The 106,048-nt window shown below is 36.8% G+C and overlaps 1 protein-coding gene across 4 annotated transcripts; it reads left to right on the forward strand.

Moving 5' to 3' along the window:
- The first annotated feature begins 5,271 nt into the window (after positions 1-5,271).
- On the forward strand, positions 5,272-104,727 carry LOC138815255 (vacuolar protein sorting-associated protein 54). Of its 4 annotated transcripts, none has more exons than XM_070004538.1 (23): positions 5,272-5,361; positions 29,291-29,443; positions 30,663-30,904; positions 32,300-32,378; positions 35,682-35,716; positions 39,134-39,265; positions 46,429-46,814; positions 56,371-56,497; positions 57,447-57,554; positions 59,974-60,029; positions 63,019-63,115; positions 69,026-69,363; positions 76,793-76,922; positions 77,843-78,024; positions 79,035-79,147; positions 83,431-83,494; positions 87,652-87,757; positions 88,570-88,657; positions 88,981-89,102; positions 89,210-89,290; positions 98,193-98,300; positions 99,600-99,694; positions 104,091-104,727. In XM_070004538.1, the coding sequence occupies exons 2-23, from the start codon at positions 29,311-29,313 to the stop codon at positions 104,194-104,196; spliced, it is 2,928 nt and encodes a 975-aa protein (XP_069860639.1). In that variant the 5' UTR covers positions 5,272-5,361; positions 29,291-29,310; the 3' UTR covers positions 104,197-104,727. The 4 variants fall into 4 exon arrangements, 3 of the variants coding, with proteins under 3 accessions (XP_069860639.1, XP_069860640.1, XP_069860641.1); XM_070004539.1 differs by having other exon boundaries at positions 30,699-30,904; XM_070004540.1 differs by lacking the exons at positions 98,193-98,300; positions 99,600-99,694; positions 104,091-104,727 and adding an exon at positions 91,287-91,350.
- The last annotated feature ends 1,321 nt before the right edge of the window (positions 104,728-106,048 follow it).

The raw sequence follows: 106,048 nt of genomic DNA on the forward strand, positions 1-106,048 counted from the left end.
TGAAATTGTTATGATGTTTATAAAATCTATCTCCTGTGACATGGTAGGCTTAGAGGCAGAAGGAACTAATATATTGACTTTTACCAAGTATATGTGCTTCATATTTGCATTTTGTTTTTGACCAGGGCCACAAACACCATTCCTGTAGGTATTATCTGTGTAAGCAAGGGAAACAAAGAGTGGAATGAATAGCCCATTATTAATAGAACTCAAGGCAAGGCACCTTATCTCAACCAATAAAAGTTAGGTGTCCTGGCACATTAATAGGATCACAGTTCAGGGCTCTCTGATACATAAATATGAGACCCTTTCCAAAAAAAAGTCAATAAAAATGGAAGTCCTACTTTGGCATCAGGATAAACCATAACCTATTTTCAGATTAAACTCATACTGTTATAAACTGATTTAAATACTAAATTTAGTAAGTTTACATTGGTGGATAAAATAATTTAGGACATTACACTAAAAAAAGCTTTGCTGAAACAATAATAAGCATATTTTCAGTTCATGAGTACTTGTTTATGCTAATACGTTCACAGTACAATATTTATATAGAATATACTGTACAATATGTATTATATTACACACATATTGTATATTGTATATAGTACATATTGTATATTATATATACAACATTTGCTGGATGTAAAGTTTGCTATTGTGAAATAAAGAGCTAGTACTCATGTCTTCTTAAACTGCAAAATGATTTTTTTTGTTGTTCCTTGTACCAACATCTGTTTGCTGCTCTGTATTTATATTGGCACATAAATACACAGTTTCTATCGCGTTTATTAACTTCATTATTGTCATACCCACAAGTATACATGTAATACAGTAAACATAGGCCTTTTATAGGTATTATGATGTTGGGAAATGTGCAATTCTTTTTTTGTTGTTGTTGTTGGTCCAGGGTCTTGAACTCTGGGACTGGGTGCTGTCCCTGAGCTCTTCAGCTCAAGGTAAGTGCTCTACCATTTGAGCCACAGCGCCACTTCTGGTTTTCTGGTGGTTAATTGGAGATAAGAGTCTCAGGTACTTTCCTGCCAGGGATGGCTTTGAACCACTATCCTCAGATCTCAGCCTCATGAGTAGCTAGGATTACAGGCGTGAGCCACTGCTCCCCATCTTGGGCTATTCTTTAATAGAATATATAAACCTGATGACTATATAGCCCTGATAACTTATGTTTCATGACTTTTTGTTTGGCAGAGGAGTAGTACTGGGAATTAAGCCAGAACCTTTAGCATGCTAGACACAATCACCCTACCACCAAACCACATCCCCAATCCTTGCTTTTTCAGACAAGGTGTTGCTATGTAGCTTACATTGGTCCTCAAATTAAGATCTTCCTGCCTCTCTCAAAATAATAGGCATGTGCACATTGGACTTTAACTTCCATGATTCCTAAGAGGTATAATAAATTGGACAAATATAGTATTTATAATATGGTAGCTAAGAATTTTCTTCCTATTTGCTTCTTCTGAGATAAATGATAGACTTTTTAAAAATTTTTTTCTGTATGTTTTAAAAGTGAGCACTAATATATCTATGCATATTTATAATTTGGTATTTTTTCAACTATTGAAATGATTCAGTGATAGAAATTGAGCTTACAAAATTGAAATTTATTTTTGTGCTAGTCCTGGGGCTTGAACTGGGACTGGACACTGTCCCTGAGTTTTTTTGCTCAAGGTAAGCACTCTACCATTTGAGTTACAACTCTACTTCTGGCATTTTGGTGGTTAATTAGAAATAGAGTCTCACAGATTATCCTGTCTGGGCTGGCTTCAAACTGCAATCCTCAGATCTCAGCCTCCTAACTAGCTCAAATGGCTGAAATTTATCTTTTTTGTTGTTGTTGGTGGTGGTGGTGGTGGGGCTTGAACTCTGGACCTGAGTGCTGTCCCTGAGCTCTTCAGCCAAGGCAATCACTCTACCACTTGAGCCACAGCGCCACTTCCAGTTTTCTGGTGGTTAACTGGCGATAAGAGTCTCACAGACTTTCCTGCCCAGGCTGGCTTTGAACTGTGATCCCCAGATCTCAGCCTCTTGCATGGCTAGGATTACAGGCATGAGTCATGGGCACCTGGGCATGAAATTTGTCTTTAAATTTACTGGAGCAATTGATATACTTTTGGGTTTTCGTTTTTGCAGATCTGATCCTCAACCGTCACTTTTGTTTAGTTTCTACATTAACAAATTGTTCAGTGGTAAGGATCCCTAAAAGAACTAAATACAAAACTAGATGTTTATATTCTTCTGAAGGTATGTTATCTACAAGTGGATAATGAGGAAGCAAACAGGTTGGTCCTGTTCTTATATCCTGGAAGAAACCAAGGTTTATCAATTAAGCCTAGTGAAAACAAAAACTTGGGATCTTTTTTTTTTTCGGGGGGGAGGGGGGGAGAACAAATTGTAGTACAAACACAATAGGTGTTAAAAAAAAACACCAAACCAGCTAGATTAAGAAAGCTTTTGAACTACTGTTGATATCCTGATGCAAGTTTAAAAATGAAGGAAGTTGATAAATCTATTTAAATATGAACTGGTTTTAGACATGAGGTACAATTAATTTTATTTTTGACTTTAAATTTGGTTAATCCTTTCTTTCATATTTTTGTAATATAAAGTTATGTTTTAAAATTTAAAATTTTTTTGTAAAGATATTGTACAGAGGGGTTTCAATTATGAGTAAGGTTATGAGTCCATTTCCTATAGGGCATTGTTACCCCCTCCTTTGTTTTTCCCCTACCATTCCTTTCCTCCCCACCTCCTCAGCTCCTCCTTCCCTCCCCCAAAGTTGTAAAGTTCATTTTCAACATAATGTCTTGTACATCTCATTGTTACAATGGCTCATCCTTTATCCTTATTTCAGCATTTTGTTATTTCCCTTCCTTTCCCAAATTAGAAAAATGTATGTACAAGATGCAGGACACCAAAATCAAATATAGTGACAACAGTGGTTATACCAAAGGGGAAGAACATACAAAGAAACAACCAAAAAAATCACATAGTACATTTAAAGTATATTAAAAAGAACAGCAAGAAAGATAAAATCTCTTGTGTCCCTATCTTGGGGTTCATTTCTCTTAGCATCAGCTTATATGGTCATATGTACATAGCTTTTGACCTCTTCTGCTTGTCCTAGACATATACTAGCTATTGAAGATGAGGGCATATTTTAAATTTTAAAAAACTGAATCGGCAATAAGCTTATTGGATAAAATGTGACATATATACACATATCCATCATTTTAACTACTTATTTTTTCTGGGAAGAACATTCAACATCAACTTTTTCTCAATTTTGAAATATACCTTGTGTTACACACCAGTAAAATTTATTCCATTTGTCTGGAACTGTACATTTGACCATCTTCTCATAGCTCCACCTCAACCCCCAGACTGTACTGACCACTGTTCTCAGACGGAGTTATTTATTGTTTTACATTAAATTTCTTTCATATTGGGACTTTTCTCACTCCTTATTGCAAAATTGTTGAGAATTGAATTCAGAAAAAAATATAATGTAAGAATTTCCTCTTGATTATCTTTTGTCATTTCCATTCTTTTTATACTTCCCTTCTCTCAACTTTACCTTTGTGGTGAACTATTTCACCAAGTGATGTTTCCGGTTTTCAAAGTGACTTCTTTCAAACTTTTTTTTTAAACCTCTGTGTGATATTTTCACTTTTGATTTGAAACTTGCTGTCTTAGAAATGCTTGGAACTTATTTTTTAGGCAAAGAAGTAGTTAAAAATGGAGTAAGATCTTCCTAAAATACATTTAGCAAATTAATAATGACTGCTTTTTTAAAAATAGGGTCTTGTTCCCAGGTGTACTGAAGGACTTAAAAAAATTCCAAGACATCCCCTACTTGCGTGTTTTATTTTTTTTATTATTATGTGTTAAATCCTTGGAATCAGGATGTGTTGGCATATTGCTAAGAATCACAATAGGAGGTATTAATAATGTGATGATTTCCCCCCCCCCCCAAATAAAGAAAGAATATAAAATGTGTAACTGTTAGGATCAGTTCAAAACTAAGCAGCTGGGGTATTAATTAGAATAAGGAAGAAGGAAATTTAACTGGGACAAACAGGTCCCAGGTAACCAGAGAAACACAGGTACAGACCCTGGGAATACAACGAGACTAAGGTCTGACAGTTACTGAAACCTGACCATTTATATTGATTAAGGTTAGGGCCCAATGTTAAATTTCAATAATAAGCGCATATACTTGAGTTTCTCACTCTTCAAATACCAGGAATACAAGGTGATTGGCGCTGTAGGGCTGTGCGATGGGAGTCTGTGGAGGAAGGCCTGGAACTCAGGGAAGCCTTGAGAAAGGCCTTACAATTTGCAAGGTCCTTGGGGTGTGTGTATGACCTTTGGCCTTTAAGGGCATTATTTTGGGAAACAACCTTGTTTACTCTTGGGGGAGGAGTGGAAGTCTGTTTCAATAGTTACGGAGGGTGATGTGGGGTGCGGTGGGTCAAGAGGGCCCTAGAGGCCCCGCTGAGGGACCGTGTCCAGCCCGGGACAGGCGGAAGGCGGCACCCAGGTGTTCTTGAGAACCACTCCGGGTGGTGGTGGTGGGGGGTCCGCAGGACGGACGGAGGTGGGCGAGAACTCCAGTCTCCTCTTCCTAGAGGCGCAGGGGAGCTGCGCGGGGCAATCCCCGCCCCGGGGGAGCGCGGGCTGCGCCGCGGCGGGCGCGTCGGCCCGCGCCCAGGCCCCTCTTCCGGCGGCGGCGGCGGCGTCCGCGGCGGCGGCTCTCCCCGGCCCGGGCCGCGGCCCTCCCGCCCCGGCGGAGCCGCGCGGTGGATTGTGGGCTGGGGGCTGCAGCGGCCTCGCGGCAGCCTCCGGCGTGATCTCCCCGGACCCAGCCTGGCCGGGCCGGCGGGGTGAGGAGAAGCCGGGGAGCCAGGGAGCCCGAAGCGCTAAAGGCAGCGAGCGGTCGCAGCGAACAGCAGCGGCGGCGGCGGCTCCCCTGGAGGCCGGGGATGTGGGAGAGGCGGTGGCAGCAGCGGCGGAGGCGGCGCTGCGGACCCGGGGGAAACTGCTGGCTGACAGGACACCCGGGAGAGACGTGAGGGAGCCGCCGCTGCCGCCTCTCACTTCCGAGCGGAGCCGGGCTCGAGAGGGCGGCCCTCGGCTCCCGGGGCCGACCAGCCAGCCAGCCAGCCGGCGCGGGACGGAGGCGGGAAGCCGGGCTCGGGCCTGGCCGGGCTCCGGGCGGCGGCGGCCGCAGAACAGCAGCGGCGGCGGCAGCAGCAGCAGCCTCGGCGCGACCGGGAGGGCTGGAGGCGGCGGCGATGCACTAGGCCTCGCTCGGGGGCGGCTGCCCGGGACCCGCAGGTAGGTGTCTGGCCGCCCCGCGTCCCCCCGCGGGTCGCGGCTCACCCTCGCTCCGCTCAGCGGGGAGAGGACCCAGGCCCCACCCCCGCTCCTCCCCGGCCCCGAGCCTCCGACTTTCGGTCACTTGGGCACCGGCGTCGAAGCTCGCCTTCTACCTGCCACCTCCTCGTCTTCCTGGTCGCTCGTCCTCTTGGGTCCGGGCCGGCGGCGGTGCTCCCTAGCCGGGTCTGCGGTCGCAGACGCAGCACCGGTCCCTCTCACGTCTCCGGATCCTGGCCTTGGAACTTCCATCACCTCTGTTTGACTGACATTCCCCCCCCACCCCCCAAACTTTACCTCTTTTCCCCCCTACCGGGCCCGTAAGTCCCATTTGGAGCTCACCAGAATCATCATTATCACCATAATAATAAATTTTGCCCGCACTGGAGATGATTAATCCAAAGAATAAGTTTTCAGTTTGCACTAGTTTGTTTCATAATGAATTTTCTTTAGTTGTGCTTGCTGTCTTCTATCTCTGCAGAGATAATAAAGGCCCTCCCTGCCTTCCTGTCGTTGTTTGGGAACTCTCTCTCTCTCTCTCTCTCTCTCTCTCTCTCTCTCTCTCTCTCTCTCTCTCTCTCTCTCTTTTCCTATTTTGATTAGCCACTTGATCTGTCCTTGTGTTGCTTGTTCGGGATGATATTTTTAGAATTTTGGCCGACCAGAATTGCAAAAAACATTTTAAAAATTCCTTTTAATCTTTTTTTTTTTGGGGGGGGGTTTGGCTAGAAGCTCCTCTTTCGAAGAATTAAATTGTTTGGAGTGTATTCGTTTCTAATTGGATGTTTCTGATTTGCCAAACCCCAGGCAGTCTTACCACTCTGTGTTTATTGAGCAAGTGATGTGAAACATTATTTGTAGTATGCAGACAAGTATGGTAACGTAAGGTGAAGATTTTGATGGAAATGGCTTTGTAGAAATATGAGGCACTGCTCTTTGGAAAGATACTTTGAGAGCCTAACTGATTCTAAGCAGTTAAGGGGTAACAGATGGGATGATGGGATTTGACTGAATTTGTTTTAGAGTATTATTTCCTAGAAATGAGTATTGATGATTAATAGTGATCATCATTATAATTGGTTGGGTAAAAATGACCAACCTGTGTAATTGATAAATGACCAACATGTGGTTTCAAAGTTGTAGTGTTTGCAGTTTTATTGTGATTTGGCTGTGCTTAGTTCTGGTAGCTTTATTATTGTTATTATTTCATTAGGGAAAAGTAAATTTTATTTATTATTTTAAAATAACTATTGAGATTAACTGATTACATAAATTTTATCAATTTCACAGTATTGTAGGATAGTGATCACAAACACATTTTTTTTTGTCGGTTGTGGGGCGTGAACTCTGGGCCTGGACGCTGTCCCCCAGCTCTTCATCTATAGACCACTTGAGCCTCAGCCCCACTTCTGGCCTTTTCTGCTTATGTGGTGCTGAGGAATGGAACCGAGGGCCTCATGCATGCAAGGCAAGCACTCTACCACTGAGCCACCTTCCCAGTGCCTACAAACACATTTTAATCTTCACAAGGCAAATTGTCATTGTCATTGTCTATAAAGTTTGTGAATTCTACAAGCTTTGACAGTACTATTTCTTCTGCATAGCTTTAGAATTATTACACCAGTCTTCACTGTAAAACTAAAGACTGCTCATGTTGCTGATACTCACATATTTTATTCTTGTGGAGGTAATATTATTGCAGTGTTTGGCTTTCTGAAATGTTTTCCATTGGTTTCAAAAGTAGGACTGGTAAAAATTATCCAGTTTGCTAGGAAAAGATGATCAATTTGCATATGTTTACATTTTCAGAAACACTTAAAGTTTATTTCAGAATAAGATAAGCTTTTCTGTCAGAGTTAATCAACTTATATAACCCATGAAATGGCAAACTGCAGAATTTTTTTTCTTTTTTCTTTTTGTATTTTTTTTTACCACGCTGCAAATGGAACCTAGGCCTCAAGCATTCTGGGCAGGGGTCATTGGTGCATCTCCAGACTGACATTTACTAAGTTTTGTGATCATGGAATTCTGATTTTAGAACATTTTCATCACTCCCTTTCCCAGAAAGCCCCCTTGTACTCTTTAGTACTTACATTTTCCCCACCATACTTATCTCTAGTCAACCACTTTTCTTTTTTTTTTTTTTTTGGGTCCTGTCGTGGGGCCTGGACTCTGGGCCTGGGCACTGTCTCTTAGCTCTTCAGCTCAAGGCTAGTGTTCTATCACTTGAACCACAGCGCCACTTCCGGCTTTTTTTTTCTGCTTACGTGGTGCTAAGGAATAGAACCCAGGGCCTCAAGCATGCCAGGCAAGCGCTCTACCACTGAGCCACCTTCCCAGCCCCTCAACCACTTTTCTATCTCGACTTTTACCTAGTGTGGGGCATTGTTTTTGTTTTGTTTTGTTTTGTTTTTGTCGGACATGGGGCTTGAACTCTGGGTCTGGGTGCTGCCCTTGAGCTCTTGAGCTTAAGGCGAGCACTCTACCACTTGAACCACAGCGCCACTTCAGGTTTAATTGGTGGTTAATTGGAGATGAGTCTCATGACTTTCCTGCTTAGGCTGGCTTTGAACCATGATCCTCAGATCTCAGCCTCCTGAGTTGCTAGGATTACAGGTATGAGCTACAGGTGCATGGCTAGTGTGGGCCTTTTATATAAATGACACAGACTCATCACTTTTTGAAGTTATTTATTTATTTTTGTCGGTTATGAGACTTGAACTCTGGGCCTGGGCACTGTCCCTTAGCTCTTCAACTCAAGGTTAGAGCTCTACCACTTGAGCCACAGCACCACTTCTGGTTTTCTCAGTGGTTTATTGGAGATAAGAGTCTAAGGGACTTTCCTGCCCTTGGCTATATTTGAACTGCCATCCTCAGATCTCAGCCTCCTGAGTAGCTAGGATTACAGGTGTGAGCCACTGGTGCCCGGCTTGAAGTTATTTATTTTTATGCCAGTGTTGTGGCATGAACTCAGGGCCTTGTACTTTTGCTTAGCTTTTTTTTTTTTTTTTTCTTTCTCTAGGTTGATCTCTATTAATTGAATCTCATCTCCACTTCCAGCTTTTTTTAAAAACCTGGTTAATTTTGGAGTCTTGAACTTTTATGCCTTGGCTGGCTTCAAGCTAATTCTCAGATCTTTGCCTCCTGAGAAGCTTAAAAGTTATTTTTAAAAATTGATTTGTTTGTTTAAAAGTTGGTCAGGCAATAAGCAACTGATCACTGATATTAAAAGGGACGTTGTGAATAATACACTATTTAGGTGTGTCAAGATGAAGTTTTTTGTCTTTTTTGTCAGTGGTGGGGCTTGAACTCAGGGCCTGGGTGCTGAAATCCCAGCTCTTTTGCTCAAGTCCAGTGCTCTACACTTTTAGATCCAACTCCACTTCTGTTTTTTTTTCATAGCTTATTCAAGGTAAGAGTCTCACAAGGCCTTTCTGCCCTGGCTGGCTTTGAACTGTGATTCTCAAATCTCAGGCTTCTGAGTAGCTAGGATTATAGGTATGAGCCACCAGCGCCTGGCAACATAGTTTTAAGAAGAAAAGAACTGGCATGAATTGCTTCAATGATCTCAAGAGGAAGTTTGACTGACCCCTAGGGGTCAGTAAGGATTGGAGAAGTATTTTTGCCTTCGCGTACTAGAATATCAGGTTAGAAAAGACCTTTAAAGGTCTTATTTCCTCACAAATAGCAGGAGGCAGATGAGGAAATCTGAGGGATGGAAGCTTGAATCTCCGGATTACTTGGCTCAAAAGCCACAATGTGAACATATGTGGGTGGAGAATGTTGAGCCTGAGGGCTTCATAAGGCCTTCATAATCACTTAGTGCAGGACAAGACACCTGTATACTTCTTGTTAGCTATCTGTATTTGTCTGCTTGTATTGATAATTTTATATGGCCTTTTATAAATTCCAGCTGACTCTTGACAGAAAAAAGTTTCCCTATAGATGTTAGAATTGCTTAGACTGTAATGTATTTGGGTATTTGACACTTTACTATCAGAGTTGGGAAAGAGTTGGGTAGTCCTCCAATTTGGGGGATAAATGGCTGACCTGTGGTATTTGTGCAGATTAAATCATGTCAGAAAATCTTGTAAAAATACTTTAAAGATTGTAAATTTTTACTTATTTTCTTGTGCAATAAACTTATTTTTAAAAAGATAAACTTCAAAATTAAAAAATATATAATTAAGGCCAGGTGCTAGTGGCTCACACCTGTAATCCTAGCTACTCAGGAGGCTGAGATCTGAGGATTGTGGTTCAAAGCCAGCCTGGGCAGGAAAGTCTCTGAGATGCCTATCTCCAATTAACTACCAGAAAACTGGAAGTAGCAGTATGGAACAAAGTGGTAGACTAGCCTTGAGCAAAAGAGCTCAGGCACAGTGCCCAGGACCTGAGTTCAAGCCCCATGACTGAACACCTTCTCCCCCCTCCCCCCTTCCTTTTAAAAATATTCAGTGCAGTTAACATCTAAAAAGGATATTTTTTGTTTTCCGAGGGATCTTTGACAGGGTCTGGAGACTTTTTTTTTTAACTTTTTTATTTATTTTTTGCCAGTCCTGGGGCTTGAACTCAGAGCCTGGGCACTGTCCCTGAGCTTCTTTGGCTCAAGGCTAGCATTCTACTACTTGAGCCACAGTGCCACTTCTGGCTCTTTGTTTATGTGGTACTGAGGAATCAAACCCAAGCACTCTACCACTAGGCCACATTCCCAGCCCTCTGGAGACTTTTGATGGTCACAACTGAAGGTATGTGAGAGAAGGTGGAAGGGCAGAGTGATGTTATTGATATCAGGCAATTTTGCTACATATTGTACAACACATAGGACATACTCCAAAGCACAAGGAAGAAGTATGTGACTCAAATGTCAGTATTACTGTTCTGGGTAGGTTTGACTGATTCTGTTAAGGGCCTGACCTAGTGCTGCCCCTGCCTTGTCCTAGGGCTTGAACTCAGGGCCCCTCTCTGTTTCGTAGCTTACAACTGATGTTCTACCACTTGAACCTTGCCCCAAGTCCAGCTTTTTGCTAGCTAATGATAGTTTGATGAGCTTTTGTATTAGAGCTTGCTTTGAACTTCAGTCCCCTTAAGTCTTAGTCTCTAAAATTACATGTATGAGCCATTGGCACTAAGCTGAGCTACTGTTCTTGACTCCCATCTGGTGGGAAAATATTCTCCTGTGGGCATACTTGGAGTAGAGAAAAGCTTTAAATTATTCAGCAACTCTATTCAGGGGAAGGCAGTTGAGGAAAAAGAACTCTGACAAAGTAGATTTCTTTAGTCTGTTTAATTGCCTTCACATCTGAAGAAAAAAAGTAACTTTTTTTCCTTAAAATTGCAGCCTTATAGTACTACAATTTTGTTAATACTAAGTTTTGCATTATTAGTTATTACTGTGTAAGTCTATAAAATTGGAAATAAACATATGATAGTACTTTCTTTAGCAAGAACTCTTTTGTGTGTGTGTGTGTGTTGGTCATAGGCCTTGAACTCTGGGCCTGAGCACTGTTCTTCAGCTCAAGGCCAGCACTCTACCACTTGAGCCATAGCATCACTTCCGGTTTTTTGGTGGTTTATTAGAGGTAAGAGTTTCACCACCTTTCCTGTCTGGGCTGGCTTTGAAACACGATCCACAGATCTCAGCCTCCTGAATAACTAGGATTACAGACCTGAGCCACTGGCACCTGGCTAGCCAGAACTTTGTTGTTGTTTTTCCTGGCAGCTTCAACAACTAAGAAAGAAGATACTTGTTTTAGTTAATATATAATGTGTATGTATGCACATGTATATACTGTGAATGCCCCCCAAAATTCAAAGTTTATATGCAAATTTCATCTTTTTCCCTCCACTTGTTTCTTTGTCTTTTTTTTAGTACTGGAGTTTGGATTTAGGGCCTCATGCTTGCTAAGCAGGTAATCTACCGACCACTTGAGCCATGCTCCAGCCTTTAATGTAACTAGTATGTTTTACATTTTTGGTTGTTGTTACATACATTTAAAAAATTATTGAGATTAAGTGATTATATAAACTTCATGATATTGTGAGATAGTGATACTTAGCTAAAGTCACAAACACATTTTAGACTTCACAAGGTGAGTTGTCATTAACATGGTCTATAAAGCTTGTGAACTCTACAAACTTTGACAGTACAACTATTTCTTCCAAATAGGGTGATCCGTACATTTCTTTCCTTTTACTTAGTGTAAGCTGTTCTCTCTTTCTCTCTCATTCCCTCCCTCCCATTGCTGCCCTTGAGTTGCTTAGTTCAGTTTCATCAATGTCCAGTGCAGCTGATGGACCCATCTGTTCTATTTTTTCACCTTTTCCCTTCTGATTCTGTGCCCTCCTCCTGGCTTCCTTCATATGTGTTCATGATACCTTATGTGGGGTCAGGAACATAGAGTCATCTAAAAACAAGATGACAAATTCAGAAGAGGTCCTTTGTTTCTTGAGTCTCTTGTTTATTTTGTTATATCTTGTTGCATTTTGAATTTAATATCTGCATATTAGGGAGATCATGTGCCATTTGTCTCTCTGGTCTTGGCTTATTTGGCTAAACATGATTTATTCTAGTTCCATCCATTTCCCTGCAAATGCCATTGTTTTGTTCTTTCTAATGGCTGCATAATATTCCATTGTATAAAGGTACCACAACTTACTGATCAATTCATCTGTGGTGGGGCATCTGGGTTGTTTCCATATCTTAGCTATGGTCAACAGTGCAGCAATGAACATGTTGGTGCCTGCGTCCTTGTATCTTGGTTTCTTTTGCTCAGGATAGATGCCTAGGAGTGGTATGGCTGGGTCGTACAGAAGTTCTATGTTTAGTTTTTTGAGGAACCTCCAGACTGTTTTCCGGAGTGGTTGTATTAGTTTAAATTCCGACCAGCAGTGCAGTAGGGTTCCTCTTTCTCTACATCCCTGCCAGTATTTGTCCTTGTTTGAATTTAGGATAGAGGCCATTCTGACTGGGGTAAGGTGGTATCTCACAGTTGTTTTTTTTATTTGCATTTCCTTTATGACTAGGGATGATAAACTTCCTCATGTGTTTCTTTGCCATTTTCATCTCTTCTGAGAACTCTCTCTTTAGCTCTCTTGCCCATTTAATGATTGGTTTGTTAGATTTGGGAGGGATTAGTTTCTTGAGTTCCCTGTATATAATGGATATTAGGCTTTTGTCTGATATATTTCCCAATTGAGAGCTATAGTTTGGTACCTATGTCTTTAGCTGTGCAGAAACTTTTTATTTTAAGGTAGTCCCATTTGTCGAGTCTCTCCAATTTGTTGTGACCCTGGAACTCTGTTCAGGAAGTTCTTGCCTGTGCCTATAAGATCAAGTGTCTCTCCTACTCTGTCCTGCAGTAGTTTCAAGAGTTTCAGGTTTGATGTTAAGGTCTTTAATTCTTTTGAGTTGATGTTAGTGCTTGGTGATAGGCTGTTTTCTGCATGTGGTTGCCCAGTTTTCCCAGCACTAATAGTTGAAGAGGTTGTGTTTCTTCCACTGTATGTCTTTGGCTCCTTCGTTGAATATCAGCTGACTGTAAGTATCTGGTTTTATTTCTGCATCTTCTAATCTATTCCATTGGCCTTTGGCTCTTTTTTTTTTTCTTGCCAATACGAAGCTATTTTTATAGAGCCATAATAATGGCTCTATAGTAAAGCTTGAAATCTGGTATTGTGGTACCTCCTGCATTGCTGCTTTTGCCTAGAATTGAGTTGGCGAGGTCTTTTGCTGTTCCATATATTGCATACATTTTTGAAATAGAAATAAACACGAAAGCTGGGTGCCAGCGGCTCACGCCTGTAATCCTAGCTACTCAGGAGGCTGAGATCCCTGGGCAGGAACATCTGAAACTCTTAGCTCCAATAAACCACTCAGAAAACCTGAAGTGGTGCTCTGGCTCTAGTGGTAGTACACTAGCCTTGAGCTGAAGAGCTCAGGGACAGCGTCCAGGCCCAGAATTCAAGACCCACGACTGACCAAAAAAGAAAAAAAAAAGGGGGGGGGGCAGGAAGTGGAGCTATGGCTTGAGTGATAGTGTTATCCTTGAGCAAAAGAAGCCCAGGGACAGTGCCTGGGCCCTGAGTTCAAGCCCCAGGACCTGCGAAAACAAAACAAACAAAGATAAAAATCAAAATGAAATAAACAGATTTGTTGTAGCTGTCACTATGTTTTTTTTTCTTGGCAGCTTCAACTGCCAAGAAAGACCATGGTTTTAATTAGTTAATACACAATATATATGTATGCACATATGTATATTGTGAATTCTCAAAACATTTCAAAGTTTATACACAGATTTCAACCCCCTTCCTTTTGTCTCTTTATCTTTTTTTCCCCCAGTACTGAGGTTTGAACTTAAGGCCTTATGCTTACAAGGCAGACAATCTACCCACCACTTGAGCCCTGCCCCAGCTCTTGATGTTTTTAATATGTTTGGTATTGAAAGATGATCAGCAATTAGGATCAATGTTACTATTTATAGTCTTAGAGAAATTATTCAGTCTTTCTGAATCTGTTTTCTCTATAAAATAACGATAGCAATACTTCTTGTTATTATAAGTTTATTGTAAGGTTAAATGAGTTTTTGTCTATTACAGTTCTATATCACTATAACATTATGAAAGCATTAGTTGCTTGTTTCAAAACAATCAAATGTGAAAAGGACTTGAAAGTTGCAAAGGCATTAATATGGAAATACCAAGGTGGAGAATAATGACTGATGATAGCTTCTAGCAAGAAGAGAAATACAAAGTCTATCCCTGACTTACTCTCACACACACAAACTAGAACAAGCTAGTATAGCACCATAATCTCAAGATCCTTGATATAAGGCAGTGTGACTTCTTTTAGTACACCTGAGGTTATAAGTATTCTAACACAATATAATTGATTTTTATAATGGTGAAATCAAGTTATCAGGAAAGATTAGCTTGTTTTTAAAATAAGCTTTTTAAAGAAAACATGAAAATATGTAATTTATATCAGTTATTGTTGGAGGTGATTAACACAAAAAATTTTAGACTTCATAAGTGAGATATAATTATGTGGATTAATTTCCTTGCTGTGAATAATTTATTTTGTTTTTCATTTAATATGCCTGACTTTCTTTGTATTTGAAGGAGTTTTCTACCAGTGATAATTATTCTTCCATTGGGAAATTTAACTGAAGAAAGTTTGTGTGTGTGTGTGTGTGTGTGTGTGTGTGTGTGTGTGTGTGTGTGTCTGTGTCTGTGTCTGTGTCTGTGTCTGTGTCTGTGTCTCTGTGTGTCTATGTCTATGTGTGTCTGTTGGTTTGGTTTTGGCAATCAAACATAGAGCCCTTCTCTTGCTAGGCAATTGCTGTATCACTGAGCTACATCCTTAGCCCAAGAAATAGGAGTTTAAACCTCTTATGTGTAAAACTCTCAGGTTTTTCTTTTTCTTTTTTTTTTCAACATCTTTTTTGTTGTTGTTGCTGTTGTCAGTTGTGGGCCTGAACTCTGGGCCTGGGCGCTGTCCTTCAGCTCAAGGCTAGTGCTCTACCACTTGAGCCACAGGGCTACTTCCAGATTTTCTGCTTATGTGGTGTTGAGGAATTGAACCCAGGACTTCATGCATGAGAGGCAAGGCACTCTACCACTGAGCCACCTTCCCAGCCCCAACATCTTTTTGTGTAAAAATGTTGTGCTATAACTCAGAGTTTAGTTGATTCAAATATATAAGCTGAATGGGAGAAAAATGTAATTTCAGTTAGCAAAACTGGCCAACTTTCCTTAACAATTATAGAAGAATAAAGATGAAGGTAAACAGAGTTCCAGCTATTCTGACTTTTCAGGGGATAGTTGAAAGGTAGAGAGCTGGAGACATAGGAGCAAGTTGTAGTGTTGTATTCTTTTTTAAATTTAATTTTAAAATTATTATAAAGGTAAAATACAGAGGGGTTAGAGTTTCTTGTCAAGTAATGATTACATTTCTGTTTGGACAATGTCACCTCTTCCTTCTTTCTCTCCCAGGGTATTATTAATATACTAGACTTTAAAATTGCATTTTAGAAAATGGAAAGGTATTTTCTTAGCAAAAACTGGATTTGAAGAATCATATTCAAATATTTGTCTTTTTATCTAAGAGGAAGTTGGAGTAGGCATTTATATATGAATGATGCATACTTTATGGTTTTCTTCTATAGTGCAAATAAAGTAGAATTTTGAAAATTATAATATGTCAAGAAAGATCCCCTCATCTTTTTTTTTGACCAGTACAGAGCTTGAACTCTCCATTGCTGCTATTCCATTTCAACCATGCCTTGCCGGCTAATTTGAGAATGGAGTCTTGCAGACTTTGCTGCCCTGTTGGCTTTGGACTCTGATCCTCAGACTTCAACTTTCTGAGTAGCTAAGATTACATATGTGAGCCACTAGCACCTGGCTCACACTAGTCATTAATTTTAAGACTGTGTGCAATTTTGTTAAATTGATGGGCAGATTGCGGTCAGATTTTGAGGTTTTTAGACTTGATGAGAGTTAATCAGTTACAAATCTACAAAAGAGATTCTGACACTGAATGAGACTCTTGTTATAGTCTCATTGTTAGGGGCATGGGGTATTCTCATGATAGTTGTATTCTTCAAATAAAGTCAGACCTATAGTGTTGGCAATTGGGGATCAAAAACAAGGAAAGAATTTGTGATGTCTTTGGTGGTAGGATATATAGAACAGTCCTTTTTCCTATAGAAATTGAAGAATGTGGAGATGAGGGAGTCAAATTGGTTCTAGAGTTACTAGTTTGGGAACTACATAGATGGTATTGCCATTAATTAAGCTTAGAGAAGGAATAAATTTTTGGCAGGTGGAGGAGGTAGGTAAATATGACAGGTAGTGAGTTTTACATTTTGAGGATATTGAATTTTAGGTATCTGTGAAATGTGTAGGTAAAGGTAGTTATAAATTTGAAGATATTACAACAAGAAAGATGTTGAATCACTTTATTATTATTATTATTATTATTATTATTATTATTATTATTATTGGTGCTAGCCCTAGGGCAGAGCTTAATCTTTTTTTCTCAGAGCTGGTACTCTAACAGTTGAGCCACTTTTCCACTTCAGGCTTTTTCATGATTAGTTGGAGATAAAAGTCTTTTGGGTTTGTCTACCTTGGTTTCAAATCCTGAGCATCAGATCTAAGCCTCCTGAATAACTAGGGTTACTGGTATGAGCCACTGGTACCCACTCATTATCTTAGTGCTTTTTATTGTTTATTATTTTTTGGTGCTGGGCCTGGGGCTTGGACTCAGACTGGGCACCATCCCTGAAATTTTTTGCTTCAAGCTAGCACTCTTATTACTTGAGCTGCATTTCTAGTTAATGGCTTTTTGGTTAACTGGAGGTAAGAGTCTCAGGACTTTCCTGCCTAGGCTGATTTTGAACTTTAGTCCTCAGATTTGAGCCTCTTGAGTAGCTATAATTACAGTCATAAGCCACTGCTGCCTCTGGCTCTAACATCTTTTTTTTTTTTGTTTTCTTTTTTCTTTTGGCAGTACTGGGGTTGGATACTCACTAGGATGACCCTACTGCTGAGCCATGTCTCTGGACCCATAACAACCATTTAATAGTTTTGTTGTTGATTAATGAATTATCATTACCTTGGAGGATTATTGGAGATGATTTTCTAACCTTTTTTTTAACCTTCTGCATTTATTGCCTTTGTTAGCTTTCTAGGGTGGTCAGGTCAGGTTAGCCCCTATTCAGTTTTTAACCATTTTAATTCCTTATGATTCTATTTTCTCCTGTCCTTTTTAGTGTTTTGGATTGAATATGGACTATTGGACTTAGAAATGAGGTCATTCTCAAACTTTTCTGAGCAGGTGAATGGTAAAAATGGAAACCCCTGGAAAAGAGCAGACAATTGCATTCTATCACATTCTAATTGTGAGCTATTTATTATGATAATTATGTACATTTAGCTATGGAAGAAAAAGTCCTATCAAAGGACTTTTTTTAAAGTTATTTTTGACAATTGGATCAAATGAGGTAAACTGGAGAAGACAAGGAGAGTAATATAATTGTTAAGAATACTGTAAGGAATGAGAAAGAAGTATTTCAAGATGAAAGGATTGCTGAGCAATATTAGGGGCTTATTTGAGATTGGCGCTCATAAATTTGTAATCTGCATATTTTACAGGTTTCTCTGGCAGTGTCTTAGAGCCAGGAATAAAGCAAAGACTGATTCTATTAAAAATGGGTGGAGGTGACTGTCAGGCCGCTGAAGGGCAGAGGCAGCTGAGAAAAGCCACTTCCTTATATACCACCTGTCCTAATCATTCTTGGGGGCGCTCAAACTTGCAAAACAAGTTACATGCTGAAAGTTCCTGCTGACCATGGCCATATAAACCCTGCTACAACCAGACTCTGGGCAACCTCTCTGATCCTGACCCGGGAGTTTGTCCAGGAGCCTACCCCAGTAAACTTTTTTAAAAATTCACCTTTACCTCCTCCTGCGTGTTCTTTCCTCATCGAAAACCTTACAGTGATAACTGAAGATGTAAAAGGGAAACTATTTGAAGGAGTTGACCACAGGATTGAAGTTAAGTTAGAGAAGTTAATAAAGCAGAACTGGGGTAAGACCCATACAGGATGGTAATAAGTAATACCAAGTAGTAATTAATGAATTAAAACATTAACTTATTATTGGTTTGAAGGTAGAACAATAATGTGTCTTAAACTTATTTCCCCTTTTCCTTTAACATTTAATATTTTTGATCTTGAATAATTTACTATATAATGAAGATCCTTCTTTCCTCCCTTTCCCCCTCTCTTTTTCTTTCTCTTCTCTCTTTCATTTTCTTTTTCTTTCTACTAAATTTAAATCCAAAACTATATTTTAAAGGTACCCTTTTCAGCTCCAGTGTAAAAATATTCCCACTTTATATTTTCAAACTACAGATAATGGTATTAGAATCTTTTTTTGGAATAAGTTATTTCACTTATTTGGAATTCAGAACACTTTTTCCTGTTGAAAATGCTAAGATAATGGACTGTTTATGATCCCACATTGTGGCTGAATGATTATTGTTTTGCTGAGAAAAATGTAATATAATGGTTTTCCTTAAGGAATAGTTTTCTAGTTTTAATCTTGTAAGCTTCCTCTCACAGATGCTAACTATTAATGCCATTTAATAGAAAATAGACATAGCCAGGTGTGGTAGCACATGCCTGTAATTCTGGGACTTGGAGGACTAAGGCAGGAGTATCTCACATTTTCAGCCAGCTTGGGCTACATAGATCCTATCTTACAAAACCCAAAAGGCCAGGTGCCAGTGGCTTATGCCTGTAATCCTGGTACTCAGGAGGATACGATCTCAGGCAAAGCCAGTGCAGGCAGGAAAAGTCCAGTTAATCAGCAAAAAGCCAGAAGTGGAGCTGTGGCTCAAGTGGTAGTGTGAGCCTTGAGCAAAAAACTGCAGGGGACTGCATCCAGGTCCTGAGTTCAGGCCCAGTAAATTGTTTTGAAGACCAGCAAAATAATCTGAAAGCAAATGATCATAGGCTGCACAGTGTTTAGTTAAATATGAGTGATGATTAATTTTTCTTGTCTGTATTATTTTCTTTCTCTCTGATCCTTTTGTTCATTAATAATACATATCACTGTTCTATTGAACTAGTGGATTCAAGCAATCTGGTTTTGCCTGTTTCAGCTTCTTCCTTATTGTTACAAAAGGGGCATTAAGCTCAGATATAGAATGTGAGGCAACTGATTCTTTAGATCCCTTTTTTCAGTTATTGCATAAGTTCTCTCTCTGTCCAAAATGAAGCATAAGCTTAAGTGGTCTCATACTCTCTGGGTTTCAAAAACTTTCTCTGCTTCCCCTTAGCCTGAGTATCAGTTTTCAATACTACACCACAGGCATGAAAATGAGAACCACTGTTGTCATGTTTTGACAACTTTTCTAATAGTAAATTAAATCTGCCCACACTGGCTTCCTGATGCTTTTTTTTTTTTTTTTTTTTTTTGGTTGGTTGTGGGGCTTGAACTCTGGGCCTGGGCGCTGTTCCTCAGCTCTTCAGCTCAAGGCAAGTGCTCTACCACTTGAGCTACAGCACCACTTCCGGTTTTCTGGTGGTTTATTGGAGATAGGAGTCTCATGGTCTCTCCTGCCCGGGCTGGCTTTGAACCGGGATCCTCAGATCTCAGCCTCCTGAGTAGCTAGGATTACAGGCGTGAGCCACCAGCGCCCGGCAGGGCTTGCTAATTCTTGTCTTTTCCTTCCTTCCCCCCATCTCTATCGGAATACTATTACCTAGCAAATAAAAGGGCACTAAAAGAGGGAATCAGGATCCTAAAGTTTAAATTGATTGAAACATTTTGTATGGTGCAGTCTGAATCTTAATGCTTACAGATTGTGTTTTTTTTTGGTACTGTCCCTAAACTTTTTCATTCAAGGGTAGGACCCTACTGTTTGAGCCACAGTTCTACTTTTGGCTTTCTGCTGGTTAATTGGAGATAAGCGTCTCATGGACTGGTTTAGAACCATAATCCTTGGATCACAGCCTTTTCAGTAGCTAGTACTGATTATTTAAAAAATAAGATAGTTATGCCTGGGTGCCGGTTCATACTTGTAATCCTAGCTACGTAGGAGGCTGAGATCTGAGGATCATGGTTCAAAGCCAGCCTGGGCAGCAAAATCAGTGAGACTCTTATCTCCAGTAAACCATTAGAAAACCGGAAATGGTGCTGTCACTCAAGCAGTAGAGTGCTTGCCCTGAGCTGAAGAGTACAGGGACAGTGCCCAAACCCTGAGTTCAAGCCCCACAACTGACAGGAAAAAAAAAAGATAGTTATAATAATTGTAATAGTTAAAATTATTTATTATCTACATAGGCCAAATATTGTGCCATGAGCTTACATAACTTACCTTACACCATTCCTATGGGTAAATACTATTGTCATTCCATTTTACAAATGAGGACACTGAGACATTAAGGTAAGAGGTCATACAGCCAGTAAAAGAGAAGTAACTCCTTGTATTGCCAGTATTCCTTAGCAGTATATTATATTTAGAGAATGCTAGAGATCTAAAATCAAATTTCAGAAAGTCAGGTAATGTTACACAAATAAAATAGTATTTTGGATTTAGGTTTTTGTATTTTGAATGTATGTAAACCTATGAGACACATTTTAGTGGCTTGTGTATCCTTACCTCCCTTTACACTTTTTTTATATCAAAAGATTTTACTACATGTTCTATTTATAATGCCATGGTTGAGTCTTGAAACACTAGCTGAATCGTCTTTTTTCTTATTAGACATGGTCTTGCTGAAAAACCTAAGTTAGCCTCAAACTTGTGATCCTCCAGTCTCAACCTTCTGACTATTGGAATTAGAGATGTGTATCACAACACTTGGCTTCGAACATTTGTTTTTCGTTTCCCCACCTTCTATTCCAAACTAGTCTCTGTAATCTGGTTTGGAAGCCCCACTATTGGAGTTGACATTGTTTTCTGATCTAATTGTTAACTTCCTAATTGTGAAACATGAAGATGTTTTCTTTTATTCTTTATTTATTTGTATATTCTGGGCTAATATTTCTCTCACTTTTTCTCATACCTTTTATCAACAATTTTTTAAGGTACTTGGGATAGAATTTAACTCTTTGCACTAATCATGTTCTCTACCATTGAACTATACCACTAATCCCACAAACTTTTATTTCTTTCATTTTTTTTCCTTCAGAGTATTTTTGTTTTGTTTCATTTAATTTTGTTTGTGGTGGTCCTGGGGTTTGAACTCAGGGCCTAGGTCCTGTCCTTGATGACTTTCTTTTGCTCAAGGCTTATATTCTCCCACTTAAGCAACAGCTCTACTTCTGGCTTTTTTCTTAGTTTATTAGTGATAAGAATTTCATGAACTTTCTTGTTCAGGCTGGCTTCAAATCTTGATCCTCAGATCTCAGCCTCCTGAGTAGTTAGGATTTCAGGTGTGAGCCACTGGTGCCCAGCTATTAAGTTCTGTACTTGGCTCTTTTCTCCTGCTAGTGGGTTCCCAGAGTGACTTACGTAACACCATAGTCTTGTGGATAACATCTACAGGTCTTTGAATAAGTAAGGTACCACCTTGTTTTAGAAATATTCCTTACAGAACTTAGCCTTGACTAATATTTGGATTAGTACTGATACCTCCACTCAGTCCTTACGTCTGTGTCAGATGATTGCATTTTGTCCCAGGCTTTTAAGTGCAAGGTTATGCCCAACTCAGTAATTCATTTTCATATGTGAACATTTAGAAATTCAAAAAGGTATAGGCAAACAAAAATGTCTTACAATTTTGTTATTTGAACATGAATATCATTTTTTAATTAGTATAACAAAAGTTTCATTGTGGGCTAGGAATGTGGTTTAGTGGTAGAGTTCTTGCCTAGCATGCATGAAGCCTGGGTTCCTCAGTACCACATAAATAGAAAAAGCTGTAAGTGGTGCTGTGACTCAAATGGTAGAGCTCTAGCCTTGAGCACAGAGTCTCAGGGACTGAGCCCAGACCCTGAGTTCAAGTCCCATGACCGGGGGAGGAGGGAAAGTTTCATTGTGATATTTCCATGCATGAATGTATATAAAGTACTTTGAACAAATGTATTCTTTTTATTAATCTTCCCTGCCCCCTTTATAAACAGCTTTTTATTTTTATTTTATTTTTTGGTACTTAGGTTTGAAGTCAGGATCTTGCTCTTGCTAGGCAGGTGCTCTGTTGAGCCCTAACTTGACTAGTTATTTTCACTTGTATTGGTGTTTGAACTCAGGAACTTAAGTTTTCTTGGCTTGCTTTCTCAGCTTACTTGTTTGGCTGGCATCTACCACTTGTGCTATGCCTCCAGTTCAGCATTTTATTTACTGGTTATTTTGGAGATTGAGTCTCATGGACTTCCTGCCCAGTCTAGCTTTAGCCTCAGTGTTCTGGAGCTAAGCCTCCTAAGTAGCAAAGATAACAGGCATGAGCCACAACTAGCAAGCTTGACTGGTTATTTTTGAGATAGGGTCTTACTTTCTGCATTGGTTCACACCTGAACTGCAGTCTGCCTATTTTAGGCTTCCTGCCATACTACTGTACTCAGATATTGTCTGTGAAGAGCTTTTCCAAGTGTGCATGGGTTGACTTTGAACTGTAATCAAATGCTTTGGATCTCAGCTTCCTAAATAGTTAGGGTTATACTGGTACCTGGCACAAACAATGCTTTCATCATTCCATCTTCATATATTTGTACGTTTAAATGTGTGTGTGGGTGTGTGTGTGAGTGAGTGAAGTACTTTATTGTATTCGTCCTCCTAATTTCATTCTTTATAGAAGAATAATATTCCATTGTGTATATATACCATATTTACCATTGGTTGATCAGAAATCAGGTTGACTCCAATGTTAGGCAGTTGTGAATAGTGCAGCTGTAAACATGGGTTTGTAGATATCTCTGTTATATGCTAACATATGATATAATATGATACAAGCCAGGAAAGCAGGATCATATGGTAGTTCTGTTTTTTTTTTTTTTTTTTAAATAGGAATCACCATACTGATTTCCATAGTGAGCACACTAGTTTACATCTCCACCAGTGTATATGTATAGTGTTCCTGCCCTTGGTCTCCCTCATCCCAACATCTTCACCAGCATTTGTTGTTCTGACTGGGATGAGAAGGACTATCAGTGCAGTTTCAGTTTTCATTTGGCTAAAGATGTTGAGCATTTCTTCACGTATTTATTGGCCATTTGTACTTCTTTTGAGATATGTCCATTAAACTTGCCAATTTATTAATTGGATTGTTCTTTTTAGTGATTTTTTTTGGAGTTGCTTATATATAATGTAAGTGTTTTATTCTGTAAGTAATGACAAAAGTTCTCTCCCTTTCTGTAGGTTATCTTTAGGTTCTGATAATTGTTTTCTTTGCCATGCATACTTTTTAATTTGATGCAATCCCATTGGTAAATTCTTATTTTCTGAGCAATTAAGAGACCTATTCAGGGAGATAGTTATGTATGCCTATATTTTCAAGAGTTTTTTTTTTTTTTTCCTGTTATGGGGCTTGAACTCTGGGCCTGGGTGCTGTCCCTCCGCTCTTCACCTCAAGGCAAGCGCTCTTCCACTTGAGCCACAGCGCCACTTCTGGTTTTCTGGTGGTTAATTGGAGATAAGGGTCATGAACTTTCCTGCCTGGGCTGGCTTTGAACCATGATCCTCAGATCTCAGCCTCTTGGGTAGCTAGGATTACAGGCATGAGTCACCAGTGCCCAGCTCAAGGGTTTTTCCATTAGAATTGTCAAAGTTTTAAGTCTTATATTTAGATCTTTGGTTCATTTTGAATTAATTTTTCTCTAGGGTAAGAGAGAGGGGTTTGCCTTGTCTTCTGCATGTAAGTGTTCAGTTTTCCAAAATACCATTTGTTGCACAGGCTGTCTTTATATTTTTTTTTCTTTACTGTCTTTCTTGAAAAATCAGATGACTCTTTTGGATTTTCTATTCTAGTCTTTTGGTGTATGTCTGTTTTTGTACCAGTACCATGCTATTTTTGTTATTACATCTCTGTAGAATAATTTGAATCAGGTATTGTCATATCTCCATCATTGCTCTTTTTGCTTAGTATTGCTTTAGCTATTCAGGGTTTTTTGTACTTCCACTACATTCTAAGGTTGATTTTTCTATTTCTGTGAAAAATGATATTGGGATTTTTTTTAGGGATTGAGTCTTTTTTTTTTAAGATCAGAGATTAATCTTTTATTTATTCAATAAATATGACATACAGGTAATACATTAAAAGACATATCATAATTAATGAAAGCTTTAATCAATTAAAAAAATGACCCAATACAGAATGCATACATTGGATGGATCTTGTTTTAGGGATTGAGTCTTTAGAGTGCTTTTGGTAGTATAACCATTTTTACAACATTGAGTTTACCAACCCATGAACTTGAGAGAGCTTTTCATCTTCTGATGTTTTCTTCAATATCTTTTGTAGTTGCTCTTACTATTGAGTTCTAGTTTTACTCTATTGTGGACTATAAAATCTAGAAAATCACTTCAGTTTTCTTGTATTTGTTAAAATTTGCTTTCTATTTCTAAAGTTAATTTACTTTAGAGAAAGATCCATGGGTTGCTGAGAAAATGTGTATTCTGAGGCTGTTGGGTGACATATTCTGAAGATGTCTCTGAAGTCCATGTGATCTATAGCATCATTTAATTCTAAAGTTTCTTTGTTTTTTTGATCTGGATGACCTGTGTATTGGTAAGAATGTGCACTAAAGTCACCTACTATTATTGTCTGTACTTGTTTGTCCAGTAATGTTGGCTTTATAAAATAGAGTATACTGATGTTTGCATATATATTTATAATTGTTATGTTCTCTTTATGGATTAGTCCTTTTATCAATATGAAAGGGATCTTCTTTGTCTCATATAACTTTAGTTTGAAGTGTACTTTGTCAGATCCCTTTCATATTGCTACTCTTTCTTACTTTTGGGCTCCATTAGTTTGGAAGATGTTTTCCTATCCTTTAATGTTTGCTGATGAGTTGCTTTTTTTTTTTTTTTTTTTTGTAGACAGCAAGTGTCTCTACACTGATTTGAGGATCTCGTGAACTTTTTGGCTGGCTTGCTTCAAACTCTAGTCTTCTAGATCCGTGTAGCTTGATTATAAGCTTGCCTGCCCTAGTGAGATTTATTCTTTTCTGTGTATTTGTTTGTGGTGGTGTGTCTTTCTCTTTTGTGTAGGATCCCTTTAACTATCTCTGCTATGCTGATTAAGTGATCATGAGTTGGTTTAATTTTTATCATGGAGTTCTTTATTTTAAGGTTTTTTTTTTTTTTTTTTGGTCCGGTCGTGGGGCCTGAGCACTGTCCCTCAGCTCTTCAGCTCAAGGCCAGCGCTCCACCACCGAGTGCCACTTCTGGCTTTTTTCTTTTTGCTTATGAGGAATCGAACCCAGGGCCTCATGCATGCAAGGCAAGCGCTCCACCACTGAGCCACCTTCCCAGCCCAAGGTTTATTGTATATTGAGAATTCCACTGGTTTTCTCATAGGCTTGTCTTTATGGGTGATTTGACAACTTCTCTCTTGACGTTATTGATATTTTTTTTCTTACTTTGTATACCTAGTGTTTCAACTATAATATGTGGGAGGTTCTTTTCTGGTTCTTGTCTGTTTAGAGTTTAGTTTTGTTTTGTTTTTGGGGGTACTGGGGATTTGGATCTTATAATCGTTAGACAGGTGCTGTACCACAGCCTCTTTTTTATGTTGTTATTTTCAAGGTAGGATTTTGCTTTATGTCTTGGCCAGGCTGGGCTGTGATCTTCTTGTGCTTCTCAATGCCACTAAGGATGAAAGGTGCATACCACTGTGCCGAGCTATTATGCTTTTCTTTCCCATTCTTAGGTACTGGTTGAGGAGTCTCTTGAACTTACTTTTTGTACAGGCTGGTCTTGAGCCATGATCCTCTGTTCTTTTCAAATAGCTAGGATTATAGGTTGAGCTACTGTGCCAGACTTTTCTATATCCTAAAAGCCTACTATATCTGCCTGTGCATCTATCGCAAGATGTTTGAAGTTTTTATTATTTATTGAATATGTTTGCTTTTCCTTCAGCTTGCATCTTATCTCCTATGCCCATGATTTACAGATTTGTTCTTTTAAATGATATCCACAAGGTTTTGCATATTCCATTTATACTTAGAAAATTTAAATTTATTATCTGCTTTTTCTAATACATGCACTTTATCTTCAAGCAGGTATTAATTTGTTTCAGTCTACTAGTGGAACTTTCAGCTGAACTTCAATTTCATTTAACAAAGTTTTCATTTCCTAATTTAATTATTTTTCAGAATTTCTATATCTTTGATGAGTCCTCTTTAATATCTTGTATTCTTTATTTTGTTATTTTTAAATTTTTGTTTTTAATTCAGTGGTACTGGAGCTTGAACTCAGAGCCTTGCACTTGCTAAGTAGGTGCTCTATTGCTTGAGCCACTCTTCTTTTTTACAGTGAGTATTTTCAAGATAAGATCTTGCTTTATGCCCAGGATCTCACTTTTATGTCTAGTCAGACTGCACTACTGTCCTCCTATTTGTGCTTTCTCATGTAGCTAGGATGACAGGCACTGCACCCAGCCATTGTGTTTCCTCTATAGCTTAGGATATTGGCTGGGCAGAGATCCTTCTAATCTTTGCCTCATAAATAGTATTACAGGCTTGAACTACAACCCCTGGCTCATTCAGGTCTTTATTAGAATTTCCTTGGCATTCATTCAGGTGTTTTGTTTCCTTTTCAATATCATTAATAATTCTCATAGTAATTCTTTTGAATTCTTTGAGATGATATCCACTTCACTTATGGTTTTGTTATCATGGAGTCTTGTTGCCTTAATTTTTTTTTCATTTTTCTGTGTTTCTGTGTTATGGTTTCCACATCTGCAGCAAAGTTATTAGTTGGATCTGTCACCTATTCTTTCACTTGAGATAGTCTCAGTGCTCTGGCAGGACAGTGTGGTGGCTGACTTCACTTGGTGTTTTCATCACTGAGCTGGGAGTATGACTTAATAGCCAGGCATTTACCTACATGTTCAGGAAACTGGACTTGATTCCTACAAATGCTCAGATTGAGGAAAACTAGCTGGAATCCCTTGGACAAGGATTAGTTAGTTGTTCACTTCTTGGCTGACTTTACTATAGATACTATCCCCGTTTTTGTGTGTGTATGGGGAGCCCCTGTTGGCCACTAGGAGCTTTACAGCCTTTGGGCTAAGCTTGTTTCCGCCTGTTCCAGATCACTTGTGTCTCCAGGAGCACAAGTGTTCTAGCCTAGAGATGATTCCCAGATGTGACAGAGTTGGAGAGTAAACAGAGCATTGAGTTCTGCACTGGCAGGAGGAAAACTGAGAAGACCTAGACACTGCTCACTGATCTTAGTGTTTACAAACCCTGGCTGGCAGTTTGCTCCCTGTGGATGGAGGAGACTGTGGAAATAATGTTCTTAGGTTTGGACTTGGAGTCCTTAATCCCATCTGGCAACTAGTACCTACTGGGATAAAATTCCTGGTAGTGTTCTTCAGTGCCTTTAGATTCTGTTCAGCAGTTCCCTTTGTGTGTGTGTGTGTGTGTTTGTGGGAGAGGCTATGAAATGAAAGTGACTCATTTGGAGGATCTGTGTTTGGGGCCTTCAGACCTACTCAGCAGTAAATTCTTGCTGAAATACAGTTTTTGGAGGTGGACCTCAGTCCTTTCAGTTTCTGTCACCCTCTTGTGGGGAAGAGACTGGAAATCACTTGATTCAGAAGGCCTGAGTTGGAACCTCAAACCCTCCTGTCAGCAAACACAAGCTGGGTTGTAGTTCCCAGTGTTTTTAGACCCTGCCTAGCAGTGGAGTGTGGAAGCTCTAAAAACTCACCTGATCATGAAGGCCTGGCATTAGTCTCACAGCCAATACAGAGGCAGACTGTGGAGGACATATATTGTGCCAGTTATAATCTTGGTACTCAGTTTCCTCTGTGACCTTTCAACTGTAGGACTCACTGCTTGTAAGGAATAACAGAGCTTTTGCAGCACTATGACTTTGCTCCCCACTTCTTGACCTTCTCTGTAGATCGGTGTCAGACTTTTACCTACTTTCCAGAGATTGTGATAGGATGTTCCAGAACTTCCTGATCTGTGATTGGTCTTTGCTTTCAAGACCTCAGTATATCTCAGTCTTGAACAATGGGCTCTTACTCAGGTAGTGTCTTGCTATGGCATTCAGAGATGATGATAATGTCAGAATGTCTTTCTTCACTGAGGCTAACTAACCGCCCACACCAAAACAGTCACTGACTCACCAAATCTCCATGTGTTCAAAGCTTGAAGAGAGTGTGGGCTTATCCTATACCTAGAATTGCCAGTCTGTTACCTGGCCCACCTTAAGATTGCATCTTCAGCTTTTTGCTACTTTTCTCTATAGTCTCTTTCTGATGTTCTGACAGTTGTCAAATGTCAGCACAACTTAAGAAATATGTATATACGTAAAAAGAATGAAGAATATGACTTATAATTCAGTTACTAATGATTTTTCCTATATGACAATTACATAATAAAAATAACTTTTTTTTTTTTTGTTGGTGGTGAGGCTTGAACTCGGTCTGGTTGGTGTCCTTGAGTTCTTTTGCTCAAGGCTAGCACTCTATCACTTTGAGCCACAACTCTACTTCCAGTTTTCTGGTCATAAATTGGAGATGAGAGCATCACAGACACTCCTGCCCAGGCTGGCTTTGAACTGCAGTCCTCAGATCTCAGCCTCCTGAGTAGCTAGGATAATAGGCTGGTGCTACCATTACCCAGCTAGTAAAGATAATTTTAGTAGTAAAAATAATTGTAATGATAATAACTAACATCTGTGAACAATTAATGTTTAGACAGGCATTATTTTTGATGTTGTACATATATTCATTCTCATAAGTCTTAGCAAGATGTTTATCAGGCTTGATCTTTTACTCATCTCCATTTGTCAGATGAGGAAAGGCATATGAAGGTTAAATAAATTTCCTCTTGGTGAGTGAAAGCAGGACACAAATCCTGCTTGTGGACTTCTAAAACTAGGGCACTTAACTACTTTGCATCATTATTGAATTCCTGTTTGATGTATGGAGTATTTTCATCTTTAATATAATGAATACTAAACTGGTATTTATTTGTATCTTACATAATATAAAAGACTATTTCACTTGGAGATTTTTTTTCTCAAACAATTACAAATTTTGTAGTAAAACAACTTTTACAATTCACAAATAATTTATGTCTATACTTCAAAGGATTTTGAAAAATACTTGTGGTTTTGAAGAAAATTTATGAAATTCATAATATATATATAGATTTTGGGTTGTCTGAACTTTCTTAATTATTGTTTCTTATTTTTTAGTTGAGTGGTGATTTTATGCAATGGCTTCAAGCCACAGTTCTTCACCAGTGCCTCAAGGAAGCAGTGATGTCTTCTTTAAAAAAGAGGTAGATTCAGCAAAACATATTCGACATGTGCAGTCACTGCCAGATGTGTGTCCCAAGGAGCCCACAGGTAATTTTTTAATTTTGTACTGGGTTGGAACTCAGGGCCTGGGTGCTGTCCTTTAGCTTTTTTTCTCTAAGTTGGCACTCTACCACTTGAGTCACAGCTTCACTTTCGTTTTTCTTTTTTGGTAGTTAATTGGATGTAGAGCCTCATGAACTTTTTTGTTAGGACTGGCTTCAAACCAGCCTGACCCCTAAAGATAGTGATGAATTATTTAGTGTTGTAAAATACAGGAAGGCTGTGATAACCTTATGGAGAAAACACATGTGTAGAAAGTACTTGTGTATAATAAGCTTTGCTCAGGCATGAGTTAGAGCTGTTAGCATGGGTTCAGTGTTACGAATCAGTGAGAAGTTGAGAGGCAGTGTCTTTAAACAAAAATATACATCAAATAAGCCTATATATCTTAATGATTCATGAAAAGAAATCTCGTGACTTCAGGCTCACAAGAAACTTGAATTCTCCTAGGAGCAGTAATTCAATATTTGTTAATTAGGTATTTACAGTCACTTCATAGAACAAATGGTGGTGATTGTGTATTCTTTCCTATATTATTAATGCCACAGCAGTATTATGTCAGCCAAATAAAGGGATTTGAGTCAAGCCGGGTGCTGGTGGCTCACGCCTGTAATCCTAGCTACTCAGGAGGCTGAGATCTGAGGATCGAGGTTCAAAGCCAGCCCGGGCAGGAAAGACTGTGAGACTCCTATCTCCAATAAACCACCAGAAAACCGGAAGTGGCGCTGTAGCTCAAGTGGTAGAGCGCTCGCCTTGAGCTGAAGAGCTAAGGGACAGCACTCAGGCCGACAAAAAAAAAAGGGGGGGGGATTTGAGTCAAGAATGCACTGTATAGGGCTGGGAAGGTGGCTCAGTGGTAGAGAGCTTGCCTTGCATGCTCGAGGCCCTGGGTTCGATTCCTCAGCACCACATAAGCAAAAACAAAAAAAGCCGGAAGTGGCGCTGTGGCTCAAGTGGTAGAGCCCTAGCCTTGAGCTGAAGAGCTGAGGGACAGCGCCCAGGCCTAGAGTTCAGGCCCCACGACCGGACCCAAAAAAAAAAAAAAAAAAAGAATGCGCTGTATATACTTTTAATTCCTTTGGTAACTGATACTGGAAGATAATTAGTTGATTTCTGTTAGTATATCATGGAAGAGACAGTTTGGTTGGTTTGTATACTTGTATACATAGAACACATTTTACAGAGTTTTCTTGTTTACTTTTTGCAGGTGATTCAAATAGTTTATGTGTTGCCCCATCTCTAGTTACAGATCAACATAGATGGACTATATATCATTCCAAAGTAAATCTCCCAGCAGCATTAAATGATCCTAGATTAGCAAAAAGAGAATCTGACTTCTTCACAAAAACATGGGGATTGGACTTTGTGGACACCGAAGTCATACCTTCATTCTACCTCCCACAGATCAGCAAGGAACATTTTACAGCATATCAACAGGAAATCTCTCAGGTAAAAACTAAGTTTGAAATTAGTTGTAGTAGGGTCAAAAATAAATTTACATTTGATTTATTATAAATTTTTGATCAATGTTTTTTCCCCCTTTTTTCTTGTTAAAGCTTTAACATTTATTTGTTTTTCTGCTAGGAAGTGGGGAGTAATATATGAAAGACAGAACAAGTATATTTTTCTATTAAACAAATGATTGATTAGTGACTACAGCAGACACATAGGAGGTATTAATTTTCTCTCTGGTGGTCACTGTCATAACACCTAGATTTCCCTCTAGATTCTCCCTTCCTGACAGTCCTCAGCTGTCAGTCTCTTTTAGGTATTGCCTCAGAAAAAGAGTTTATTACCTCAGTTTATCAGTAATTTTTGAGGAGCCTATCACATTCCTTTTAGACCTTATCTATACAAATTCTATCTTGGGTTATGTTTTTCTTTAGATATATTTTAATACATTTCTATTACTTACTGAATTTCAGAGTTACACATTACTTTTTAGTATGAAGGTTTGATTTGTACCGATCTTACCAGTCAAGGAAGAAACGGTTCTATTTTGCTTATAAACCCAGATGATTTTTAAGATTTAAGAAATTATAGAGTAGAACTGTTTCTGTGTCTGTAATTTCCACAGCCAATGTAGCGTATCTAGCAGATAGCCTTAATATATCTGGACATAATTGTAATTCAGTATGTCGTATTAAACTGTGTCTAAAAGTAAGAATGGAGAGTTTGAGATGGTATATTACTCATTTTTAGATTGTTAGTGTCTGTTATTGATGTAGTTCTAACTACCATTTCAATCTTAAAAAAATAAAATGATACAAAATATCTTTCAGTATAGAAGGGCTATAAATGCACATATGCATGTTTCTATGTTGTCCAGCTAGCCTCATACTACTGGGCTCAAATAGTCTTCTTGTCTCAGTGTCCTGCCACCACGTACAGCTTTGTTGGATGAGATAAGGTGTTCTTTTTTGCCCAGGCAGACCTCAAACTATGATTCTCCCAACCTCTACCTCTGAGTAGCTGTAGGCAGGCATGTGTGAGCCTCTGGACTTGGACTCTTTTCTGTAAATTGCTTTTCCTCTTCCTTCTATTTATGGATATTTTATTATAATTGTATAAAATGAGGTATGTATAGGTATATAAGTGTCCAGTATTATCTTTTCTTGAGATTGAGCCCAGATCCTTACATATATTAGGCAAATGTTCTAACTCTGATCTATTGCATCTTAGCACTTTGTAGTAGTATGTGGTTTATAAAGCATACCTATTACTTGTATTTATATTCAGAGGATTAATGATTTTATATTAAAAATCATACAACTAATTTGGCGTATTTTGATACTCTGTTGTGGAACACTCTACATAGCTTTGATCAAATTATCTTTTTATTAGAGAGAGAAGATTCATGAAAGATGCAAGAATATTTGTCCTCCTAAAGATACCTTTGACAGGAGTCTTTTACATACTCATGGTATGTGTATGTGTTATTTGTAGATAAAAAAGCATAGCATAAATATTTAAGAATACAATTTGTACTTTGGAATCTTGTTTCCAATCATAACTTTTATTTCTAGTTTTTTATTTTGTTTTGTTTTTTATTTTATTTTGTTTTGGTGGTATTGGGGATTGAAGCCAGGGCCTTGTTCATATTTGGCACATACTTTATACTGCATTGCATCCTAATTCTTATAATTTTTGTTGTTGTTGTTGTTTTGGTGATTTGGTCATGGGACTTGAACTTTGGGCCTGGGTGCTGTCTTGAGCTCTTCAGTTCAAGGCAAGTACTCTACCACTTGAGCTACAGTGCCACTTCCGGTTTCCTGGTAGTTAATTGGAGATGAGTCTCATGGACTTTTCTGTCTGGGCTGGCTTTGAACCGTGATCCTCAGATCTCAGCCTCCTGAGTAGTTAGGATTATAGGCATGAGCCACCTGTGCCTGACTCTAATCCTTATAAAATTTTTTTTTTTTTGGTCAGTCCTGGGGCTTTGACTTTGGGTCTAGGCACTGTCCCTGAGCTTCATTTGCTCAAAGCTAGCACTCTACCACTTGAGTCACAATGCTACTTCTGGTTTTTGTGTTTATGTGGTACTGAGGAATTGAACCCAGGGCTTCATGCATGCAAGGCATGCACTCTACCACTAAGCCACATTCCCAGCCCTAATCCTTATAATTTTTATAGCATAATACTATAATCTTTTCTAAATCCTTTACTGTGACAAGTAAACTTAATATCTTGGTGCTGGGTACTTTGTTGCTTAAAAGTAGATAAATAAGCTGGGTGTGGGTGGTTTATTCATGCGATCCAGCTACTCAGGAGGCTGAGATCTGTGGATTGAGGTTTGAAGCTAGGCTAGGCAGGAAAATTCATGAGAGTCTTATTTTGGGTGGTCATAGGGCTTGAATTCAGAGCACTGTCCTTGAGCTTTTTTACCCAAGGCTAGTGCTCTACCACTTTGAGCCATAGGATCATTTCTGGTTTTATGGTTATTTGGAGATAAGAGTCTCATGGACTCTTTCTTGCCCAGGCAGGAGATCCTCAGATCTCAGTCTCCTGAGTGGCTAGAATTACAGACATGAGATACTGGCCCCTGGCTTATGAGACTTTTACCTCCAATAAACTACTAAAAAAACCTTGGAAGTGAAGCTGCGATTCTAGTGATAGAGAACTAGCCTTGAGCATAAGCTCAGGGACATTGCCCAGACCCTGAGGTCAAGCCCTGGGCTGACACTGTGGGGGAAAAAGAAAAAAAAAAGATGAATAAGATGAATAACAAAAAATTAACCCTTAATTGCAACACTCTATGTTAAGGCTTTGTAAGGTTGAACACACAATATTCTAGCTCACTTTAGGAAATTTCCAAGATCTAATGATGATTACGTATGTTTTAAAATAGTGGGAAACAGTGATGTATTACATATTTCTTGGGAATACTTAGAATAAAAATAAAAGGAATTGATACAAAGTCATAGATCTAGTCAAAAGAGTTGTAAGAACCTATTGTGTTGGCTGTACTTCAATAAGAGATGTAACTGAAATAGTGGGCAGGGACCAGGTCATGAAGAGTCTTGTATGCCATGCTTAGGAATTACTTTATTGAAAGGCAGAATAAAGCTATACAGAATAATTTAAATATAAATCTGACATGGTCAGATTTATAATTACATATTTTATTCTGAAAACAGTGTGGATCATGAATTTTGAGGCAGTGATTAAGAAGTCAGAAGCCACTGCAGTGCTGAGTAGGAAATAGGGTGCCAATAACAGTTACAGTAGAAATGAGGAAGTTAGAACTAAATACTTCACAGATCTAGGCATAGGTTTTAATACCTGGCAATAGAGAAAAATGATTGAGGGATGACTCTCATGTTTCTTGTTTATTCAGCTATCTTAGGTAGGAGGTGCAGTTCATCTAAAAAGCAAAATAGGGCTGAGAAAGTGGCTCAGTGGTAGAGCGCTTGCCTTGCATGCATGAGGCCCTGGGTTCGACTCCTCAGCACCACATAAGCAAAAAGAAAAAAGCCGGAAGTGGCGCTGTGGCTCAAGTGGTAGAGCGCTAGCCTTGAGCTGAAGAGCTGAGGGACAGTGCCCAGGCCCAGAGTTCAGGCCCCACGACTAGACCCAGAAAAATAAAAAATAAAAAAAAAGAAAGAAGCAAAATAGGAAGGGAAATGGAGGCTAGTTTTGTTGCAAAATGACATGTGTAACTGGCAACCTAGATCCCTGGAAAGAAGAAATGAAGATAGGCTGAAAATATACGCTGGACATTATTAGAGATATTATGCAAGACAATAGTGTAGTAGTTGAATCCAAGGGTGCAAGATTACCAAGGGAAGATATGAATAATAAAGAGGAAAGGATTGTTGCTAGGACAGTGTCAAGTTACCATCTCCCCTCCCCCACCCCCTTCTTTTGTTGGTAGGAGTCCTGGGGCTTGAATTCAGGGCCTGAGCACTGTCCCTGAGCTTCATTTGCTTAAGGCTAGCACTCTACTACTTGAGCCACAGTGTTACTTCTGGCTTTTTGTGTTTATGTGGTACTGAGGAATCGAACCCAGGGCTTCATGAATGCCAGGCAAACACTCTACCACTAATCCACATTCCTAGCCTGATATTTTTTGATCATAAGAAATTCTAATGAAGCTGGTTGCCAGTGTTTCACAGCCATCTCTATATTCCTAGCTACTCAGATAGCTGAGATCTCAGGATTGTGTATGAAGACAGCTGGGCAATTAACTAGCAAAAAGCTCAAAGTAGAGCTGTGGATCAAGTAGTAGTATTCTTGAGTGACAAAGCTAAAGGATAGCACCCAGACCTGAGTTGAAATCCTAGCACCAAAACACACATACACACACACACACACGCACGCACGCACGCGCGCAATGGAAGAAAGGAAGAAAAGTTTTGAATAGAATATGGTGGGTATTTTAAATAATAAAAAGTTTCTATTCTAGAATTTAATTCATTTTCTGATACTACATAGCATCCTAAATTTAATTTAAAAACTTAATAAAAGATAATCAAAAGACTTAAAATGTATTTAGATGTTTCATTACTACTAAATGATTGATTACAGTTGTTTGAAGCTTCTTTCTTGTTCAGAGCTCCCCCTTAGGCAGATATCATCAAGTAAGAATACTTGATGAAGGAAAACCTAGAGTAGTTATTTGGTTGTAATCTAGTGTAATATTGCATTTGTCAAAATATGTATATTATGGGAGTAAAATTAAAACAACTTTAAAAGATTATATTTTCCCTTTTCCTTTTTATCATAGATAAATCCAGGACAGATCTGGAGCAAGTACCTAAGGTAAGAAAGTATAAAAATAAGAATACTGCTTTTTAATATTTGATCTTTTATTTTGCCTTATAAAATTTTCATTTGGCTATTTTTTGACAGGCCATTTTGCTGCTTTTGGGGCTTTGGTCTTGCTTTTTTAAAATGAAAAATAAATTTCATTTGGCAAATATTGTATGTAATTTTCTTTTTTCTTTTTTTTTTTTTGGGTCCGGTTGTGGGGCCTGAACTCTGGGCCTGGGTGCTGTCTCTCAGCTCTTCAGCTCTTCAGCTAGCGCTCTACCACTTGAGTGAGTCACAGTGCCACTTCCGGCTTTTTTCTTTTTGCTTATGTGGTACTAGGGAATTGAACCCAGGGCCTCAAGCATTGCAAGGCAAGTGCTCTACCACTGAGCCACCTTCCCAGCCCGTAATTTTCTTTTTTGTACCATCAGTCTCTTCCTCATTATTAAAACTAGAAATATATTTTAAGTATCTATATTCTAAGAAGAATTTGTTGATCTTACTATCCTTTCAGATTATTAAGAGATAGTTTCTTGGCATTAAAAAATTGGTAGCATGGGGCTGGGAAGGTGGCTCAGTGGTAGAGTGCTTGGCTTGAATGTATAAGGCCCTGGGTTCGATTCCTCAGCACCACATAAGCAGAAAAAGATGGAAGTGGTGCTGTGGCTGAAGTGGTAGAGTGCTAGCTTTGAGCTGAAGAGCTGAAGGACAGTGTCCAGGCCCAGAGTTAAAACTCCACAACCGGCAAAAAAAAACCCATAAATAAATAAAATAAAAATTGATAGCACTTTTGTAATAGCTGCATTCTCTTTTGGGAAGAGAATCCATTTCCTTCTTCATGGTCTCAAAGTGATCTGTGACAGTTGTTACTTAGGATGAGAAAGAAACAAGTGGAGAGGGAGACTTTTAAGTTCTTTGCCTACAAAATAAAATTTAAGGCTCTTTATGATTTGCTACTATCAGAGTCATACTTCTCACTTCTGTCTACTCCTCTTTACATACTCTACTTCAAACAACTTTTTGCTAATACCCTACTTGCACTGTTTTCTCAGCCTGGAAATTCATTTTTTACTTCTTCCTGTTTTAAATCCTTTACAATTTTTTGCTTCTCAACCAAACATAATTGGCCCTCTTGCCAAATTCCCATAACATTTTATCTAGGCTCCCCTCCCCCCAAATACTCTTCTTACAAAGTATTTATCCACTTATCCCTTGGTATCTAGGGTTCCCCTTTCCCTATTAAGGATACTAAAATTGGACAATGCTCTGATGTCTTATATTTTGCTTATAACCTTCTCATATCCTCTAAATTACTTAATGAGATAACTCATACAATATAAATAGTTGTTTTACCATACTGCTTGAGAATAATGACAAAGAAACACAGATGTATTTTTTGCCAAATAATTTCTTTTAAAAATTATTTTTTATGAGTATATACTTCTTGACCATGTCATTCCTTCCTTCATTCCCCCCCCCTCCTGTCCCTACCCACAAGTTACATAGTTCATTTTTACACAGTGTACATTTAATGTATTGACTGCATTTGCTTATCCTTCCTATCTCCATTCTTGTGTTCTCCCCAAAAACATGTTCTATTTTCTGGTATTTGTTTTGATAAATAAAATTTTAGTTGTTCAGATAAGTTACACCTTTGGATTCCTCCCATAAACATATTCTCCTTCAGTCAAACTGAATAATTTCAATCCTCATTTGGTTCAGTCTATAGATGTGGAACCTGAAGATAGAGAGAGTTGACCATATATGTATTTTATCACGTTCCATGGGCTGAAAGCTCCTTGAGATTAGGATTGTCACTTATCTTTGTTTCTAAGTAGATATTTATTAATGCTGTTAATATTAAAGAGGAACTAAAAAAATACTTATTTCCTGGTGATGTTTTCCCTAACATTCATACTAGCTTTTTTTGATATAGGTGCAATGAATTAGTAAATAAAATATAGCAATAAATTGGCTAAACCATGTTTTAGGCCTTATGCTAAGTGCTAAGGATATAGTGATTAATAATCTATCATTATAACCCTGAAGGAAGATCTGGGCTCCAAAGAGAGTTATGCATATTAAATAGCTTCTGAAGCACATGATAAACAATTAAATATATATGGTGTACTTGTGTTCACAGGTATGAGTGATTAATCTTTGAATCATACACAACTATTTACTCCTTTGGTTAGGTCATCTCTTGTAAGGGTGTGTAAATACTTAGCTATAAGAATGTATAAAAGTGGCCAAGTACACTGGTGCATGCTTGTACTTGAAACTACCAGGATCTAGAGGTAAGATTGAGTTCTAGGGCTAGAGACTTTATCTGAAAAATAACTAAAAGCATAAAGGGCTGAGTTTATGGTTCAAGAGGTAGAGTACTTAACTAGCAACAGTGAAGTCTGAGTTCATACCACAATACCAAAAAGGTGTGAAAGATAATTGAATGATGATAGAATGGAATATGTCATTAGTGAGAAGGTATGACAAGAAACAGATAAATAGATACAAAAGAAATGAATTCTGCATACCATTCAGTATTATTTGGTCTGTGAGTCAGGAGAATTCACAAAAAGTTCTAAGCAGAGAAGTTAATTCAGTTTTATGTGACATTTTAGGAAGGTATCTCTGACAGCAATGACAGATACTCCCAATGTTAGGAGGGACATTGGTAAACAGCTGTTTACTAGTCAGAGAAAATGAAGAGCTGAATGGATGAGTGCTGAGGAGATATACAGAGAGAATTCAAGAAATAGTTAGGAAGTATAATAGGTAGCTCTTGCTGATGAGTTGGATATAGTATGCATGAAGATTATCTCTTCATAAAACTAAATTAGTTGTAAATGTTAGTGTGTTATTCTAAAAACTAAATTTGAAGGAATTTGAGCAGGAGAAAGTAGAAACATAAGCTGTAAATGAATTTGACTATAGAGTAAGGGAACGACCCTCTCCTCTGGTAAATGCTAAAAACATTTTTTTTTTTTTTTTGGGTCCGGTCGTGGGGCCTGAGCTCTGGGCTTGGGCACTGTCCCTCAACTCTTCAGCTCAAGGCTAGCGCTCTACCACTTGAGCCACAGCACCACTTCCGGCTTTTTTCCTTTTGCTTATGTGGTGCTGAGGAATCGAACCCAGGGCCTCAGGCATGCAAGGCAAGCAAGCGCTCTACCACTGAGCCACCTTCCCAGCCCCTAAAAACATTTTTTAATATCCTGTGCGAACATTTTAAATGTGACTCGCCAAGTTTACTTTTATTGTAAATTTTGGATCTAGAGTTTTGTGTGAATAAATAATTACTATTTGCTTTTGCTATTCACACTCAAGATCCAAGTTAATTTTTGTTTAGTGGTTTTGTAATGTTGGAGGAGTAATGGATATAGAGAAAATGTTGTAATCTAATTGGGGAAATATGTATTCTTTTAATAGATTTTTATGAAACCAGATTTTGCCTTGGATGATTCCTTAACTTTTAATTCAGTTTTACCATGGTCTCATTTTAATACTGCTGGTGGAAAAGGAAATCGTGATGCAGCTTCCTCAAAGTTACTTCAAGAAAAGGTAATTGTTCCTTGACTTTTTTCCTATAGAATACTGGTAATATCATTTTGGTTGAGTGATAATTACTTGTGTGTGCTCAGATGAGATCTTCTTTCAATTTCTTTCTTTTGGGGAGAATAACAAAGGAAGAGGTAACAATGCTCGACGAGAAATGTACTCATTACCTTACTCATGTAACTGTAACCCTCTTTACAATAAAATAAAATTTAAAAGGGGCTGGGAAGGTGGCTCAATGGTAGTATGCTTCCCTTGAATGCGTGAGGCCCTGGGTTTGATTCCTCAGCACCACGTAAACAGAAAAAGGCAGAAGTGGAGCTGTGGCTCAAGTGCTAGAGCACTAGCCTTGAACTGAAGAGCTGAGGGACAGTACCCAGGCCCAGAGTTCAAGCCCTATGACCAATGCAAAAAATAAAGAAATAAATAAATTTTTCTCTTTTTCAGACTTAGGATTTTAGCCAAGAAACTCACGCATACTAGGCAATTGCTCTATCATCTTTGTTGTTAGTGATAATTGTAAACATTCTAATCTTCTTTTGGAGCTAATGGGATTTTAAACTCAGGGTCTTGTTACTTACAAGGCAAATAAGTTACCACTTAAGCCACAATTCCCAGTGTTTTCCCTTTTTAGTTATGTTTCAGATAGTCTTGCACTTTTTGCCTATACATGTGATCCTCCTATTATACCCATGTATAGCTGAGATTACAGGCAAGCTCTGCAACACTTGGCTTCTTTGCTGAGATGGCTTTGCCTGAGTTGGCTTTGAACTGGGATCTTCCCCGTCTTCCCCATAGTAAAGGAATTACACACATCATCCATTGTACTTGGCCCAGCATTTTAATCTTAACTGGTACTAAGAGTATTTTGGTTTAGTGGAATAAAAGTTGTGCTTGTTAAAAAGGAAAAACATTCTGAGTGCTTCTCTCTCTCTCTTTCTTTCAAGTCCTGGGCTTGAACTCCTGTCTTAAGCTTTTGAGCTCAGACTAGCGATCTAACACTTGAGCCACAGCTCCTTTCTGGTAGGTTAGTGGAGATAAGAGAGTCACAGATTGTCTTGCTGGGCTTGCTTTGAACAACAATCCTGGATTTCAAGCTTTGGAGTAGCTAGGATTATAGGCATGAGCCCACAAACAGACTCAGTGCATCTTTTCTAAAACTGATTGAAAGAATATATTAGATAACACAATGAATGCTTTGTATTTATCCCAAATGGTTTAGCTCTGCATCAGCTAATTTTATAACCATGATAAACACAGAAAGCAGCTTTTCCTGGAAAAAGCAAAAATTAGCTGGGGGCCGGGAAGGTAGCTCAGTGGTAGAGCGCTTGCCTTGCATGCATGAGGCCCTGGGTTTGATTCCTCAGCACCACATAAGCAGAAAAAAAAAAAAGCCGGAAGTGGCACTGTGGCTCAAGTGGTAGAGTGCTAGCCTTGAGCTGAAGAGCTGAGGGACAGCACCCAGGCCCAGAGTTCAGGCCCCACGACCAGACCCCCCCTCCCCCCCAAAAATAGCTGGGAATTTCCTGTGAATTAGCAAAAATATTATAGTTAAATACAGTATTTTGTTTTATTTTTATGAGCAAGGTAATGAGTCCATTTCCTATCAAGCATTGTTACTCCCCTTTTGTTTTCCCCTGCTCCCCCCCACCCCTGCCTGCAAAGTTGTAAAGTTTGTTTTCAACATAGTGTCTTGTACATCTCACTGTTACAATGGCTCATCCTGTATCCTTATTTCAACATTTTGTTATTTCCCTTCCCCTCTCCAAATTAGAAAAATGTATACAAGATGTAGGATACCTGAATCAAATACAGTGACAATAGGGGTTGTATCATGAGGAAAGAACATACGAAGAAACAACAAAAAAAATCACATAGTACATTATAAGAACATTAAAAGAACAGCAAGAAAGATAAAATCTCCTGTGTCTCTATCTTGGGTTCATTTCTCTTAGCATCAGGTTATATGGTCATATGAACATAGCTTTTGGCTTCTTCTTCTTGTCCTAGACATATACTAATTATTGCAGATAAGGGAAACCATGGGACCTATGTTTCTTTGGGCCTGGCTTACTTCACTTAATATAATTTTTTCCAAGTCTTTCCCTTTCCTAATAAAGGGGATGCTATCATTCTTTCTGATGGAGGCATAGAATTCCATTGTGTATATATGACATTTTCTTGATCCATTTATCTACTGAGGGGCATCTGGGTTCCATATCTTAGCTATGGTAAATAATGCTGTGATAGGGCTGGGAAGGTGGCTCAGTGGTAGAGTGCTTGCTTTGCATGCCTGAGGCCCTGGGTTCTATTCCTCAGCACCACATAAGCAAAAAGAAAAAAGCCGGAAGTGGCGCTGTGGCTCAAGTGGTAGAGCGCTAGCCTTGAGCTGAAGAGCTGAGGGACAGCGCCCAGGCCCAGAGTTCAGGCTCCATGACTGGACCCAAAAAAAAAAAAGAAAAAAAAATAATGCTGTGATAAACATAGTTGTGTTGGTAGCTTTAGTACGGCCTTGTTTGTGATCATTTGGGTAAATGCCTAAAAGTGGGATTGCTGGGTATAGGGGAACTCTATATGGAGTCTTTTGAGGAACCTCCATATTGCTTTCCAAAGTGGTTGAACAAGTTTACACTCCCACCGACAATGCAGTAGTGTTCCCTTTTGGCCACATCCCTTCCAGCATCTGTTGTTACTAGATTTCTTGATTATAGCCATTCTAACTAGGGTGAGGTAGAGTCTCAATGTTGTTTTGATTTGCATGTCTCTTATGGCTAGAGAAGTTGAACATTTCTTCATGTGTCTATTGACCATTCTTATGTCCTCTTCAGAGAAGTTTCTCTTTTAAGTCTTTAGCCCACTTTTTAATTGGGCAGTTGTTTCTTTGAGGATTTGTTGTTGGGGGACTTCATTTTTTGAGTTCTAAGTATATTTTAGATATGAGACCCTTGTCCATTGTATGGCTAGTGAAGATCTCCCAATCCGTGGGCTTTCTACTAATCTTGCTAGCTATGTCCTTTGCCATGCAGAAGCTTTGCAGTTTCATGCAGTCCCATTTGTCCAACTTTTCTTTGATTTGTTGTGTTTCTGGGTCTTTATTAAGAAAATTTTGGCCTGTGCCAAGGAGCCCTAGAGTTTCTCCTATTCCTTCCTGTAATGTTTTCAGAGTGTCTGCTTTGACTCCGAGGTCTTTGATCCATTTGGAGTTGATTCTGGTACAGGGTGATATATAAAGATCTAGCTTTAGTTTTCTACAGGTGTTTAACCAATTTTGCCAGCACCATTTACTGAAGAGCCTTTCTTCCATTCCTCTTCCTACTCCTCTTCCTCCTCTTCTTCTTCTTTCTTCTTCTTCCTTCTTCTTCTTCCTTCTTCTTCTTTCTTCTTCTTCTTTTTTTTTAAAGCTCCCTTATTGAAGATTAAGTGGCTGTAGGTTGTAGGTTCATTTCCGGGTGTTCAGTTCTATTCCATTTGTCCTCAGGTCTGTTCTTGTGCTAGTACCAAGCTGTTTTGACTACTATGGTTTTGTAGTAGAGTTTGAGGTTTGGTATTGATATTCCTCCAGCACTGTTCTTGCTGCTAAAGATTCTTTTTGCTATTCAGAGTCCTTTATTGTTCCATATGAAATTTTGGATTGCCTTTTCTGTTTCCTTAAAAATGAGGTTGGAATATTGATAGGTATCGCAGTGAATTAGTAGATAGCCTTTGGCAGTATTGCCATTTTCACAATGTTAGTCCTCCCAATCCAGGAGCATGTGAGGTTTTTCCACTTCCTTAGTTCTGCTTTAATTTCCTTTTTCACGTTTTTAAAGTTTTCATCAGAGGTCCTTCACTTCTTCTTGTTTTTTTTTTTTTTTGTCTGTCATGGGGCCTGAACTCTGGGCCCTGTCCTCAGCTCTTCAGCTCTAGGCTAGCGCTCTATCATTTAAACCACAGCACCACTTCTGTTTTTTTCTGCTTATGTGGTGCTGAGGAATTGAACCCAGGGCCTCATGCATGTAAGGCAAGCATTCTACCACTGAGCCACTTTCCTAGCCCTCCTTCACTTCTTTAGTTAACTCCTAGGTATTTTATTTTTTATGGGGCTATTACAAAAGGAGTTGTTTTCCTGATTTCAGCCGTGTTCTTCTCATTTTTGGCATACAGGAAAGCCATTGATTTTTGAGAGTTAATTTTGTATCCTGCTACTTTGCCAAAGGTTTGAATTAGCTTGAGTTACTTGGGAGTGGAGTCCATAGGTTCTTTAAATACAAGATCATGTCATCTGCAAAGAGGGAGAGTTTTACTTCATCTTTCCCTATTTGGATCCCCTTTATGTTGGCATCTAAATACGGTATTCTTATGATATTTTTTTGCTTTACAAGCCTTCATGTTATTAGTCAGAAGTACTTTAAAATTTCCAGTGTTCTGTATTTTAAAGTCATCATGTTGAAAATAATTTAAAATTTAGGATTTTAAATATAACTTACTGAGAATTTTCTAAAACTTGGATAATAGAAACTTTTAGTTTCTGTTTTTTCTCAGAACTTGCTTAAGAGCCTTTCTAAAACTATGGTTTTTAAATCAGAAAAAACTTTTGTTCTAGTGACATTGTTGGCAGTTTGAAAGCTTTTCTCAGGAAAACTTTAATAAATTAGGTCCAGTTCTTCTCAGTAACTGAAGAACAGACAGGCTTGAAGAGAACAGGAGAAGAGATGTGGGGAAAGATGCATGAGTATTTTTTTTCTCACAATTCAAAGGGATAGTGAGCTCACTTTTCCTTTTTTTTTTTTTTTTAACTTAAGGACAAATTCATCACTCTGCTGAAAATGATAGAGAAGGCTTGCTCCAGGTGTTATTTTTACATTTTTATGCCCTGGAGGAAAACACCTCAAAAAAGAAAAGCAACAAAAGACAATAAAAATCTCATTGATCTATGCAAATACTTTTAAGAATATCTTGAAGATTATTTCTTCGATGTTATTTTAGTAGGAAATATTATGAATATTGATGAATCCTGAAAGCTGAAAATCAAATAAATATTTTATCCCCAGTGTTTAAAGTGACTAAAGTAATGGATTTCCTTTTTATTTATAAGTCACAGAATCAGATTTCCTTTATTTGCATTCTGATTCCTTTTCTATTTTTTGTTAGGAGTGAAAGAATTCTATGACAGCACTTTCAAGCTCCTATTACAATAGACAGCAGCTACTTTATCTTGCTAGGTTTAAGGAGAAGAGGATTCTACTTCCAGAATTAGGGAAATTAACATCCTATTTTGTATTATCCAAAGTGTTGGTCTGTGATGTGATAAAGTGTTTGCATTGTAATGTAAAATATTGAACTGGGTCTTTGTTGCCAGCCTGCAGTACACATGAGGACTGTTTCAAAAGACAAACTGGTTGGCTGGGGATGTAACTTAGTGATAGAGCAAGTCAAGCATTCATGAGGTTCTGGGTTCCATACTTAGCTCTCTGTGGGGCAGGATATAGGGAAGCACTTAGTGATAGCATTTATTTACATTTTGACAAAGTTCCTTACTTTATTTTGGATGGTAAAATAGTCCAGAGATTGACAGTAGCATATAAATTCTATTCTATCCTAAAGGATTTATCCATTTTCCAATTACTATTCTGAGGATTGACTCCACTTGAGCTTACAATCCATCCTACAATGGTGGTCCAGATTGCTTTTTTTTAGGGAAATAAATAACAGCTATACTGAAGATGAAAACAAGACAGCATTTCCTATTTGTAATCTATTAGATATTCTAATAGATTATTGAAAAAATACAACAGAAGTTATGAGTGATGCCTGTGGTTTAAAGAACACTTTAAGATATTTAGAAGTAGTGCCTGAAATCTGAACTATTAAAGTTAAAAAAGAAAATCACTAGAGACATTGCAAGATAATGTAGTCAAAAAAGTCATCTACAGTTAGAAAAGAAGTCCAGATTTGAAACTAAAAGAGCATAATACAAATTATAAGAATCTTGGTTGTAATAAAATACACTTGAATTGTTGAAGGTATTTCTTAATTTTGAAGAGTATAGTACATTAAAGACAAAAATTTATGAATAGCCTTGAAAAAACATTCTAAATGAATTCCAATATATTCTACAGTTTATGACTAAAACATCTGTCTTGTATTTTGAAACAGCAAGTAAAAAGAGCTTCAGTTTTTTAATTTTTATTATTTTTTATTTTTGTCGGTCATGGGGCCTGAACTCTGAGCCTGGGTGCTGTCCCTCAGCTCTTCAGCTGAAGGCTAGTGCTCTACCACTTGAGCCACAGCACTGCTTCCAGCCTTTTCTGCTTATGTGGTGCTGGTGAACCTAAACCAGGGCCTCAAGCATACAAGGCAAGCACTCTACCACTGAGCCACCTTCCCAGCCCAAGAGCTTCAGTTTTTGAGACTGACAGATGTGGGTTAACATTTGAGTTTCTTTTTTTTTTTTTTTTTTTTGCTACTTGCTTACAATATAACTTTATTCAAGGTATTTAATGTGTATAAGTTTCCTCATTTGTAAAATGAGAATAATTATATGCTAATGATGTTAAAATGAGAAAAAAAGCTAGATGTATATAAAATACTCAACACACAGAAAGAAGAGGTCAGTAAGTGGAAACTATAATCCTCTACTTCAGTGAATGATATATGTTTGATGTTGGTGTAGGCTGAAGAGACTTTTAAAACTAGAATTATAATCTGATAATTGTAGATTGTGAAAATAGTTGGCCTTTGTACAGTAGTAATGACAGGAACTGAGGAAGAAGGTGAATCATCTTTTGTTGGTTTTGGGGTAGCACCTTTCATCTCCTTTCCAATATTATTATTATTATTTTGTTACGGTCGTGGGGCCTGAACTCTGGGCCTGGGCGCTGTCCCTCAGCTCTTCAGCTCAAGGCTAGCGCTCTACCACTTGAGCCAGAGCACCACTTCTGGCTTTTTTCTTTTTGCTTATGTGGTGCTGATGAACCTAACCGAGGGCCTCAAGCATACAAGGCAAGCACTCTACCACTGAGCCCCCTTCCCAGCCCCCTCCTTTCCATTGTTTTGAAGAACCTGTAATGAAACAATTCACATTTATTATTTAAAATACATGTGGAAATATTTTATCATTTCTGGACAGTATTTACATATCCAAGAAAAGTATACTTATAATCATGATTTTTTTTTCCATTTCTTTTAAGCTGAGCCATTACCTGGACATTGTGGAAGTAAACATTGCTCATCAGATCTCTCTACGTTCAGAAGCATTTTTTCATGCAATGACCTCTCAACATGAATTGCAGGACTACCTCAAGAAAACTTCCCAGGCTGTAAAAATGCTTCGTGACAAAATTGCACAGATTGATAAAGTAATGTGTGAAGGATCACTACATATTTTAAGACTGGCACTTACCAGAAATAATTGTGTTAAAGTATACAATAAACTGAAGTTAATGGCCACTGTACACCAAACTCAGCCTACAGTGCAGGTGTTATTATCTACTTCTGAATTTGTTGGCGCATTGGACTTAATAGCAACAACGCAAGAGGTTCTACAGCAGGAATTACAGGGCATTCATAGCTTCCGGTATGTCTGTTAAGTAAGCCATTAGAAGTAATGTTAGCAAACTTTAAAAGATAATATTAGTATGTAATGTTAAAAGTATACATGTATTCTAAGTATTTCAGATTGGTCTGCTTAATAATATTATTCTGACACAAGACAAACACTGTAAGGAATATTTACAAGACTTATAGAGAAACAAAATTTCTAGGAGATAAATATAATAACAGCAAATCACAGTTTGGAAAGTTGAAATAGCTTTGGGTAAATATGGAGAATTAGTATTTTTAAATTCATTTTTAAAGATTTAAACATTTTATTTTATTTTTGTTGGTCATGGGGCTTGAACTATGGGCCTGGGTACTGTCCCTGAGCACTTCAGTTCAAGGTGAGCACTTTACCACTTGAGCCACAGTGCCACTTCCAGTTTTCTGGTGGTTAATTGGAGATAAAAAGTATCACAGACTTTCCTGCCTGGGCTGGCTTTGAACCATGATCCTCACTCAGATCTCAGCCTCCTGAATAGCTAGGATTACAGGCGTGAGCCACCAGCTCCCAGCTTTAAAATTTTTATTTATTGCTTAGAGAATGTTGGATTCACATTCAGGGTCTTGCATTTGCCATGCTTTACCACTTGACCTGTGCCTTCAGCCTTATTTTTGAGATAGTGTGTTGCTTTTTGCCCTGGTATGTGCCTGAACTTTGATCTACCTACTGTGGATTTCCTATTGTTGTGATTATAGGCATGTGCCAATGTGTCTAGTTTCTCTTGTTGGAGAAAATCTTGTGGACTTTTCTGCATGAGCTAGCCTGGGTACCTTTATCCTTTTAGTTTCAACATTCTATGTAACTTGGAGTGACAGGCATATTCCACTGCACCCAGCTATTAGAATAGGTCTTGGAAAGTTTTATGCCTTACGCTACCATCCTCTCAATTTCAGTCTCCCAAGTACTTAGAATTACAAGCATGAACCACTGGCACCCAGCTATAAAACTTTATAGTAGGTTTTAAATAAATTCATTTCTAATTTGCAATCTACTTTTATTTATTTATTTATTTATTTATTTATTTATTTATTTATTTATTGGTCAGTTATGGGGCTGAGTTCTTCAGCTCAAGGCAAAATGCTCTACAACTTGAGGCACAACGCCACTTCCAGTTTTCTGAGTGGTTAACTGGAGATAAGAGTCTCATGGACTTTACTGCCTGGGCTGGCTTTGAACTCTGATCCTTAGATCTCAGCTTCCTGAGTAGCTAGGATTATAGGCATGAGCCACCAGCACCCTCTTATTTTTTAAATGGGGTCATCTGTTTATGTGTAGGACAGTCTGGACCACAGTTCATCTGGGATGACTGGCACATGCCACCACACCCAGTTTTTATAGATTGAGATTGCAGTCTGTTTTTTATAGTATAAAAAAATCCACATTAAGCCAAGCACTGGTGGCTTATGCCTATAATCTTAGATAGTCAGGAGGCCGAGATCTGAGGATCATGGTTGAAGCCAGGCTGAGCAGGAAAGGCTATGAGATGCATATCTCCAATTAAACATGAAAAAACTAAGTGGAGCTATAGTTCAAGTGGTCGAGTACTAGCCTTTACCATAAAAGCTCAGGAACAGCAGTCAGACCATGAGTTCAAGGACTGGCACACACATATATAAGTTTTCCACACCATGATAGGAAAGGCACAAAGTTCTTACTTTGAAAACATCTTTAGAAAGGAAAGAGAGCCAGGCTCTGGTGGCTCACATCTGTATTCCAAGCTACTCATAAGGCTAAGATCTAAGGATTGAAGTTCAAAGCCAGCCAGGGCAGGAAAGTCCATGAAACTCTTATCCCTAGTTAACCATGAGAAAACAAAGTGGTGCTGTGGCTCAGATAGTAGAGCGCTTGCCTTGAGCAAACAAGCCAGGAAGAGAAAAGATGCCTGTGGCAGGCCCTGAGTTGATTCCTAGCAACAAAAAGCCAAAAACTAAATAAAAACTTTGTAGAAAACATAATGTTTGAAATTATATATAAAAATTCCTTAGGATTACAATTTTAGATTTTCTGTGTGAAATCATGTTAGTGTTTTTTATACCCAAATGAAAATTATTAACATTTTATTCAGCTAATAAGCAGTTATTCAGTGTTCTTATAGAAGTTACTATCTTCTGGAAATCTCATCCAAACCTTTCACAGATGATATTTAATATGTTCTGGGAAAGACAGCTTCAAAATAACTTTATTTCAATTGAATTATGAATTCTTTATATGGTTGGAATATTGATGTATAAAGCACTATTGAATTCTTAAGTAGTTTTATTCATAGATTTAGGAATGGTACTTGCGTACATACTACAATGTCACACACCAGGTGAATAGTAAATAACAGAACAAAATGCTCTCTGCTTTGTCTCTGCAGTTTGTTTGGAGGGGTGTGAGACAGGTATTGCTATGTTAAAACAGGACTGTGATGAGTGTACAATTACTGTGAAACTCTGACCTCTTAGAGAATTTGTTGAAAACTATCATTGGAACTTCTTTACATAAAAATATACTTGTATGTAAACTTTTGCAATTAAAATTTCAGGGCAAACCGTGGATATTTGAAGCCTAATTTGGGTTCTGCAACATGGAACCCAAAGTGACTACACGATTTCTAATTGCCCTTTCACCTCTGAAATTTAATTTTTTTTAGTTTGTGTGATATATTTAAAATAATCAGTTTTTCAGAAAAATTGGCTTCCATGGTGACAGAAACTGTATTTTTCGTTTGTTACTTCTATATAAAAAAATGAATGTTGATGAATATCAGAGCCAATATCTTTCACATAATAAAGAGCTAAGGAATAGAATCAAAGATTGAATGTTTTCTTGCTAAACACCAACCCTAAACTTGTTTTAACTTTTACCCCAATAGTCATATGCTTTTATTTTCCTTGTCTCATACTTTTGTAATCAGTAGTATTAATGAAAATTGTAGTTATCCAAAACTGTGTGGAAAAAATTTAGGAGCAGAGTTTTTATGAATGTTTTATGATGGATTGAATTACAGAATATAAATATTATTTGTGTTTATTCCTAATTTGGGTACTCATTCATTTATCCATTCATTCATTGTTGTGCTAGGGATCGAATCCAGGCCTGTGCCATGCTAGGCTAGTGCTCTACTACTGAACTAAATCCCCAGTCCTTTTAATCTTCAGTTTTACATTTTTAGTTTGTACTTTAATGCAAATGACAAAATAGTTTTAAAAATTCTGTAAACTGTTTGGGGTTATTGCTCAAGTGCTTTTCTAGTGTATACTAGGCCCTAGTTTCATTTCCAGAACTGCAAAAAATTTTTAAATGTTTAAGTTTTCTTAGGGTTGGGGTTATAACTCAGTGGAAGAGCCCTTGCCTCCCATGCTTGATACCGTGTGTTTGATCACTAGCATAGGGGAAGCAAAATAAACAGGTGTTTGGGTATGTGATTTTAAAAAGTCTTTAAAATGTTGTACATAGCTACATTTTTCTCATGTTTCTGTTACTTTCTTTACAACTTACATGTGTAAAGATGGTTTATTTGTCATGTAAAATGTTTCAGTAAAGCTGCTTAGTAAATGTCAGTTCCAGGATATAACTAACTTTATTAAAGTTTGATATCTCCATATGCAAGTAATTTGCAAAATTAAAAATACTCTAAAATATTTCTCTAGTCAAAGAATAATATTGATCTATACTTGAAGACTAATTTTTTTTTTTTATAACTTTTGTACTTTGTTTTAAATGTGTTAAATTCTAACTGGTGATTTACTTCTTGTTTTTGTCTTTCCTTTTTGTTATAAGGTTGTTAAGTATCAACATTACTTTCTTGTATAACTTCACAAATATTTTTAAGGCCTTTTAACTTTGTTTGGAAACAATTCATTTTAGATCTTTTATTATTTTGTCTAATGCATCAGGAAGTATGTGTATTACAGGTTTCTTGTCTTCTGTAAACATTAATGGCATAAATCATGTTTTTAATTTATGAAAATGTTTATGTTTTATCAGTAGGAATTTCACCTACTTTGTTTTCCTTTCTGACCAAATTTTAGTTAGTCATTTTCCTAGAATTTATCTTAGAAATGTGTAGGATCAACTTGGCACCAGTGGCTCAAGCCTATAATCATAGCTATTCAGGAGGCTGAGAGCTGAGGATCAAGGTTCAAAGCCAGCTCAGACAGGAAAGTCTGTGAGACACTTACCCAGTTAAGCACCAGAAAACCAGAAGTGATACTGTGGCTCAAGTGGCAGAATGCTTGTCTTGAGGTAAAGAGCTCAGGCCCACAGTTCAAGCCCTGCAACAGACCAAAAGAAAAAAAGAAAAGCATAACATCTTAATATTTGAAATCTTTTTCTTGGCAGGTCAACAAAGGATTTGTTAATTAAGGGTGTGTGTGTGCATGCGTGCGTGCGTGCGTGTGTGTTGTTACCAGAGCCTTTTTTGGAGGTTTATAGGACATGAAATCTTGTGGACTTTGCTACTTAGTTTAGCTTTTGAACAATGATTCTCAAATCTTAGCCTCTTGAGTAGCTAGAATTACAGGTGTAAACCATTGGTACTTGACAATTACATATTTTATGGATATTATTTTGCTTTTGTATATTTTGTTCTTTCTATTGCTTTACTTATACTTCAATTTTTAGAAGTTACTACAAATACAGAACCCTATTTATTTATTCCAGTACTGGGGCTTGAATTTAGGGCAATCTCTCCAGTCCTGGGGCTTGAACTCTGAGCCTAGGTGCTGTCCCTGAGCTTTTTGTGCTCAAAACTAATGCTCTACCACTTCAGCCACAGCTCCACTTCTGGATTTTTGGTGTTTAATTTTGGAGATATGGGTCTCATGGACTTTTTTGCCTGGGCTGACTTTGAACCAAGATCTTGAGATCTCAGCCTCCTGACCAGCTAGGCATGAGCTAGTGATGCCCGGAGATTTAGAACAATTCTTGCTTGGCTTTCTTCCTCAAGGTTGGTGCTTTATCAATTGAGTCACATCTTCAGTTTGAGTAATTGTAGACTTTTCTGTTCAGATGACTTGGAGCCATGATCCTGCAGGTCTTAGCTTCCTGAGTAGCTGGAATTACAGGTGTGAGCCATCAGTCCCTAATCTAATTCTTGTTTCTAAAAAAGAACTTGAAAAATTCTTGAAATTATGTGTGTTAACAATATCTAGAAAATGTACAATATATGTATTTTCTTTTTTCTCATTTATTTTGTAGCTTTTGACCTTGAAATTATTTGCTGTTTAACTTTGTCTTGTGATTTCTGAACTCCCAAAGTACCCTTTATATTCTCCTATGATAACAACAGTCTTATCTATCTTAAAGTTATTTGTGTTTTTTAGTCTGTTGGGTTTTAAATGTCAGGCAAAATAGCTGTGCCTACATATCTTTTCTCTTTTTCTTTCCATGACCTTTGGATTATGGGCTGAGCTTTCTGGTCTATTTGCATAGTTTGGTTTTGTAATTTTAAAATAATTTACTGCCTGCCTAAAATTTTTGCAAAAGTGGGCAGTTTTAATTATTGGGAAATAAATATTTTAAACTATCACAAAAAGAAATTCTATTAGCAATGAAATGACTGAAATAATATATATTATTTATACTTTATACTAATTTAAAGGAATTGCTAAGGTTAATGATCATCCAGAATGGATGGGCCTCAACCTACTCTTCAGTATTGGTTACTTGCAAGTTTTGATACAGGAAAGCTTTAATTACTTTACAATTCAGGACTGTTATATTTTGCTTTTTATATTGTAAAGATTTATGGAGGAACTTTTAAGTTTTCATTATTTTTGTTAATTTTTTTTACTATTTTATTATCACTATTAATTAGAGCTATCAGCCAACAATTGAGGACAGTCATCAAATACATTAGAACTCTGAACCAATACCATGCTAAGTATATTGCATGTATTATTTACCCTTACAAAAACTGAGATAGGTAATATCCCTATTTTGACAGATATGAAAACTGGAGCTTACAAAGTCTTGGATAACTCGTTCTAGGTCATACAAGACCTGAAAAGCTATACTTCTTAATGTAGTAAGTGACCATATTAGAAGATCTCAAACATTACTCTGAATATCAGTGCTAATTTTATAATGTTATAGATTTAAAATTGTGAAGTTATGCTGTTGATTTGCTGAGCCAGGAACGAACATAATTTTTGACAAGAATTAATGGCTGGATGTTGGTAGCTCACAACTGTAAGCCCACCTACACAGGAGGCTAAGATCTGAGGACAGCAGTTCAAAGTCCATGAGATTCTTATCTCCAAGTAAGCACCAAAAAAGCTGAAAGTGACGTTGCCACTCAAAGTGGCAGAGCACTAACTTTGAACACAAAAGCTCAGGAATAGTGCCCAGCCCTGAGTTCAAGCCCCAAGACTTCCCTTCTCTCCTCCCAAAATAAATAATGAAACTAGTTTGTTTCCTGTTGCAGACCTTTTTATTTCTTTGCACCATTCTCAGTATTAAACTCTACAGCGTGAGCTATTCCTGTAGCCATTGTTAAATTAATTATCTATTTTATTTTAAAGGTAAAGTCCTAGTAACTTTGCCTGAGTTAGCTTCAGACTAAATCTTATACCTGCCTCCCAAGTAGCTGGGATTTCAGTCTGTGTTACCATGCCTGGTTCTTTTCTTTCTTTCTTTCTTTCTTTCTTTCTTTCTCTTTTTTTCTTTTCTTTCCTTTCTTTCTTTCTTTCTTTCTTTCTTTCTTTCTTTCTTTCTTTCTTTCTTTCTTTCTTTCTTTCTTTCTTTCCTTTCTTTCTTTCTTTCTTTCTTTCTTTCTTTCTTTCTTTCTTTCTTTCTTTCTCTTTTTTTCTTTTCTTTCCTTTCTTTCTTTCTTTCTTTCTTTCTTTCTTTCTTTCTTTCTTTCTTTCTTTCTTTCTTTCTTTCTTTCTTTCTTTCTTTCTTTCTTTCTTTCTTTCTTTCTTTCTTTCTTTCTTTCTTTCTTTCTTTCTTTCTTTCTTTCCTTCCTTCCTTTTTTTAAGAGAGGGTAGAAGCTAGGCATCCGTGAGTGGATCATGCCTGTAATCATAGCTATCAGGAGGCTGCTATATGTGAATTATGCTTGAAGCCAGCTTGGGCAGGAAAGTCCATGAGACTCTTATCTCCAATAAATTACTCAGAAAAAGCCAGAAATGATACTGTGGCTCAAGTGGTAGAGCAAAAGATGCTCAGGGAGAGTAATCAGGCCTTCTAAGTTCAAGCTCCAGGACTGGCAAAACAATAAAAGGTTTGAGAGTATTAAGAGTTTATTATATTTTCTAGCTTCTTGTGGTTTTATTGACCAAATATAATCTTGAGATTCTATTTCAGGGATTATTATTGATTGTATCAAAAATATTCAACATATTATGGATTCTATAATTCTATATAATCTATAATTTAGATTTCAAATATTTTAGTAAGAAGGCTTTCACATTATATGCTTTGAGAAGAAGCCAAGATATCAGTAATTCAACTGTTTGAAAAGTTAGAGTTCTGTTGAGTTTATTGATCTCCCTAGGATAAATACTATCACATTTTTCTTACCTTTCCCACCTTTCTGTGATTATATTACAGTATACCCAGATATTATACCATATTCTATGGCATGTTTTCTCAATACAGATATCTCTTTCCTCTACCAGGCCCAAAATTGGTGTTTGAATGGCAAAAACATTGGATATTTTATGGTTGGAATGTACAGTAGCTGTGTGATATTAAAATTTTATGAGTTTTTTTATGTGTAACAAGGAATACAGATTGAGAAACATACAGTATACAGGCACTTCTTAATTCTTCTAAGAGTACATTCTGTTTCTTTTAAAAATGTATTACATTTATTTAAGTAGTTCCTAGTGGCCAGTATTGTGTTGTTTCCATTTCCTTGTTACTATCAATAATAACGTAGTGAATATATGTTCTTTTGTATCTTTGTCAGTGCATCTTTGAGATAGATTTCAAGAAGTGGGATTCCTAGGTCAGAGGGTAATTACCTGTGCCATTTTGCTAGCTATTACCATATTACCATGATAGTATTTTAGTTTGTATTATTGAATATGTTCTGAATAAGTTTATTGTGCTATTTTGGTATCTTTTATGAGAAGTTCATTAATCTTCTCAAGGGTTCTAAGAAATATCTTTATATTACATTTGTAAACTTAATCTGTTATTTCAATTGTCAGATTTATTTTGGAATTGATCTTACCACCTAAGTTGTGTACAAATGATTTTAACTATTTCTTTAAAATTGTACCATATTCCAGATTTTTTTTCTGTAAAAGATAGATGTGGGCTTTTCCAAGTCAATGTGTATATTTATTTTATATGGTTGTTTTAAATTTATATTTAATCTAAAACCAAGTTTAGTTTAAAATTATCCCAAAGCAAAAAGTTGTGTGTGTGTGTGTGTGTGTATGTGTATTATATATGCATGGGAGAGGGGCAATTCAGGCTGGCCTTAAATTTTTTTTTTGTCGGTCATGGGGCTTGGACTCTGGGCCTGGGCACTATCCCTCAGCTCTTCAGCTCTTGAGCCCCAGCGCCACTTCCAGTTTTCTGAGTGATTTATTGGAAATAAAAGTCTCACAGAATTTCCTGCCTGGGCTGACTTTGAACTGTGATCCTCAGATCTCAGCCTCCTGAATAGCTAGGATTACAGGTGTGAGCCACCAGTACCTGGGAATGGTCTTAAATTTATAGCTTCCTGGGATTATAAGCATTTATTACCATAACTCAATAGAGCTTTTTTTTTAAAAAAAATCAATTTTTGTGCTAGGACTAGCATCTGGGCCTTGAATGTGTTAGGTAAGTGTTGTAACAATGAGTAATATTCTCAAACCCAAGATGAGAGTTTTTAAAAATTAAAGTAAGTTGATGAATAAAACATAAAAGTTGTACTATTTAAAGTTATTTCCCTAAGGCAAGAACAGATTTTTCTTCTTCATTTCTTAATGCTTTAGACCAACAATGTTATCTAGGCTTATTGTTTCTATGAGGATATTAGACTGTGCAGTGAAAATCCCTTTGTAAATGACAGTACTGCTTTATTTTTACCTGTGTGTTCAAATGACTTACATTTAATGATCTTAGGGTTGGTATATAGTAACTCAGATTGATCATGACAGAGATTAAGTAGAATCAGTGTGATATCTGTGGTCCTTCACATGATTTCTGCTCACTTAGAACAGGGTCTGGTACAGAGTAGACATTTGATAGGCACTTGGATTTTTTGAATAAATGATTCTGGTTAGGGGACTATCATTACTCAGTAAATAATTAATGAAGAAATTAGAATATCTAAATATTTTTCTGTGACATAAAGTAGATCAGTTACCCAACTTTTCTACAACATATTTTACTTCTTTAGAGGTTAAAGATCTTTAATAAATTGAAAAATAGAATTCTGGACATGTTGTAAAATAATTTCAGCCATCTTGGCTGAAAACATCACTTTACTAAAACATCACATTATTGAACAGGCATTCAGCTAAAAAAGTTTGCCTCCTAGTTGCCTTGAAAGTAAACTTATGTTTTTAAAATGAAGATATGTAATTTATTTTTCCTTTTATAGGCATTTGGGATCACAACTTTGTGAATTAGAAAAGTTGATAGATAAAATGATGATTGCAGAATTTTCTACTTATTCTCACAATGATTTAAACAGGCCACTGGAAGATGACTGTCAAGTTTTAGAAGAGGTATGTGCCTTGAACTGTTGAAATTATTGATTAGTGTTACTTCCTGACATCTTTAGTTTAGAACAAACTTTTCAGGTTATGGTGAACAAAATTAGCTTTACTATCAAGATTTTGTCAGACCTATGAAGCCCTTCAGTAGCCATGTGATCTTAAGACACACCATAAATGTTGGGTATCCTATGAAATTAGAGAATAAAATTATTTTTTAACTTAAAAATTAGAATTGAAATGGGGCCTTCATAGCTTACAAAGCAATTTCAAAATAGATATATGGGGTGAGTAAATTAGTTTGTATTTTATGTGTGCACATATGTGTTAGAATTTGTTTTATAAAAAGTTATCATGCTAAACTTTTAGTCACTCAAATTCATTGAATACCTATAATGAACAGACTTTATGTCTGTATGTGCATATGCTTATATGTATATACATACTATATATAATAAACATTTTATGTTGATATATAAACCAAATCCATACATATCACACAGATATAAAACATGTTCATGATAGATACTCATATCTAGTAATTTCTCTGTGCTAATCATTGTCAGGGACTAGTAAAAACATCCAAAGTCCCTGACTGATGGTCAAGTAGTTACAGAGAGGTGTGCAAGCAGTTGACTTCCCATTAAAAATCCAGGTTGTCATTTCTGTCTTTTGGACTATGAATTAAAAACAGGCATTGGGACTATTTATTAATCATCAGTGGTAACTAGGCCAAAAGTACGAATATTATTTTGTTCCCAAACCAGATTTGTTACAGTGTTCTCCAAAACCTGGTAAGATTGCTTTGAGAGGGATTTTTTTTCTGACTTTTGGAAATACCAGGTGTAAGATAGAGATTTAAGAATCAGACAGAGCCCTTGTTGCTGATTATTTCTACCTCTATATAAGATTATTACAGATTTAAAATGTGAAATTACATAGTCTTCTTTTATTTTAATAGGAAAGACTAGTATCTCTTGTATTTGGACTTTTAAAGCAAAGAAAACTTAATTTTTTAGAAATCTATGGTGAAGAAATGATTATTGCAGCAAAGAATATCATTAAACAGGTAATTGTACCTTTTTATTTGATATGTGTTCTAGAATCTTATATGAAGTTTTATTTTTATGTCCCCTAAAATATATGTAATGTGTACTATAATAGAAATACTTCAGTGATTTTTTAAAAATTGAAAATATGGAAAAACAGAGCCTATCGGTCAAGATTATCTTTTTAAGAATATTCCTGTAAGTAGATTGATACTAAATTTTTATTATTGCCATCATAATGTACATATGATTTTGACCATAAATTTTATTTTATTTTATTTTTTTGGGCCCGGTCGTGGGGCCTGAACTCTGGGCCTGGGTGCTGTCCCTCAGCTCTTCAGCTCAAGGCTAGTGCTCTACCACTTGAGCCACAGCGCCACTTCCAGCTTTTTTCTTTTTGCTTATGTGGTGCTGAGGAATTGAACCCAGGGCCTCAGGCATGCAAGGCAAGCGCTCTACCACTGAGCCACCTTCCCAGCCCCTTGACCATAAATTTTAGTTAGAATTATTGTAAGCATTTTTTCTGTTTTGTGTTGCTCCTGGGATTTGACCTTGTCCTGGGCACTGTCCCTGAACTGCTTGTTAACGCTCTACTGCTTGAGCCGCAGCTTCATTTCTGGCTTTTTCTGAATAGTTTATTGGAGATAAGAGTCTCATGAACTTTCCTGTCCAGGCTGGCTTTGAACCATGATCCTAAGATCTCAGTCTCCTGAGTCGCTAGGATTACAAATGTGAGCCACTGGTGCTGAGCTCATTTTCTTATTATAGAGGTCTTCAGAAACAACAAGTTAAATCATCAACAGTATGTTTGTTGCCTAAATCTTTTCAGCTTTCCATTACAGTGAATATTTAGGTGGTTTTCAATTGGAATAACACAGTGTTCTTCACTGGTCATATTAACATATGTTCTTAGACTAATTTTCAAAGTGAGGTTACTGGTCAGAGAGTGACATAATTTTTAAGTTGTTTAATATACAATACTGAATTGCTGTCTAAAAAGACTTTACAAGTTTTATGCTCAAGCAACACTAAATAAATTCATTTTATTTACCCTTATGATCAGAAATTAGGATTTTAAATGGAAATAGATGTGTTATTTAGTTTTTCATGATCTTCATTTTCACTGGAGTCCAATTTTTTTGTATGAAAAAGATACTGCAATTTTAAATGTGTTTAGTAGGCTTAATTCATCATCATCCTTTTTTTTCTTTTCATTTTTTTTCTTTTGGTGCCAATACTGGGCTTTGAATTTAGAGTCTCATACTTTTAGCTTTTTCACTAAAAGTTATGAGCCACACCTCCACTTCTGGCTTTTTTCCCCCGTGTTAATTGAAGAAAAGAATCTCTTGGATTTGTGTGCCTGGATTGGCTTTGAACTGGCATCCTCAAATCTCAACTTTCTGAGTAGCTAGGATTACATGTGTGAGCCACTGACACACCCAGCTTTGTCATCGTTATATTAAATACACATAGGAGTTTTAAATGTTTACATAAAAGTAAGCAAAAATTACTATCGTCTCTTAACCTGTCTCAAGCACATTAAAACACTATTTTTAAATTGGCATAAACATTTTGGAAAATTGTTGGCAACTGATGTTACATATACAAACTTTGCTATTCTTCATTTCAATTCCTAAGTATTTATAACAATGCTGCCAGGAACACTCTAAATTCCATCGTGATTGGAAAGAATTAAAGTATATTTATACAGTGGAATATTACACAGGATGAGAATGAGTATGTTATTCAAAACTGCACACACGAATATTATAGAGCTAATATAAAGCTAAAGAAGCCAGTCATACAAGTAAACACTATATGCCTCCACTTCTGTAAAATTCAGAAACAGGAAAAATTAATCTGTAGTTTAGAAATCAAAATAAAATCTTTTGCAATGAAATAGTAATTGGGAAGGAGGAAGAGGCAGCATTTAGTTCCATGAGTTGAATTTGGGTTGAACTGATGCATTCCATTTGTAAAAAAATACTTCATTATAAACGTTTGTATGATTTTTTATATATATTTTTCAATAACATTTTAATTTTGATATTTTCCTGAAGTTTAACTATAAATATTTTTTAACTTTAAAATTATCATATATTACAAAGAAATCTAAATCTCCAATATGTGTTTATTGGGAGGACATTTTAATATAGGGCTCATTCTTTGTTTCTCATAAGAGATACGTTCTTTTTCTAGTGAATGATTTTGAACAGCTTTAAATAGTAGGACATTTTAATTGTTATGTTTAAATATACCATAAAATAGTTAATGGGGTAAGATAATGATTTAGTATTTCAAACACCTTGGGTTAATATACAAGTCTGGAAAAATAATTGCTATACTGACAGTGCTTTCTACCGTACAAATGGAACATGGAATACTTAGGATTCTGAAGACCATTAACTGAATTCTTTTTTTTTTGCTTAAATTTTGCAGTGTGTGATTAATAAAGTTTCACAAATAGAAGATATAGACACAGATGTTGTTGTAAAGTAAGTATAAAGATATAGATTTGGTGGTTTTCATCAGGAAAAAGATGATTCAGAAATTAGAATAATTTAAGGAAGATTTAATTAAGGAATTGTTTACTGAGATTGGGACATTGTGTAAGAAAAATCACACCTAATAATGAAATACTTTTAAGAGATAAGAGAAAAGAGCAGTTAACAGAATTCAGGAGAATTGAGAGTAGAAATGAAAAATAGCTATGTCCTTGAGTAGGGGAAAGTAGTCAGCCTGAGGTTAGGTAACCCTCAGGAAGGGAAGGGAACTAGAGGAATAAGTACAATATGATGGCCCCTCCAATCTGCAGGAGTCCCATCAAAGACGAAGTCAGAAACCACAAATAATACTGAATCTCACATATGCAGTGTTTTTGTTTTGTTTTACTCTATATCTTATAACATCGCCACATAATGACACAATTAATCTGTCCTTAAATGTTTCTGGTGCCTCCTTTGTATCACAACTCTTAGGCTTTGGGGCCACTATTAATTACAGTAAAAGTTACTTGGACAAAGAAATCAAGATACTGAGACAATTGATCTGATAACTGAGATAGGTACCAAGTGACTATGGTCAGCTTCCATTTACAGCAGGTCAAATTTATATCCTCGGTAGGTAGAAGCAGGTGTCATACTACTCAGAAAAGCACAGTTTGTAAAACTCAAAAGTTGTTTATTTCTGGGCTTTTCTATTTAGAGTCTTTAGACCATATTTAGTACAGGTTACCTTAACTGCAGAATATAAAGCTGAATGAGAGAAGGCGATTTTTGTGTCTTTACTTCTAGTCTTTACAAAGACTGCTCATTGTCCAAGTCCTGAAGGTTGGCCTCCCAAGACAGAGAGGATGGGTGGGAGAGGGAGAGAAGGAAGATAGGAAGCAGGGATTGTTTATTAATTATAGTGGGATAGCAAGTATTCATTTAATTTATTTAGCTATAATTAAAATTGAGCTCAAATTTAATTTTGAATTGCCTATGTTTCACTCTTGAAATTTCTAATCTTTTATTTTGAATAGTAATAAATATTTTATGACTGAATTTCTCATGTAGATATCTAAACTTTATGACTGCTTAAGATGAATAACAATGTGGAAACTGAAACCTCTCTGGGACAAACTCACAGAATGGGAGATTGTGGAATTTTAATTTTCATATTATTACTTAGTGCTGGATGCCAGTGGCTCACACCTATAATTCTAGCTACTCAGGAGGCTGAGGTCGGAGGATCATTGTTCAAAGCCAGCCTCATCAGGAAAGTCCGTGAGACTCTTATCTCCAGTTAACCACCAGAAAACCAGAAGTGATGCTGTGACTAAAGTGGTAGAGTGCTGGCCTTGAGCAAAAGACCTAAGGGATGGCTATGCCCAGGCCTTGAGTTCAATTCCACAACAAACCAACACACACACATACACACACACACTCTCTCTCTCTCTCTCTCTCTCTCTCTCTCTGCCTGGTGAAAACTTGATTTCAGAATAAGTTGAAGCAACTGTAATAGTTGGAATTGGAGAATATGTCATTGACATTCTGTTTGGGCCAGTGGACATGAGTGTTGGTAACTCTTTCTTTTTGTCAATTTAACTAGAGAATTTACTATCTAATGCAGAGGTACTTTTTCTTTTTAATAGAATAAACCTCTGGATGCCACAGCATTTATTAACAATCTAAATTAATAAAATATATGGAGTTCTGTTTTTCATAAGTCTTTCTTTCTTTTCTTTTCTTTCTTTTGGTCCTAGGGCTTGAACTCTGGGCCTGGGTACTGTCCCTCAGCTCTTCAGCTCAAGGCTAGCGCTCTACCACTTGAGCCACAGTGCCACTTCCGGTTTTCTGGTGGTTTATTGGAGATAAGAGTCTCACGGACTTTTTCTGCCCAGGCTGACTTTGAACCTTGATCCTCCAATCTCAGCCTTCTGAGTAGCTAGGATTACAGGCGTGAGCCACCGGCACATGGCAGTATTTTATCTTTGAAGTTACTTATCAGTGTTGACTATCAATAATATTGGCTTATACAAAACATTAAAAAAATTGCAATGTCTTGCTCTAAGCCTCTTCAGTATTTACAACAACCACATAGATAGATTCTGTTGCTTTCCCCATATTAAAATGAGAAAATTAGAGCATGATGGAGCTAAGTCGACAAAGTTGCTCAGCTAGTAATCCTAATAAATATTTAGAATTTCCTCTCACTTGTGGCAAAGTATATTTTTTTACTTTGTAGTTAGCAAAGTAGGTTATTAAATTTGTTGAGGGAGATGTTTTCCTCCTCCTCCTCCTCCCTCCCTCCTCCTCCCTCCTTTTCCCTCCTCCGTCCTTCTCCCTCCTCCTCTCTCCTCCTCCTCCCTCCTCCTCCTCCTTTCCTTTTCCTCCCCCTTCCTCTCCTCCCCCTTTTTTCTTCAGCTAGTTCTGGGACTTGAACTCAGGGCCTCGGCACTGTTTCTGAGCTTCTCTGTGCTCAAGGCTAGCGCTCTACCACTTGAACCACAGTACCACTTCCAGCCTTTTCTGTTTATGTGGTACTAAGGAATAGAACCCAGTGCTTCATGCATGTAGACAAGCACTCTACCACTAAGCCACATTCCCAGCCCTGTGTTCTTATTTTTAATTACAGATAATGTCATTACTCTTAACCAAAACTGATTGATGTTTTTCTGTAAACACAGCACATTCACATGGGATCAAATGTATGCTTGTACATGATTAGACTTAAAGGTACTTAAATAAGTAGTTGATTAGTAATTGACCAGCTCAAAGATTCTATTATTTTTGAGAGTTGGATAAATTTTTATTATAAAATTTTTATATTTAAAAAATTTATAATAAAATATTTCTAATTTTTTGAGCATTTCTATTTTATTTATATTATGTTTTTTATCATATACGTTTAATCATATTTGATAGTGTTTTCTCCAGCCTAAAGATATTTTATATTGGTTTAGAGTGATCAATTATTTTTGTTTAAACTATTTTTTTTTAGGCTTGCAGATCAGATGAGAATGTTGAATTTCCCCCAGTGGTTTGACTTATTAAAGGATATTTTCTCTAAGTTTACAATTTTCCTACAGAGAGTTAAGGTAAGCTTATCTATCGGCTTGTCTAGAATATCTATAAGGTTAAGTCAACTTTCCACATATATATATTTATATTTATGTATATGTATGTATATATATCATGTATACAGCTATATGTACAAACTGCATAAAAGTTTTTTCTGTATCTTTCTTTTTTCTTCTTTTTTTTTTTTTTGCCAGGCCTGAGGCTTTGAACTCAGGGCCTGTGCATTGTCCCTAAGCTTCTTTTGCTGAAAGCTAGCACTCTACCATTTGAGCCACAGAGTCACCTCTGGCTTCTTCTGTTTGTGTGGTATTGGGAATCAAACCCAGGGCTTCATGCATGCTAGGCAAGCACACTCTACCACTGAACCACATTCCCAGCCCCTATATCTTTATTTCTTACCGTAATTCTGAAGAAGTATATTTTTTAGTGCTAAAGAGTATTTTTAGTACTAAATTGGACAGATACGTTTAATTGATTTCATTTTTAAAAGATTAAAATATTAAAATGTAGAATTGTTTAATAAACAATCCATATCCATTCATATGAGTTATTTTACTCATTCCTTATTATAAATTAAATATTCAAAACACTTTTAAAGTATAGTTAGCTGAGTAGCTATAGCAATGTGCCTATAAAGTAAAATGAATTAAGAAATTAAATATCAGGCATGGAAATTATTTTCCTGGACTTAGATTTGCCTCTGTGCTGCTTCTGTTAGAGTATGAGGTAATCCTAGGTGCTGTTTTATAAAATATAAATGGTCACATTTTTGTCAAAACTACCTTCTTTGTCACTGCTCTTATATAGGAGTCAAGTAATTTTCCAGTTGTAGCTATAAATTTTCATAATTAAGGACTCGAGTGCTGATCAGTATTATCCAAAGATTTTTTTCTGTCTGTGATAATTACTGTCCAAGAATTTATCCTGACTTTCTAGCTCATGAATTGCAAAATGAATGGGGTGTGTACATACACCTCTATTATATATTTTGATGCTAGTTTATATTGTATGATAAGGAGTTACCTGAACTCACACATATAGTATCTGTTTCATAGTTAGAATTGAGTTTACCTATTAAAATTGTATACAAGGAAATTAGAGGTGTTATAGTACTTGCCATCTGTTAGAGAGTCAGAAAATGCTGAGAAAACAGCCAAACATTTATCAGTATTTACTAGTGGTATTACAATGTACTTTTTTCTTTCTGGTCTGAACACCCCAGTTCTACTTAACTTGCAGATTGCAGTTTGGAGCACATCTGAACACTGCCAAGATCTAGGACATTCTTTAGGGCTTGAGGACTCTGGGCCAGTTGGTTGAGGGAGGATGTAGAAGGACTGTTTGAAGGTCTCTGTAGTTAAACACCGAGCTGTTCCCTATTTGTCAGCTATAAAGAGAGAAGTTTTTATTTTGTTTGGACATTTGAGAATAAATTGATGATCAGCAATTCATGATCAACACGTTTTAGACATCTACCTTTCTAAGAACATAACTTGGGTCATGGGACAGTATTAGCTGAGACCCAAACTGCAACTACTCATTCTTTTTCCCAAGTCCAAGTATTTGATTCCCTCCAGAAATCTGTGGTGGTGCTGGACATGCTACACTATATCTTTAGAGTATGGACCATGCCTCAAGACTTACATAGATTAGTCCCAAAATGTTTTTGATCTGTGTAATGATGAGATGATCTTTTGTTTCTTTATGTTTCTCTAGTATTTTCCCCCCCAAATACCAGTATATTTCAAGTAAGTTAGTAGTGTAATAGATACCAGAGAAGACTGTTCTTCAGCTAAAGATCTTTTTGTATTGGTTGAAAATAGTCCCAACTATTAGATGGCCTAGACAATGGACTCAGGAGGAATTATCCTATTATCAACAAAATTTTCTGAAGGAAAATGGTTAATTTTTTATATATACTACTGCAACTGATGGAGTCTTCATTAATTTCTCTTTCATCTTCTTGTACTGAATAGCTCAAAATTCAATATCCAAGTAACAAGTATTTTGGCACATGATCTTCCACAAAAGATTTTATGTTTTTCACATTCATCCTCTGCATCCAAATCATCTGTGTCTTCTGATTTACTTTTCTCTGTGGTTCCCAGAGTTAGTTTTTTAAGAGACATTTTTTGTTTTCCACTAACAAAAGTAACTGTCCTACCTGGAGCATAACTTGTGGGTTTTATTTCTTGGTTGAGATTATTTTTGTGATAGATAACAGTTACTCTCTTTCTCTGCATTTGGCTTATTTACCATTTGGTTTTGCTTGTAATTTTTAAAATTTCTTGATAAAAGCTTGATGTGCTTATTGCTTGATATATACCAGTTAAAGTCTTACGTGCTGTCTGTGTGTGTTGTTGTTGTTATTGTTGTTCTTGTTCCTCTTGATGCAGACTAATTTTCCCCTGCATTTATTTCTATCATACTGGGGAAAATATCTTTATTATTAATCTTTAGATAAATGGATCAGCTCTCTCTTATCAGTATTCTGTCCCATGGATTGAGGTAGAATTTTTGTTTTTTGTAAATAGATACAGCAGATTTAATTGTAAGCTGTGATTTGCATGTAGCAATCTGGTATTTGTAGTTATTTTGAGTGGACTTGATAGGGCTTTGTTGAGAGCGATATACCTTTTTTATCACTATTTTGAGCAGTATGCTTTATATTAGATGATGAATATAGGTTTTCATTAAAGTTCAAACTTAATTTCTCGCTGGATGCTGGTGGCTCACACCTGTCATCCTAGCTACTCAGGAGGCTGAGATCTGAGGATCATGGTTAGAGCCTGCCCAAGCAGGAAAGTCTGTAAGACTGAGACTCTTATTTCCAATTAACTACCAGAAAACCAGAAGTGATGCTGTGGCTCAAATGGTAGAGCGCTCGTGTTGAGCTGAATTGCTCAAGGACAGCACCCATGCCCAGAGTTCAAGCCCCATGACCTACAAAAAACCCAAACCAAAACAAAACAAAAACATACTTTCTCTGATGGAATGTCTGAATGTCACAGTTTCAAAATTTTGCTTTGTATTTCTTTGAGTAAAGTTGCCATCTTGTGAACTGATTTTTTTGTGCCCTAAACTTCTAGTTCTTTCTTGGTTTGGGGTGTTTTGTTTTTTTGAGGCTTGGTTTTTAATAAGAAGTGAAGTCCCTCAGGATATTTTGCAAATTTTTATAATATTTAGAGATTTGTTTCATATTAACATTAATATGATAAACTTAGCATTATATATTTCATATATGCTTTTTTCTTGTAATTTTTTATGATGCTTGAATCTTTCTAGACTTTTAAGTTAAATATACTCAAATAACCTATCCAAAGCCACCAATATTTCTAGAAATATGATGTCAATATAATATTTTTTGACATGTTGTTCAGTATTATCCCAGTAATGTCCTTTACTACAGGTTTTATTTCATAGTTTTGGTCTGTGTTCCAGTCATGATGATGCATTTCATTTAATTATTTTTGCCTCTTTAGCCAAGTCTTTTAATATTAAGTTATTTAGTATAAGAACAGAAGGTGCTCAACCTTTCAGAAGAAAAGATGTCACAGACTCTACTATATTGGTTAGAATCCCTAACGTGATTTTGTTGTTGTTGTTGTTGTTGTTTGAGGTTTTGAGGACTAAACCCAGAGCCATGCACATGTCTAGGAAAGTGAGCTATCACTGAGCTACATCCTCAGCTCCCTAACTGTATTTGTTTTCTCTTCTGTATGATTTATAGAGGAATGGTAAAGTAAATTATCCCTGATACTTTCTTTACCATGGAATAGTAAGCAGCCAAGGACTTTTAATGGTATAAGAAAGTACATATATTATAATGTTAAGAGACAAGGAAAGATATGAAACCTACTAATGTAATATGATCTCAGCTATGTTAATTTTTTTAATGGTTTTACATTGTCACAGAACAGAGTCAGCTTGTATTTTTGGTAGTTATGTTCACGTGGTTTGATTCAGTGTAATTTTTTTGCTAGGCATTAGTAGCTCATGTAATCCTAGCTGGTTAGGTGGTAGAGATGGATTATTGCAGTTTGAGTACAGTCCTTGCAGTAGCTGAGCATGGTGGTGTGTACCTGTCAACCCATCTGTGTGGGAAGCTGAGATTGGGAAGCTTGCGTTTCCAGGCCATTTCATTCCCAATCTTGGAGTGTTACCTTCTTTTCTCTAGCCCCTGGTAACCACCATTCTACTTTCTGTCTGTATGATTTGACTGTTCTAAGTACCTTTTATAAGTGGAACCATGCCGTAGTAGTAGTTATCCTTTATGACTGGCTTAATTTAGCATCATGTTCTCAAGATGTTGAGTATGATGTAGCATGTATTAGAATTCCCTTCCTTTTTCAAAATGGAATAATACACACACACACACACACACACACACACACACAACTTTTTGCTTATCCATTCATTTGCCAATGGCACTTTGAGTTATGTCTACCTTTCTTTGGCTACTATAAATTGTGCTATAATAAATGTGGGTCTCTAAATATCTCTTAGAATGTCTGCTTTCAGTTTTTTTGAGTCTATATGTAGAAATGGAACTGTTATATGGTAATTCCAATTTTTTTTTTTTTTAGTTGGTTGTGGGCCTTGGGTGCTGTCCCTCAGCTCTTTAGCTCAAGGAGAGCTGACTTTTCCTGCCCAGGCTGGCTTTGAACCACGATCCTCAGATCTCATCCTCTTGAGTAGCTAGGATTACAGGCATGAGCCACCAGCACCCAGCTGTAATTCCAGTTTTTTGAGGAACTTCTACATTCTCTTATATAACAGTTGTAAAATTTCACATTCCTACCAATAGTGCACAAAGTTTCTACTTTCTCCACATCTTTGCTAACACAAGTATAAATCAATACCTATTTGCTGGTTTGCTTGAGAGTCATCTTAATGGGTGTGAGATGGCATTTCACTGTGATTTAAATCTCTTTGGAGATTGTCTTCTTTTCTTATTATTTAATCAGATTAGTTTCTCATGGTTAATTGCAAATCTGCTTTATATATATATACATACACATACACACACATATATATATGTGTGTGTGTGTGTATATATATATATATATATATATATATATATATATATATATATATATATATATATATTCTGGATTTTAACCAGGCATATGACTTAAGGATATCTTCTCATATTCCATATGTTGTCTTTTTACTCTGTTAATTGTATCTTTTGATGTGTCGATTTTTATTTTGATGAATTTATATTTTTTTTAATTGCCTATGCTTTTGATCCTAACCAGGATACCAGTTTCTAGTCAAGGGTCTTGGCATTTCTCCCCTACTTTTTCTATAATTTTAGGTGTTGTGTTTAGGTCTTTATCTACTTTGAAATAAGTTTTCTATGTGGTTATCAGGTTGATAATAAAATACCTGAAAATGATATTTTGTGAGTGGGAAGAGGTTTAGTTTGGAAGTTCAAGAGGAAGGTGCTGAAGAAGATAAGAACCATCTTGGAGTGTTAGAAGTGTAGGCAAAGAGCCAGAATGTCTAGAATAGTGATTAAATAGCTGGGAGACAGTATGAAATAAGAGTGGGGGGAAAGCCTCAGCATGTGAATTATTATTATTTGAGGCAGCCATATCAACTAATATGATTCTTCAGGCAAATTATGAAAGTATAGAATAGCTGATTTAAGAGGTGAGAGAAATTAATGTAATATAGTTTGGGGAGATTTTCACTTTAAAAAATCAGTAAAAATATAAATATCCTAAGCTTTAGAGTTTTTTTAATCACTCTTGTGATATAATGAAATATTAGTAGAAATTCTGATATATATATATACCTTGACTCATTTATTATCATTAATGTTTAGAATTATATACACAGAATTCACTTTAAGGAACTTCAAGTACAAGCTGTTATAAATCCTTTAAAAATATCTTTTTTTTTTTTTTTTGTTTTGGTAGGCCACATTGAATATAATTCACAGTGTTGTTCTCTCAGTTCTTGACAAAAACCAAAGGGCTAGAGAACTGGAGGAGATTTCACAGCAGAAGAATGCTGCAAAAGACAATTCATTGGACACAGAGGTGGCTTATTTAACCCATGAAGGCATGTTTATAAGTGATGCATTCAGTGAGGGTGAATTAGCACCTTCAGTAGTTGATACTACCTCTCAAAGAAACGTGTCTCCAAATAGTGAGCCCTGCAGCAGCGATTCAGTATCTGAACCTGAATGTACTACTGATTCTTCATCCAGCAAAGAGCAGACATCATCATCTACTCCAGGAGGTGTGGATATTATGTGAGTATGGCAGCCATTACCAGAAAGAGAAGATATTGAATCATCTTATTAATGATTTCAGTAAGATTGAGGATTCAGTATATTCAGTACCCATCTACATTTTTGTCTTGGAACTGTAACAAAAGTGTATTAATTTTATGAAACATGTATCTCCTTTTGAAAATGCATAAGAAATATACAGGCAAGCACTGAAGCTTGTGGAGAAATTACAGAATTTTATGGATGGAAAAAAATATTAATTTACCAAATTATCTAATTAAATACCTCACTTCGGTAATAGAGTAACTGGTATGCAGAGAGCTTAGATGATTTAAAGGGCAGAACTAATTTTGCTTTGGTCATTTTTGTTTGGTTTTCCTTTTTTGGTATTGAAGTGTAAGCAAAGGCCCTGTACTTGCCAGGAGGCCCACCCTACCTCTATGACCCCAGCCCTGGTTGCTATACATACTATTATTATTATTTTTGTAAGGGTGTTATACAGAGGGAATAGTTATTTTTTGAGTAGGGTCTCACAGTTATGCTCAGGCCAATCTGAATCTTTATCTTTGTATTTGTGCTTCTCTCATACCTGAGATGACAGCTTTTTTTCCTTCCTTCCTTCCTTCCTTCCTTCCTTCCTTCCTTCCTTCCTTCCTTCCTTCCTTCCTTCCTTCCTTTCCTTTCCTTTCCTTTCCTTTTTTTCCTTTCTCTTTTTTTTTTCTTTTTTGCAATGAAATAAAAAGAACTTGTTTCCATTTTCTGCAGTTCATTTTGCTAAATGTTATTTTATATGATCAGGCATTCTGCCTTTGTGCTTCTCTCTAAAGAATATCCTCTTTTGGTCTCATTGTGTGTGAATGCCTACAATCCTGTATAATTTATCATGTCCCAGTGTATTTTAGATCTAGCTTCTACATATTAGAGAAAACATGGGTTGTTTGTCTCTCCAGACTTGGCTTACCTTACTTAACATGATTTGTTCTAGGGCCATCCATTTCCCTGCACATGACATAATACTATACTTTCTAATGCCTGTGTAAATGTGTATATGTACCACATTTTTTGGATCCAGTCATCTATTGTAGGGCATTTGGGCTGTTTCCATAGCTTGGCTATTGTGAATAGTGCAGCAGTGAACCTGGATGTGCATGTGAAAGGGTCTTTATAGTATCCTGGCTCATGATGTTCTGAGTAGATGCCTAGGAGTGGTATGGGTGAGTCTTAGGAAAGATCTATGTTTAGTTTTTTTGAAGAACCTCCAGACTACTGTTTAGAGTGATTATACTCATTTATATTCCCACCAACAGTGTAATAAGGCTTCTTTATTCCCCACATCCCTGCCAACATTTGTCGTTGTTCAAATTCACAATGTTGGCCAATCTAACTGGGGTGAAATGATCTGAGAATTGTTTTGGTTTGCATTTCCTATATGGGTAGGGATGATAAGCATTCATCATGTGTTTCTTTGCCATTCTTACCCCTTCTCTCCTTAGTTCCTTTGCCCATTTAGTGGTTGGTCATTAGGTTTGGGTGGGGTTAGTTTCTTGAGCAGAAAGTCCTTGTATATTTTGAATATTAGGCCTTTGGATGACAGGTTTTTTTAATTGGTTGAGATGGGAACTTGTGAACTTTATGCCTGGGCTGGACTTGACTCATCATTCTCCTGATCTCTGCCTAAGTAGCTGGAATTATATGTTTGAATCATTGTGTTCAGCTGTTTTGTATTTTTTATATTAGTGAAACTTGGTTTTTAAAAGATGTGGATTTCCTAATGGATCACACTGTCTTTTAAAATATTATTGTCTTAAAAAACACTTCGTTTTAAATTTTTTTCACATTTTCAGGAATGTGAAAAACATTTTCATGAATCTAGAATCCTTCAGATAAATTCTCCAGTTGTTACCAGTTTACCACATTACTCTGTGTCTCCCTCCTTTTTTTCTCTTCCTCTTTCTTTCTTGGTGTCTTACATTAATATATTTATGAATCATTTGGGAATAGTTTAGAGACCTGATGCCGAATGATCCAAAGTTATATCATGTATATTTCCTAAGCAAATATACCTTCATATATTCATAGTATACCACCTAAATACAAGAGAATTATCAGTAAATTATCAAATCTGTTTACCACAGAGTTCACAGGTATCCTGTATTTACTGGTGTCTAAAAAGACAAAGCAAGTCTAGGAGTGTGGGTCAAGTGGTAGCTAGAGTACCTGCCTGGTAAGCATGAGGCCATGAGTTCAAGCCCCAATATCACCAAAAAATAAAAACAAAAAGAGAAAGCAAGACCAATAATTTCTCCTCCAAGAACATGGTTTGTGTTCTGTTATTATTAAGGATAACTAAGACTCAGTACTTCCATCCATTTTTACTTAAATCAGTTTATGGAGTTTATAGAGTTCACAGAGTATTAAGCCAGCTGTAATACTCTGCCCCCCCATCAAAACTAACTCATTAATATTAAGACTTTTTTCTGTATTTAGGCTAATTTTTTAAGCTAATTTTATTTTATTTCATTTTAGTATTTTTATTTTTGTTGGTCATGGAGCCTGAACTCTGGGCCTCAGCTCTTCAGCTCAAGGCTAGTGCTCTCCTACTTGAGCCACAGCAACACTTCCGGTTTTTTCTGCTTATGTGGTGCTGAGGAATCAAACCCAGGGCCTCATGCATGCAAGGCAAGCACTCTACCACTGAGCCACCTTCCCACCCTAGGCTTATATTTTTGTTTACTAAGAGGGTAGAATTTCAAACTGCTATTGAGAGATTAAAAAGTCTGTAGCTAAATAATCCAGAATTTTATTTTTCCTTTGTAACATTTCCAAGGTAGGAGGTCTTACCCTGAGAAGACAGCTCAGTCACTCTCACTGTGGAGCTTCTGTTTGTGTCTAGGATGGTATTCAAGCTTTTATCATCTCATCTTCAGCCCTAGCAAAGGGAGAGGAGAAAGGGCTGGTACATTGTTACTTCCTTTTTGTTTTAACTTTTTATTTTTTTTTGGTGCCTGTACTGGGGTTTAGACTCAGGGCCTTACACTTTCACTAGCTTTTTTGCTCAGTTGGTACTTTACCACTTGAACGACACCTGCACTTCTGGCTTTTTGCTGGTAAATTGGAGATAAAAGTCTTGAAGATTTGTCTGCCTTGGCTGGCTTCAAAGCTCAATTTTAAGATCTCAGCCTCTTGAATAACTAGGATTATAGATGTGAGCCACTGGAGTCTGGCTTGTTTACCTTTTTAATTGGAGTAAAATGTGTATGTGGGAAAATGTACCAGTTATATTTGTTCAGCTCAAATATCGCAAAGCTGAAAATGTTGGTATACTCACCACCAAGATTAAGAAATAGAACACTATACACTCTCCAGAAAACCTCCTCATCACTGCATTACTGCATTAATCTTTCCAAAGGAAACCATTAAAACTATTGGATTTTCCACTTTCAAAAAACTTTAGAGGGCTGGGAATGTGGCTTAATGGTAGAGTGCTTGCCTAGCATGCATGAAGCCCTGAGTTCAATTCCTCAGTTCCACATAAACAGAAAAAGCTGAAAGTGGCGCTATGGCTCAAGTGGTGTAGAGCAAGCCTTGAGCAAAAAAAAAAAAAAAAAGCAGCCCAAGGCCCTGAGTTCAAGCCCCAGGACTGGCAAAAACCCAAAACAAACAAAAAAATCTTTAGATATGTGGAACCACATGGCTTTTTTTTTGTCTATAATTTCTTTCATTCAACATTTTGTTTGTGATCTCCCAATTTTTTATCCTAGTAGTGGCCTTATATGTAATTTATATATAATTACTTCATCTCATGGTAACATCACAGTTCATTCTGTTTATAAGATTTGGGTTATTGTTATGAATGTTGTTGTAGATATCTCTGGTACATATGTTGCCATTTCTATTGCATACAGACCTAGGAATGAACTGTATATGTTCACTTTTGATTTTTTTTTATTTCTTGCTGATTTATTGGAGTTATTTATGCAAAGGTCTTAATACCTGGAATAATAATTTCTCCTACCTATTCTTTTTTATTTTTGCCTTTTTTCAGCATGGAAGATATTTTGTAATCTTAGCAATTTCAGAGGTTTAGGCAGGAGGGTCTCAAGTGAGACCAGACTTCCCAAGTATACAAGATTCTATTTCAAAGCAAAAAGGGATGAGGATGTAGCCCAGTAGTAGAGTGCTTGAGGTTCTAGCCACATTATCTCAAAAACAAAAACCCCATGATTGCCTTGAATATATTTAATCTTTTGTAAATCCATATGCATCTTAGATTGTTAGTTCTGTTACCATCGCAATTTAGAATTTCTGTTTTTTCCACTAACATCCTAGACACTAGAACAATATTACTTAACTGTATCTAGCACAAGCTGGGAACAGGTAGACTCATGTCTATAAACCTAGCTACTCAGAAGGTTGAGACTGAAGGATCTCAATTTATTCGTGTGTGTGTGTGTGTGTGTGTGTGTGTGTGTGTGTGTGTGTGTGTGTGTGTGTGTGTGTGTGTGTGTGTGTGTGTGTGTGTGTGTGTGTGTGTGTGTGTGTGTGTGTGTGTGAGAGAGAGAGAGAGAGAGATTATCTATTTTATTCCATGTAACATGTTTTTTGGGTTTGCAACTATGTTGATTGATTTTTTTTTGTTTGTTTTTTTGGCCGGTCCTGGAGCTTGAATTCTGGGTCTGGGCACTGTCTCTGAGCTTCTTTTGCTCAAGGTTAACACTCTACCACTTGAAACACAGTGCCACTTCCTGATTTTTTGAGTAGTTTATTGGGGATAGGAGAGTCTCATGGACTTTCTTGACTGGGCTGGCTTTGAACTGCCATACTCAGATTTCATCCTCCTGAGTACCTAGGATTACAGACGAGTCACCTGTGCCCAGCTAGTTGATTCTTTTTAAGGCTGCATTTTGTTTTATCCATCATCTGTCAATGGAACACTTAGCCATTTTGAATAGCCAATTTTTTGAGGTTTCAAAGATTTTAAAAGTCATATACTCAATTTGAATTGCTTTATTATATTTGGGTTCATTTATTTTGTTTTTCCTCCCAATAAAATGGAAGTTTGAGGCCAATAAATTTAAAAATCTTTTTAAAAACAAACTTACGATGAGTTAAATTTATTAAAGAATCCTTTCCAGCTTTTTGGACAGTCATCTTTTTAAAAAGCTTCACTTGTGGCTGGGAAGGTTGCTCAGTGGTAGAGTGCTTGCCTTGCATGCCTGAGGCCCTGTGTTTGATTCCTCAGCACCATATAAGCAAAAAGAAAAAAGCTGGAAGTGGTGCTGTGGCTCAAGTGATAGAGCACTAGCCTTGAGCTGAAGAGCTGAGGGACAGCGCCCAGGCCCAGAGTTCAGGCCCCACGACCGGACCCCCCCCCAAAAAAAAAAGCTTCACTTGTGTTTATTTACTATTTTCTATTTATTTCTCTTAAATTGGTAGCTTATTGCCAAAAGTTTTAAATTTTAGCAGCCCTTTAGAAGATAAAACTTGTAACTGTAACGCCCCTGTACAGTATCTTTACAATAAATTTTTTTTTATAAAAAGAAAAGGGTGGGGCTGGGAAGGTGGCTCAGGGTAGAGTGCTTGCCTTGCATGCATGAGGCCCTGGGTTCCATTCCTCAGCACCACATAAGCAGAAAAAGCTGGAAGTAGGGCTGAAGCTCAGGTGGTAGAGGGCTGGTCTACAGTTGAAGAGCTGGGGGACAGCGCCCAGGCCCAGAGTTCAGGCCCCATGACCGCCCCCCCCCCAAATAACAATAAAAATAAAAAAAGAAAATAAAACCATTTCAGTAGAAAGTTTGAACCTTGAAATTTAAGCAGATATTTTTATGGGAGCTAATATTGAAATACTACCAGACTGTTTATATTGAAGTAAATGATGAAGCATGGTCAATTGTAGATTGATATATTGAAGTAAATGATGAAGCACAATCAATTGTAGATTGACTGATTTTGGATTCTAGTTCTGCCCTCTTAACCTGTGACCTGAGTAGGTTACTTAAACTTTTTAAGATTTAGTGTCCTTGTTTCTAAATAGCTATTTACTTTCCAGGCTGAATACTTTAAGAGTTTAAGTTCCTCTATTAGTTTTAAAATATCAGTAAATACGTTTAGTGATAGTATAAGGGTTATAGGTAATAACTTTAGAGTGGTGTATACACACACACACACACACACACGCACGCACGCACGCACACACGCTAATAAAATGTAGGAATCATCAGTCAAGGGAGTCAAAGATGAAGACCTGGCCAATACTGTTTAATCGCAGGCAGTACCCAGCTTCAGGGTCAAGAGTCAAAGTAGCTAACCTAAATAACCCCACCTGCATTCCCAGTTGCTCTGGACCTGAACAGCTGAATTGGCTTTTATCTATATCTATATCTATATCTATATCTATATCTATATCTATATCTATATCTATATATAATATCAGAGTCTAACAATTTGAAACATCTTAGTTCAGCTGAAAGGGAGAAAAAAATAACATTAAGGCACTTAGCTTATAGTAACGTTAAGCTGATAGCATAGAATCATGAATCTCTATATATGCCCCTGGGGCAAATGTTTAAACATAACCTTCAAAACTGAAAACAATGTACACTGGTTACTTGAAAGAAGGAACCTATTGTGTTTGTGCCCAGTCCCAGCACATAGTATCAGTAAGCTATTAAGTGACTACACATAGAATATGAAGTAATTAATAATTATAAGTAAAATAGGACCTCTTTGTCATGAAATCATATTCCTTCTTCCTCCTTCCCTGAAATCATTCAGGTGTCTGTGTACACTTTGCTTTCCAAAGCTACCAAAAAGTACTCAACCTCTCCAAATTATTTTTTGCTCTAGTATCTGCAGATTTTTCAGTGAATGTTAACATGTATTAAATATTAAAACAGAGTTGGCCACTGGTGGTTCACATCTGTAATTCAAGCTACTTGGAAGGTGAGATCTCAGAGGATCCCAGTTTTAGGACAGTGAAAGGAAAAAAGTTCATGCGGCTTTATCTCAAAGGAAGAAGGTAGACATGTTGCATACAGCTGTCATCGTAGCTGAGATGAAAAGTATAAAATAGATTATAGTTCAGGCATAGGTCTGGGCAGGAAAAGAGACACTATCTCAACCAGTACAAAAAAAGGGATGAAGATGCAGCTCTAGCGGTGAACTATCTACCTGGCAAGTACAAGGTAAGACTGAAATGCAGTTGCAATAACACACTCACCTCCCCTTCCCACACACACTGGGACAGAGAGAGAATATTATTACATGAAGTTTTGGTAAAATATACCTGTTATTTATTAATTGATGTTTCATCATTAAAAACTATAAAGTATTTGCTACATAACAAATTTTTTTCTCAAATTTGTATTTTTGTCTTTTCATTGATTTATCACCTGTGAAAAGTACTGTGTTGTCAGTTAGCCCTTACTATATCCTATTTTATCGTTTTTAGGACCAGTGAAGACATGAAATTAACTGACTTAGAGCTAGGAAAACTAGCAAATAATATCCAGGAGTTATTGTACAGTGCCTCAGATACATGCCACGATCGAGCTGTCAAATTTCTTATATCAAGAGCGAAGGTATTTTCATAAAGCTTTAGATATTTTACTTTTTATACGTAGTATAATTACTTTAGAGGTCTGGAGTCTTTGCATATACCTCTGTGTGCCCAATAATATGTATTATACTTTTAACACAATAAAATTAATGGCATTACTGGTGTGTCTATTAGGGAGCTGCTGAAAAGAAGAGAAATAGGATGTACTGGGCATAGTAGCATGTGCCTTGTAATTCCAAGTACTTGGGAGGCGGGAGGCAAAGAACACGAGCATCAGGGTTTTAGGACAGTCTGGGCAGAAAGTTTAGCAAGATCTCTTTCTCAACGAATAGCTGGGATGGGAGATGTGTGCATCTGTCATCTCAGGTACTCAGGAAGCATGAATAGGAAGAGTGTGGTACAGGCTAGCCCAGTCAAAAGAGGGAGAGTCTCAAAAGTAAACAGAAAGGGTTAGAGAAATGACTCAAGTAGTAGACAGCCTGCTTAGCAAGCATAAGGCTCTAAATTCAAACCATAGTACCATCAAAAACAAGAAAAAAAATTAGAACAAATCACATTATTTTCAATTAAATGAATAAGGGAATTCTTTTAATATATATACCTTAATAATTAATTGGAATATAATATTTTATATATGCATATGTATACATATGTTTGTATATAGAAATAGCCAAATAACTTATTGTATAATAATTCATTTGAGTTACTTTGTTAGTTATGAAGGGATCTGAATCAAATTTAAGTACATTCAGCTTTTCATGTCCAGCTCTCAGGGGTTTGAGATACGGGGAAGTTTAATTTAGCATAATAGTTACTCATAATGAATGTTATTAATATGGAGAAAATATAGCTAATGTTAACAATCTGTTCAACTTTTGGCTTATCCGTATTGAGTGTTACACTAACTCCATGTCATAATTTTGTGTTATTTTTAAAACTTAGGATGGTTTTCTTGAGAAACTAAATTCCACGGAATTCATAACACTCTCTAGATTAATGGAAACATTCATTGCAGACACTGAGCAGGTCTGTGGAAGAAAAAGCACATCATTACTTGGAGCACTTCAGAGCCAAGCTAATAAATTTGTAAATAGGTTTCATGAAGAAAGAAAAACCAAACTCAGGTATCACTATGCCCATTCTTCAGGTTTTGCTTCCTTTATATAGCATTGTTTTATTTTTAAAAGAAAAGTTAGGGGCTGGGAAGGTGGCTCAGTGGTAGAGCTTGCCTTGCATGCATGAGGCCCTGGGTTCCATTCCTCAGCACCACATAAGCAAAAAGAAAAAAGCTGGAAGTGGCACTGTGGCTCAAGTGGTAGAGTGCTAGCCTTGAGCTGAAGAGCTGAGGGACAGCGCCCAGTCCCAGAGTTCAGGCCCCATGATCAGACCCCCCCCACCCCCCCTAAAAAAAAAAGAAAGAAGGAAAAGTTAACTGGCTGGTCGAATTCCTGATTTAAAAAAAAAATTAAGGCAGAATGTGAAACTAAAATCAAATTTCTTAGCCTTCAAATAGAGTTAGAATATACTTCTATTTCCATACTTATCAGGAAAAACTTTAATGTTTTTATTACTCAAGTAAATTCATTTTCTCACTCTTCTTGGTTAGGCCAGGAAATATTAAAAGTATTGTTACTGGCCACAAATAGTTCCAATTTTTTAAAGTGTGAGCATTTAAAAAATACTATTATGCCAGGCGCCGGTGGCTCACACCTATAATCCTAGCTACTCAGGAGGCTGAGATCTGAGGATCGCGGTTCAAAGCCAGCCCCGGGCAGGAGAGACCGTGAGACTCCTATCTCCAATAAAACCACTAGAAAACTGGAAGTGATGCGTAGCTCAAGTGGTAGAGCGCTCTCCTTGAGCTGAAGAGCTGAGGGACAAGTGCCCAGGCCCAGAGTTTAAGCCCCACAATCGCCAAAAAAAAAAACAAAAAAACCCAAAACTATTATTCACCAAAGAAAATGTTGTTAAGCAGGGTTAATGCCTGTAACGCTAGCCTAAGCTGTCATGAAGATCCTAAGGTTGAGGTCAGTCAAGGACACTGTGCCTCAAAACACCAAGACAATCCAAAACCAGAAGAGAAGAAAGTGTTTTGAAATATAATGAGAGTATACCTTCCTTTCCTCTTAAATAGCCTCCTCTTAGACAATGAGCGCTGGAAACAAGCTGATGTTCCTGCAGAATTTCAAGATCTTGTTGATGCTATATCAGATGGAAAGATTTCTTTACCTGAAAAAAAAACAGGAGGTATGTGTTTCTTTTTACATGTTTTTTCAATATTATTTATTGCATATGAATGCTAAATTTTTAAATTACATTTTATCACCCTTAAATAGTTGTACAAAGGAGTTACTATTCAACAAATCAGTTTATAGTTCATCTTGATGTTACCCCTTTCATCATTCCCTGTACATCCCTTCCAACCCAGTCCCTCCTCTCAGTTTCCTAGTTTCATTGATATGCATAAAATATTATTATTGTATTCTCCCTCTCTTCATCTATCCTGCTCCTTTTGATACCTCCTCCCCTTTAAGTGCCAGATTCCTGGTCATTTTATTAGACTGTGAATTAGTTTTTCTAAGGAATTGTACTATTTGAATTCTCCACTGCACATAACATATTGGGTTAACACATTTGTATACACTTGCATATAACCTTGTATGGCTTACTTGTACATTTATAAATTAGTTCTTGCTTCCACATATGAGATAAAATGTGTGTCTTTTGTCTCTCTGGACCTCACTTAACACAATTTTTTTCAAGTCTGTCTTTGTCTTTGCAGACAATGTAATATTCTTCCTAAAGAATAAAATTCCATTATGTATATATACCACATTCTCCTGATTCAGTCATCCATTTAGGGACATCTGGGCTGTTTCTGTCCTTGGGCTATGGTGAATAGTACATCAGTGAACATAGTTGTGCAGGTGGCTTTCCAGTATCCTGATTTGTAATCTTTTGAATAAATGCCCAAGAGGAGTATTGCAGGGTCTTGGGGTAAATTCTGTATTTAGTTTTTTGAAGAATCTTCAAACTGCTTTCCAGAGTGATTAAATAAGTTTATATTCCTACCAACAGTTTTCCCCCATATCCATCTGTTATTGCTGGTAGTCTTGATGGAAGCCATTCTAACTGGGGTGAGAGAAATCTCAGTGTTGTTTTATTTGCATTTCCTTTGTGGTCAGAGATGTTGAACATTTGTCTATTTGCATTTTTACTACTACTACTGGGAAGTTTATTTAGCTCATTTGCCCAGTTGTTATTTACTTATTGATTCTTGGAGAGTTTAGTTCCCTGAGCTTTTTGTATATTCTGGATATTAGGTTTGCTGTATAGATGGAAAATATCTTCTCCCACTTAGTAGGCTGTCTTTTTAGCTTATTAACTATGTTCTTTGCCATGTAGAAACTTAGTTTGATGTAATCCCATTTATCAGTTCTTTGATTTCCTGAACTTAGAAAGATACTGCATGTACTGAGAAGTTCTGAAGTAGTTTCATAGTTCCAGTTCTTACATTGAGGTCTTGATCCATTTTGAGTTGATACAGGTGGTACAGGTGACAGATAGGTATTCAATTTCAGTTTTCTACATATGATATCCAATTTTTCCAACACCATTTATGCTTTTTAGTCTTTTTTTTTGGCTTCTTTACCAAATGTTAGGTGACTATAGGTCTATGGGTTTATTTCTGGGTTTTCAATTCTGTTCCATTGGTCATTGAGTCTGTTTTTGCTGTAAATAACTCGGTAGTTGAGTTTTTGGTCTAGAACTGGTATACCTTCAGGGTTTTTTGTTTGTTTGTTTGGTTGTTTTTGCCCAGGATTGCTTTTGTGGTTTGAGGACTTTGTAATTTCATAAGAACTTTTGAATTATTTTCTCTATTTGTACTGGTATTTTGATGGGTATGAATTTGTAGATTGCCTTAGCAGTACTGTCATTTTCACCATATTTTGGCAATCTAGGTCTTGGAATATCTTTCCACTTCCTACTTCTTGACTTGCTTTCTTCAAAATTTTAGTTTTTATTATAGAGGTCTTTCACTTCCTTGGTTAAGTTGATTCCTAGCCTTTTTTGTTTTCTCTTTAGACTATTGCAAATGGATTTGCTTTCCTGATTTCACTCTAGATCTTCCCATTGTTGGAGTACAGAAAAGCTATTGATTTTTGTGGATTGATTTTATACCCTGCTACTTTGCCAAAGTTGTTTATCTGATCTAGGAAGTTGGGAGTGGAGTCTCTAGGGTCCTTTAGAGTTAGGATCATGTCGTCTGCAAATAGGGATAGTTTGACTTCTTTTTATTCCTTACTTGGATCCCCCTTACATCTTTCTTTTGCCTTGTTTGGCTAGGAATTTCAGTACTATAATGAAAAGGAGTGGAGAAAGTAGAAATCCTTGTCTTATTCCCTATTTAAGAGGAAATGGTTTTACTTTTTTATCCTTTAGTTGTTGGCTGTAGGTTTGTCATAACCTTTATAATTTTGAGGACTCTGCCAAGTATTCCTGGCTTCTCCAGAGCTTTTATCAGAAAAAGATGCTGGATTTCATCCAAGGCATTTTCTTACATACATTGAGATGATCATAGGATTCTCTTTGGTTCTGTTAATGTGTTGTATTATATTTATTGATTTATGTATATTGAACAAGCCTTGTATCTCTGGGATGAATCCCACTGATTGCTGTGCATGATTTAAAAAACAATTAGTTGTTGGGGCTGGGAAGGTGGCTCAGTGGTAGAAGTGCTTGCCTGGCATGCATGAGGCTCTTGGCTCAATTCCTCAGCACTACATAAGCAGAAAAAGCCGGAAGTGGCACTGTGATTCAAGTGGTAGAGTGCTAGCCTTGAGCTGAAGAACTGAGGGACAGTGGCCAGGCCCAGAGTTCAGGCCCCAGAGCCACCAAAAAAAAAAAAAAAAAAAAGATTAAAAAATTAGTTGTTGAATTCAGTTATTAAGGAGTTTTACATCTGTGTTCAAAGATTGGTCTAAAATTCTCTTTTTGGTTGAGTCTGGTTTGAGGATAAGTATAATTGATTTGCAGTACATTAAAAAATTATGAAGTTCTCAAGTATTTTTAAGAGAGAAGGAAGTTGCATTATTTCAAAGTTTTGTAGCTAATAAAAGTTTAACAATTTCAAATTGTATACATTTGCAAAAAATGCAACTATGCTACAAAAGAATAAATAAAATACAAATACGAGCATTTGTTTAACAGGTAGAAAATCATTTGTAATCTTAGTGATTCACTGGAGTGACAGTGAAGTTCAGTGCTAAGGGTATTAACTACACTACTTTTTCTGTAAGATTGGCTGGAGAGGAAGAATGGATGATACAGTGATAGCTAGGGAGAGAAAAGAAAGTAGAGATTGTTATCTGGGAGTTGTAGAAGAAGATTTTGTTTGTTTGTTTGTTGGTCCTGTTTTTGTCTTAGTAGGGGAAGTTGAATTCTATTTTGTTTGCTTAACAGAACTAAGAAACTTGGTTTTTGGATAGGAGAGGGGATGATTAATAGGACAAGGTACCTACAGTTGAATTTAGAGAGACAGAATTAAAGAGAAAAACTATCTCTTCTGGGCTTAAGGGTAGATATAAGGTAGATTAGTTCAAGTAGGTGACAGAAATTGAAGTAAGTCAACTTCTCTTATTGGTGACTTTTTTTTATTATGTAGTAGTGTTAGGTGGTGTTTATAATTTTAAACTGGTTGTGTGTTTAAGTAGCAAAAGCTCTAAGCATTGTAAATCACTAGTTTAAAAAATGATAAAGCTTATCACTCATGTATTAAGGTGTGCTGGATAACTGTCCCTGAGCAGTTGTCAGTTATAGTCTTTCAATTCTAATATTATGCAAACAATTTTAAATTAAAGTAATGTGTATAAACTGATTAAACCATGTATTTCCTGCAAAATGAGTAGTTTTCATTTTCTCCTAGGAGGTCTCTTTTCATACTTATATTTGTCTCAGTCTCTTTTTCTTTGAATAGCAAAAGTGTATGATATTAGAAGTCCAGTAACATTTTCCTGGTTCTAAAGAATCCTGGATTATTATTCTTTCATATGCCATACATTTATTGAATTACTAGTTACTTAGGTAGGCATTGAGGGAAATGCAGGTTAATGCCTATCAATGCTAGACAGTGTTCTAAGTAGCTTACATGTGTTTTATCTTTTAGGTCCATGAACTAGACACTGTTAAACTGTTTAATATATCTAGCGATGATAGACCTAGGATTTGAATTCAAGCAGACTAATTTTTTTTTCTTATGCACTATGCTATACTGTTTTTTGGTAATGTAGAGAATATTTAAGTATTTGACCTAAGATCATGTAGTGATTGGCAATACTGAGACTCAAATCTAAACTTAATTCCAAACCCAATATGCCTTACTATGTTACATTTCTTTTCACGAAGTAGATGTTTAATTTCAAAAATGAAATTATTCCAGGCTCTAAGTTAGAACTGTTGTTTTCAAGTTTTTTCTCCATTATTTTGTTTGAGCACGTATCCATTTCTTTTTTATTTGCTTTATTCTCTAGCTACAGAAGGAAGGAAACCAGCTGAAGTTCTCATTGTAGAGGGACAACAGTATGCTGTTGTTGGGTGAGTCACTTTTTTTTTTATATTTAGTTGAGTCAATTTTAAAGTCCTCTAGATCCTCCTTGAAATGAATTGGAAATTTGGATCAGTCATTTTAAATCTTATGAAATATTTAAAGGAAATTTAATGGATTCCCTTTTATTTCCAATATAGTGCCTTTCTTCCTTAGGAACTATTCTGATTTAACAAAGAGCTTGATTTTTCTTATATAGTAATAGGTGTAGGTAGTCTGAAGTGACATATTGGCTGCATGATGTTGTTACCATCCCAGGCTCTTTTGGGGCAATATTAACATTTGAATTTAAGGCCTGTGCTTGCTAATAAGCATGGGCTCTACCATTTGGGCTATCATACCCTAAGTACGTTTTTTTTTTTATTTTACACCTTTCTTAATACGTAGTTTATAGCTTAGTAATTTTAAGTTTTGGGCTCCAGAGCCCACAATGTATATAATAGTTGGATATGTAGAATCATTTTAAAAATTATACAAGTATTGCTGTAAGGCATTTAGTGTAGTTCTAGCACCTAATGCTGGTGGTTATTTATATCATCACCTTTTGAGTCATTGATCTTTTATTCTCTTAACAATAAAAATATATTTACCAAGTTAATTGCAAACCATAACAGTTCTAGCATATGTGTCTGGTACTATATGCCTTTGATAAAATTGGGTAATTAAAATGGTATTTTTGCTGGGCACACTGGTAATCTTAGCTAATCAGGAGGCTGAGATTTGAAGGTTGTGGTTTGAAGCCAGCCCCCTAGGCAGGAAAGTCTGTGAGACTTTTCTCTAGCTAACCACCAGAAAACCAGAAGTAGTAGAGCACTAATCTTGATCATTGAGCAAAAGAAAAACTTCAGGGATAGTGCTCAGGCCCTGAGTTTAAGCCCCACAACTGACAAAGGAAAAAAGATATCTTCATATTCTTTTTCAAACGATTGTCATATTCTTTTTCAAACGATTGTTCTGAAGAAAAAAATTATTTGTGAGGCAAACTCTCATAGCCCAGGCTGGCCTTGGAATTCATTACATAACCTAGGCATACTTCAGTCTCACAATCTTCCTGCCTCAACATCCCAAGTGCTGAGATTACAGATGTACAGTTTAAGTACTTCCATGTGTATGATCTCACTTGATCTTTACCACCAGTTTATGAAATAGACATTTAGGGATTATTGTTTCCTTTTGGCAGTTAAGTGAATTGAAGCTTAATAGGTTAAATGGTTAACATAAAGTGATCCAAATGGAGTCAGGAGTTTTGGTCTTAATTCTCAATATATGGATCAGCATTCATTTTCATTTTTATTCTTTTTTTCTTGTTATTGAAGTAGCCCTACTCCAGGAAGAATAACTTCATGTGCCTCTATTCTGGCACTCTTATCAGCAATATTATAGAATTACTAAAATTTTTTTTCTAATTGTTTTTATAAAGGTGATGTATAGAGGGGTTACAATTACATGTCAGGTAAAGAGTACATTTCTTTTTGGACATTTCACACCTTTCCTCACTTCTCTCAGTTTTTCCCTCCCATCCCACCCATAAATTGTGTAGTTCATTTTCAACATAGTGTGCAGTGAGTACCATTGCTACATTAGTACAATCTTTGTCCCTCCATTTCTGTATCTACCCTTACATTCCCAAAGACATATAAACGAATAAACACAACAGAAAAGAAAGAAAACAAAAATAGAAAAAGCCTCTTATTTCCATTTCCTGGATAAATATTATTTTATATGATCAGATGCACATAGGCCTTATACCTTTGTGTTTCTTTCTGAAGAATATCCTCTTTTGGACTCATTGTGTGTGAATGCCTAGAGTGCTGTATAGTTTATCATGTCCCAGTGTATTTTAGGTCTGGCTTCCACATATAAGAGAAATCATGTGCTGTTTGTGTCTGTAATTTGTGTTAACATGATTTGTTCTAAGGCCATCCATTTTTCTGCAAATGACATAATATTCTTTCTAATGGCTGTGTAAAATTTCATTGCGTATAGGTAGAGTATTTGGGCTGTTTCCATAACTTGGCAATTGTGAATAGTGTAGCAATGAACATGAATGTGCATGTGTGAATGTCTTTATCGTATCCTGCTCATGAAGTTCTGGGTAGATGCCGAGGAATGGCATGGCTGAGTCTTAGGGAATATCTATGATCTACGTTTAGTTTAGCATTTTTTTTTTTTAATTGAAAAGGTGATGAGCTAGGGAGTTACAGTTACATAGGTAAAGCAATAAGTACATTTGCTTTTAATCATTGTTATTTAACCCTTCCTATCCCCCACGTTTTGTTTTTTGAGGAACCTCCAGACTGCTGTTCAGAGTGGTTGTACCCATTTCCATTACCACCAACAGTGCATATCCCCGCCAACATTTGTTTTTCAAATTCACAATGTTGGTAACATTTAACTGGGGTGAAATGAGATCTCAGTGTTGTTTTGATTTGCATTTCCTTTATGGGCAAGGATAATAAGCATTTTGTCATGTGTCTCTTTGCCATTCTTACCTCTTCTGAGAGGTCTTTACATAGCTCCTTTGCCCATTTAGTGATTGGTTTATTAGCTCTGGGGGGAAAAGGGGTTAGTTTCCTGAGCTCCTTGTATATTTTGGATATTAGGCCTTTATCTGTTGTATTCCTGGTGAAGATCTCCCAATCTTATAATTACTTCTTTATGTATCTTTTTCCTTGGTTAGATTATGAGTTTTCCATAGGTAGGGAATCATGACTTACCAATTTTATTTTTCTAACCACATAATAAGCACCTAAAAAATGTGTGTAGAATTGAATCTTTTTTCTTCAATCTGTATTCAGCCATTGGAAGTATATACAGAACCACAGCTGTCTATCTTTTCTCCTCTTGTTTCTGTTAGGGCAAAGCTCTTTTCAGCCTCCTTATAATCTCACTCCTGCAATCTACTCATGATTTCCTTCCTCAACATTAACTATCCATAACAACTTGTACTTCATGTACTTAAATGGAAGTAGTTTCTCTTTGGCCATCTGGTTTTCTGACTTTAAGCAAAAACCCAGTTGAACAATAATCTGAACTCCTTGAACTAAAGGGAACTATTATATCTTCCAAAGGAAGAATATAAAATATATGCATGCACTTATGCCAAGTAGAACAGGCTGTAGAAGTATGCATAGGGGGTAATACATGACCTATACATGGAACATAATATATAGCCTGAGAAGTAAGCTGTTACAAAGGTTAGGTACTATCTGCAGGGTATCTCGGCTTCCTGATATCCTGCAGACATTTGTAAGCATTAATTTACATAGTTTCCTTAGTTCTGACTACTTCAATAAACTTAGATATCCTAAAATAGTTCTTCCCCTTTAATTTCAATTTTACTTTATCTTCTAGTAGCATGTCTTTTCAACTTGTGATGTTATTGAGCTGATAACTTAGCATCTTTGGAGAATCTTTTTTTTTTTGGTCATGGGGGCTGAACTCTTCAGCTCAAGGCTAGCATCCTACCAGTTGAGCCACAGTGCCACTTCCAGCTTTTTTCTGCTTATATGGTGCTGAGAAATCGAACCCAGGGCCTCATTCATGCAAGGCAAGCACTCTACCACTGAGCCAACTTCCCAGCCCACTGGAGAATCTTTTGTGATTTTCCAGGACACTGCTTAGGAGATCTGTGCTTTTTAGAACCCATTCTAGCTTCTCTTCTATCTCACTAAGAAAATCTAGACTAGATTTCCTTCATGAATTTTAGAGCTACACTTGAGGACTGACTACATATTTATGCAGAAATCTTGGCTAGTGTTTTTGTCAGTTTTTCTGAATTGGCCTAAGAATTAATGAAGAGACTTCCTTAATGAAGAGACTTCCTTAAGAAGGTCGTACAGAGAGTGCCATGCTTACAGCATAAAATTTGATGAGCCTCTCATTAATGTCATGCAAGTGCTGACTCGGCAATTGTACAATGCCAAGGGTAAATACTCCCTTAAATGTCCTAGGCACTGCTCTTGCCTCAATTAAGAGTGAGACATGTTGGACTTGTAGGTAAATTATGTAGGTACATAATTTAACATTTACCAAGATGAGCCTATCCTCAGATACATTGAAGTGGTACCTATTGATGTTTATGTGCTATAGCAGTTTGAGTTTTCTTGCTTTGGTTGCCTTATAGATCATCTTTCCTTTTTTATAGAACTGTATTGCTGTTAATAAGAATTATCCTTGAATATTGCCAATGTGTGGATAACATACCATCTGTTACTACTGACATGCTTACGCGTCTGTCAGATTTATTAAAGGTATGTATGACTTCACCCTTTTATGGAAAAAAGTAGTTGGAGGATTCAACTCTAACACACTTTAAAGTTATCTTTAAGATATCAAGTTTATGATATTGTTTGTGGTTGCATCACAATATGTTACTGGAAAAAGAGCTGCTTGCTTCCTTTCCCTTCCATGTATATAGAGATTCCTCATTACACCCATAGTTGTTAATGGCTTTGGAGACAGGAGATGATTTGTTTGTTAGGTGCTGAACATGACTGAGGCCACTTAGGTCAAAAAACCTGGACTGTTTTCAAATGTGCATGGAAGGAATTCACTGAACTTTACAAAATTCATCTCACTAAGGTTAGAGATTTTTCTTACATCATTCTTTCAGAACCACTGATAGAGAATGAAAATGTGGTGATAATTTTATCAGCCAACTCATATTAACAGATAATTTAAATGATTAGTTTACAAGAAATCTCTAATCTATTAATTAATAGTGTTCTCAGTTTGACTTAGTCAAGATTTTTATTCTTTTGAAAATAGTATTTTTACAGTAAGAATGATGGAAAACCAAGTTTTGTGAATACAAATTAAGGGTTACTTTCTAAGAATTGATTTTTAGAATTTCTCACTTTTTTTTCCTACCAGACATAAATATTATCATTGAGAATACCCTTCCCTTTTTATTATTGCATAATAATACTTGCTTCTACCAGAAAATTATGGTCCTTGAGTGAGTAGAAAGAGCAATTTATTTTTAGGACAGTTAAGACATTGTTATCATAGAAAAGATGAGCTTCAATGAATTGTTGAATTTTTTTTTTTCTTCTTTTGTTAGTATTTCAACTCAAGAAGTTGCCAGTTAGTTCTTGGAGCTGGTGCACTGCAAGTTGTTGGACTAAAAACCATAACTACAAAAAATTTGGGTATGGATTCTTGCATTTGATCCACATGCTGAGGTGTTAAGATGATGACATATTTTGAGGTGAACAGTATTAGAATGTCTGAACGTCCTCATACTGATAATGCTTACAACTCAAGTCTGTTGGGAAAGCAACAAGTTCATTACATTGTCTAGTATCACAGTATTTTCTTGCAAGAAATGAAATATGTTGCCTTCCACCATGGTGCTCTTCATTTATGAACTTGAGCCTGTATAAAATTACTTTTTGTTTAATTTGATATTAATTAAAATCAAAGAACAACTTTTTTTGTTTTTCCATTATGTATCCACATCCTGAATCTTCAGCTCTTTCTTCGAGGTGTTTGCAGTTAATCGTGCACTACATTCCTGTGATCCGGGCTCATTTTGAAGCTCGACTACCACCTAAGCAATATAACATGCTTAGGCATTTTGATCACATCACTAAGGTACTTTGTCACATATTTTCTGTGGGCATTCATACATTTAATTTCTTAATTGTGTTTTTTTGATGTGTCTCTAAGGCTTTAAAATTCTACATTATTTCTCATTACAGGATTACCATGACCACATAGCTGAAATATCAGCCAAGCTTGTAGCGATAATGGATAGCTTATTTGACAAGCTCTTATCTAAGGTAATGATTTATGGAAATCATTAAGCTTTGCTTAAAGACATTATGACTTCATATTAGACAGATTCTTATATATAGAAGCTATGATAGGAGAATCTAAATTTTCTATAAATATTTACCCATTGATAGAATTTTTAACAATTTTTTTTCAGGTAATAGTGACCATTTGCTGTGACAAAGACCATCCCTAGTAGTCTAAAAAAAATCTTAATTCATGACGTTTAGCCAACAACTCAGTAACACGTTCAGATTCCCCAGATAGTTGATCACAATCTAGAAGGCTTAGAACAAGAGTAGAAATGATTCCAAGTAAGATAGAAACAGTACACAGAAATATTTTGTTGGCTGCATTTATAGATGTGTACCTTCTTTAGAAACAAGTGTTAGTTTGAAAACCCTCTGAAGATAGAATTATAAGGACAAAGATAAAAATAGGGAAAAATATAATATTTGAGATTAAAGTATGCTACTTTATTTTTCTAGAATGATAAGACAGTCTGAAGTGCTCTTGTTATATATACCCTCATATACCTTTTTTTTTTTTTTTGGCCAGTCCTGGGATTTGAACTCAGGGCCTGGGTGCTGTCCCTGAGCTTCTTTTGCTAAAGGATAGTGTTCTACCACTTGAACCACAGTTCTACTTCTGGCTTTTTGTGTAGTTTTTTTGGAGATAAGAGTCTCCAGTCCTTTCCTGCCTTAGCTGACTTCAAACTGTGATCCTCAGATCTCAGCCTCTTGAGCTTCTGAGATTACAGCTACCAGCTCCTGGTAGCTGATAATTGTTTTTAGTTTATCTCTTTGTTTTCATTCTCAATAGTTCATTAAGTAAGCTAATGTTCATCCTTCCAAAATTTTAAGTATACCAAGAAAGTATCTTCAGAAAAATGTCACTTAATCAGCCACAAATCTTTTTGTCTTATCCCTCACTTTTTTTCTTTCCCTGAGTTTTCCAATCTATGTCTTAAAGAGTAACTTGAACATTTGAAGGTTAAGTGTATACTTTTTGCCCAAGATCATATTTAGAAGAACCTTACTTAAGCAAGAGTTTTAACTTACTTTTTTTTCTACTTGCATCCTTCAGATTCTGAAATAGCGGAAGAACAGCAGACACTTAGAAATCAAAATAAAGTGGTGGCCATTCACACACAGACATGTGCCCAAGCGTGTCATTATTATGTATAATGTCAATTTCAAATGACATAATGCTGCATGTGTTTAGTAGTTCTTAAGCTTTAGTCACAGGAGCCCTTTACATTCTTAAAAATAATTGAGGATTGAAGAGCTTTTAATGCAATTTGTACCTACTGGTACAAAATTTAAAAACACAGAAATGGACAAATATACCTTCTATTAGTGTTCAGAATGACATCATTATCACATTTCATCCCAAAAATTATTCATGAGAGAATCAGGGTAAAAACTAATAAATATCTATGCTGGGCGCCGGTGGCTCACGCCTGTAATCCTAACTACTCAGGAGGCTAAGATCTGAGGATTGCAGTTCAAAGCCAGACCAGGCAGGAAAAACCGTGAGACTCTAATCTCCAATAAACCAACAGAAAGCTGGAAGCACTGTAGTGGCTCAAGTGGTAGAACACTAGCCTTGAGCTGAATTGCAGAGATACAGCGCCCAGGCCCAGTGTTCAAGCCCCACAACTGAAAACAACAACAACAAAAGACTAATAAATATCTGGGTACTAGTGGCTCATACCTGTAATCTTAGCTAGCTAGGAGATTAAGATTGGTTTGAAGCCTGTCTGTGCAGGAAATCTGTGAGACTCTTACCTCCAGCTGCCAAAAAAGCAGGAAGTGGAACTGTGGTTCATGTGATAAAGCACTACCCTTGAGCAAAAAAATCTCAGGGACAGCATCTAGGCCTCAGGACCATCAAAAAATATTTTAAAACAAACAAACAAAAACCTAACAAACAAGAAAACTTGATAAATAACATTTTAGTATTATTTTGTAAATTGTTTTTACTTTCTGGCTTCTTTGAAAGGGTCTATGGCTCCCACAAATCCTCAGATCACAATTTGAGAACCAGTGCTATTGTTGATAAACAGGTATTAGTTTATATTTCATTTTAAAGAAGCTTAAATTCACAGTTACATGCAAGCATACTTTACTAGTAAAGTAGTTTCTACTTCTGTATGGAGAAAAATTACAAATTCTCTTATTTTCTTCATCCGTGTCATACAAGCTAAACTCAAAAACAGTTCTGTTCTAGTTTCCTTGTTAAAATAAGACATTCTTTTGTAGAACCAAGGTCATTAATGCATGTATGCCTTCAAGAAATATACTAATTAACAAGACAGAGGGCTGTAAGCTGCAAACAATATAAAATTAAGTAAATGTTTAGTAATTTCAGATCAGTGACTGGTATTGTTCCAGGGAGGAGGTCTATGCCTGGCCCTTGAGTTTTAAATTTATGATGTCACAAAAATGAATTTGAGAACAGATCATGATAGAGACCTAGAAATTTTTTTAGTATACCAAAGCAAGTGTAAGATAGAAAGATAATATATAACCCAGACATGGGTACAGACACATCTGATACTAGGTGCAGTGAGTACAATAACATTCCAGACATTTATGATGAAAAAGTAGGGTCCTGGCTCAAATTTACCTTAGGATAAGTGTTCTTCTTTGTTCAACATCTGGTACATCTAGTTACCATTTTTTAGTTGGGGACAGATTTCAAGGTTCATCTGCTTATTAAATTCAAGTCATTGATGTTTTTAGCATCTCTTTAAGCAAAAGATGGATATTGTCACACACTCCCTTTAAGACTGGCGTCCATCCTTACATTCGTTACCTCCCTCCCTCCCTCCCTCCCTCCCTCCCTTCCTCCCTCCCTCCCTCCCTCCCTCCCTTTCCTTCCTTTCTTCCTTCCTTCCTTCCTTCCTTCCTCTCCCCTCCCCCTCTTTCTTTCTTCTTCTTTTTTTTTTTTTTTTTTTTTGCTGGTCTTCGGGCTTGAACTCAGGGCCTGGGTGCTCCCTGAGCCTCTTTGTGCTCAAGGTTAGTGCTCTACCACTTAAATCACAGTGCCACTTCCAGCTTTCTCTGAGTGGTTTATTGGAGATAAAAATCTCATGGACTTTTCTACCCAGGCTGGCTTTGAATCGTGATCCTCAGATCTCAGCCTCCTAAGTACAGGTTTGAGCTACTGGTACATGGCAAGATAAGTTTTCTTTTTTTGGTGAGTCCTGGGGCCTGAACTCTGGGCCTTGGCCTGGGTACTGTGGTCCCTCAGCTCTTTAGCTCAAGCCTAGTGCTCTACCACTTAAGCCACAGCGCCATTTCTGGCTTTTTCTGCTTATGTGGTGCTGAGTAATCGAATCCTCATGCATGCAAGGCAAGCATTCTGCCACTGAGCCGCATTTCCAGCCCCCATTTTTTTTTAAAACATATTTTGTACTGAGAAAAGTTCTTTTTCCAAGTGTTGTCTGCCCCCGTACTGAGAAAAGTTCTTTTTCCAAGTGTTGTCTGCCCCTGTCCCACATATAAGGTTTTTCGTAAGATATCCTTGCTCACTTCCCAGATCATACTAATTATTTTGGTTAAGCACTCAAAGTCAGGGAAGAACTGTTCTTTTTCCTTATTACTAAACATTGCAGTTTATGAAAGAGTAAAGGGCTTATAGCAAAGAAATTAGTTGTTGTTGTTGTTGTTTTGTCGGTCATGAGCCTTGAACTCTGGGTTTGGGCGCTGTCCTTGCACTCTAGCTCAAGGCGAGCATTCTGCCGCTTGAGCCACAGCGCCACTTCCAGTTTTCTAGTGCTTTACTGGAGATAAGAGTCTCACGGACTTTCCTGCCCAGGCTAGCTTTGAACCGCGATTTTCAGATCTCAGCCTCCTGAGTAGCTAGAATTACCGGCGTGAGCCACCGGCACCCAGCAGCAAATAGTTCTTGTATGCTTTTGTTCAAACCATTCATTAATATAATGTTTGTTTTGAACGCCTGGTTGCTGTTTTGTATACTTCATTTTCTGACTTTAATCTGTGATTGTATTTTCTTTATGTTCATATTTGCCACCTACATTTAAGTTGTTAATATTTTGCCAATTTTGCTTAAATATTTCACAGTAAATGTAAGACATTATGGTACTCTATCCATACTTAAGAATATAATTTTTAAAATTAAGAATACATTCTTCCATAACCAGTTATCATCCATCATCACATCAAAAGAAATTAGCAGTAATTGTTTAGTGTCATCTGTTACCTCTTCTCATATATGAAGCTTAACCAGTAACCATAAAATGTCTTCTACAACATAATGTTTTCTTTCCTTTCTTCCTCACTAATAATGACTTCTGTTACCTGGTCTGTTGGATTCCTGGTATAAGGCTCTTTGTCATTCCTTATCCTGTTTTTGTTTTTGTTTTTTTTTCCTTCCTGTGCTTCTCAGGAGTCTGAATCTATTTTTAATTCCTACCAAAATAGCAGAAGCATTTGGCTTAAGTTTTAGCTTTTTATTTTCTTCAATTTAATTTTGGTAAGAATAACACAGTAATACAACCTAGTCTTATTTTAAGATGCTAATAAATAAAGGTTGTTTGGGTAAAAATGAGACATTAATATCACATTGTACTAATAGCTAGACTATTGTCTTAGTCATTGCTCACGTATTTATTCACTCAATAAGTTATGTGCAATCTGTGTGTTGGGTAGTATAGGGATACGCAAAGGTGAGCTAGCCATTCATCTTGTCTTCAAAAAAATAGAACATTCAGAATGTTAGAAATAAGGAATTGATTCAGTACATTAGAGCTTTAAAGCCTTAGTTAGGAAAGATAGCTGCCAGGTAGGCGAGGAGATCTAGGAAAGCCTTATAGCTGTAGCATGCATACAAAGTTTGCTTTAACTGGGAGAGAGCAAGGGTAAAGGGTGACATTGTCCAAAATTAAATGTAGTCTTTACCTGAATTATGTAACTGTAACTCCTCTGTACATCATCTTTATAATAACAGTAAAAAATTCAAAAATTAGCTTTTAAAGATAGCTAAGATTAGGGGAAATGAGTTGAAGAGATCTCTGGGATAATAGCTGAGTAAACATGTTAGTAGCCAATTCCATTTCAGGGTTTTATAGCCAGATAGACATCAAGTCAAATCCTAGGCTTGTTACATATTTGTTATTGGATATCTTTGGGCAAATTAATGAACTTATTAACATTTTGATGTTATTAATGATAACAGAAGTAACATTCCATTTAGCTATTACATTAGGTTGTATGTGCAGAGAGTATGATCAGTTTGAAAAACTGCAAATCAGTGATTATCAGTTTAGATCTGCTTTATTGAGATATAATTTATATTCAGTAAAATTATTTTTTAAATATATGATTTGATATATGTGTGTGTATATATATGTAGAACTAACACAGTCATGATCACTGTTAAACATTCTTCTGGGTACTTGTACTTTTACATTTTCCGGAATGTCCTTTATTCATTCAGAATGAATGAACCTTGTGACAGGTTTCTTTCATTCAGCATAGTGCTTTTGGAAATGGTAGATGTAATAAGATGTCAGTGGTTTGTTTATTGTAGAATAGTATGTATCTATTATATGAATATATTACTTTTTTTTTTGTTCATCACCACTTAGTAGGCATTTGGGTTTTCTCCACTTTTTGGTGGTTATGACTAAAGATACCATAAATATCCATATTCAGTCTTTGTGTTTGTCTTTTCATTTCTTTAATATAAATACTTTGGAATGACACATTAGTTATGTATTATGGAATGTTAAAATAGCTGTTTAAGAAAAGAGTTCTAGGTGTTCTTACTTTTACCATCACTTGCTAACGTCAGCCTGTTTTGATTTTGTGACAGAGACTTTCTGTGTAGTTTCTTAGGCTGAAGTTGAAATCCTTTTGCCTTAGCCTATCAAGTGCTGGGATTACAGCAGTGTACCATACACACAGCTCCTTGTTTTTAATGTTATTCTTTTACTGTTGTGCAAGGAGTGATACCTCATTGTGGCTTTTTTTTTTCCAGTATTGGGGATCAAACCCATGGCCTCATGCTAGGCAAGCACTATACATCTAAGCTAGTCTTCTGCCCTCTTCTTGTGATTTTAATTTACCTAACATATGATAAGTTCAGTATATTTTCATGTGCTTGTTTGCCATCTGCATATTTGCACTAGTAAAGTGCTAATTTGTTTTTAGTTTTACAATCATTTTCTTACTGAGTTATAAGAATTCTTCATATATCTTAAAGGTCCTTTATCCATTACATGTCTTTTAACTGTTTGTGTAAGTGTTTAACCATTTGTGTAAGATAATCTGTAGATTATTTTTTCATTTTGTTAATAGTTTCTTATGAAGAGCAGTTTTTAATTTTTTAAAAAATCCAGCTTATTTCTTTTACTGTTCATGAGTCTTATGTCCTAGCTTAAGAAATTTTTGTGTAAACCAAATCACATAGATACTAATGTTTAGAAAATTTATCATTCTTTTTTTTTTTTTTTTTTTTTTTTTTTGGTCGGTAGTGGGACTTGAACTCTGGCCTGGGCGCTGTCCCTCAGCTCTTCAGCTCAAGGCGAGCGCTCTACCACTTGAGCTACAGCGCCACTTCCGGTTTTCTTGTGGTTTATTGGAGATAGGAGTCTCACAGTCTCTCCTGCCCGGGCTGGCTTTGAACCGCGATCCTCAGATCTCAGCCTCCTGAGTAGCTAGGATTACAGGCGTGAGCCACCAGCGCCCGGCTTCATTCTTTTTTTGATTTAAGATGATAACCCACTTGTAGTTATTTTAAAAACTAATATCTAGGGCTGGGAAGGTGGCTCAGTGGTAGAGTGCTTGCCTTGCATGCATGAGGCCCTGGGTTTGATTCCTCAGCACCACATAAGCAGAAAAAAAAAGCCAGAAGTGGTGCTGTGGCTCAAGTGGTAGCTAGCCTTGAGCTGAAGGGCTAAGGGACAGCACCCAGGCCCAGAGTTCAGGCCCCACGATCGGACCAAAAAAAACCAAAAAACAAAAACAACAACAAAAAAACCTAATATCTAGATTAGTCAAAATGTAATGGCAGGCATTTGTAAGGTAATAAAATTATTAAAGGCCTTACATAAATATTTCTCTGCTGAGGCCATTTTAGTCCTCCCTATTCAGTTAAATTCAGTTTTCAAGTTGGAACACCTAGTAAATGTGCGTCTTAAATACAAAAATGGAAGTTTAAGGCAGGAGATTAATAGAAAGCATGAGGCTGAGTAAAAATGTTCAAAGAAAAGAGAGGATAATAAACAAGATTTGAGGCTGGGAAATGGGCTCAGTGGTAGAGTGCTTGCCTTGCATGCATGAGGCCCTGGGTTTGATTCCTCAGTACCACATAAGCAGAAAAAGCTGCAACTGGAGCTGTGGCTCAAGTGGTAGAGTGCTAGCCTTGAGCTGTAGAGCTGAGGGACAGCGCCCAGGCCCAGAGTTCAGGCCCCATGACCAGCAAAAAAATAAATAAATAAATAAGATTTGATGAAGAAATCTTGCTTGCATGTAGATAACTGGAGGCTGAAGACAAGGTCAAGAGGGAAAGGGCTAGGAAAAGGTGTTGCCTGAGGAGACGATTGCAAGTGAGAGCATGGACGTGCTGTGCCGCAGTGAAGAATGGAACTAGCAAAATTTTACTGAGTGCAGATGTGACGATGTCTCCACTGAGTTTTTTACAGAGAGAAATTTCAAAGGAGTGTTACTAGTTTGGGTGGTGGCAGGAACCAAATTTTAAGCGTTGAAAGTAAGTATTGTGTCAAGTTTATGTGACTGAGGAAATGCGATAGAGAAGGGAAAATGAAAAATGATATTTTTAGGGAAAGCAAGGGTAAAGGTCAGGGGTGGGAAAGTATATTTAGTTTTTTTAGTGCTGCCAAAACAAATGACTAGATGACATAAAACAATGTGTTCTTTCTTAGTTCTAGATACTAACAATTCCTAAATCAAAGTGCTGGCCAGGGAATTTTCTCTCCGAAGGCTCTAAGGAAGAGCCTAGAGCTCTTCTGTTTCTGCTTTTTATAACTTATAGCTGCTATCACCCCTTGGCATTCCTTGGCTTGTATCACATCACACCATTATTCATCTGTCTTTATCTATTAGTCTTCCTATGTTTCTGTGTCTGAATTTCTTTCTTCTCTTCTTGAATTTAGGGTATGACCTTATGCAGTACCAGCTAGACATGAGTTTTTTGGAGGGACATTATTTAACCCAATATAGAGGAGAACTTAAGAATAATTACCATTGAAATGATACTTCATACGTAGTAGGATGACTTAGAAAGAAAAGACAATAATAAATTTTGACGAGAAGATGGAGAAATTGGAGTCCTCATTCTTTGCTAGTGACAGTATAAAATTTAGAAAATAGTTTCAGTATTTTTTTCATCCCTACTATATACATTCCTGAGGTGAAAGTATTTTTTCACATAAAAATCTCTACTTAAATGTTCACAGCAGCATTATTCATAATAGCAACCTTCAAAAAAAAGAAACAGCTCAGATGCATATCAGTTGATTAATGGATGAACAAAATTGGTCCATCAATAAAGTGAAATATCTAGTCACAAAAAGAAATATTACAACAATGAGTAAATTGAGATTTAAGTCAAAAATTCAACATATTGTAATTCCATCTATATGAAATAACTAAAAATTTGAGGAGCCAGGATTAGAGGCCAGACACTCAGTTTTAATATTGGAAGCAGCCTATGTTCTCAGCCACAACTTAGTTCTACAGAGTAACTTGATAATTGTTCTTAGGATTTGCATGATTATTACTGATCACAGTTAATATAAGGTTGAGCCCTAAACTAGAGTTAGATATATTTAGGGGCAGAAAATACGCTTCAGGAAATACTCAAGACAGTGTACAATACAGAGGACTAAACATAATTTTCATTACTTTTCCCTTCCAGTATGAGGTGAAAGCTCCTGTTCCTTCTGCCTGTTTCAGGAATATTTGTAAGCAAATGGCAAAAATGCATGAAGCTATATTTGATCTTCTTCCCGAAGAACAAACACAGGTATTAATTCCCCAGATGACTTTTGTATATATGATGTGTAATAGCCATGAAAATTGGGGTGTTTTTACATGTGTTCAGCATAATTAAACTTAATTCAAATTCCAGTATTATTGTTACCATTTCAAAGTGCCCTTTGTTTATGCAGTTAGTAATTCTAAAAGTAAAAGATAAGTTACTGTGAATATAATCCTAAGTGAATATGGAAGAAATGGTGGAGTTAAGATTAATACACATAATTAATCCAATCTGTTTATCATATTTGCTAGTTCACTATAATTATTTAGCAAGAGTTTAACTTTGACTGATTTTTTTGCTATTCAGACAAGTTTTCATTGGTTTCATTGATCTCTAAAATTGATTGAGTGAACAGAAATGGTATTTGAGCGTCAGTAATGACTGTCTTAGTGTCTCGCCTACTCTCACTCATTCCTCCTGGTTTTATGCCACTTTACGCTTCCATTCAATACTAAATGTTACCATTTTTCTTCATTTACTCATCTTAATTTCATGGTTATATATCATCTAGCTCCCTGAGGCAGGCTCACTGAGGCCTGAAGGAAATGGTAAAATAGGGAGGACCTTCTGAGGTCTCTACCCTTTTTATCCTACATGTGAAATCCCTCCCCTTTGACTTTCTGACCTTGACTAGCCATATGAGTTCTAATTTGAAAAAGATAGCTAGTTCATGGGAGCTGGACATACGGGCACTCGGTTTTTTTTATCTGTATCATATAAAGGATACTCTCATCAAAGCTGTGCAAGTTATACACACTTTTTTCCCATAGAAAATATGTGTGCCAAATCATTTCCAAAAATTAACTGTATATACTTTTAGGTTGGATGTTTCTCAAAGAATTATTAGGTAATTATATTAAAAATATGCATGAAGGAGCATACTTTGAAATGATTTTAGTTCAGAGTTTAATAGCACCTGTTTCTTTGTCATTGTCTTTATTTTCCTTCATCAAGTTCCTGATTACTATAAATTTTCCACTACCTTGTCTTCTTTTTATCATCATGATTGATCCCACTTACATATCCACAGGAATTCTTCCATTGTGTAAAGAGCAGGTCTTACTGCCCAAAGAATTACTGCTTAGAGTAAAAAAAACTTTTGTCAACTAAGAAAAAATAAAATAGCATTTAAATGCTTTCAGAGGAACATGTTTGTTTTGTTTTGTTTAAGTATATGTCAGAAGAAAGAGGAATTTAAACATTTTATTGAAATACTATAACTCATATAATCAGGTCTTTTATTTCAGGAGAGCTTTAAGAAATTTAGTGTCCTTTCTTTTCCAGATGTTATTTTTAAGAATTAATACAAGTTACAAACTCCACTTGAAAAAGCAGTTATCTCACTTAAATGTGATAAATGATGGAGGACCTCAAAATGGGTATGATTTTTAATATATACTATTTTAGCACATAGTCTCATATTGAATTGTTCCCATGATTGGCTTTTATTCTTTATGATCTTTTCTGCTGTAGTCAGACTAGGGACAGAAATTCTAAAATCAGTAACCTTCTGCTTTTCTCTTGTGGAAATTTCTTTCTGTCCATCTGAATCTTTTTACATTAAAGTGGGTTGTGAATGGCCAGTTCCTTGCCTGACTGTATCTACTTATTTGAGGCAATGTAGGTCAGTAATATCTCCTTAGTTATCCAGTCAGCTTCCCATATCCAAACAGAACTCAAAGAGCTGTACTTAGTAGCTCGATGGATGGATATATGTAAGTTACTTACCTTCTGTGACTGATTTATAAAATGACAAGAAGAAAATCTGTCTGGCAGGGAGGTTGGCTCAGTGGTAGAGTGCTTGCCTCACATGCATTAAGCCCTGGGTTTGATTCCTCAGTGCCACAGAAGCAGAAAAAAGCCAGAAGTGGTGCTGTGGCTCAAGTGGTAGAGTGCTAGCCTTGAGCTGAGGGACAGCGCCCAGGCCCAGAGTTCAGTTCCCATGACCGACCAAAACAAAAACAAAAAAGAAAATCTGTCATAGTTATTTCATATGGTAATGAAAAATTGTGTGTAATAAACTATATTGTTTAAAAATGTGTGCCATAAAAAAGAAATTAAACCATAAAACATAGGCTAAGCCCTAGTTCTGCCACTACATATAATTGTTGTATGTATATATTACGCAGTTTAAATGTAAAGTTGGACAAATCACTTATGTTCTCTGATCCTTACTATTTGGGCACCAGTGGCTCATGCCTGGCCTGTAATTCTAGCAGGAGGCTGAGATCTGAGAGTCGCAGTTCAAAGCCAGCCTGGGCAAGAAAGTCCATGAGAGCACCCGGGCGCGCTGCCTCTCTCACAGCGCGGGGCCGGCTCTTCACGGGAGCCTGCAGATCCCCAGGTTTCCAGACCGACAGAAGCGCTTTGCTCCCGTAAGCACTCAGCGCTCTCCTACCATAAATCTTAAATAGTTACGTAATTGAAACCATAGATTGCAGGTCACTTTAATGGGGGAGGGGGGATCAGTGGTCTCGTTTGAACTCAGAGCCTTGGCTACCACTACCACTTCTAGTTTTCTGGTGGTTAATTGGAGATGAGTCTCATGGATTTTCCTGCCCTGACTGGCTTTGAACCTAGATTTTCAGATCTCAGCCTCTTGACTGGCTACACATTCATGTTTTATTAGAAACCTTGGGAAGAAAAACAGTAGGTCTGTGTATCTGTGTGTATCCCTGCTCTCCACCTCAGTTTTTTTGCTCATTGCTGGCACTTTACCACTTGAGCTACACCACCAGTTATTGAAAGAATAAATTTTATCCAAGGTGAAAAAAAAAAAAAAGAAAGTCCATGAGACTCTTATCACCAGTAATAAACCACCAGAAAACTGGAAGTGGCACTGAGGCTCAAGTAGTAGAGTGCTAGCCTTGAACTGAAGAGCTGAGGGACAGTGACCAGGCCCAGAGTTCAAGTCCATGACCAACAAAAAATAAAAATAAGATCAGATATAGTGGTATATATGCATGTAATCCCAGTACTTGGGAATTAGGGCAGGAGGATACAAAGTGATACCATAGCAAAGAAGGCAGCTGATAAACTTCCCTCATTATTTTTTATAAAGAATAGTGTAGATTAAAAAAAAATATGGAGCTGTGAATATAGCTGTTGTAGAGTGCTTACTTAGCATGCATAAGACCTTTGGTTCAATCCCTTAGCAGCAGCAAAAAATAGGAAAAATAGGAGAGGAGACAGAACACTGATCATTTATTCTTTAGTATGACTTCCTTGGTATGTTATCTGCCTCATAGATTTTTAAAAATAAAATTTTATCACCTTAAGTGTTAAAGGAAATTTAGGTTTACATTTCAAAATTATAGGAATAAAAGATGTATTTCAAGGTGAAAAAGAAGTACTAAATTATTTTACAAAAGTGTTTGGAAGCTTCAGTCTGCTCAGTCTGTCTGCTAAACTGAATTTAAGTTTTAGGCAAGATTATGATTCCCTCCTTTGACTATTACCAGAGTCTTCATTTTGCCTTTAAAGAATTGTTTTCAAAATTTTCATGAGCCAAAGAAGAGTATAACAAGTGCTTGAATACCTCTCGCCTAGATTTGAAAACTGCTAAAATGATGCTACATTCTCATTCTTTCATTATTTCTCCATAAGCACAGTTCTTTTGTCAAACATTTAAAACAAAACAACAATAACAAAAACTGGGTGCCCATGGCTCATGCCTATAAATTCTCTTGATTCAGGAGGATGAGTTAGGAGAATCAAGGCTTGAAGCCAGCCCAGGCACATATGTGAGCCTCTTCAATTTCAAAAGCTGGAAAAAACTCTTCTCTCCAGCAAAAGGCTGGAAATGGAGATGTGGCAGAGTAGAGAAGTGGTAGGGTGCCAGCCAGAAATGAAAACACCAAGGAAGAGCAGGACCAGAGTTTAAGGTTCAGTTCCAGCATACAAGGATAGGGACACACATATTCTCTCTCTCTCAAGATTTAACCTCTTAATACCATGCACACATCTTTAAATAATAAGTACATAAATAACTGCAAGCCTTTCTAAGATAACTGATGTTAATTAATCACACCAACGTACACCCAGATACTTTTTTTCCACTCCTGGGAGTAGAACCCAGGGCTTAACTAGTATAGAGTAGGTAAGTGTTCTACAACTAAACTACATCCCCAACTAAGGTATTTATATATATATATATACATATATATATATATATGTATATATATATATGTATATATATATACATATATATATATGTTACCTGCTATTGAATCTTCTTTTGAAAAGAAATAGCATATTAAGAATATAGAGCTTGAGGGCTGGGAAGGTGGCTCAGTGGTAGAGCGCTTGCCTTGCATGCCTGAGGCCCTGGGTTCGATACCTCAGCACCACGTAAGCAAAAAGAAAAAAAGCTGGCAGTGGCGTGGTGGCTCAAGTGGTAGAGCGCTAGCCTTGAGCTGAAGAGCTGAGGGACAGCACCCAGGCCCAGAGTTCAGGCCCCATGACTGGACCCCCCCCCCCCAAAAAAAAAGAATTTAGAGCTTGATGCTATGACCTAAAGAGGCTACACTAAAAAAGTTAATATTTTTAAGACCTTCCCCCCAAATTTTTAACGATAGGTAAGTTCACTGTTCTCAGGCCAGTAGTTCTGAAGCATCCAAGCTCTAACTCATTAGCTATTATTTTCTGTGGGGAATCCTCGTAGTCACAGAAATTAATTTCTATGTACAAGTTATTCATATCTTTGATCTCTTGATAGTATTCCAAGAATTGTAATCTCTATATTGTAGCTATGGACATAACTACCTGCTTATGAAGGAAATTGTTTCTGAAATCACAATTAAAATGCATTTTTTTCTTTTTGAGCCAGTTCTGGGGCTTGAACTCAGGGCCTGGGTGGTCCTGAGCTTTTTTGCTAGACTAGTTTTCTACCACTTGAGCTCCACAGCTCCACTTCTGGCTTTTTGTTGGTTAACTGGCAATGAGCTTCTCAAAGATTTTTTTCATCCAGGCTGGCTTCATGATCCTCAGATCTTAGCCTCCTGAGTAGTTAGGTTTTCAGGCATTAGACACCATCTCCCAGTAAATGGTCCATTTTAGCATGACAGTTGGTAGTATAGCTTAGTGCATTCAGTGTTATACAATTCCGAAGTGTTTTTATCCCAGAGAAAATCCTCTCTACCCATTAGGCATTTGCTCCCTGTTCTTCCTCTTCCTCTGCTATGTACTTTCTGATGAAATTTTCTTTTTCCCTAAGATACTTTTCAAATACAGACACTTATAGAAAATAGAACATTTGTGTTCCTGCTACCCAGAATTGATCATTATTATTACCATTTACTATTTTTAAAAATATTTGTTATATTTTTAACTAGTATAACACATGAAGCTGAAGTACACCTTGATACCCCATTTCCAGTCTTCATTTCCAATGCATAGGTAGCGTTTCTAGTAAGTTTGACCTATATACTTTTAGTCGTTCTTGTTTGTTTTATGAAAACTATGTAAAGCTGTTTGGTAAATTTAGCTGTACAGCAAGCATACTGAACAGATACATCCATTTTTTAAAAATTCACTGCTACAGATTTCTGTTGGTATGGAAATACAATCAGCCCTCTATATCCATTGACTCCAGGTCCACAGACTTAATCCATCAAAGATGGAAATGAGTAAAAAGATGTCAGTACTGAAAATGATTCTGTAGTTATCAATCCTAAAAAATGTGCATTACAACTGGTTATGTAAGTAGTATTTACAGTGTATAAGGTATTACAGATAAAAAGTATGAGATTTAAAAATAACTTCTCCAATGTTTAGGTTGGTAACAGCAGATGTAGCTTTTTACACTGGAAATCTTCAAGCCTTAAAAGGCCTTAAAGATTTGGACCTAAATATGGCTGAGATCTGGGAACAGAAGAGATGATGACATACTGCAAAACTGGGTAGTTCATCTGACCATGGGATGTGTGTTTCTGAAGAAAACCTGGATTCCTGTGTTTCAAGAACAGAACCTGGAACCCAAGTGAACTGAGGTGTGGGAAAGGGAAAAGGAAAGTATCAGTGTTGGGAAACTGGATTCCGTGGGATCTACAAAGAATGCCATTTTGTACATCCTTCAGTGAGGAGTAACTGATCAGGTGTCTATAACATTTTTCATTCTCTCTGGAAACAGACTCAGGTTTCTTTGGACCAAATCCAAAAGAACACATAGCTGTAACACAGCTGTAGTTGACTAGAATGCTCTGTATACTTTATATTAAAAAATGCTTTGCATTTCTTCCAGTGCAATGAAATTCATATGGTGTCCCACCTTATTTAATGATGGTACAATTTAAAATATTAAAATCTAAGTCAACTTCTGTAGAAAGTTTTCTCTATAAAAAAGTAAAGCTGTTTGAAAAATTATTTTTTTACAGATCTTTCTATAAAAATAAACATCTTTTGATTGCTTGGATTTAGGAATTCAATTTTTGTTTTAGTGACTAATGTCAAGTTCCAGGCTTTGTGTGTTGTATATTTAATCTTCCTACTACCACTATATGTCAATCTGGGTAGAGCTTCAAATAGTTTAAATACATTAAGGCTGATTTTAAGTGAATTAAAAATACAATATTTGCATTTATTTATGCAACTAATTTAAATACTTTTCAGAAGTGGTATACAAAGGATTACAATTTAATAGCTGTATTTTTATAAAAGTACATATGAAGGGTTTGGGATTTTTGGTTTGCTTTTTCTTGCAGAGGTAACAATATGTTTTCATCTAATATACTTACACTCATACTTCACATGAAATATGGCCCTCTAGATTCTTGTTTTTAAGTTATTTTCAATATGTAAATGAACAAAGACCAGGGAGAAATAAAACTTTTGAAATATAGGCTGCTGTGTTGGGGGCCAGAAATCTGAAATGATAAGTAAGTTCTTTAAAGACCTTTATAATATCTAATCTTCAAAATCAGAATCAGCAAGACAGATGAAAGTGCCTGTGCCTCACCTTACGCCAAGAATCTTGCCTAACCCTGTCAGAGTGCCTAATCTTGTGATTATATACGATGAAATAGTCTTTACTTTGTGCTCTTTGGTTTCTTGAAAGGAAAGCTTGTTTTCTTTCCTTTATCATTACTGAGGTATGTCATTGGTTCTTAAACTGTCTAATAAAACTGTAAAAATTACCAAACTTCAAAAGACAACTTTTTTTTAAGTGGTTTAGTATACAGTGAATTTTAAACAAGCAACCTACTCAAAGCAAGTGTGGAAGAACTATAAAGTCTAGCTTCATTCTTAGAGAAAAGGCATTCAATGAAATTACTAAACACATTTCAGTGGTAACAAGTTTCAAGCAGTAGAGCTTTTAAAGAGAGCTATCAGTGAAGTTATACTCTTACCACAGTATACTAGAGTACAAGGCTGGGAAAGAAATGCCCTACCTTTCTCTGCCTGCCTCAACCCTTCCAACCAGAAAAGAAACACCACTTTGTTTAAATAAATGGAGAGTCTGTGGAAAGCATGGCAGGCCTCCCAGCTTTAGAACTCAATGAAAGGTACTAATAAGTACCTTCAAATGCAACTGCTATGGAAATGTTGGGTTTAAAAGTCTTAGAGATACAAAAAAAAAAAAAAAAAGACTTGCAATATTTAAGTATTCAGTAGCTGGCTAGTATTTAGCAACAGTAAATCTTTCAACCTATACTGCTTAGCAAGAATAAGCCATTTTATTTTGCCATTTCATAAAATTAGCATTAAAAAGTACAAGTATAAAGCCAGGCAGCAGT

This window comes from Dipodomys merriami, unplaced genomic scaffold, assembly GCF_024711535.1.
Source record: "Dipodomys merriami isolate MVZ:Mamm:240054 unplaced genomic scaffold, mDipMer1.0.p SCAF_63, whole genome shotgun sequence".
NCBI classification, from domain to species: domain Eukaryota; kingdom Metazoa; phylum Chordata; class Mammalia; order Rodentia; family Heteromyidae; genus Dipodomys; species Dipodomys merriami.

Bases quoted from the DNA above. Each gene is read 5' to 3' on its own strand.
- LOC138815255 (XM_070004538.1), top strand. From the start codon at position 29,311: ATGGCTTCAAGCCACAGTTCTTCACCAGTGCCTCAAGGAAGCAGTGAT. The intron at 76,923-77,842 runs GTATTTTCATAA...TTTAAAACTTAG, and splicing joins TTCTTATATCAAGAGCGAAG to GATGGTTTTCTTGAGAAACT. The intron at 89,103-89,209 runs GTACTTTGTCAC...TTCTCATTACAG, and splicing joins ATTTTGATCACATCACTAAG to GATTACCATGACCACATAGC.